Genomic DNA, 144,179 nt, shown 5'->3' with positions numbered 1-144,179 from the left:
AAAAGGGCTGTTTATGGACGACGTGATGCACCAATCACTCTGAGGGATGTATGCCGTATCGCCTTTAAGGAGTGGGACAATCTGGACTAACAGTGCCTTGATGAACTTGTGGATAGTATGCCACGACGACGTGCTACTGGGTATTAGAGGTACCGGTATGTACAGCAATCTGAACCACCACTTGTGAAGGTCTCGCTGTATGGTGGTACAACACGCAATGCGTGGTTTTCATGCGCAGTAAAAAGGACGGAAATGATGTTTATGTTGATATCTATTCCAATTTTCTGTACAGATTCCAGAACTCTCAGAACCGAGGTGATGCAAACCTTTTTTGATGTGTGTATATGATATGCATTTAAAAATAGGTAGTTTAAAGCATTCGCGTATTCGTGTGTAAAAATTTCAAGTCAGTGGACAGACTACTTTTCAAATTTTGCGAGCGCAAACATACGCACGCTGAATCTTTTACTCGATTAAAATATTGCTATTGATTTACTCTCGCCTCCTTTTTACGTCTGCTGCTTCTCGCTGGCTGTATAGGGGTTTTTATGCTGTGACGTTATTTGGCTGTTTCCGTTCTCAACTGCAATTTCGGAGTCTTCCGTAACTCCTATGGCTTTAAAAATGTCTGATTTGGACGTTGCGTTACTGTCAGCGCGCTCTTCTGTGCAGTTGTTTCGCTGTCTTTGTTGTCCTCATGGTCATCAGAGCGTTTGACAGAACTGCGGAGCGACGGAGTTCGGTCTTGGTTTTCTTGCGGTGTCTACCGTGCGTTGATCGGCTGCGATGGACACATTTCTGCGGCGGGTAGCACACATTCCACTGAACCACTGTCGCATATGTTGTCGCACTACTGCATGCCTTGTCGTAAGAAAGTTGTCCTGGCTTTCTTCTCCTGCAGTTTCGACGTATGTGGTCGAGTGAGCTGCACATCGCCTATGTCTATGGCTGTCTGTTGCATGAAGTGAAAGCCCGATGTCCAGCGATATCAACGAGGGGTATGTCTTTTTTTTTTCCAAATGTATACGAACAGCTCCTTCGTCATTGCCCTCTTTACACCTTCATGCATCACACCATTCTCCATTTCATCAGTTACTGGGACTTAATGTCTAAAGTGGGGCTGGAGGAAACTGAAACCATGAATCCTGCAGGGCTGTCCTCAAATCCGTAAGAGTACGAGAGGGCTGACATCTCTTCTGAAGAGCACGTTGCAACACACCCCAGATATGCTCAATAATGTTCATGTGTGGGGAGTCTGGTGGCCATCGTAAGTGTTTAATCTAAGAAGAGTGTTCCTGGAGCCACTCTGTAGCAATTCTGGACGTGTGGGGTGTCCTCCTTCATTTGCCCGAGTCTGTCGGAATGCAATGGATGCAGCGATCAGCAGGATGGTTACGTACACGTCACTAGTCAGAGTTGCACCTAGAAGTATCAGGGGTCCCATGTCACTCCAGCTGCACTCGCCCCACACCATTACAGAGCCTCCACCAGCTTGAACAGTCCTCTGCTGACAGGCAGGGCCCATGGATTCATGAGGCTGCCTCGATACCTGTACACGTCCATCCGCTTGATACAATGTGAAACCTTAGTTCTGTGCTTTTGTGACTGCTACGGTATACTAATTTTTGACATGAGTTTGTAAGTTCTATCATACATTTAATTCCTTTCCCTTACCCCTATCCAATAAACACCCCCAGAAACCCGCAATATTTTATATTTAATAGTTATATTACTTTCACAAATCGTTTAAGGTCAGGGTTAAAGCCCCCTCTTATGTTTCTCCCATTGCACCCCTGGTTTTGTCAATTTAAAAAAATTAAAAAAAAATGTCATATGACATGATTATTTCCGTGTATTTAGATTTTATTAATTTTTGACTGTATGCTAATTGGTCCTTTTTGTTTTGTCTTACAACAATGTAGTAATGTTGATGAAACATTTTAACCAGTGTGTTAAGTGAGGGTTCGTACAGTATCTCTTTATTAATTGTTATCTGTATGATAAATGAAATTTTAATTTCATTTTGAGATTGTGTAGACATTAAGACGACATATTTTTCTAACCAATGTGTAACAATTTTGATGTATTACAAGTCTCTTCATGAAAGAATTTTTGGATAGATTCTGGCATATGCATAAAATTTTAGATGTTTTGCATCTACATTTTCTACATTCCTTTTGTATTTTCCTCCACTCCTAAAAATTGTATTAATTTATTTTAATGTGTATTTTCATCAGATATGGCTTGACTGATTTTAATTTTATGGGTTGCTCTTTAGCTTGTATCTTGCATGTTTATATGTTTTGCTGGATTGTAAAATATTATATATTCTTACCTTCATCAGTCCTGTTTATCTGTTACTTTATATTTTATATCAATGGCGTTTTTATGTAATGTTAGTCAAGTACTGTTAATGTTTCAGTTTTGTAATCTGATTATCACAGAAGTATTTAGTGGCAACTTCTTTGGATTCGGTCAAGAGTGTCATCTTTGACTTTGATGTTCCTTGATTTGTGTTGCTGTACATCACATCTTGTCCTTGGGTCAATGTGGCATCATATTTTAATCTTATCACAATTTTAGATTTTTTTGGGGGGAATTATGGTTATCTGTGGTAACTTGTGTCAGAGCATGTGTGACAAGTGATACATCTGTGATAATTTTCGTAAGTGTTTCGATCGATTTAACGGTTTCTCCTGTTTTTTCTTACTTCGTTTGCCATTGTTACATTGTCCACTTTTGTATGTTGTTAAGCTGCCTTTGATGGTGGTTCAGAACCGAAACCACTAGCAAAATAAATAACATCATTACAGACTGCACAGTGTTATACATTTCTTAAAATTCTCAGTGGAGGCGGAAAGAGAGGAACAGCGAGTTGTTGTGCTGTTACAGACTGCGGAAGGAGTGTCAGCAAGTGAAATTTAAGCCGGAATGGCTGCTGTGTATGGGGAACACAGTACGTTACGGGTACATGTGTTTGCGTGGAATAAATGATGCATAGCGCGTCGGGTGTCATTGGAAGGCAGTGGTGAGCCAGAACAGGCTCACCGCGTCGTTAGCCACCCTGTCATTACTGCGGTCGCTGCTGACGTCGGAAATGACCGACGGTGGATGGTTGGAGACATCCAGCTGATGTTGGGCATCACTTGCGCTTAAGCTCACGTCGTCGTCGCACAGCCGATAAGATCCTTGGCTCGTTGCTGCATTTCGAATGTTAGAGTGGGTACATGATGTCCCGTGTCGGCCGGATCACTGGAGATTGCGCAGTGGAGAAGTTATTTCGGTGTGTTACTTGGGTACCCGCTTGTACTTGGATTTGTATTTTTCCAAAGACGCCTCTGTCCACTGTGGTTCGGGGCTAGTTTCCTTTCAACCAGCTGCAAAACATTAATCACGAGGGCACCTGGTGGATATGCTCAATCTACTGCAGCCCTTGACAGAGCTGTTGTTGACTCACACTCCTACACCCTGGAATTACAGTGAGCATTTAGTTACAATTCCAACCGTTATAGCTGATGTGTGGAAAGGCTGTTCTCTTACTTGGCACTCTGGCTATCCATCGTCGTCTGTAAACCACATTTTGAGAATTTCTTAAATGATCTAGTTAAAGTAATTTTACCGTTTATTTTTGTTTATTTTTAATTTTATTTTTTATCTATTTTCTTGCTGTTAAACTGGCGGTGTGGGAGCCACTTGCCTGGGTTTGGCCTCGCTAACTAGCGTTTTCTAAATTAAGTAGCATACGACGTGACTTCAGCGCATGACTCGCTATTTTCAAATTTTGTCCAGTGTCTCTTGGTATTACAATTTTTTTCCAAACACCTTAACTTGTAATTTATATGTTACAGGATAGCTTGAGTACACATGTAGCTTATACTGTGAGTTCCGCAGAAAGGGAATTGAGGAGAAAGAGTGGTTAATCCTGAAGAGGTTGCTCTCTATGTTAACTGAATTAAAGTGAGAGCCTAAATCTCAGCTGGCCAACCAGTTTAAGCGTTGTTTGGGCCCTACGTGGGCGCCTTGTCAGAATGACCAATTGATTGTATTTTTTCTTGGATTGCTTGTTTTTCCTAATTACATGCGATCTGTTTTAATTGCCTGTTAATCATTTCTGCAGCTTTCTTAACGTTAAATTTCGAATCTACGGTTAACGCCACACTGTTGGCCTCTTTAAACATCTGTGTCAAGGCTTGGATTTAATGTAAAGACTCTAGAAAATTCTATTTTATTGTCTCAAAATTTTTTCTTAAATTTTCTCTTAGAGCTTTTGTGAATTCTACCATCACTTGCCATGCTTGCAAAAGAAATTCTGCTTTTAGGTGCTGAGAATTTTTTGGGTATTTTTGATGTGGTGATAAGGTGGTTTATTTTTTATTACATCTGTTGATAAAATTATGTTCCAGTATGCTACCACTCAACAACAGCTCCTTACTGCACATCATTGGTAGCAGAGCTCGGTTATGATACATGGACCTCTGCGTTATGGGCCCATCACGATTCTACCCACCGCTGTCTAACATTCTACATGCTCGAATCCTGCCTCGGGCATGGATGTGTGTGATGTCCTTAGGTTAGTTAAGTTTAAGTAATTCTAAGTTCTAGGGGACTGATAACCTCAGACGTTAAGTCCCATAGTGCTCAGAGCCATTTGAACCATTTTGACAAAAAAATTTCCTTGTATCTTAGTCCTGCATCGGCGCAGGATCTGCGAGGTTGTTGACGGGTTAATTTGAGGGTGAGACAAGATGTCCTTCCTGCCCCATTACACCAGTCCTCCGCACCAGAAGGAATATGCGTACCCCACCTGTCTGCTTGCATTATTACTCATGTGGAAATGAGGCCAAGTCTTCAGAATGTTTGAGAATCGTGTAACTAAGGGGGATATTGGTTGCCAACCCGATATTCACGCAGTGGGACGAGGGAAACCGTCTAAAAACCACATCCAGGGCGACCGGCACACCACCTCTCGTCGTCAATCCACCGGGTAGATCGTGGCACTCTTGTTTCTTTTTTTTTTCCAAGAAACCTTACTGCCGCCTAAGAGAAGGGACTGAGACGAAGTGGGCAGAGGTCGCAACCCGAGATCAGGCCACAATGTGTCATTTCATTACACAGGAACCAACGAGAGTGTAGAGAAAGTGCAGTAGTGCCACATAGCACATCAGTGAGACAAGGTTTTTAAATTTTTTTTTTTATTTTTGTATTTATTTTTTGTGTTTTTTATATACATTGAAAGGTGGCTACAGTGAGTCACAGCGCCAGAGATTGCGCCAAAGAGTATTATTCAGCCGCCTCCACTGGCAGTGCTTGTTGAGAAGTGGTAGTGGAGAGTACTTGTCGAGAAGTCGTCGTGGAGAGTGCATATTGAGAAGTGGACAGTAGGAGTTCCGATGTAGCCGTGACTAGTTGTGAGCATGTTGTATGCAGTTGTTCTGATGGGCTAGACAGCCGATGCTGTTCGATTGCGGATGTTGTAATGATCAGAGTGTATGTTTCGTCAAAATATATGAAGGTAATAAATTTTTTTTATTTTTATTTCAAATGTCTTAAACAATAATGCCTCTTCGTCACAGGTTCAGTCAACAAAGCATCTGGCTTGTGTTCATATATTAGAGTGTAATTCTGGTTTCTATGTGCAAGTATAGTATTTCAGTTTTATTTAATTAATTCAGTGTAAATGGTATTTAAAATATCTTGTCTTTTTGAGGAAGAACCGTGCCAGATGTGTACGTTGAATCACACTTCCACACACAGAACAGCTACACTTGTGTCTTGTTGTTTCGTAGCTTTCATAGTTGCTGGGGACTTAGTTAATTAATTGTGTTAACGGAAATTTCCTTTCATTCTTTGTTGTTATTCTATGCAGTCAGATTGCGTACTAATACTGGTCAGGGCCAACCGGTTACGAGACTGCGTAACCGGACAGACAGTAAAATTATTTGCATAATGTATATTTAATTAAGCCCCCATGCACGTGGCGACCGCTGCTTCGGATCGTCCCTTGGAATTCTTCTGATAGTAAAAATAGCAGACAGTAGTATTGTTGAAGTAATTTGTAGTTTAGTAATTGTAGTCTATATTGCATGTGTAGACTTGGTAATTGAACATTTGTAGTTGTCTTATCATTCTTCTAATGGTATTTTTGCAGAATTTAATTTTTGATGTCTTGTATACACGTTTGACAATTTTGTGCAATTATGATTTCAATTGTTCGCTAATCGTGTTTGTGGGAAGCATTTCGTGTGAATGGTATTGTTGGTGATAAAGTGTCATATTGTGTGTAATTTTCGTATAGTGACGAGTTTTGTATGTTTTGTAAATGATTACGCGATCGATGAAAAAGGCAAAAATGATGGATAGTCAGAATGACGAAATTGTTAACATGGCGAACTCGCCAACACAGGAGAATAGTATGATCAATAATGAAGTAGAAAGCAATTTAGTGAGTCGGGAAAATAGTCCGGAACCAGTTCAAAATTTTTCACAATCAAAAAATTTTCAGAATTCGAGATTAACGGCAGAAGATTCTGGAATAGTATCGAACACAGATAGCTTTACGGTTATGTCGAAGGAAGTTACTTTTACGGGAAATGTTAGGGGGGAAAAGAATTTCGAACAAGTTAACATGGAGCAGATGATGAGTGCAATATTAAATTTGGGATTTCGGTTAGACTCACAAATAGGAACAATTAAAACAGATATGGGAACAATGGAAACACGGTTAGACTCACTGGGATCACAGATGGGAACTTTGGCAACACGGTTAGAAACTGATATGGGAACAATGGAAACACAGTTAGACTCACTGGGATCACAGTTAGGATCTGAATTAAAAACAGAGATGGGAACTTTGGCAACACGGTTAGAAACTGATATGGGAACAATGGAAACACGGTTAGACTCACGAATAGGGACATGTTTCAAAAACATGAAAGATGAATTAAAGAAAGAAATTAGAGAAGAAGTACAACCGATTTTGAATGCTCACAATAACAGATTAATTTTAATAGAAATCAGACAAAAGGAACAGGATAGAGAACAGGAAGAAAGAGATCGCGTGATAGTACAAAAATTTTCAGGGTTAAATTTACAACGTGCACACGATAAGGAAGAAATACTTGAAAGAATCGAGGAATCCGTACCAAATGACAGAATAAATAACCTAACACACCAGTATGAACAGTTAACTACTAAATGTGTCAATACTGAAACCCGAGTCGCGACACTTACGGAAGACGTAAATAAACAGAAAGAACAAATAGGTGACTTATCGGAAAGAGTTGAAGAGATTGCAGATAAATTGACAAGTCTTAGTTTAAATGGGGACAGAGACTCAGATGATACAGCTCCATTGCCATTTGCAGAAACCGAAGAGTACCAGAGCATAAATAAACATGTTGAAAATCAGGGAAAATTTAATGAACGTGTTAAAAGGGAATTTGAGGCATTACGAAAGCAAGTCAAACAAATTGAAGGCGAAATCGTAGGGAAAGACAGTAGAAGAAATTTAGAATCACAGATAGCAGAAGGGTTTGAAGAAAGTAATTTATTTCATTTACGAGAAGCAACAAGAGAGCGCCAGGCGCGCGAACTTGACAATAATCGACATTGGGACTGGGACAGACGCGGTAGGTCTTTGTCGCCACGAAGTGAAAACTTTGACTATAAACACTTCTTGACTGTTCAGAAATTTAAGATCTTTCGCAATTCTAAGAATGACATACATCCATGTTCATGGTTTGATCAATTTATGTACGCACTTCCACCAAATTGGCCACTAAGTCACAAACTGGAATTTATGTGTGGATATTTGGAAAACGAACCGGCGACGCGCATGCGCGCACATATTAGAGATTGAAATAATCTAAATGATTTTTATCATGCATTTCTATCGGCATATTGGTCCGAAAACACGCAAGACAGAGTCAAACATAGTCTTATTACGCAGCGTAATTTTAAACAGTCTGAATTCCGCACGCCAGCTGAATACTTTGAAGACATGATTCGAAAGAATCAATTCCTGTCTAACCCTTATAGCCCAACTGAATTAATTCGCATTTGTTTAATTAAGCTGCCACAATTGATAAGACACATTGCTTTAGCCGGAAGATGTAAAAGTCCTCAGGGGATTCGCTACACTAAGTGAATATGTGCCGTAGCGTGCACAGGGGCCCGAGCAGTAGTAGTGCTATTTCCATTTTAGTTTTCTGCACTGATGCCTACTCTTTTACTATTCTTTGAATCTATCAAAACTACTCTTCGACTATCAATCCATCTAGAGAGTCGGTAAAGAATAACCGGATATGACTATTTTACCCAAAAGTGATTTCGGAAATTACCATTTGGACTTACTGTATCTTCAGCAGCATTCATTCGTAGTTTAAACGAAATTTTACCTGTTTATCTTCGTCACAATATTACTTCATATGTTGACGATATTCTTATTGCTAAACGTTCTTGGAGTGAGCACAACAAAATTTTGGATTCATTATTATGTATTTTTGGAAGAGCTGGCATTACAGTGAATTTGGAAAAATCTGAATTTGGTCGTTCTCAGGTGAAATTTCTTGGTCATATTATTTCTACAGAAGGTATTCTCCCTGATCCATAGAAACTAGACGATATTAGTAATTATGCTGTTCCTACTACAAAACGTGATGTTTGTAGTTTCCTTGGTGTGTGTAATTTTCTTAGACGCTTCGTTAGATTGGACGATTTGGCCACACCTCGTTTATGTGAACTATCTGGAAGGAATTCTAATTGGTGTTGGGATGAGGAAGCTCAATCAGAATTTGAACAACTTCGTGATGCTTTAGTTGCTGCTCCACTTCTTTCACATCCGGATTTATCAAAAAGAGTTTTGTTTGGCGATGGACTCATCATACAAAGGCCTAGGTGCACATTTATTTCAAGAGAGAGAAGAAAACGGCGTTGTAGTACAGAAAACTATTGCATTTGGAAGTCGTGTTCTCTCTAAATCAGAAAAGAATTATTCGGTTACAGAACTTGAAGCTTTGGCTGTTGTATGGGCTTTCACAAAATTTCGCATATTTTTGTATGGCAGACATACTAAGGTTTACACCGATCATCGAGCTCTGGAATTTCTTATGTCAACAAAATTAACTCATGGAAGATTGTCACAATGGGCGCTGTATCTATAGGAATTTGATTTTAGTATTGTTTACATACAGGGTTCTTCAAATATTATTGCTGATGCTTTATCACATGCACCTATGGGTTTGAAACAAAGTGCTGAAGAGGACTGCAAAGAGAACAATTATTGTTTGATGTATATTCAAGGTGTTGCGTTTAAGAATTTTATTTCGTCTTCGCTCCAGGACATCGCTAAGGAGCAAAATAAGGATCCAATCTGGAAGGACATTAAGGAGAAGTGGAGGAGAAAGGAAAGCGTAGCGATTAGACAGTATTATTTACTTCGCAATGATATTCTTTTTAAACGAAGATCGGTCGACAACTCTGTTTGGTTAGTTTGCATTCCTGATGAGTGGGTTAATAAATTGATTTGGTATACACATTTCAGTTATGAACACTTTGGTCCCAGAAAATGCTTTCATAAATTACGAGAAAATTGCTACTTCAGTAATATGGAAAACCGTATTCGATCTCTTCTTGCCAAATGCAAATTATGTCAAAAGGCCAAGCCGCCAACTATTTCTCACAGAGCACCGTTGTTTCCTATCATTCCAGCGAAATTAAAGGATATGGCTGCAGTCGATTTGTTCGGTCCAGTGGTTCGTTCTGCTAATGGTTTTGCGTACATTTTGGTAGCAGTGGAATTGACATCAAAATATATGTGTTTTACACCTTTACGCAAAGCAACAGCTCGTTCAGTATCTAATGCCTTCATCAAACATTTTCTTAAAGAAGTGGGTCATGTTGATAAAGTTGTATCAGATAATGGATCACAGTTTCGCTCTAAAATTTGGCTTCGTACTCTACGGCGTCGTAAGATTAAACCAATTTTCATTTCCCTCTTTCACCCTCAATCTAACGCTTCGGAGAGATGGATGAAGGAAATCAATAAATTGTGTCGACTTTATTGTCATCAGAATCACAGAACGTGGGATCAGTATCTTCATATTTTTCGGAAACATTCTGAATGAACTCCCTAAAGATTCAACTTCTTTACCTCCTATATTGATATTAAAAAATAAAGCAACGACAAATCGCATTTCTGAAATCGTTCCTTTTCCGCCTACACGGAAACTGCGGCATTCTGAAGTTGTCAACCTGGCTCTACGAAATATTGCATCTGCGGCTGCTAGAAGAGAGAAATCAGCTAAACGTCCTGGTCGTTTAAAAATCTTGTCAGTTGGTCAAAAGGTGTTAATTAAGTCTCACCGTTTGTCTCACAAAGGAAAGGGGTTGTATCGCAAATTTTTTCTGCTTTATAACGGTCCATATAGGATTCGCAAAATTATTCATGATAACACTGTTGAAGTAGAAACTCTTAAATCTCGGCGCTCTAAGGGATTACATCATATATCGAACGTTAAAATTTTTGTGGAATGACATACTTTAGAGACACTAACAGTTATACGTAAACACACGGAGAGTACAAGGATACCGCGCCGTGTTCCGGCGGCGGCACATACTCAAAGCAACAGTCAAGTCTGCGCGGCGCACACAAGTCTGCGCGGCGCACAAGGCAGTCGTTGACCGCAAACAATTACTTCCTACGTCACGCGTACCTACAGCTGATCGAGCGCTCAGTGCGAATGCACTGACAGCCGTAAACAAATACACAGTGTAATTTCTCCGAATAAATTCAGTATAAAGCTATAGTGACTTGATAAATTATGTTATTAACGTTCAGTATTTTTCAGGATACAGTTGTATAAAATATTTAAGAACTTCAGGTAAATTCTGTGTGTGTCCGACGTTAAGAGGACTTGCTATCGAGAAATTTTCAGGAAGAATGTAATTTCGAAGAAGAAACTAATAAACTAAAAAGGTAACTATTAATTGAGTTTATTTTTCAGGTAACATATTTCCACTTAGGTACGTACTTTAGACGTAATTTGCTGCTCGCGATTACATGATTTATACTTTGTGTTATCTGATTTTGACAATGATTGATTTATGAACAGGGTTGTTAATTGTGTATATTATGCAACGCTTGGCTGCTATGCTTTTTCACTGGTGTCACTTTTTTTTTATTATGTGCCTGCTGTGCTTATTTATTTAAATTATAGTTGTCACCTGCTTAATTGTGCTGATGTGGTTAGGTATGTAAGTTATACTTTGTGATTTATCTGCTTGCGCCTTCATGTTTACTTATTAAGATTACATATGAACATTTATTTGCTTATGCTGATATGATGCTAATGACCTGTTTATTATGTAAGATATATATTCGCTGCTTTGCGTATGGATTGCATATTTATACATTTCTGTTTGTTGTCATAACTACTGTTTAATTTGCTATATAGAAATGCTGATATGTGGTGTACGAACATGGAGTTTAGGTCACACTATGGTATTAATTATAGATTGTTCGCTTGGCAGAGCCTCGTTGTAGGAATTGTGCTGCATCCACTTGTTGACATTCTGTTCTCCACTGGTATATTTACTCGCTATTGCATGTTTTGCTTACGCTCAGTGCTTTATATTTGAAGATAAGAAAATGAACTGCTATAATTCTACGAACGACATTGGTACAAGAAACTTCATTGAAGTTACATGAGCTAGAGGTTTTATGGAAGCTGTATAAATTTATGCTAATAGAAAAGAAGGTAACGACATGAAATACCAACACTAGGTTTAGACCATTGACAGTTATTACACTGCATTCTTCGTGAGCAATTGAATTAGTAAGTGACACTTGACACAAGAAATACTCCACATGTTTGCTTCTGTTTTGCCATGATTCTTAAAGTGGTCTACACACTGTGAATTATTACTATTATTAACACTCCGTACTCGTACTTACTTACTGAGAGTTATTCAAACTAAAGGCTGTTAGAGGTCATGTATGCATTTCTTTTATTTTATGATGGACAAGGTAACCAAAATGTATTTTATAATTCATAATGAGTAGAAGATTTGGCTCAGGTGGACTACACAGAGGTTGTGTGTGGACATTGTGTCTTCGGATTGCATGGGATGATAAATTGAAGTTTGCACTAGGATTTTATCTGTACTTGTTTGAGGAGACTGACTAGAGGAAAGAGTTGTTATGGAAGTGAAATGATATTGGCGATAAGGTTTATATGTGTCGACGTATTGAAGAGATATTATTGAGGTATTGAGATTGTGTGTAGTTGATGATTATTGGAGTTTTGGTGGACAAGAGGTAAGGTAAATGATATTGATGATAGGGTTTATATGTATCGACGTAAGAGGTATTATTGAAGTATTAAGATTATGTGATGCTGATGATTATTGGAGTTTTGGTGGATAAGAGGTAAAGTAAGTGAGGAGCAAATTTTTTTTTGTTGGTTTATATGAAACAAGGAGGATGAAGATGGCAGACTAGAACACTCAAGTGGAAAGAAGATTGTCTACACACACACTTTGTTAAATAAATAAGCAGTATATACTTTTTTTTTTGGAGAGAGGAAGTAATTGCATATCTTGGCATACTGACAGTTGTTCAGAAACTGTACATTTTGATTTGGCTTGGCAAACATTGGTCTTGACATGATGACTACGACGTTGTCTAACTATTATTGACTGTTATACACTGCTGCCACTACTACTTGATACACATGTCGAATATCAAATCTTTGACAGAATTGCGTTTACACAGTTAACACTATTCAATTACACAGTAGTACTTAATGTGGAAGAAAGATGAGTGAGTGTGTTTTCCCTTCCTAATCCCAAATAATTGGTACCGACCTATCTCCTAAGTATTATTTTACTTGTTTGTTGTGGCTTGCACTGACACCCATAAATATTACACGTTTACTGATATTTGTGTGTTTGTAATATTTAATATGACAATTATCTGATATCATTTGTGTGTTTATTATAATTTGTATGTTTAGTGTGAGATCATTGATAATAAGTTGGTAAAAGCAATTGTGTGTGCATTCAAACTGTTGTTCATACCTGCACTTGTTCAACATTGATGTGTGCCACTTAGAAATGTTTAATTTATGCTAATGAACTGTCTAATCAGTGATAGTGAATATTATGGACTGTTACCTGCACTTGCTCAACATAACTGGGTGCCACTGATGGACTATTTCTACTGACATAATGTCACTTGTTGGTGTCTGCACCTGTTCAACATTGCTAGGTGCCACTGATGGACTGCTTCTACTGAAATGATGTCACTTGTTGGTGTCTGCACCTGCTCAACATTACTGGGTGCCACTGATGGACTGCTTCTGCTGAAATGATGTTACTTGTTGGTGTCTGCACCTGTTCAACATTACTGGGTGCCACTGATGGTCTGCTTCTACTGAGATAATGTCACTTGTTGGTGTCTGCACCTGTTCAACAATGCTGGGGGCCACTGATGGACTGCTTCTACTGAAATGATGTCACTTGTTGGTGTCTGCACCTGCTCAATATTACTGGGTGCCACTGATGGACTGCTTCTACTGAAATAATGTCACTTGTTGGTGTCTGCACCTGCTCAACATTGCTGGGTGCCACTGGTGGAACTGCTTCTACTGAAATGATGTCACTTGTTGGTGTCTTCACCTGTTCAACATTACTGGGTGCCACTGATGGACTGCTTCTATTGAAATAATGTCACTTGTTGGTGTCTGCACCTGCTCAACATTGCTGGGTGCCACTGGTGGAACTGCTTCTACTGAAATGATGTCACTTGTTGGTGTCTGCACCTGTTCAACATTACTGGGTGCCACTGATAGACTGCTTCTACTGAAATGATGTCACTTGTTGGTGTCTGCACCTGTTCAACATTACTGGGTGCCACTGATGGACTGCTTTTACTGAAATGATGTCACTTGTTGGTGGCTGCACCTATTCAACATTGCTGGGTGCCACTGATGGAATTGCTTCTACTGAAATAATGTCACTTGTTGGTGTCTGCACCTGTTCAACATTGCTGGGTGCTACTGTTGGAACTGTCAACTACTCTGAGGAGTCTTATTTGTTTATTGAACTATTGAAAGGATTTTATGTGAATATTTGTATAAACTGATTTTTTGTGTGTTTACTGTTTATGAAATGTTATGAGACTCTTACTTGCACCTATTCATCATTGCAGACGCTATTGATTGAATTGCTTAACCACATGATACTTGTGTAAACTATTATGTAAAATCATATGTATGCAAGCATTTATATTCCTTACTGTATTTTATATATTAGGTTATTGAAGGGTCAGTGCAAAGCCAAAATTTATTTAATTATGTGATATTTACTTATTAATATTAATTTTTAATTTTTGTCTATATTTTTTGGACGAATTTGGTGGTATTTTCACCACCAATGCTGGCAAAAATACCATCAAATTCTAGCCCGTGGAGGAGGGGCATATGAAAGGTGGCTACACTGAGTCAAAGCGCCAGAGATTGCGTCAAAGAGTATTATTCAGCCGCCTCCACTGGCAATGTTTGTTGAGAAGTGGTAGTGGAGAGTTCTTGTCGAGAAGTCGTCGTGGAGAGTGCATATTGAGAAGTGGGCAGTAGGAGTTCCGATGTAGCCGTGACTAGTTGTGAGCATGTTGTATGCAGTTGTTCTGATGGGCTAGACAGCCGATGCTGTTCGATTGGGGATGTTGTAATGATCAGAATGTATGTTTCGTCAAAATATATGAAGGTAATAAATTTTTTTTTATTTTTATTTCAAATGTCTTAAACAATAATGCCTCTTGGTCACAGGTTCAGTCAACAAAGTATCTGGCTTGTGTTCATGTATTAGAGTGTAATTCTGATTTCTATGTGCAAGTATAGTGTTTCAGTTTTATTTAATTAATTCAGTGTAAATGGTGTTTAAAATATCTTGTCTTTTTGAGGAAGAACCGTGCCAGATGTGTACGTTGAATCACACTTCCACACACAGAACAGCTACTCTTGTGCCTTGTTGTTTCGTAGCTTTCATAGTTGCTGGGGACTAAGTTAATTAATTGTGTTAACGGAAATTTTCTTTCATTCTTTGTTGTTATTCTATGGAGTCAGATTGCGTACTAATACTGGTCAGGGCCAACCGGTTACGAGACTGCGTAACCAGACAGACAGCTACTAAAATTAAAATTATTTGCATAATATATATTTAATTAAGCCCCCATGCAACATATACCACCCAATGTAGAAAGATACCGACATCACGAGGAGGAGAGAGCGGCAATTCGTCACACTTGGTGGGACTGTGGACACATAGTTTTTCAGAGAAGAACATTCTGATGACTGGTTCTAAGAGTGGAAATAGCGTGGATCAACTCTTATTTGCAGTAATACCCCAACTCCGCGATAGGTTAAGAAAGACACTACATTGAACATTAAAGAAAAATTAGGACTGCGGAGAACTGCACAAAGTCGTTCATTAAGAAAGTGCCAAAAAATAAAGGACATTTTTCTCGCCATCAGCAAACAAGTAGTGAACTTCATGTCCACAAATCCACTTCATGGAACTCGTCTTCATTCGTGGGAAGTATCCCAAGTCCAGAAACAGGAACATGTAAGGCGGTATCCGATGATGAGTCGTATGAGCAATGAAGATCAGCGTCCGTCTTAGCAAGAATCAGACACCTATCGCTGATCTGTACACTAGGCGATGCTCATCTGAGTCCAGAACTTCACAGGCGACACACAAGAGGATGTAAAAAATGGAAATTTGTGGTAAAGTCTAATGGGACCAAACTGCTTAGGTCATCAGTCCCTAAGCTTACACACTACTTAATTTAACGTAAACTGACTTAACGCTAAGCACGACACACACACACACCCATGCCCGAGGGAGGACTCGAACCTCTGATTGAGGGAGCCACGTGGACATAAGGGGGTGTCTGCAAGGTAGACCCCGTGAAGGTGTGACCTGCATAGTTGTTTCCCATTCACTGTAAGATACAATGGAGACTGGAACATCTGTGACAAGATAAGGAGCGTCCGTCCATTGTCATGCGGCATGCCAATCGACATCAAGATGCTCTTCTCAACCACATTTGGAGCCTGTAGATCGAACTTGTGGACATCAAGTGCGTTGGAAATACCCCAGCACAGACCTACGTCATTTCGAGGAAAAAAATGGTGGAATTAAAAGAAGAGTGTCAGGAGGTCTAAATGCTTGGTAGGGGCTGAGAGAGAGAGCGTGGTGCAAGGGTCTCCAGCAACAGGCTGATAAGGCACGTGGAACAACGGTGCCACAACACCATTTGAGAGCTGACGAAAAGGACTCTTGCTCTATGAGGGACATGATACAAGCCTAAACCACCCCTGCACCGTGGTTGGCCTAGGGCCTCGTACCGTATCCTGAACAGCAAGCTGTGGCAAACTTATGAATCCAATGCCGCTAGCACGCGGCGAGCCATGGATGGCAGAATGGGTAGTGTCTGTGGCACTTTGGAGATAGCAGTAGGGGAAGCATGGGAGACATGGGAAGAAAAGCCACGGGGAGCTTAAACGGCTGCAACATGCACTCCTGGAGGAGGGCAGCTTCACCGTCCGCGGTATACAGAATATCATGGACTAATGCCATTTTATGGCACGTGCTGATGGTATTGACACTGACATGCGATATGCTTGAAAGGATGCCATCGCCGGCAGGGCGAGTGATGTAAACACGGAGGGAGCACAGGGAGCACCCAGTCAGGCCCCTGTAGAAGAGCACACCACTGTGATGGGGAGGGAGGTAACGCCACCAAGAGGCGTCCATCGCACTGTACAGCTCCAGAACGTCCATTCTACATCTTCATCTACATGTATACTCTGCAAATCACATGACATGGCAGAGGGTTCATCGAACCACCTTCACAATTCTCTATAATTCCTATCTCATATAGCGCGTGGAAAGAATGAACACCTATATCTTTCCGTACGAGCTCTGATTTCCCTTATTTTATCTTGGTGATCGTTCCTCCCTATGTACATCGGTGTCAACAAAATATTTTCGCATTCGGAGGAGAAAGCTGGTGATTGGAATTTCGTGAGAAGATTCCGTCACAACGAGAAAACGCCTTTCTTTTAATGATTTCCACCCCAAATCCTGTATCATTTATGTGACACTCTCTCGAATATTTCGTCATAAAACAAAACGTGCTGCCTTTCTGTGAACTTTTTCGATGTACTCCGTCAGTCCCATCTGGTAAGGATCCTACACGCGCAGCAGGATTCTAAAAGAGGACGGACAAACGCAGTGTAGGCAGTCTCTTTAGTAGGTCTGTAACATTTTCTAAGTGTCCTGCCAATAAAACGCAGTCTTTGGTTAGCCTTCCCCACAACATTTTCTATGCGTTACTTCCAATTTAAGTTGTTCGTAATTGTAATACCTAGGTATTTAGTTGAATTTACGGCTTTTAGATTACACTGAGTTATCACGTAACCGAAGTTTAACTAATGCCTTTTAGCACTCATTTGAATGACCACACACTTTTCATTACTTAGGGTCAACTGCCACTTTTCACACCATTCAGATATCTTTTCTAAATCGTTTTGCAGTTTGTTTTGAACTTTTTATGACTTTATTTGTCGATAAACGACAGCTTCATCTGGAAACAACCGAAGACGGCTGCTCGGATTGTCTCCCAAATCGTTTATATAGATGACGAACAGCAAAGGTCCTATAACACTACCTTGGGCAACACCAGAAATCACTTCTGCTTTACTCGATTACTTTCCGTCAATTACTTAGAATTGTGACCTCTCTGACAGGAAATCACAAATCCAGTCACATAACTGAGACGATATTCCATAAGCAAGCAATTTCACTACGAGCCGCTTGTGTGGTACAGTGTTCAAAGCCTTCGGGAAATCCAGAAATACGGATTCGACCTGAAATCCCTCGTCAATAGCACTCAACACTCACAATAGCATGTGAATAAAGAGCTAGTTGTGTTTCACAGGAACAATGTTTTCTAAACCATGTTGTCTTTGTGTCAATAGACCGTTTTCTTCGAGGTAATTCATGGTGTTCGAACACAATATATGTTCCACAATCCTACTGCATAGCGACGTTAACGATATGGGCCTGTAAGTTAGTGGATTATTCCTACTACCTTTCTTGAATATTGGTGTGACCTGTGCAGCTTTCCAGTCTTTGGGTACGGATCTTTCGTCGAGCAAACGGTTGTATATGATTGTTAAGTATGGAGCTAATGCATCAGCATAATCTGAAAGGAACCTAATTGGTATAAACTGTGGACCAGAAGACTTGCTTCACTACTCCGAGGATATTTACTTCTATGTTACTCACGTTGTCAGCTGTTCTCGATTCGAATTCTGAAATATTTACTTCGTCTTCTGTTGTGAAGACATTTCGGAAGGCTGTGTTTAGTAACTCTGCTTTCGCAGCACTGTCTTCGATAGTATCTCCATTGCTATCGCGCAGAGAAGGCATTGATTTCGAGACAAAGTTTCGTTGTGGAAACTGTTATAAGCATCTCGCATTGATGTCCGCGCTAAATTTCGAGCTTCTGTAAAAGATCGCCAATCTTGGGGATTTTGCGTCTGTTTAAATTTGGCATGTTTGTTTCATTGTTTCTGCAACAGTGTTCTAACCCGTTTTGTGTAGCAAGGAGGATCAGCTCCGTCGTTTATTAATTTATTTGGTATAAATCTCTCAATTGCTGCCGATACTATTTCTTTGAATCGAAGCCACACCTGGTCTACACTTATTTTATCAATTTGGAATGAGTGGAGATTGTCTCTCAGGACCACGTGAAGTGAATTTTTATCTGCTTTTTTGAATAGGCATATTTTTCGCTTATTTCTCGAGGATTTGGGGAGTTCAATATTCAATCTCGCTACGACAGCCCTGTGTTCACTAATCCCTGAATCGGTTTTGATGCTCGCTATTAATTCAGGATTATTTGTTGCTAAGAGGTCGAGTGTGTTTTCACAACCGTTTACTATACGCGTCCATTCTCAGCATTGACGTCGTGCCCCCAGGAGAAAGACGTGTCACCGGGCTGGTCCAGTGGAACACTATCAGAGGTGCACCTACAGGTAGCGTCAGTCGTAGAAAGAAAGGCAACAGCATCAGACGCAGGCGGGAGATGCTGGATGTCCGTATGCGGGTCCTGACCGACGGCAGTTAGGTGGAAAAACGTCGCGTCGTCTGGTGACGCGGCGTCAGAGGACAGCGCATCACCAGATGAAGGGTCGTCACCCTCTGCACACATCCCATGGAGGCCAGAAGGGGTACGACTCTGTCTCTTCCGTTCCCTCGGCGACCATTGTTTCCTAACGTATTGTTTTGTGTCGGATGGCGGACGACTGTCGTTCGATCTGCGGCCAGACGGCAGAAAAGCAGAGGTCGGTACAGCTCCATGGTGTCGGGACAGACGGCTTCCGTCTGGAGACCGCCAACGTCCGTTGGTACTGCCCTCTGCGGCAGTGTAGGAGAGACAGGAAAAATGTCCATTGCGTCGTCGAGAGGAATCGACCCCGGCGCCGACAGACTCAGAGTGGGCCAACACGCAGCCCCGAGCCTCGCCGCGGACGCGTAAGACAGGGGTAACACAGTGGGCTCCGCAGGGAGAGCGACGTCTGCCGTCGGCGTCTGAACCAGTCTACGTAGGAGACATTCTGAACGGACGTGGCCTTCCTGCCCACAGTCCGAACAAGTACTTGGCTGGCCGTCGTACATGACCATAGGCCTGCAGCTGGCAGTGACCAAGTATGAAGGCACATCAAATTTTATTTGACAGGCACCACTGAGGACACAGGAGATTTCGAACGTCATCCACTTTTCGACAATGTTACTGACGACGTTGCCACAACGTTCGTAAACCTAACTAACCTAAGGACATCACACACACCCATGCCCGAGGCAGGATTCGAAATTGCGAGCGTAGCTGTCGCGCGGTTCCGGACTGGAGCGCCTAGCCGGCCAGTGTGGCCGAGCAGTTCTAGGCGCTTCACTCTGGAACCGCCTAGAACCGCTCGGCCACACCGGCCGGCACATGCTGATACTAAGGATAGGTAAATGAATTCCGAGAACAGTTTGTGGAGGGAGACGCATTTCGTCCCGTGTAAATCGTTCTACTTCGCACGTTTCCGGTCGTTCATGATCCAAAGGAAATATTACTCCAATCGTCGCTCAGTGGCAGGCAAAACACCATAGTGGTCGATGAATTCGGACACGAATATAAGCTGCTACGCGCAAGCAAACAAACGTGCTCTCGCTCGCAAGCAGAACGGGCGAGACACAACCACCACTGTTGAAGACAGACTGCGCTTGCACGTACACGGCTACCCGGGTGGTGACCTTATTCATTTGTAATTCCCATACGGGGTGTTCGGAAATTCCCGTTACAAACTTCTAAGACCTGTAGAGGTGAATGAGTAAATAAAACCCATATCAAGAAACTTCATCCAACGACGCTACAGAGCGTCAAAATTATAGGCTCCGGCGCCTGTAAACGTCGAAAGTTACAAGTGGAAACCGTTCTGATACCTCTCACAGTGGAATAGCTCTACTGGTACTGTGGTTAATAAGATTTTACGGCAGGCAACTTGTAGGGGTGGTAGTACGCACCACAACAAGAAAAAATGTCCAGCAAACGTGGGCTCTAAAATGCATACCTTAATACCTATGAGCACTTGTTCAATAGAGATGTGTTTCGCAGTAGCGAAGATGAACAAGTGTTGATAGCTCTTAATACGCATTTTAGAGCCCATGTTCGCTTTATATATATATATATATATATATATATATATATATATATATATATATATATATATATAGGGTGAGTCACCTAACGTTACCGGTGGATATATTTCGTAAACCACATCAAATACTGACGAACCGATTCCACAGACCGAACATGAGGAGAGGGGCTAGTGTAATTGTTTAATACCACCCATACAAAAATGCACGGAAGTATGTTTTTTAACACAAACCTACGTTTTTTTAAATGGAACCACGTTAGTTTTGTTAGCACATCTGAACATATAAACAAATAAATAATCAGTGGCGTTTGTTGCATTGTAAAATGTTAATTACATCCGGAGATATTGTAACCTAAAGTTGAAGCTTGAAACATTGTCCTCACTTCATTGCAGAGGCCCAAACAGCTGAAACATACATCGCGTTTCTACAGAATGATCTGCCAACGTTGCTCGAAAATGTCCCACTGGAAACGCGTCGACGTATGTGGGATCAGCATGATGGTGCACCTGCACATTCCGCAATTAACACTAGGCTGACCCTTGACAGTATGTTCGATGGGCGTTTCATAGGACGTGGAGGACACATAAATTGGCCAGCCCGTTCTCCTGATCTTACACCTCTGGACTTCTTTCTGTGGGGTACGTTAAAGGAGAATGCGTACCGTGATGTGCCTACAACCCCAGAGGATATGAAACAACGTATTGTGGCAGCCTGCGGCGACATTACACCAGATGTACTGCGGCGTGTACGACATTCATTACGCCAGAGATTGCAATTGTGTGCAGCAAATGATGGCCACCACATTAAACATCTATTGGCCTGACATGTCGGGGCACACTCTATTCCACTCCGTAATTGAAAACGGAAACCACGTGTGTACGTGTACCTCACCCCTCATGGTAACGTACATGTGCGTCAGTGAAAAGGACCAATAAAAAGGTGTTAGCATGTGGACGTAATGTGCTGTTCCAGTCTCTTCTGTACCTAAGGACCATCACCGTTCCCTTTGGATCCCTACGTAATTCGGTGCTCTCCGATACACACGATCGAACAGCGGAGGAGTGGTACTCAAGCGTCAACTTTAGGTTACAATATCTCCGGATATAATTAACATTTTACAATGCAACAAACGGCACTGATTACGTATTTGTTTATATGTTCATATGTACTAACAAAACTAACGTTGTTCCATTTAAAAAAACGTAGGTTTGTGTTAAAAAACATACTTCCGTGCATTTTTGTATGGGTGGTATTAAACAATTACACTAGCCCCACTCCTCACGTTCGGTCTGTGGAATCGGTTCGTCAGTATTTGATGTGGTTTACGAAATATATCCAGCGGTAATGTTAGGTGACTCACCCTGTATATATATATATATATATATATATATATATATATATATATATATATCCGTACTACCACCCCCAGAAGTTGCCTACCTTGCAACATTAGCAACAACAGTACCAACACATGTCTTTCATCGTCAGAGGCATCAGAATGGTTTTCTCTTATAACTTTCGACTCGATCGTTCCTGGCACATGGATCCTGACAAGAAATTGATACATTTATCCCTCTCCATTACCCTAGAAAGTCTGTAAGATTCATTACGGAATCACCCTGTATATACATATATTTACAGGCATCGGCGCCTGTAACTGTAGCGTCGTTGGATGGCGTTTCTGCCGGCCGGGGTGGCCGAACGGTTCTAGACGCTACAGACTAGAACAGAGCGACCGCTACGATCGCAGGTTCGAATCCTGCCTAGGGCATGGATGTGTGCGATGTCTCTAGCTTAGTTAGGTTTAAGTAGTTCTAAGTTGTAGGGGACTAATGACCTCAGAAGTTAATTCCCATAGTCCTCAGAGCCATTTCAACCATGACGTTTCTGGACATGGGTTCCTACTCAAGATATTATGTACTCACTCCCCTCTACAAGTCCTAGAAATTTGTAACACGAACTTCCGAAGACCTGTAAAGTTGCAGCTATTTGCACGGCTGCAGAGTTTTGCAGTAAGTTTTATCCCTTTAGTTGAAGTTGTATTGGAGACTGGCAATGAAGCTTCCAGCCCCGGCCGTTGTATACTCGGCTGCTGGCGTCGTAGTGCCATCTGTCGTGGTGTGCGGACCGTGAGAACTGCGCTGTGTGGAGCGTACTAAGATCACTCACTCATCTCACCTAAGAAACTAAATAACTATGATAAATATGATCTGTTTGTTTTCAAATTTGGTGTAGGACCTTTTATAATTTAGAAGAACAGTGTGTAAAATGTTCATGCAGACAACTTTAATAGTTTTGCAAATATTAAAAAACCTATTAAAAAAGTACTTAAACCGACACTTAGTAAAGTAAATTCAGATAAGAATCATGACAGTTTACTTTTCTTTCTTATTTGAAAAAAATAACAGCACTGTCAGCGCGCACAAGTTATTTTTAAGGTATTTTGCTTCTAAACTTGTAATAATTCTGCTTTCGTTATGGAAATAATAGTTTAAAAAGCTGATATTTATATTTTGTGTTAGGGTTGGAGTACATGAGAGTGAATGCGAGTGTGTATGTGGGGACATACGTCAAATTTATAATGTATTACACCATCCGTAACTAGCAAGTGTTAAGTAACCAGGTTGTCCTGAAAAGGGTGAATCCTCCTAACTGGTGGATGACGTATGTCTAGGAGCGTCTGCTTTTGTAATAACACGGTCAGTAAGATAGTAAGAGGATACTTAGTTCTAAAGTATATTTCAAGCATAGTTTTATTTTGATTTTCGTTTGGTTTGGTTTTGTGGAACATTTTGTGAAATTTTGCAATATGAAATGACGTAGATGCATCTGGGAATGCTGATTGGAGTAAAGCGGTTTGCACGCGAAATTGATCATCAAAGATTAATTTGATTTGATGATCGTTTTGATCAACCAATGAGAGAAAAGTCTTTCCCACGTAACTGAATGAGTTATATGCCCTGTGATCGACGGCATTCTGTCAGTCGTGGACTAGCTGTCGGACGGGAATGTCATGTTATATGTGTCCGAAAAAATTGTCTGTATGACGAAGAAATGACAGTTAAATTATATTTTCGTGCTATCAGATGCAATTACGGACATTACGGTGAAGTTTTGAGAGGTTTTGGAATGTTGGTTGTAGAATAAACCGTGTGTGAAACTATCGACCTTTGTGAATATTCTGCCTGGCGTGTTCCGTATGCGTGTACAGAATTTTGTGGCGAGCATCTTCTTTTGAAGAATCCACTGAAAAGGACCGAATGTGAACTCGTTTTGTAACAGTGTGTCGTCTGTGTGAATCTCGTAGTATTTCGGGTTGGACTTGGCACATTTCTGGCTGTCTTACGTGTGATATAAGCTGCACAAACTAGTAGTAGATGTACTACCATCGTAAATTTGGGGTTGGTGACACAATAAACGAAAATGACTGAAATAAAACATCAGTATCTACAAACAAACATTGTAAATGAAGGGAGGAAGCACCCATTTTGACCGTTATTGATAGAGGTTTACGGGTTACTGGAGTTACGCGGACTTTGTAATCGTAAGTACGGACGGTGGTTTTCTTCAACGCTGCTTTTCTCTTCGTCTACATAGTACCTACGAATGCAGAGCAATGGGTGGTGAATGGACGCTATACTATGGTACATGGACATCAATAATTAAATCACAACGCAGCGCACCAACTCCGCCCTGCCGCAGACCCTGTATATTAGTGTGTTATGAGCCCCAAAGGACTAGCTATAGTAAGGTCCCAATAAATTGGTCGGCGGTCCTCAAGTACTGACCGTAAAAGAACTTCGTGTTGACTGTCGTCTGTTTTACACTACTGGCCATTAAAATTGCTACAACAATGAGAAATACAGATGATAAACGGGTATTCATTGGACAAATATATTATACTAGAACTGACATGTGATTACATTTACACGCAATTTGGGCGCATAGATCCTGAGAAATCAGTATGCAGAACAAGCACCTCTGGCCGTAATAACGGCCTTGATATGCCTGGGCATTGAGTCAAACAGAGCTTGGATGGCGTGTACAGGTACAGCTGCCCATGCAGCTTCAACACGATACCAAAGTTCATCAGGAGTAGTGACTGGAGTATTGTGACGAGCCAGTTGCTCGGCCACCATTGACCAGACGTTTTCAGTTGATGAGAGGTCTGGAGAATGTGCTGGCCAGGGCAGCAGTCGAACATTTTCAGTATCCAGAAAGGCCCGTACAGGACCTGCAACATGAGATCGTGCATTATCCTGCTGAAATGTAGGGTTTCGCAGGGATCGAATGTGGGGTAGAGCCACGGGTCGTAACACATCTGAAATGTAATGTCCACTGTACAAAGTGCCGTCAATGCGAACAAGAGGTGACCGAGACGTGTAACCAATGGCACCCCATACCATCGCGCCGGGTGATACGCCAGTATGGCGATGACGAATGCACGCTTCCAATGTGCGTTCACTGCGATGTCGCCAAACGCTGATGCGACGATCATGATGCTGTAAACAGAACCTGGATTCATCCGAAAAAATGACGTTTTGCCATTCGTGCACCCAGGTTCGTCGTTGAGTACACCATCGCAGGCGCTCCTGTCTGTGATGCAGCGTCAAGGGTAACCGCAGCCATGGTCTCCGAGCTGATAGTCCATGCTGCTGCAAACTTCGTCTAACTGTTAGTGCAGGTGGTTGTTGTCTTGCAAACGGCCCCATCTGTTGACTCAGGGATCGAGACGTGGCTGCACGACCTGTTACAGCCATGAGGATAAGATGCCTGTAATCTCGACTGCTAGTGATACGAGGCCGTTAGTATCCAGCACGGCGTTCCGTATTACCTTCCTGAACCCACCGATTCCATATTCTGCTAACAGTCATTGGATCTCGACCAACGCGAGCAGCAATGTCGCGATACGATAAACCGTAATCGCGATAGGCTACAATCCGACCTTTAGCCAAGTCGGAAACGTGATGGTACGCATTTCTCCTCCTAACACGAGGTATCACAACAACGTTTCACCAGGCAACGCGTCAACTGCTGTTTGTGTATGAGAAATCGGTTGGAAACTGTCCTCATGTCAGCACGTTGTAGGTGTCGCCAACCTTGTGTGAATGCTATGAAAAGCTAATCATTTGCATATCACAGCATCTTCTTCCTGTCGGTTAAATTTCGGGTCTGTAGCACGTCATCTTCGTGGTGTAGCAATTTTAATGGCCAGTAGTGTATTTTATTTCTGACAACTTCAGGGGTTTCGCAAAAGCCGTCAAGCGCTGACGCCACACTGCAACACATGGCCGTCGGGCTGGTAGCCAGCTCAGCCCCTGCGGCTACACGACGTCACGACTCCGTCATTTGCAGCATCACTTGACAGAGGTCCTTTGTCTATACCGGACCACAGAACAGGTGGCGTGTAAAGCAAGATGAGAGGTCGCGCATGCCACGAACCTTTTGCTGCATCCGCCAATGCCACGGGCAGCCAATTAGGAAGAAATGTACCTCCACCTTGCGGATATTTACGACCTCGTCCCCTACGATCTCGTCAATTTACACCCAGCCGGACAAGACAGCAAGTCTACTTTGGATCCAGCACCGGCGACCGCATGCCGGTGTCGCCGTTAGGGGACCTCGAAACCCACTCGCGGGCCTGCTGGTATTCTGTCAGACTCACTTGGCAAGACTGTAGAAACTATGAACTCGTGCAGACCGTAACTGAAGTGTTAATCTGTTCCAATGTGCCCCACTCAACGAGAGTGAGGACTATTTCAATGTCAAATAGTAGAGAATTCTGACTGCGAAAGCCTTCCTTTTGTTGTTCAAATACTTGCGTTTAGTTGCGAACTTATTTCCCTGTTAGGAAAGAGTCACAGCGTTGCTTACCTGTTTCTTTTGACGGCCATGTAAGACCATTTGTGTTGAATTCATTGTGTTCTCAAATGTAGAGGATGAACGACACGTTAGTGTGTTTCTTGTAGAAGTATTCAAAGTACAGGATACTTCTACTTCAGCGGTGTAACAGTTAAGTTACGTGGTGAACTCTTGTTGGTTTCACAATGTGTGTAAACGACTTTTATTAACACCGTCCCAAAACTTCCTGAAAGATTAAAACTGTGTGAAACTTCCTGGCAGATTAAAACTGTGTGCCCGACCGGACCGAGACCAATTCATTGGTTGAGCACTTGCCTGCGAAAGGCATAGATCCCGAGTTCGAATCTCGGTCCTGCACACAGTTTTAATCTGCCAGGAAGTTTCATATCAGCGCACACTCCGCCGCAGAGTGAAATCTCATACTGTCCCAAAAGTTTAAATGATAGTTTTCGTCTACTTACTGCGTTGTATGAAAACATCTTTGGTTCGTATATGTTGCTTGCTACAAAAAGTACGGCATTTGATGATGATGGCCTGTGTAATGCCCATTCACGACTCCATGTTACTTCCACTTCAAAATTTTTACCACAGCAGCTGATCGGTGCGAGTCACACACGCCTGTGAATTGACAGTAACGGAAGACAAACTATAAAACATTTAGTTAACCGTGGAGACTACAAAATCTTGAAGCAGATCGCAACAGATGGGCCGAAACGTTCATCATACAGCAGAAATATGACGCGGCATAACAATTCAGAAGATTTTACCATAAGTAAAACGTTGTCACTCTGACATACTCTAACACCACAGTGACGGAGCTAATCATCCCCCTCCCTCCGAGGGTGTGCAGCCAACTTTAGTTAGCTTGTGGCTGAATTCTCCAACATTAAGCACATAATAAGATATTACTGTCTCTGTAGGTATTTTTGTCTGTTACTGACCGGAATAGTTACACCCTTAAGAAGCTCTTAACGCCAGCTGACACTTTTGGGTTCGGCTGTTGGATGCTAGATGCATGTTGTTGTTGTGGTCTTCAGTCCTGAGACTGGTTTGATGCAGCTCTCCATGCTACTCTATCCTGTGCAAGCTTTTTCATCTCCCAGTACCTACTGCAACCTACATCCTTCTGAATCTGCTTAGTGTATTCATCTCTTGGTCTCCCTCTACGATTTTTACCCTCCACGCTGCCCTCCAATATTAAATTGGTGATCCCTTGATGCCTCAGAACATGTCCTACCAACCGATCCCTTCTTCTGGTCAAGTTGTGCCACAAACTTCTCTTCTCCCCAATCCTATTCAATACTTCCTCATTAGTTACGTGATCTACCCATCTAATCTTCAGCATTCTTCTGTAGCACCACATTTCGAAAGCTTCTATTCTCTTCTTGTCCAAACTATTTATCGTCCATGTTTCACTTCCATACATGGCTACACTCCATACGAATACTTTCAGAAATGACTTCCTGACACTTAAATCAATACTGGATGTTAACAAATTTCTCTTCTTCAGAAACGCTTTCCTTGCCATTGCCAACCTACATTTTATATCCTCTCTACTTCGACCATCATCAGTTATTTTGCTCCCCAAATAGCAAAACTCCTTTACTACTTTAAATGTCTCATTTCCTAATCTAATTCCCTCAGCATCACCCGACTTAATTAGACTACATTCCATTATCCTTGTTTAGCTTTTGTTGATGTTCATCTTATATCCTCCTTTCAAGACACTGTCCATTCCATTCAACTGCTCTTCCAAGTCCTTTGCTGTTTCTGAGAGAATTACAATGTCATCGGCGAACCTCAAAGTTTTTATTTCTTCTCCATGAATTTTAATACCTACTCCGAATTTTTCTTTTGTTTCCTTTACTGCTTGCTCAATATACAGATTGAACAACATCGGGGAGAGGCTACAACCCTGTCTTACTCCCTTCCCAACCACTGCTTCCCTTTCATGTCCCTCGACTCTTATAACTGCCATCTGGTTTCTGTACAAATTGTAAATAGCCTTTCGCTCCCTGTATTTTACCCCTGCCACCTGCCTCCAAACTGATCTTCCCCGAGGTTGGCTTCTACTAGTTTTTGCATTCGTCTGTAAAGAATTCGAGTTAGTATTTTGCAGCTGTGACTTATTAAGCTGATAGTTCGGTAATTTTCACATCTGTCAACACCTGCTTTCTTTGGGATTGGAATTATTATATTCTTCTTGAAGTCTGAGGGTATTTCGCCTGTTTCATACATCTTGCTCACCAGATGGTAGAGTTTTGTCAGGACTGGCTCTCCAAGGCCGTCAGTAGTTCCAATGGAATATTGTCTACTCCGGGGGCCTTGTTTCGACTCAGGTCTTTCAGTGCTCTGTCAAACTCTTCACGCAGTATCGTATCTCCCATTTCATCTTCATCTACATCCTCTTCCATTTCCATAATATTGTCCTCAAGTACATCGCCCTTGTATAGACCCTCTATATACTCCTTCCACCTTTCTGCTTTCCCTTCTTTGCTTAGAACTGGGTTTCCATCTGAGCTCTTGATATTCATACAAGTCGTTCTCTTATCTCCAAAGGTCTCTTTAATTTTCCTGTAGGCGGTATCTATCTTACCCCTAGTGAGATAGGCCTCTACATCCTTACATTTGTCCTCTAGCCATCCCTGCTTAGCCATTTTGCACGTCCTGTCAATCTCATTTTTGAGATGTTTGTATTCCTTTTTGCCTGTTTCACTTACTGCATTTTTATATTTTCTCCTTTCATCAATTAAATTCAATATTTCTTCTGTTACCCAAGGATTTCTACTAGCCCTTGTCTTTTTACCTGCTTGATCCTCTGCTGCCTTCACCACTTCATCCCTCAAAGCTACCCATTCTTCTTCTACTGTATTTCTTTCCCCCCTTCCTGTCAATTGCTCCCTTATGCTCTCCCTGAATCTCTGTACAACCTCTGGTTCTTTTAGTTTATCCAGGTCCCATCTCCTTAAATTCCCACCTTTTTGCAGTTTCTTCAGTTTTAATCTACTGGTCATAACCAATAGATTGTGGTCAGAGTCCACATCTGCCCCTGGAAATGTCCTACAATTTAAAACCTGGTTCCTAAATCTCTGTCTTACCATTATATAATCTATCTGATACCTTTTAGTATCTCCAGGGTTCTTCCATGTATACAACCTTCTTTCATGATTCTTAAACCAAGTGTTAGTTATGATTATGTTGTGCTCTGTGCAAAATTCTACCAGGCGGCTTCCTCTTTCATTTCTGTCCCCCAATCCATATTCAACTACTATGTTTCCTTCTCTCCCTATTGATGCTAGATGCATATTATCATAAAATGCGGCTGAGCACAGCGGGTCGCACGGATACGAGGGTGTAATGGTAAGTCCTTAGCTTTATAAAGGGTGGAAAAAAACTGTGTCACGAAATTTTAACCCTGGTTAGCTGATGCCAGTAGGAAGCAAAGTTACCAATGTTGTGTAAGTCGACAACGCACCATTTTTAAACTACAGAAACTTGGCGCCACGCGCTCCAATTGCCGTGGGATTGCCCTGTTGCCGCTCGTCGTTTGACGGGCAGCGCTATGGTTGTCGGTTCACACACACAAACGTCCCTCGCCTCGTCACTGCCCCAACGTGATACGGACACGTGTCGAATAGATCTTGCTGTTTGTCTCCACCTCACGTCAGTGGCACTCACGTGTAAGCTTCGCTTCGGAGCACACACACGTCACCTGCGATTTAGTCATAGAGTAATCATGGCGGCACAGAATTCGTTTGAAGAACAACGAGATATAGTTTTTGTTTATGGATTAGCCGACGGTAATTCACATGAAGCTTGACGGTTGTATGAGGAACGGTTCCCAGCAAGACGCCACCCACACCCAGAATTGTTTACAGCAATTCGCCGGTGATTTGGCGAAACAGGTTCGTTAGCGGTATATCATGGTGATAGTGGAAGACCCCGAACACGACGGGATGCTGCATATGAAGAGACTCTCATCGCGCGCTTCAAGGAAGCACTTACGACAAGTACTCAAGCGTTTGAACACGACATGGAGGTCACTCATCGGTTAGTCTGGGAGGTTTTGGGAGATGACGGCCAGCATCCATTTAGTTTCCACCCTGTTCAAGACCTAAATCCTGTGGCGGACTATCCCTAGGGTTTTGCCGGTGGCTTCTGCGACGTGTTGCACGGGATCCCGACTTCCCCGCCATTGTGTTGTTGACCAACGAGTGCACCTTCCATCAGGATGGTCTTTACAAAACTCGAAACGTCCGTTACTGGGCAAGGGGAAATCCTCACGTTACGTCCGTCCACAGACATCAGGAACGATTTTCGGTCAACATTTGGGCAGGTATTGTAGGTGACCATCTGATTGGACCGGTTCGTCTACCTCCTCCACTTACCGGGGCAAATTACCGTCAGTATTTGCAAGAAACTCTACCCGGGCTGCTGGGAGATGTTCCCCTGAACATACGGCTACGCATGTGGTTGCAACGTGATGGGGCGCCAGCACGTAACGGTCGTGCTGTGCACAGATACGTAAATGAACTCTTCTACGGACGGGTAATTGGCAGAGGTGCTCGTAGGACTTGGCACCTGCCATCACCAGACCTCACGCCACCGGACTTTTTCCTGGGGGGATTCTTCAAGGTTATAGTTCACCCACCCGGACGCGAACCACCTAGAAACGAAGAGGCATTAATGAATCGCATTCAACATGCCGCCAATCACATCAGGGCAATGCCAGGAATCTCTGAAAGAGTTCGGCAAAACACCGTTCCACGTTATCAAGCTTGTGTCGCGTGAGAGGGTAGCCAGCTGGAGCACGCGCTTTAAGTAAACAATGTCCTAGCTACAAAAAAGGCCGTTTTCAGGGCAAACACTGTTTGTAAAAGATTTTCTGTAAGCGAGCTAATAGGTGTTGACGGGTTTGTTCGCGGTACGTCTTATCATGAAACTATAACGGATGTGTCACAACCCCAGTGGATTCGCCCCCAGACCCCCAGGGTGGAAGGCTGGCTCGCTACCACCGAGCATGTGGGCCGTCTTGAATACATCCCGATCTCCGGCACGCCAAGTATTCGCGGCCATGCGTTGTCCAGGGAATCCGGCAACAGGGAAATCCCGCGGCCAATCGGAGCGCGTGGCACCAAGTTTCCGTAGTTTAAAAATTCTGCATTGTCGACTTACACAGCATTAGTAATTTTGGTTCCTACTGGCATCAGCTAGTCAGGGTTAAAATTCCGTGACACAATTTTTCTCCACCCTATATACACTCAACATGTTCCCTCTTGCGTTCAACATATTTGTAGCATCTTTGTTCCACGTTCTTTAATCCTTTTAAAACGAAAATACATCGATTGTGTTGCATACCACTCATCCACAGCCTTTCTCGCTTCCTCCGTGTTCAGAAATCGTTTTCCCTTGAGATATTTCTTGAGATTTGGGAACAGATAATACTCCGAGGCGCCCGAGAAATACAGTACACGCTGATGATGTGATGATTTTTGCTACATGATAGCCGTCTTGTGAGGAGTGGCATTCTCTGGCGGAAACGAGATTCCTTTTCTCACTTTTCGTCGGCGCTTGGAGACCAATAGTTGTTCAAGAAGAGTTCTACGTAGTACTTTACGAGATGGTTTTACCACGTCGTAAGGAGTCAATGAGAAGGTTTCCATCTTTATCCCAAAAGATAGTCGCGCACATCTTGTCTGATGATCTTCGTATTATGAACTTCTTTGGACATCGAGATCGACCACATTCTTTGGATTGTTCTTTAGTCTCTGGATCAAAAATGTGTACCCATGTTTCATCCATGGTAGCGAGACGATCCAAGAGTACCGACGAAATTGCACTAAAATGGACTGTGAAGCAACCCATTTAGATGAGAGCTTTCCCCTGTATAAAATCTCGTTTGTAATATGTTCCACAAGTTTTCGGGATATGCCCAAAGTCTCTACTACATTTTTGGCACTTATTTTCCGCTCATTAAGTACCATGGAATGAACGGTATCCATGGTTTCCGCAACTGTGACCTGGAGTTGACCTTTCAGTTTACTCTACACCTTCAGTGCTGAAATGCCCCATTTTAAATGTAGCAACTCGATTCTTGATTGTGGAGTATGAAGGGCGATTACCATCCAGTGTATCAGAAGTAACATCATAAATTTGTATGGCTGTGTTCCGTTTAGAAAGAAAGATACTTAATCATATCACAACTTACTGCCACTGGGAAATCTCTATTTTCTTACGCAGTATTCACTCCAGAATTGCACAGAAAAATAAAAACCAGTATCACTACTACGTAATTACTATTACATATAATGTGAAGAATAAGGCTTAATGCCAAAACACCAGAATTAATCTACTTCAGGTGGGAGCTTTTTATTTGTGTCGGCTCGATGGTGATGGTTGTCCCAGTCTGGTTGACATGGAACAGAGTCCGTCGATCCCGACGACTCCGATCTGTAATTGTTAAAAACTAACTCCTCGCTTGGTTGATTGGTTTCACACACTGTCTCCTTTAAACTGATATCAGCGTATCGATGGAGCATCACGCCGGAATGTGTAAGCAGCCCTTCTTTAAAATTGAATCACTGGTGTTCGAAGTCTGTCGGTCTTCTTTACTTCGAACTCACAGCGACTGCACCACTCGATACCGCAACAACTCCCTTGATCTGGAACAATTAACCAAATATGCTTCGCGTGTTCGCGACAGGCTGATAAGCTTACGCGAACTTGATAACTGTAATTCTTATGCCCGGTTTGCGAATGAGTGTTCAAACGCAGATAATAGGATATCTTGAGTTATAAAGTCCATCACTCAAGCCGATGCCACATCATAGTTTTGCGAGGATGTAGATTTATTAATCAATATGGCGTCGTCAAGGCGTCGCTACGGTGTTAAATCAACAACTAATACGACGTAATTCCAGAGATAAAATACTCTTCGGACAAGGTACGGAAAGCGCCGTATTTCGGTGTAAACTAGCTGTTAATAAAATCTCTAAATCTGGGTTCTTTCAAGAAATAGTTAATTTCACAATTACGCAGTAAATTTCCATTAAATGACGTAGCCGACACTAACCATTAAGGTTATATTGGAGTTTATTTAACTTCGTAATTATTTAAACATGCACTGAAGACACACCTATCTTTCAGGGACTTGAATCTATTTGCATCAGCGATTCTTACATTGACTATAGCTTACGACAAACGGCGTAAATGTAAGTTCTTCGCGATCGCGTGTAGTTGTTTCCTTCTCAAGGCTAATAATAGAGTTTATGTCGGCGGTTGGTATATTGCTGTGTCCTTTGATGTTCGTGACAATTACACAATCACAGATCACGAAGGCTAAGACCCAGCGTTAATCAAGTATCACATTATTTACTTTTCTTTCACATATAATAAATGCTCCGTTGTCTGGCTAAACCGTGAATGTTATTTTACTTCAGTTCGAAATTCTGAACAGCACGTCAAGTCGATACAGGAAAACTATTAAAACTTCAGATCAGTTTGAAACAATGTAGTAGCGTTCAACAGGTTTACTACTATTGCGACGTCTACAAGAGAGACTGAATTAATATCTCCATTGCAGTGTTATTGCATTGTAGTCGCAACGAACTTACAACTCGATGCGGCTACAACTCTCTTCTTGGATAAATGTTAGGGATTTTCTCTGCCTCGTGATGACTGGGTGTTGTGTGCTGTCCTTAGGTTAGTTAGGTTTAAGTAGTTCTAAGTTCTAGGGGACTGATGACCATAGATGTTAACTCCCATACTGCTCAGAGCCATTTGAACCATTTTTTTGGATAAATGTTATGTCTGATCTATTTATGGTCTGGGCTTTAACCTTCGTAAAGAATATATTTTGAATTATTTATTTAAAGTTTCGGGCTTCGTATCATCTGATAGTCTTTCATTTAGTCCTTTCTTTATAATTAACGTTATTAGTTACATAGTATTCCTGTAAGTCAAACCTGCAATAGTGCTAATTTTGTCGTCAGTAGCTCCCGTCAATGTCAGGATAAGTAATTTTGCTATTTCTTTTGCTACCAAAGGGCTTTCAATAGGGGTTCCACATTTCGGGTGTCACAAGGTTCATCTAGGAACGTATCAGTACCCGCTCGCGTTTGATTCGGGCTGCATGCAGCCCGATCGGTGATACTTTGACGACCATTGCCTCAGAAGCTTAAGCTATCTGTGGAACTGTAGTGGTTACAGGAACTACGAGGCTATTTGTGAGCGCCCGGGGGATGTGGCTTGTTAGCTGGAAAGCGTTGCTTTTGTTTTGCGATATTGGAAATTCAGATAGCGCAGCGCTGGCCCGTGGCAAGTGGCACGGAAACCCACTGACCAGTGGGAGCTCGCTTTTATTGGAATTTGGCGAGACAGACAGTCCAAAGAGTGAGAAAACAATAAATTTATCTGCGTACGCGAGCGTGTGGGCACTGCGTGTCGGCGTTAGTACGGCGTCGGCCGCCCGACGGTGGGTGACGAATGCGGGCTGTGGCGAGGTGCGATAGAGAATAAGTGGGTAACCAGCGTGATGGAGTTCTGCTTGGAGGCGCAGGTAGAGCAACTGAAAGGCGCATTATACCCAACGAAAGGTTTTTTTTGTGGTGGTCATTTTTGGCAAAAGCTGTATATAAAATAGTGCTACAGTTTACAAGACAAATTCGTTTCGCATCCTACACATTCAGTTTTCATCTTATTCACGCAGCCAGTCGCTTTTCATCTTTTTAACATGGAGTCTACAGTGTGTATCCTGGAGTATTAAATAGCTTTTTTCGTTGTCACATATCTATTAAAGATATAAAAACAGTTCATGGAAGATTTTATAAAAGTACTTGCAGCGAAGCATCTAATTCCTCCATATGTAAAAACAGTTGAAAGCTTCCACTTGTGCCCTGAAGTTTGTTTAGTGGTAAGCGAAAGAAATTCTCTTCAGCGGAAGACTCATAGTGTCGTATTACTCGCTTCCAGGAAAGACTCGGAGATTATGTTACAAAGTGTGTGACAGTATGGAGACGAAAATTACCGGAGATAAATAAAAAGTTTTCACTGTTAATTTATGCTGTCGTGTCACTCTTAATCATTAGTCTTTTCTCTTTAAGAGTTTTTCGCTAATTTATGTTATCGCTGTTTTTACGGGGTGCCGAAATCTTTGAGTGTGATAGTTATAGGGGATACACAAAAATAAGGAAACACTACAAACACAACACATTACCATGGCCAATATCGCGTAAAAAACACGTTGGCATTCAAAACAGCTTTCAATCGTCTCGGAATGGACAGACACATATCCTGTATGATTTTCAAGAGATCTTATACTATGAAACTTCCTAGCGGATTAAAATTGTGTGCCGGACCGAGACTCGGGGTGCGAGATCGTTGTCCCGAACTCGGGACCTTTGCCTTTCGCGGGCAAGTGCTCTACCGTCTGAGCTATCCAAGCACGACTCACGCCCTGTCTTCACAGCTTCAATTCTGCCAGTACCTCGTCTCCTACCTTTTAAACTTCACAGAAGCTCTTCTGCGAACCTTGCAGCACTAGCACTCCTGGGAGAAAGGATATTGCGGAGACATGGCTTAGCCACAGCCTGGGGGGTTTCCAGAATGAGAGCACTTGCCAACGAAAGGCAAAGGTCCCGAGTTCGCACCTCGGTCCGGCACACAGTTTTAATCCACCAGGAAGTTCTCATATCAGTGCACACTCCATTGCAGAGTGAAAATCTCATTCTGATCTTATACTATTCTTCCTGCAAAACTATGGCATGTTCAGGAAACGACTATGAAGGCTGACAACGATCTCGCACCCTTCTCTCCAAAGTAGACCAAAACTGCTCAAGAATATCGAGTTGCGTATCAAGTACTTTGTCAGTGGAGATGCGACGATTCATCCTCGTGCTCACAAAAGCGGTTTGACTATGTGAACAGGGATCCTTTCGTTTGTGAACACAGCATCACAGCTGTGGAACAAGCACTGCACCATCGCATGGGCCTTATCAGCCACAGTGGTTACGTAATACTTGGCAGTAATGCGACCTAGCACAGTAACCATGTACCCTATGGGACACTATGGTACGACTTTGCAAATCGTCACCGTACCCCGGCCATATTTAACTCTTGGGACGTAAATTCGTCAGGAAGTTGGAAACACTGTGCACCAAGACTAATCCGACCAAATGACATTCTAACATTGGTCCGATAACACATTGTTATGACCCATTGTCAAAGGTTTAAATGTACTGTTAAAAGTTCACATTTGATACATATTACTTTATCGATGGAATTTCGTTCCTCTATTACCTTAAAAAGTAAAAACGTTGCACAACTCATTCTTGATTTTCTCTTGTCTTGACACTGTCGTCGTCGAGCTTCCATATGAGAAGTCTCGAATGTTTTGTTAGCGTAATCTTCTATTGAAAAGACAACGAGATGGCTACTGAACGATGCACATGTTAAACGATACTCCACTGACTTAAACACTTCTATTATTATTCTGCCTGTTAAATTGGTTCGTAGTTGTCAATTTGGTTGACGCAACCATGGCAAGCCATTAGCACCCATCGTATCCAAGTTACGACATAAATCATTCGAGTCTGCAGTCTATACCTTTTTAACGAAGCACGATTTTCATTGCTATTTTAATGTAAAGCTGACTTTTGGCATTTACTTTGTAAGTAGGCTGTTTAGGTTATTATGTTCGTAACGTCACGTAGCGCTCTATAGGAAAATCACTGACTGTTCTGTGTGCAATCTGTGGCTTGTTGGCATTGTTGGAAGATTCGCTATTGTAGTGTTGGGCAGTTGGATGTGAACAGCGCGTAGTGTTGCGCAGTTGGAGGTGAGCTGCCAGCAGTGGTGGATGTAGGGAGAGAGGTAGCAGAATTTTGAGAGCGGACGATCTGGATGTGTGTCCATCAGAAAGAGTAAATGTGGGATACTGGATATCATGTTGTTGTTGTTGTGGTCTTCAGTCCTGAGACTGATTTGATGCAGCTCTCCATGATACTCTATCCTGTGCAAGCTTCTTCATCTCCCAGTACCTACTGCAGCCTACATTCTTCTGAATCTGCTTAGTGTATTGATCTCTTGGTCTCCCTTTACGATTTTTACCCTCCAGGCTGCCCTCCAATACTAAATTGGTGTTCCCTCGATGTCTCAGAACATGTCCTACCCACCGATCCCTTCTTCTAGTCAAATTGTGCCACAAGCTCCTCTTCTCCCCAATTCTGTTCAATACATCCTCTTTAGTTATGTGATCTACCCATCTAATCTTCAGCATTCTTCTGTAGCACCACATGTCGATAGCTTCTATTCTCTTCTTGTCTAAACTATTTTTCGTCCACGTTTCACTTCCATACATGGCTACACTCCATACAAATATATTCAGAAACGACTTCCTGACATTTAAATCTATACTCGATCTTAACAAACTTTTCTTTTTGAGAAACGCTTTCCTTGCCATTGCCAGTCTACATTTTATACGCTCTCTACTTCGACCATCATCAGTTATTTTGCTCCCCAAATAGCAAAACTCCTTTACTACCTTAAGTGTCTCATTTCCTAATCTAATTCCCTCAGCATTACCCAACTTAATTCGACTACATTCCATTATCCTCGTTTTGATTTTGTTGATGTTCATCTTATACCCTCCTTTCAAGACACTGTCCATTCCGTTCAACTGCTCTTCCAAGTCCCTTTCTGTCTCTGTCAGAATTGCAATGTCATCGTCGAACCTCAAAGTTTTTATTTCTTCTCCATGGATTTTAGTACCTACTCCAAACTTTTCTTTTGTTTCCTTTATTGCCTGCTCAAAATACAGATTGAATAACATCGGGGATAGGCTACAACCCTGTCTCACTCCCTTCCCAACCACTGCTTCCCTTTCATAGCCCTCGTCTCTTATAACTGCCATCTGCTTTCTGTACAAATTGTAAGTAGCCTTTCGCTCTGTATTTTACCCCTGCCACCTTCAGAATTTGAAAGAGAGTGTTCCAATCAACATTGTCAAAAGCTTTCTCTACGTCTACAAATGCTAGAAAGGTAGGTGTGCCTTTTCTTAATCTTTCTTCTAAGGTAAGTCGTAGGGTCAGTATTGCCTGACGTGTTCCAAAATTTCTACAGAATCCAAACTGATCTTCCCCGAGGTCGGTTTCTACCAGTTTTCCCCAGTGTCTGTAAAGTATTCGCGTTAGTATTTTGCAGCTGTGACTTATTAAACTGATAGTTCGGTAATTTTCACATCTGTCGACACATGCTTTCTTTGGGATTGGAATTATTATATTCTTTTTGAAGTCTGAGGGTATTTCGCCTGTCTCATACATCTTGCTCACCAGACGGTAGAGTTTTGTCAGGACTGGCTCTCCCAAGGCTGTCAGTAGTTCTAATGGAATGTTATCTACTCCGGGGGCCTTGTTTCGACTCAGTATCATCTTCACGCAGTATCATATCTACTGGATATCATTAACTGATATATATATATGATGACTTTTGAACATTATTAAGGTAAATACATTGTCTGTTCTCTATCAAAATCTTTCATTTGCTAACTACGCCTATCAGTAGTTAGTGCCTTCAGTAGTTAGAATCCTTTATTTATCTGGCAGTAGTGGCGCTCGCTGTATTGCAGTAGTTCCAGTAACGAAGATTTTTGTGAGGTAAGTGATTTATGAAAGGTATAGGTTATCGTTAGTCACGGCCATTCTTTTGTAGGGATTGTTGAATGTCAGATTGCGTAGCGCTAAAAATATTATGTGTCAGTTTAGTGTTGATCAGAATAAGTAAAGAGAGAAATGTCTGAGTACGTTCAGTTCTGCTCAGCTGTTTCAAAATCAGATAACGTAAGAGATTTATCAGCACAGTAATTCATTAATTTTTCTAAGGAGGTGTTTCAACTTCAACAACTACACGGTGAAGCATCACCAAGCTTACTACACTGAAGCGCTAAAGAAACTGGTACAGCCATGCGTATTCAAATACAGAGATATTTTAACAGGCAGAATACGGAACTGCAATCGGCTACTTCTATATAAGACAACAAGTGTCTGGTGCAGTTGTTAGATCGGTTACTGCTGCTGCAGAGGCAAGTTATCAAGATTGAAGTGACTCGTCGCATGAACGATGGGACGCAGTATCTCCGAGGTAGCGATGAAGTGGGGATTTTCCAGTACGACCATTTCACGAGTATATCGCGAATATCAGGAATCCGGTAAAACGTCAAATCTCCGACATCGCTGCGGCCGGAAAAAGATCCTGCAAGAACGGGGCCAACGATGATTGAAGAGAATCGTTCAACGCGACAGAAGTGCAACCCTTCCGCAAATTGCTGCAGATTTCAATGCTAGGCCGTCAACAAGTGTCTGCGTGCGAACCATTCAAGCAACATTATCGATATGGAGTTTCGGGGCCGAAGGCTACTCGTGTACCGTTGATGACTGCACGACGCAAAGATTTATGCCCCACCTCGGCCCGTCATCACTGACATTGGACTGTTGATGACTGGAAATATGTTGCCTGGTCGGACGAGTCTCGTTTCAAATTGTATCGAGGGGATGGGTGTGTACAGGTATGCAGACAACCTCATGTACCCACGGAACCTGCATGTGACTAGGGCACTGTTCAAGCTAGTGGAGGCTCTGTAATGGTGTGGGGCGTGTGCGCCTGGAGTGATATGGGACTACTGATATGCCTAGATACGACTATGACACGTGACACCCACGTAAGTATCCTGTCTGATCACCTGCATCCATTAAAATCCACTGTGCATTCCGACGGACGAGCAATTCCAGTAGGACAATGTGACATCCCACACGTCGAGAGTTACTACAGAGTGGCTCCAGGAACACTCTTCTGAGTTTAAACACATCCGTTAGTCACCAAACTCCCTAGACATGAACACTACCTAGCATATCTGGGATGCCTTGCAACGCACTGTTCAGAAGAGATCTCCACCCCCCGCGTACTCTCTCGGATTTTTGGACGTTCCTACAGGATTCATGGTGCAAATTCCCTCCAGTATCACTTCAGACATTAGTCCAGTCCATGCGAAGTCGTGCTGCGGCACTCCTGAGCGCTCGCGGGGGCAGATGGTATTAGGCAGATGTACCAGTTTCTTTGGCTCTTCAGTGTATTTTTCAACTGTGACCTTTGGCTATAAGAATCCCAACCTTCCGACGGTAAGAGGTCTGCTGGTACCACAGATAAACTTGCCCGATACTATTATAATTATTTTTCCTTTTTTGTTTGCTATGTAACGCTAGTCTGTTCTTCACGCACCTCTTCACCAAGTTTTTAGCATTACACTAATTAGTCCAAGTTTTATGGCTTGAACACCACGTTTTCCTGTTATGACGATTTGCATAACTGATGGCTGTTTTTGGAATTTCAGCTCGACATGCAATCCCGAGCTTTTGGAACTCATACTCGTTGTTTTGGTTCTGACAGGGTCCGCAAGTTCGACTTTCACTTCTGTAGTTACTTTCACAGAGGTGTCCGCTTATTTTTCGCCGATATCCTGTTCAATGACTGTTCGTCACGATCACTTAAAACATACTTCTGTCCGCGTTGTGACTCAGTGGATGATGTTTTCTTGCTTTCCCTGTGTGCAGCATATATTTGCAAAAAAATGGTTCAAATGGCTCTGAGCACTATGGGACTTTACTTCTGTGGTCTTCAGTCCCCTAGAACGTAGAACTACTTAAACCCAACTAACCTAAGGACATCACACACATCCATGCCCGAGGCAGGATTCTAACCTGCGACCGTAGCAGCAGCGCGGTTCCAGACTGAAGCGCCCAGACGGCACGGCCACACCGGCCGGCCATATATTTTCTATATTATGTCTGGAAACATCAAACATGTCGGCTACTTTGGATTTCGGAAGCATCCACCTTGCGGGTACCAACAGTCTACCCACGTTCGAATTCACTTAGCTTCAACATAATGCACTCACGAGTACGCGAATCACTGTTCTGACCACAACTGGCACTTGCACAAGTATTTGGGACACTCCGCAGGTATCGTTCGTGGTCAAATACAACAGTGCAAGCTGCAGACTTCACTGACATGAGCATATCCATGTATGAGTGAACGGATGAGCTGTGCCGGCCGTTGTGGCCGAGCGGTTCTAGGCGCTACAGTCTGGAACCGCGTGACCACTACGGTTGCAGGTTCGAATCCTGCCTTGGGCATGGATGTGTGTGATGTCCTTAGGTTAGTTGGGTTTAAGTAGTTCTACGTTCTAGGGGACTGATGACCTCAGATGTTAAGTCCCATAGTGCTCAGAGCCATTTGAACCATTTTTTGGATGAGCTGTTCGTCTAATTATATTTATTGTTGTCAGTCATCTGATGTGGCTATCCCTGCAGTTAGCCGATTCAGAGTACGGAAGGAAGGAAGCAAGGAAGATCATGGTTTCAACGTACCGTTAACGATGGCGTCATTACAGACGGAGGACGAGCTCGAATTGGGGAAGGGACCATATACTTTAACTGATTTAGGGAAATCACGGAAAATCTTAATCTGGATTGACGGACACGGTTTTGACCCTCGCTTGGTTCTGTGTACAGTGAACAGCGAAACAGTCATAGGGGCCTTATCATTGTCATTTAGAAAATGAACATTGTCTCACGCGATGAACCTCTTATGGAGAGGCTTTCGACCAAATTATTTTTAGTACAACTATAGATGGTGATGGCTGCAGCTAAACGTAAATATTTTTATTTAGGCGTCCAGGTAAAGAAGTGGTACGTCACACGCTGAGCCCTCTGCCTTCGCTATGCCACCTTACTGAACATCGATACCGAAATATGTGGAAGGTTTTGTAAAAGTCAAGGAACACTACAGCAACCACATTTCTGCTATCTGCAGCAACTAGGATTCCGTGAATCGACAGAATGACCACAGAACAGATGCCTGTCGACTGCAACGCAGGCACTTTTAATGGAGCGCCTTGCGTGAGAGTAAATTTGTCGGTGATTGTCAAAGTGTTGGTCGTACCGCGAGGCATAGTGCCATAGCTGTTACGTCATAAACGACAATGGACGTCACTTCTTGTCAGTGACTAGCATCAGGAAGATCGAAGACAATTGGACTTTGGAATAATAGTACACATGCGTCACTAATGACGCCACCTACGAATTCAGTAGTCTACGACAACAATTAAAGGCCGAGCACGACCCTGAAATTCAACATCCACAGCTGGGCAGACTACTTCACACTCTGACCATTCCGGCAATAACGCGTCGGTACGAAAGCGCCGGGCAATTAAGGCCTGTCCTGAATAGAAAAGGAAAATATGAGCTCACGAATGATTTATCATTTAATTTCAAGAATAAGTCAAGTTCATAAATGACCTGAACACACAAGAAGTCAAGCATCACATTATTGTGTTGAGAAGTGGGTTACACTTTGATTTCATTGTCTGAATTTTATTTTTCTCTCCAGTACTGACACCTGTTTTTTTTCTTTTCAGTCGGTTATTTTGAGATCTGTGGTTTTCTCCATTCCATACTGATTGTTTCATTCATAAGAGGTTTAGACAGTGCCCTACGTGGTGACCTTGAGTAAGCCCACATACGCAAACAATATACCCAGTTAGTGATAAAATAAAACATATTTATCAAACACTACATACAGAGAAAGGATTTACAAACAATGACGCCAAGTAATTAAATCTGATAACACACAAAATAATAAACTTAATGATTTGAATTACAGATAAAAATAATAGTCTTTCATGTGGTTAATTCATTGTCAAAGAGCCACAGCACTTGGAATCTCAAAAAAGTTCGGTTGGACATCTATCGCTACTAAGAATTAAATTATATCCAAGTCGACCGGCGTATACCAGTCCAGTAGCACCGAGTCCATGTGAGATCAGGGTCGAGGAAGCGATGGCTTCGGTTGCGATTGCTGGCTGTTCGTAGCTGCCTGCTGCGGCGATCACCTGTTGTTGCTGCTGCGATTAGAACTCCTGGTCTGTGTTGAGACAGCTGCCTATATACAGATTTGGGAGAATGGTATTTCCACAGTGTACTTGTCGGCAATGTGTTTCGCGGAAGCACGTAGTAATTTGCTTGTAGCAGCTCCAGTGCCGATACAAGCACCATCAGTAGCGAAGTGGGGGCCACTTATTTCCATGGGATCTGCTAGAACTCCGCTACAAAACAAACTAGTGTGCCGTAGTCCACCGTCAGAAACCTTGCCGAGGCCAGGACTTCGGCAATCCGCTGGTCATGCCTGTATTGCTGGTAGACAGAGTTGCCTAATATAGGCAACTGGCGATATTGAATTCCTCTCTCTCTCCCCTCCTCAGGACCGTAATCCAGTCAGGCTGGTGATGTCCGTTGGATGGGTGCGTCTATTATGACTGTATCTCTGTTCTGTTGTTGTTTGTACGTGGAAGTCCAACTGGCGAAGGTACTGACGCTGGATCAGCGCATTTGATAATTTGGGAACTGGATGCAACGTATCTGGAACACAAAAAATTGGAAGATTCTTTGAAGGAGACGCCAGAGCCTCTGCGGAAGTGAAATTAATTGATGTGTTTGGGGGTTCTAGATTTGTGGTGGACCAGAAATTAGAGTATGGAGTGGACCAGGAGGTGAACAATGCATGCCAAATCCCACCAATGCTTGACCCTTGTAAATACAGTCGCCCAAAGGCCATAGCGGAGCCTATAACGATGGGGATGAGCTGCAGGTTGCTCGTGTTCGTGTTTATAAGTGACTGGCTTCACTTACTTTGCTGTCTGTAACTGTACAATTTTTCCATTGGACTGGCTCTACCTTGAGTAGTGATCCAGTACGACATGAGAAACAGTTTTCGATCACGTGGGCTGTAGCTTTGCTGTTTGCTTTTTGAAAGGACGTACAAAGCCTTCATTCAAGCTGTTAGAAGGAGTATGAGAAGGAGCCATCCACCCATGTTGAATACTGTTGGTTTCAAGACACTGTTGGAAGCCCATAGAAGCAAGTTGAGGAACAGTGTCCATCATGACGATCATAGTTGGAAGACTCTCAGTGGAAAACCTTCGAGGTTGGACCTAGCTGTTGCCTGCATTCTAGGCACATAAGAAAACTTATCGTAGGAAGCCACAATAACGAGCCACTGTATCCACATGAATGCACTTGCAAAATCCAAGCCTATAATCCGATGCATCTGCCTCTACGATGAGCAATATCTGTGGACATAAACCATCAGAAATGTAGGTCGGAAGAGAGTCTCCTCATCCTGGAAGGCTTTTTGGCAACTGAATAACCAATAGAATCTGATATCTTAGTGCAGAAGGTGGTGCAATGGTTTCGAAAAGGTTTGGGATTTGAAATTAGCTGTCTCTAACACACGAAAATCTGTATACTAATTTTTCGATAGCACTGTTTAATATCGACTGATGACTATAAGCTGTTTGCCATTCCTGAGATCTCCTGGGTCTACTGTTCCATATAGCACTGGAATGTGGTGGGTGCAAATGAAAAACCCGAAATTGTAATCAAGTGTACTGGGATACTCCAAATGGTATGTTGATCACATGGATGCATCTGGGCTCTCTATCCAATGGTGACAGGAGGTTGGCCTCACAGAGGTCAATTATCGCAAAAAAAGGTTCTGCCCACTTGTTTGGACATGATGTCTTCCAGCTTCAGGACAGTGTATGTAAGCACAACTCCCTGTAATTCACAGTAGACTTGAAGTCACCACAAATCCATATGGACCTGTTCAGCTTTTCAAACAAAACAGTATGAGTGGTCCACAAACAGGTAACGGCGAGACGACGCTTTCCTCTTGGTAGCCGTTAGAGCTCTAACCATAACTTTCCCATTAAGGTGAATGGAACATTACACACTTTCCAAAACTGGTACACTGTAGGTAGGCGGAACATGATGTATTCCTAATAGTTCTAAATACAAGTCATCTGACAACTGAAAATGGAGGTGTATCTTGTAAGGCGGTCTTCGAGATGCGTGCTAGGGAAAGAGATCTTTACCTGATTGGTGAATTTTTATATCTCAAGCCCGCATGGCAAAAATGACTACACCTAAAATGTTGCCGGCCGAAGTGGCCGTGCGGTTAAAGGCGCTGCAGTCTGGAACCGCAAGACCGCTACGGTCGCAGGTTCGAATCCTGCCTCGGGCATGGATGTTTGTGATGTCCATAGGTTTGTTAGGTTTAACTAGTTCTAAGTTCTAGGGGACTAATGACCTCAGAAGTTGAGTCCCATAGTGCTCAGAGCCATTTGAACCTAAAATGTTGATTGCTCCTTTCGTCTGGATGACTAATAATTGGGCTGTTGGCCGGCCGCGGTGGTATCGCGGTTCTAAGCGCTCAGTCCGGAACCGCGCGACTGCTACGGTCGCAGGTTCGAATCCTGCCTCGGGCATGGACGTGTGTGATGTCCTTAGGTTAGTTAGGTTTAAGTAGTTCTAAGTTCTAGGGGACTGATGACCACTGATGTTAAGTCCCATAGTGCTCAGAGCCATTTGAACCATTTTTTTGGGCTGTTGTGGTTGACCTTTTACACTGGATGGCGGGACTAATTTGGTCCATCCCTACAGTGTCACTAATGGTGTAACTCTTCAGGTGATTCAGCTGAAGTCTTAGTGACCCAAACTGTCTGTATGTTGTGGTCGCAGGTTCGAATCCTGCCTCTGGCATGGACGTGTGTGATGTCCTTAGGTTAGTTGGGTTTACGTAGTTCTAGGGGACTGATGACCCCAGCAGTTAAGTCCCATAGTGCTCAGAGCCTTTTTCTTTGTCTGTATGTTGACACGTTTATAATCATTGCAGAGAAGCCCATATTTATCTGGAAATTGACTGGCGCATCATTTAATAACACGTCCAGATTCAACATATAACATATGGGTCAAAGGAGGTAATACTACCCGAGATTGGAGACCGTTTGGGCCTCTCCTGAAAAGTCGGTCTCACTCTCTGAGTTAGCGTCCCGAAGGTGCGTGCTGTCTGCATACATTTCATTAGTAGAGTTGCACACCTCAGCCTTGTGGCCTGAGTTTTGACGTAATGTGCACCTCCCATTCCAGAAACAACATTGCAGTCTTTGATAAGTGATGAAACCATTAGAGCATGAACTTCAGCTCCTGGAGGGTAGTTTGCCTTTTGCCTTCTGAGGCTGGCTGACTGATTCCCGAGGAACCATATCCACAGAACGACGTAAGCGAGAGTGGTTCCTGAGGGGCTGGGAAGAGGAGAGAACTTAAGACAGAGCGACTGACTATCTCATCGTTTGTCGAATGCTCGAGTAAGCGGGAGACATACAGTCAATGAGAAGTCGTTACGCTTCAGTAAGTCGATCCTAAGTCTTTCATCTGGTGATTGAGCAAGGATCACGTCACGCACCAAATAGTCTATTTATGAACGTTTACAATTGAAATTTACTCACTGGTACGTACAGTCTTTAGAAAGACCTTGTAACTTAGCTATACACTCGTGACAGCTTTGACCGTTTTTTCTGTGCCAAATGAAGATCTTAAGGTGAGTAGTGGTGATGCGGATCTGGTAGTCGAAACAGTTGGCCAACCTAATCTTAAGTTGCTCGTACGTCAAGCTGTGGGGTTCTACCACAGGGATAAATTGTTGAAGCAATCTGTAAACCTCAGAACACCAGTAAGCTAATAAGAAGGCTCGTTGCTGTGCATCACCTGTGATATCATGGACGACGAAGTGTTGCTCAAGACGACCTTCATACATTTACCAGTCACATTACGTGACCACATGTCAATAGTCTGAATATCCACCTTTTACAGCGCGGACCGCTTCGAGACGTGCAGGAAGAGAGTCACTGAGGTTCTGGATTGTGCCGACAGGAACGGGGAGACAAGCCGACTGCAGTGTCGTGGCCACCTGCCCCAGGTTTCTCGGCTGAGGATCCATTACACGAACAGCCCGATTGGGGTGGTCCCACAGATTCTTGATTGGGTTTAAACCCGGGGAGGTTTGTGACCAGGGAAGTACAGTAAATTCATCCAGGTGCTCTTCGAGTCACAGCGAGTTGTGTGACACGTTGCATAGTTACGCTGGCAAATGTCACCATGCCAGGGAAAAACACTATTTTAGGGGTGGACATAGTCCTCAAGGACAGATGATTACTAGTATTGATCCATTGTTCCTTTCAGAATGACGAGGTCAGCCACGGAAGGCCACGAAATCATTCCCAAAGCCGTAAAGCTCCCTCCTCTGGCCTGGACCCTTGGAATTGTCGGAGGATCTTTGTTTTCAGATGTTCCACGCTGTACAAGCCAACCGCCATTTGACTGATACAGCGTAAAACGTGATTCATCGGATGCGGCCAAATGTCGCCACTCAGTGGACGTCCAGATGCGATTTTGGCGTCCAAATTCCAGCCTTCGTCGCTGATGAACACCAGTCATACAGGGTACATGAACCTGATCTCTGCTGCAAAGGCTCATACGGCGCAACCTTCGCTGAACGGTCGCCTGCGGGAAACTGTTGGTAGCACCTTGGCTCATGTGGGCGCTCAATTGCTCATCAGTTGCACATGTAACCGCCTGTTCACATTTCCACAGCCGTCGTTCACCACTGCCATCTATGATTCATGATGCGCCACAGTTGCACCGGTTTCGGATAGCACCATTTTTCCATGCACAGTATACTTCAACCACGGTGGCACACGAACAGTTTACAGACTTGGTCGTTTGGGAAATGCTTCCATCCGAAAGCCATTGGTCATGCCCTTTTGGAAGTCAAATGAATCGCTCCGTTTCTGCATGACGACAACAACTGCACTTTTTTCCGTGTCCCCTGACTCGCCAATGCCACCGCCACTGCTGCCACCTGCCGTTTGCGAGTTGTTACTGTACGTTGACGTCGAACATGTCTGGTGGTCACATTAATGTGAATGGACCTTCTCATTAGCCTAAGGCTACAATTTCTTGTCAGATGCGGGGAATGGCGGCAGCACTGGCCACAAAACTTTGGCCATGGAGTCAGTCAATCAGAGACGAATGGACATTTTTGGTGTCTTGGTGATGCCGCCCATCTTTTTCGACAGTAACTCCTGTGCCTGCTGCATGTTTTGCAACAGCAAAAGAACATGGTTGGTCAGGGATGCATTGGATGCGGCCATACTGAAATTAGAGCGTGGTATTAGTAAAATTGGCAATGGACATTTGTCCTGATAAGCACCAACTACACTGGGAAAGTTCGTAATTTCACAGTTCTTAAAATCTCGTAGGAACTAAGTTGACCTTGAGAGCGTCCACACACAAAGAAGGTTCCCAGGTAGCGATAAAAAATAAAACACATGCCACCAGTTTGCACGGCATCTGCTGCAGTTCCACTCGAAAACAAGCAAATATGTTGTGGTTGGACACAATGTTTACGTGCACTCTTGTCAAGGCAGAGCCGCCGGCATCACTGGACCTTTGGCGCTCCAGTAGTCACGCCTATGTTGCTGGTAGACAGCAGTCTCACTGCCATGTTCCTCAAACCACTGTAGCACGATTCTGGCCATGTGTCGCGGAGAATTATCTTACTGGAGGATGTTATCACCATCAGAGAGGACTTATGCCCCTGAAGGGATGCAAGTGGTCCGCAATAATGTTACGTAATTCACTGCTGTCATGGTTTCTTCGAGTCTACCATAGGTCCCATGGAAGCCCAACTCAATGCACCCCACAGCAGGATTCTGCTCTCACCAGCCTGCACCTGTGGCACGGTATGCATTTCAAGCAGCTATTCGCCTGGATGATGGTGTATAAGGATCAACCATAGAGCTGGTGTAACAAGTAATGAGTTTCATTTGACAGGCGACACGCTTCTATTCATCCACGGTGAAAAGTCAGTGATGCTGTGTCCAATGCAATCATAACTGACAACGTCGATGGGTCAACACAGTAACAGACAGGGGGTCATATGATATGGAGAGCCATGTCCAACAATGGCCTTTGAACGGTGTGCTCTGAAATACTTGTGCCTGCACCAGGATTGTACTCTGCCGTCGGATCTGCCACAGATCGCTGCCTATGCTGTATTACACGGCGGGTGATCTTCCGATCTCTACTTTTTGGGTTGAGACGCTGTCGTCCAATACTATACGGCCTGCTCGTTATTTCACCATCCTTCAACCACTATTCTTAGGTGCTCATGACATACTACGTCAACGGACGACCAGCTTCGCTGTTTCACAGATTCTCGTTTCCAGCCGCAGCACCACAACAATGGGCCCTTCGTAAAAACCGCTTATATCAGTGAATTTACGCATTTTCGGCTCTTATCTTTGATGTAACGACTGGCCATTCATCTCTTTCCCGCTTACATTCTTTTCTTACTGCATCACGTGCCCACAACACCACCAGCAGGAATCCAGTATCACTGTGGGCAGTGGTCATAATGTTTTGGCTCATAAGTGTATTTCATCATGTAGTATGTTACAGCTTAGGAAATACCTTCATTCTTTATATTTTCTCTCTCTGATTTGAGCCGGCCGGTCGCAGGTTCGAATCCTACCTCGGGCGTGGATGTGTGTGATGTCCTTAGGTTAGTTAGGTTTAAGTAGTTCTAAGTTCTAGGGGACTGATGACCACAGCGGTTAAGTCCCATAGTGCTCAGAGCCATTTGAACCATTTTTTTTCTCTGATTTCAACTTATTAAATGTTACTGTAGTTCCATTTGATCTGTGTTCTCTAACTTATCTGTTCTTAAGATAAATTTTGCGTTTCATCTACTTCTCTGCATTCGTTGGTTTCTCTATGTTCTGACTGTAACTGCAAAGAACATTGTTATACGGGGCATTGAGAGAACGAGGGAATCATGTATATTTTTGGTCATTTTAGACTTACTCCAGTTTTAAGTATACTGTTTGTGAAGCTGCTCTCAGACTTTGAAAGATTCATGTCCAGTTATTTTAAAGAACTGCCCTGGGATTGGCAAAACTGTTGAGCATGGAGGTAAGCAGTATTTGTTCAGAGCATAATGACAACATGTTTTGTCGGTGTGTAAGCTCTAAATAAGGTGAGCTGCTAATTGGCAGCGATTCGTCTCAAGCTATGGAAGACAAGACGTCGGAATATCAGCTTTCTAACCCAGATAAGGTAATAATTACTTCGTAAATTGCTTAAGTGAGAATTAACTACAAAGGTAGTAGTCATACTGGGATATTGAGTTTAAATGCGTGACAACAACATATTATGTTACTTTCACAGTAAACTTTGTTACATTAGCACATTTTTCTTTTAATGCAGGAGAGCACAAAGCTGCTGAGAAAGGTGGTGGTTCGACGGCGACTGACAACGCCTGCAATCAAGATGGAGTAGAGAGCAGAGGAAAAAGACATTCTCGACATCCTGATAAGTGGAAGAGGTGTATTAGGTAACGGCAGTGGGCAGGAGGCAGGAGTATGCTACTAAGAATGACTCACGAGTTCCAGCTAAAGGCTTTCCTGCTAACGCCACCCACTGGAAGTTACAATGCCACAATCAACTTCTTTCTGGAAACTTAGTGATTACGGTCGGCAAAATGCGTACCTTCAGGGACTTGTTCACTCAGGTCCGAATAGCAGGCTTCAGTGAAGAGTTGGTTCCAGAAATCCTAAAGGCGTTAGCTTCAGATATTTCTTATGAATTGGATTGAGATCTGTATCTCTACCCATAATAAAATAATCTTATATTCAGATTCTTGCGCCGGACAAACCATGAACATTAAAATGTCATTGTTTCTCGTGAAATTGTGTCAAAATATGAGCTTGATCTTTCAGTCATAGATCACAAATTTTAGCTATCAGGATGTTCTTACTTACCTAATATAGTGATTTTGGTTTATTGGAGAAAGCAAGTAGGAATATTTCGCAGATTTGCGCATCAAATGACTGGATGAATATCGTTAGATAAACAAACAAAATGTCCCCCAGACTTGAGATCGCTGAAATGACATTCACAAAATTCTTATCCTGCAAAATGTTGAAGAATTCAGTGACGAACAGAAAAACTGGTGGTCACACCATCAACGAACTGGTTATGAGGTAGATACATAATGAAGCAGAATCTTCTTTTACTCTGATGTTCAACCAGACTCTGAGCACTGATGTGCAATTTGATGAAGGCCATACTGTTTTAATATTCAGATGGGCTACCTTTATAATAAAAATCGACCAGGAACAAAAGCGAAGAAAAAGGACACGGACGGCCCACCTATGCATCATCGTTTTTTCGAGAACCTAGCGTGTGACATTACCACAAGAGCTTCCTCAGCATTTCAAGAGCAAGTCAGACGAAAGGGAATACATTTGTCTTTGAATCTGAGTTGCATAATATCTTGTTTGGAAACATTTTGTTATAAGCAGACACAGGGGATAAAATTATAGTCACATATTCAAGAAATGTATTTTCTTTATTGTTTCCCTAGTAAAATCTAAATACTAGAATAAAGAGAAGATACAAGTACAATAAATTCAGTGTACAGAAGAATCAAATCCTAAATTTTACTTTACTATTCAAGACAGCAAGTAACGGTACTTAAATTTACCCTTCTTCAGTATGAAAATACATTATACCGAATATCTTCTATCATTCGAGAACTTTAAAGTGATGTAAACTTTTCCTGTAATTAGCTACTGAGCAAAATACTTGATTTTTCTGAAAACTTTCTTATGGTGATTTGATTCCCTAGTGCACTAACCGCCCCGTTGCACCTCTACGCTTTAGTTATTATGCTGCCTTACACTTTCCTTATTAACTTTTGAACATGTGACGTGAGCAGGACAGGAGGTAATATGAGTTGCGTTGCAGCTCCTAGGATATGCATGCGTTCTCATAGTTGCGCTTTACCTGTTTACGTTGTTTGTTTCAACTTATCCTAAGTAGCATTTCAGTTGGAAAACGTTCAAATCTGTTTGAATTCCTAAGGGACCAAACTGCTGAGATCATCGGTCCCTAGACTTACACACTACTTAAATTAACGTATGCTAAGAACAACACACACACCCATGCCCGATGGAGGACTCAAACCTCCGGCGCGAAGGGCCACGCAGTCTCTGACATGGTTCCTGTAACCGCGTGGCCACTCTGCATGGCTTTCAGTTGGAGACAGCTGCCGTGGCCACAGTGTGGTGTACACATCTTTATCGTAACAACATGTTCGTCGCTTGTTGCGTGGCTTTGGCGATGAGATAACAAGAGATGAGAATAACGATTGTAGCATTGCCATTTTGATTCTGTAGTAATGTTGTAAAATGCATCGAAAGCGTGTAAGTTTCCCATTCTTAACAAATGATTCCAGGACTAGCATTACATCGACACCCAGTTGCTATATGATTTTCTGCAGCTTACTGCATAGTGTCGATCAGGAAACTAAAGCGGCTAGCTATATCAGAGATAGACTTAGGTGACAGTGGGTTGAGAACGAAGTAAACTTCTCCTTGGACCTAAACAAAGTCTGTGCAATACAGGAAATGGCCCTTTACAGGGTGCAACAACACGTTTTACGAATCGTATGAGAGAATTCTCCAGCTCACTCAGCCACACATTGCGCTGTATGTCTCTGTGTACCTGGTTCTGTTTCTTTTGGCGACTGTATTTCCAGTTTTGTTAAGGTTTAGAGTTTACAAGGAGAGTGCAATGTATCTCTAGTTACGCATCAGGTGTTCACCCATCGTACCCCCCAATATATTGTCCACACATTTGGAGACTGTTGCTTTTAGGTACTCCCAGTGCAACGGCATGTTTACTAACAACTGGGCCGAAAAAAAAAAAAAAAAAAAAAGACTGGGAGCATGACATCCGTCCAAGTGTTGACTCATGGGGACGGCAGAGATAGTGCGCTATGTGATCTCTGTCGTTTCAGATAAATCAGAATTTACTGTGTCTTTGGAGGTTTCCGTATCCTAGAGGCTACTATGTTCCGTCGGTGCAGGTGTTCGATTTATCGACTGATATGAGGAAACCTGAGTCCTTCGATATGTACTCACTAACACAAGGAGAAGCCACACAAACAGGGTTTTGTTTGAAATCCCCTAACGACTATGATTTTACTAATGGGTAATAAACCCTAACCTACCCCACTCATTGGTAGAAGGCGAGAGTAAAAATACGGCACTATGACAGAAAATGGAAAATTGAGCAGAATCAAAGAGTAATCTCAGTGCCACCGAATAAGTAAGCTGTCATTCGCGTGAACTGTTCTCGGCTGATACCTAGTATGTTTATAATTAAGCCTGAGTTTGAGAGAGGACAAGTTACTCTCTCACCTATTTTTCGCATACGGAAAATTATTAAAGATTCCATTAAAACCTGACGCACCTTGAGCGAGACTCCAGAAAGCTAGCGGCCTGAGCAAACGTTGATGGGCGCTAAAAGTATGACGTATTTTTATGATTCTTAGCTCAGCTGGTTGGGAGTTGAAAACAGTTGGCGGAGAGCCCGTCCCTTAGTAAATCTTGTCAGACAGGTCCGCAGCTGTACAGGGCAGACAGGGCAGTCCCTGGTCGGGACAGGGCTCTAGCAAACAATGCCACGATACCTGCCGCAGTGCCAGCAGAAGCTTGGACAGGGGCGACGGGCTGAAGGAACGCGTCTACACAGTGGAGTCGTAAACCATGCTTTGTGTGCACAGCCACGCGCAATAATAGTTCACCTGTTTTCGTGTTCGCCGATATTGCAAGAACGCCAGTGAGCCACTTCCCTCGGCCACCGTTGTTGTATAAGAGAACTCCAGCATCTGAGAAACGTTTAGAGATGGAATCTTCATTACACCTCATAGCTAGGACCAAAAAGCTCCAAGGCACAGGCGATTTAGATGGAGATCTTTGAGATTGTATCTGTCCGCTTGTTGCTGACGGAAGAGACATGACTTCAGAGAATTTTTTTTATTAATTTTTTTATGTTTTATTTTTATTTTTTTGGAGACGCAGGTTTCTTAACTCTTTCCCTGGTTCGACATGAGTTTGTGCTGTCGTGTGGAAGGTGAGATTTAGCGCCTCTAGTGCCTTGTGATTGGCTCAAGACAGTGTGAAGGCAGTGCCGTATGTCAACTTTGCGGGAAAACGGATTTTTTTTTCTGGATTTGTAGGAAACACTCAGGTGCAGGACTTTGATGTGGTAAGCACTTCTGGTCAAAGCTCTTGCACATGTGGTTGGTACATGGGACCTTTCCTGGACTGACTTCACTTGTGGGTAGTTAGACTGGAGAGCCTGTGGTGAAGTTATTACTATAGCGGCAGTGTGACTTCAAACGTCTCGGACTGCTCGTTTGCCGAGGGCACACTTATTCGTTTTTGGATTACCAGTCTTGACATTGGCTATGCATGTGCGCTCTGTTGTATAAGTGAGCCAAATTGGTCCTTGGTGCAACCAGGAAACTGGCGTGTCACACACTGAAACCCACCGCGATTTCACCGCTCTGGTAGAGAGTAAATTACGATCCGTCTGCCTGATTGACAGACCGCCAGATTTTTGCATTTCTTTCGTGGCCGCAATCGATTCACAGGTGCCGCCTCCACGTCTCACCTTCGCCACCGCACACATCTCGCCAGCTGCAAGTCATGTCGCCACATGAAGCAAACAGCGTAACGTACTGCCACACGTCAGGGCGTACAGATCTCAATCGACACTTGCTCTCAGCTGCACCTTTGTAGAGAAACTTCAGTACATTTGATCAATCAAAGTCTGCTCAGCGTCAGATCAATTCAGCTTGCGCTATCTACACTCCTGGAAATGAAAAAAAGAACACATTGACACCGGTGTGTCAGACCCACCATACTTGCTCCGGACACTGCGAGAGGGCTGTACAAGCAATGATCACACGCACGGCACAGCGGACACACCAGGAACCGCGGTGTTGGCCGTCGAATGGCGCTAGCTGCGCAGCATTTGTGCACCGCCGCCGTCAGTGTCAGCCAGTTTGCCGTGGCATACGGAGCTCCATCGCAGTCTTTAACACTGGTAGCATGCCGCGACAGCGTGGACGTGAACCGTATGTGCAGTTGACGGACTTTGAGCGAGGGCGTATAGTGGGCATGCGGGAGGCCGGGTGGACGTACCGCCGAATTGCTCAACACGTGGGGCGTGAGGTCTCCACAGTACATCGATGTTGTCGCCAGTGGTCGGCGGAAGGTGCACGTGCCCGTCGACCTGGGGCCGGACCGCAGTGACGCACGGATGCACGCCAAGACCGTAGGATCCTACGCAGTGGCGTAGGGGACCGCACCGCCACTTCCCAGCAAATTAGGGACACTGTTGCTCCTGGGGTATCGGCGAGGACCATTCGCAACCGTCTCCATGAAGCTGGGCTACGGTCCCGCACACCGTTAGGCCGTCTTCCGCTCACGCCCCAACATCGTGCAGCCCGCCTCCAGTGGTGTCGCGACAGGCGTGAATGGAGGGACGAATGGAGACGTGTCGTCTTCAGAGATGAGAGTCGCTTCTGCCTTGGTGCCAATGATGGTCGTATGCGTGTTTGGCGCTGTGCAGGTGAGCGCCACAATCAGGACTGCATACGACCGAGGCACACAGGGCCAACACCCGGCATCATGGTGTGGGGAGCGATCTCCTACACTGGCCGTACACCACTGGTGATCGTCGAGGGGACACTGAATAGTGCACGGTACATCCAAACCGTCATCGAACCCATCGTTCTACCATTCCTAGACCAGCAAGGGAACTTGCTGTTCCAACAGGACAATGCACGTCCGCATGTATCCCGTGCCACCCAACGTGCTCTAGAAGGTGTAAGTCAACTACCCTGGCCAGCAAGATCTCCGGATCTGTCCCCCATTGAGCATGTTTGGGACTGGATGAAGCGTCGTCTCACGCGGTCTGCACGTCCAGCATGAACGCTGGTCCAACTGAGGCGCCAGGTGGAAATGGCATGGCAAGCCGTTCCACAGGACTACATCCAGCATCTCTACGATCGTCTCCATGGGAGAATAGCAGCCTGCATTGCTGCGAAAGGTGGATATACACTTTACTAGTGGTGACATTGTGCATGCTCTGTTGCCTGTGTCTATGTGCCTGTGGTTCTGTCAGTGTGATCATGTGATGTATCTGACCCCAGGAATGTGTCAATAAAGTTTCCCCTTCCTGGGACAATGAATTCACGGTGTTCTTATTTCAATTTCCAGGAGTGTACTTTTTTAGGGCCAGAGTACTTGACCCACTGCTCACCTAGTTAAACTGTCTTTGCCATTCAGACGCCACCCAGTCGACTGTTTAATCATCGGTTAGTTGTTTAGGGAATTCAATCTATAACTTGTTAAGTATAATTTCTGTTTTAGCCGGCCGCGGTGGCCGAGCGGTTCTAGACGCTTCAGTTCGGAACCGCGCGACTGCTACGGTCGCAGGGTCGAATCATGTCTTGGGCATGGATGTGTGTGTTGTCCTTAGGTTAGTTAGGTTTAAGTAGTTCTAAGTCCTAGCGGACTGATGACCTCAGATGTTAAGTCCCACAGTGTTTAGAGCCATTTCGACCATTTTTTTTATATCTGTCTTGTTTGTCAAAATAAATGTTGTTAGTAGACTAAATTTTTCCAACATTCTCAATCAATTAAATAGTCCAAAGAAGTTACCTTTCAAGTTCAAATCAAGGCAGTGTTCTTCATAACCATTCAACAGGGAAAGCAACTTCCTGGTCTAGACTACTAATCACATCGAGCAGAATTGACAGTCAATGTTACTTTATTTTCTGGTAATGAATGTGTCAATCTGCCAGTTTAAATCTGTAACTAGATCTCAATTCATTACAATAATCAAGAGAAAATTCTCAGTTCTAGTTTGACGCTGTGTGGATTAGTGTATTGCCAAATCCAGCATAGCATAGTTTTTTGTTTCATAATGTTCTATACAATTTCAGTATTCGGTAGTCGCACTTACGTGCCCTTTGATGTCTGCCACATTGTGGCGGTGGTTGAGGTTAGGTTTTACATAAAATTCGACAAAAGAGAAAATGATTTGCCCCAAAAAGGACTAAAATGCAATGTAAAAGCTAACGTCAACAACCATGCACTGAAACAGATTATAGCTGCAACTAAAAATGCAGCAGATGTTAAAATCCATAAATAATAAATTGAAACACAACCAATCCATAATTGTAAAGTCAGACAAAAGCAATACATTAATTGTGATAAAAGAAAAGGAATATATAGACAAAACACATGAATTTTTTGGTGCTAATAATATTCAGCACATTGGAAAAGATCCGTCCAAACAATATCAAAATAAAATTAAGGAACAACTCAAGAACACACATTTCCTACTGAAAGAAACTTACATGCATGAATCCAAAAGCACCACACCTAAGAGCACAGCCAAAAATACACAAGGATGGAAATACGATATGTCCCGTGGTCAACTCTATAAATAGTAGAGCATACAAACTATCACAAAAACAGAATGAGATACTAATGAAAAATTATACATATGAAGCAACATATTCCTTAAAAAACAACATGATACTAACTAAGAACCGGAAAGCTCCTCCAAGATGCTCAGTTTATATCACTTGACATCACCAACCTTTACTCTAACATACACACACAAGAAGCTGTACCAATAATACAATAGAACCTTATAAAACACAAGAAACTTTCATACACAGAAATTGTTGAATTTATGGAACTCGTTCAGCTACTTACAACTAGTAGTTACACCTACTTCACTTTTAATGGGAACATTTACAAACAAACACATGGCCCAGCAATGGGATCAACGCCAAGTACACAGAGCACATAAAAGCCTGAACACACAACAGACACACTACATCAGCCATAGCAAAACATATACATAATACGGCACACCCATTTGGAAAAATAGAGCAAAATGTCAAAGTACTACACTGACTAAATAAAGGACATAAAATGGATTTGCTAGAAGAACTCGAGATATATTCACATTGCAGAAAACATGAAGATAAAGTATTAAACGAAAAACTTGAAAGTGAATTAGTGAATTTCTTCAGATGGTTCGATAGTATACTTAAATAAAAATAGTAACACATAGAAATAAGCACAATTGTAAAATTGATATAAGTAAATTATGATGCAAAATTGTTAAGGTAAATAACCTCTGTACAAAAGCATATCATACTCGGTGGAGAACCTATAATGTCATCTCTGTTGACTATTTGTAGCAACATCTCTGTAACTTTGGTTTTATCCATACTGGATGAGAGGTCGTGGTTGTGAAAGTCAATGTTAAAAAATATATCGGCTCAACCACTTGTTTATAGTGTTTTACGCTATAGTGTTTTACACTATAAACAAGTGGTTGAGCCGAAATATTTTTTAACATGTCTGTAACTGTTTTATTTATGTAAAATGTTTTTGATGTTTCAAAGTGTGCAACAAGTTGTGTGTGATGTTTAGTGCGTGTGAGATTCTGCACAAATGGACCATAAGGAAACTGCAAGTACAAATTCTTCTAAATTTCGCCGCTTCACAAAAAGATCGACAACCAACTGAAAGTCGCATGTTTTCTTATATATTGCAGTAAAGTCAACGAAATGGAACAGACTCTCACACATCAACAACATCACATAGAAATGGCATAACAAACACAAAAGACGCATTTGAAAATGGGAATCATATCCCGAAACGCGTCGTGCGAAAAATAAAATAAAGAAAATCGTGACTGGTAGCAGATGAGTTATTTATAAACAAACCTATTATTTTCACAGTCGCAGGCTTTCAGAACCATTTATAATGGGTCAAATCAGAAAGAAATAGTGGGAAAAGCAAATGACACACTAAGACTTATTTTAAGTATCTTAAGCAAATGTAATTCATCGATAATATGAGATGCTTAGGAGATACTTATTTGATCGATTCTTGAGTATTTCTTATCTATTCGGGACCCTTACCAGGTTCGATTAATAGCAGAGGCGGACGACATCCAACGAAGAGCAGCGCATTTCGTCTCGGAATCCAGCGTTACGGAGATCCTCGACAAACTGCAGCGGCAGGTGCTACAAAAATAGACGTTGTGCATCACGAAGAAGTTACTACTGAAACTGTCAAAGAGTACGTGCTCGGTAGACTCGATTAAGATATTACCTCCTCCTACATATCTTGTGAAAGGACCGCAACAGGTATATCCGAGATACTAGAGACAATATGGAGATTTACCGATAATTCTTCTTTGTACGCGCCGTTCGCGGATGTGACGGGGGAGGGGATAAACGATGATGGTACGAGAAGTATACTCCACCACACACCGTAAAGTGGCTTGTGGAGTATTGTTGTACATGCAGACGTAGATATATATTATCCTATTGATTCTGCAACGCAAAATGAGGGATTTACATTTGTTCTGGTTTATGAAATAAAATGAAACGAACGTCGAGACACATTATCTTCTCTTCTATTAATCCTCTCGCTTCTGCAGCCTCCGCGCAACCCGGCATTGTACCGGAACACAATAGGCTCCTGAAGGGTGTCCAGGTCCACATTGAAATCTGTTAGGTTGTTTCATTAATAGGGATACAGAAATTCCTTGCGTTGGAACTAAACCATCTTTTGTGACAGCAGTCCATTCAATTTGCAGCTCCTTTCATCCTATTGTGTCTGGCTCTGTCGCAAACACTCGTCCGCTTGTTACTTATTCAGCACCCAGTCAGATCGGCTTTGCAGTCTTCGAATGACACGGCACCCCAAGACCGACAAATCTGCTCAGCACAGCTGACCGTGTCACCATCCAGTCAGGATCAGTACCTGTGTATTCAAAGATCAGAAATCAATGGTAGCAAATAACTTTTTATTCTGTTACTGACTTGAACGATTTCACAGTAAAAAAAAAAAAACAAAAAAAAAAAAAACAACTGAAGCTCGTGGCAACTGATGCTCATAATATATTACTTCATAGTTCACTGACAGTGCCAGATTTTATGCCGTTTGGTCTCATTTTTGTTGTTAGTGACACTGGTTTAACTGCTGCTACACTAGAATCCTCTAAACCATAATCTTCAAATTGCACTATCTACATGCCAGATGATGGTTTCTTATTTGTTTTACAAGTCTCTCACACACATCGTCCATTCGAAGCCTTCTATGCCTGAGGTATTTGTTTCCCACAGTTGACTTATTATATGAAAACTTTCAGATTAAGTTCTTATACCGTTTGTATAATTTTTACACTAAAGTTCTGAGTCACCGTGTCAAACAGCTGTACAGCGCGATGAACGGCATTAATATATACCACTGTAGGTCACTTACTACCTGCTGTACCCACCTCTGGAGTAACGACTAAATAATGGAACGGTTCTTGCCACATTTACGTCTTCAGGTGCACAGTACGATGGAAAACTCAGAATAAGTTTACGTTCCTTATAAACAAGTGATACTCTAGGGTTGCCATTGGCTTTTCATGTATAGGACTTCGTATTCTCTCAGTAATCCGATTTTACTCTTCAACAACACCTCCATACAATTCCCTGTTTAGTAAAAGTAGGTACATTGCACGAATATAAGAACAAATTTATGGTTTACAGTTAGATACTGTGAGAAACGTGTCTTTCATTGCCGTAATGCACATCTCTCAAGATCAATGTAAATCGGAAAAGTGTTAACACGAGTTACCATGAATATAACAGTTCATCTAAATTATCAAGGCACATTAACATTAAAAAATTAAAATGAAAGAAAAGTAAAAAAACAAAAATTAGAAAAAGCTTTAACTTTTCATAGCTGAAACAACAGACAGTGAAATAAAATTACACTTTCGAGCTACAAATACATAGTAAAATACGACTTCCTTCAAACCTGCAATGATATACGGTCTTTCTGATGTATTTTGAGTGGAAAATAACACTCACAGGCTTCCGTGCGTCATACTGAAAAAATAACTCAAGCCACTGTACCACGGTACGAAGTATCAGATTATAACACAGCTCACACTATGTTAACACGACAGAAATCAGTCTGGAGCTAGACGGAAAGGAGCATTTCGCTATGATGTTTCAGGCACCGCGAAAGTACATTCTGCAATTCCCCAAAATATGCTTACTTTCTTATGCTTTGCAGCTGATTTAGCACTTCCTTTTATTCTTCCACGGTGTAGCCTCTTGAGAATGCCCCTCAACCCTTATACAAGTACAGGTGTATATTTTATGGAGTTGAAACAAATGTGTTAGAGACAGTAAGATAGCCCAAAAATCTAACTAAGAAATGAAACAATTTCCATCTATTCCTAGATGGGTCACAATGTTACTTGAATTTTGTCGGCCTCCTTTACGATTCCTTGAAGATCCTTCTCACAATTATAGGCTCTGAGGTGAAGCCACTCGATGCGATATATCAAAATATATATTTCAATAATGTATTAGGCAATTTAAACTATCAGGAAGTGTTTAGAATACATTACACACTGATTTTAATAACAGCAATCAACTTCCTTAGGAATTTTTCATATGGTTTGATGTTTTTTAAGCAGATAATATATACTAGACGGAATACTGGCACCAGAGATGCAATAGGGCTCCTACGAATCTTGGGAGAAAGGGTTATTGAAGAAGGAAGAGACCTATATATGTGCCTCATCGATCTAGAAAAGGCATTTGATAATGTGGTTTGGGACAAGCTGGCGACTATAATGAGGGAAAAGAGAGTGGACTGGAAAACCAGAAGACTTGCAAACTCATTATATCTTAATCAAAAAGATTCAATTATAGTGAGAGGAGAAAGTACAAACTGGATCAGACTAGGAAAAGGAGTAAGACAGGGATGCTTTCTATCACCTACTTTTTTCAACCTCTACTAGGAAAACATGATTGACCAATGCTCATTAAATGACAAAGGCGTTGAAATTGGAGGAAGAAGAGTAGGGTGTTTGAGGTTTGCTGATGACATGGTCCCTCTAGCCACAGGGGAAAAAGAATTACAGGATTTGGTGGACACCATTGAAACTAACGGAAAAAATATGGAATGAAAATTAACACAAATAAAACAAAAGTATTGGCACTAGGAGGAAATAAAAATTATGCTGAATGGAGAAATACTAGAACAGGTGCAAAATTTTAAGTATCTTGGAAGCAGGATACACACCGACTGGAAGTGGACCACAGAAATTAAAACAAGGATAGCAACGGCAAAAGAGGCGTTTTATAAGAAAAGGAGAATTTTCTGCATCGGTCTGGACAGAGAATTCAGGAAGAGACTCATAAAATGTCTTGTATGGAGTGTTCTTCTGTATGGCGCTGAAACATGGACTATGAGGAAGAAAGACAGAGAAAGGCTGGAGGCTTTTGAGACCTGGACATGGCGGAGGATGGAAAGAATAAGTTGGATGGACAGAGTAAAAAATGATGAGGTATTGAGAAGAGTGGGAGAGAAAAGACAGTTACTAGATGTAATAAAGAGAAGAAAAATAAATTGGATTGGGCATATATTAAGAAAGAATGACGGACTGATCAAAACAGTTTTAGAAGGTTATGTAGAAGGGAAAAGGAAGCGAGGAAGGAAGAGATTCCAGATACTGGATGACATGATGGACGGTACAACATACAGCAGCCTTAAGAAGGAAGCAATGGATCGCAGAAAATGGAGAGGCAAAGGACCTGCTAATATAGCAGATAACTGATGATGATGATTATATACTATTAAGGCTGCAAACTAAAATCCCAATTAGACTCATGTAACAGAGGTTTGGGGCTGTAAATTGAACTAAATATTTAGGGATTACAATCACAAATAACCTAAAGTGGAACGATTACATCGATAATATTGTGGGTAGAGCAAACCAAAGACTACGATTCATTGGCAGAACACTTAGAAGGTGCAACAGGTCTACCCAAGAGATTGCTTACACTACGGTTGTACGCCCTATTCTGGAGTACTGCTGTGCGGTGTGGGATCCACATCAGGTGGGACTGACGGATGACATCGAAAGAGTACAAAGAAGGGCAGCTCGTTTTGCATTATTGCGAAATAGGGCAGATAGTGTCACAGACATGATACGTGAATTGGAGTGGCAATCATTAAAACAAAGGTGTTTTTCGTTGCGACGGGATCTTCTCATAAAATTTAAATCACCGGTTTTCTCCTTCTATTGCGAAAATATTCTATGGGCACCCACCTACATAAGGAGAAATGATCATCACGATAAAATAAGAGAAATCAGGGCTCGCACGGAAAAATTTAAGTGCTCGTTTTTCCCACGTGCCATTTGAGAGTGGAACAGTAGAGAGACAGCACGAAGGTGGTTCTTTGAACCCTCTGCCAGGCACTTTATTGTGAATAGCAGAGTAATCAAAAAGATGTAGCTGTAGATATGCCTTCCATGGTATACAGCGCCTATAGGCTTCTAGAAGGCTGTAAGAGATAAGAAAGTCGTACCAAGACACACATGATTTTCGTACTCCACTTCTTATAATGACAACGAAGGTGAATCTGTAGAATGGCTTAACATTAGCCTTCGAAACGCTGTCTCTGTACCCTTTTATTCTGCCTCTTAAACATTAACTTTTTGACTGTGTTACGTCTCTTGTTTTTGGCATTGGAAATTCTGTTCACTACAGCAGCGCTATGGTGAGTTTGTAAATGTCTGGCTAGAATGTGCAGTAACATGCTAATATAAATGTTGCCACCCAGCGAGAGGCCCCACTGTTGGCAGAGGCAGAGGGGTGTCGAAGGGGATGCCTGCCATCAGGCAGTAGAGCAGCTGCGAGTCACCACACAGTCTGTGACAGGTATATTTTTGACGTGCTAAAGAAAGCTCCATGGGTGGCACCAAGGGTGTTAACGAACTCAAAGGTGTTAGAGGGACTCTTTGCCATTTTGTTCATGCATATGTAAATGTTGCAAACTCCTGTTACCGTGCCACAGGAAGGAGCGAAGCAGGAGGGATGACAAAGCGTAAACGCCGTTTGCTGCTTCAGATCATGTTTAAATTGCGTGAAATGGTTTCTAACGGTCCCTAGAGGATCCAACCTTTATACACTCCATAGGATACAGTCACGTTCATTAGGGTCAAAGCCCCACTATGTCTTTGGATAGGGTTGAATCGTCTGGAACGGGGGGAGTGCCAGCACTGTCGAACGTTGTCAAGGAGGTCGTCATGTTGCCCACTGTAATGCGAACTGCCGGTTTTGACCGCGAAATTTCTGCGATTCAAAGCTCTAAGGGAAGGTATGGTTTCATAGGCGCTCTTTATGCAAGGTACTAAGGGCTTCTTCTATCGTTCTTACCGGCAGTGTATCTGAAATATTTTCCTCGGCCACCCATCAGTAAACCGCGTGATTTCAACTACTCGTGCCGCGGTTTTGACCCCAGTCGAAGAGGCGCTGAAAGAAGGGGTGAAATGTGAGTTGGAGAGCGTGTGACGACCTTCCCATCGTGTGATATGGTGTTGGGCAGAATTGTGAAATTTGATGCCAACCTTTCATTAATAACCACCTTTTGCCTCACATGAACATCTGCGCAGCATTCTTTTTCTGCGGGTGTCGACGCGATGCTGTTTGAAGTCTCGTCGAGCATGAGGGTGATTTCGCATGGCGCCACGCTTTTATACCAATACCTAGGAAACTTACAAGCACCTTTGAGCCACATTTTAAACCCATGCCTCGCAAGAGGGGACATTTACAGGGTTTCGAAAAAGTGATAGTTTTTTTTGTGCAGTGTGTTAACAATAGTGGGAACCGATGTGAGTAATAGACGATGGTTCGTTTCTTATAGAGGATGTGGTAACTATGTGTGTAACGGAAAATGGTGTGTATGTATACAGGGTGGTCCATTGATAGTTACCGGGCCAAATATCTCACCAAATAAGCGTCAAACGTAAAAACTACAAAGGACGGAACTTGTCTAGCTTGAAGGGGGAAAAGAGATGGCACTATGGTTGGCCCGCTAGATGCTGCTGCCATGGGTCAAACGGATATCAACTGCGTTTTTTAAAATAGGAACCCCCATTTTTAATTACATATTCGTGTAGTACGTAAAGAAATATGAATGTTTTAGTTGGACCACTTTTTTCGCTTTGTGATAGATGGCGCTGTAATAGTCACAAACGTGTAAGTACGTGGTATCACGTAACATGAAATTACTATGAAATTACAACCCTTAGCTACTTACAGGCGTTGACATACGTCAACGGGGACAGATGAAAATGTGTGCCCTGACCGGAACTCGAACCCGGGATCGCCTGCTTACATGGCACACCCCCTATCCATCTGAGCCACCAAGGACACAGAGGATAGCGCGACTTGTAACGCCGGAAATGCATATCCTCCTATTTCCATCTACTGTACTATAATTTTTTTTCCTTGTTTTGTTACCTCAAGATATGACATTTCTGTGTGTTTATATATTGTAATTGTTTTACTATTTGTATATATATATATGCATTTATGTCGATGTATAATTGGTTGTTTTGTGAATATTATTTGTATTTATACGCTGGGTCTGGCCAAGGGAAAACTATGCTATCGAACGAATCCTTCGATAGGTCGTGTGGAGAACCAAAGTGTTTAGGATCTTTGGTAGTGTTAACTCTGCCGCGCGGAGCGCGGGCAGAGCAGAGGGAGTCTGGCTGGGGTAGTGCAGTGGAGCAGGTGTGTTGTGTGACGCTCCTGCGAGTTGCCGCGCTTTCGGGGTTGGCAGCATGTAATTGCGCTCGTCTTGCTATGATAGTTTCGGACATGGTGTCGCGGATGGGAAGCGTTGGCTGGCACACATCAAGAGCCCGTTTCGGCTGGAGACCGTGTCGAGAAGAAGGCGCGCCAACATCCAGCTTCTGCAACAGCGACGGCCGACAATAAGTGACTGTCGCCACCTCCTTGATCGACAGCTTCAAACCTTCAATCAGCCAGCAAGGAAGACTGGAAGCACGTAAAGTTTTGGAACTGTATGGCAGACCTCAGCTTTTAAAATTGTTGCATCACAAAATTACAGCAACTTAGCATGAACCTTTGTTGCTCATTGTCCCAATTGCATTACCAAGCAGGGCCCCTTCCTTTTCCGGAATGAACCCGAGTGTCGTTGAAATTCAAACGCCAGCATTAAAGTAATATCATTCCATTTCACTGTGTTAATTTCAAAGTTCAGTTAAAGTATTCATAGCTGACTACAATATTTATATTACACAAGCACAAATTAAGAGTGCGAGTTTTGTTACCGTATTTTAGCTTACCTGTGACTGCGGCTCAGCTTGGTACGAACTAAATTTTACTATTGTTACTTGTTCAGAATCATTTAATTCAAGTTCAAAGTTAAATCTCTTATTTCTAAAGTGCGTAGATTCAAGTAGCTTTTGAAATGATTGTTGAGGTAGGCCAAGACTAACATTATTTTACTGAATTTCGTAGTGCTTCAGGTACAAAGCTCACTGTTAATTTCAGTCACTAAATTAACTTTCAGTTTTCCAGTTTTATTAATTCTTTTGCTAAATTAAGTGAGAGTGTAGCGAAATTGATTACTTCTGACAAACTTTCAGCTTTCACACTACACGTATCAACCTTCAGTTGCCACGCTTCTAGTGCTAATTATATGTGCAATAACCTTTCTTTTTCAATTACTATAGTAATTGTCCATAGGACTGGCGACCGTAATTTCCCCCAAATCTCAAATATCTAATTACCGCTAGTTAATTGTTAACGTAATGGCCGCACATTTACTTTCTTTGTTAACTTTACCCCTTTTCAAAATTAATTTCCACCAGTTTCATTTGCATTTTTCCTTTCATTTAGATGTAACCCTTTCCTCCCTCATTACCGACAGATTAACGTCGGTAACGATTGCTTTTCCCAAATTTCCATTAGGTATACGTTTAATTTTTCACTGTCATTTAGGTCGATAAGTGAGGGGGACGTTACAGACTGCAGGGACTTATCTCTGGCACGCCTCCCGCGACACCCACATTCTCAACGTATTGTCCCGCACTACATTCGTAGTGTCCCCGCCCACTATACTCATTACTCGCGGCGCGTTGCCGATTCCCGTAAGAGTTCGGGCACTGTTTGTGGGTTCGCACAGAAGAAGAAGATGGTCAAGTGGCCGGTGAGCCTTAACTATATATATACTAAGATGGTATCTGTTCTTTCAGGCATGTCCGAAAGAACAGATACCATCTTAGTACATATGTCACGTAACATTCCGCCAGTGCGGACGGTATTTGCTTCGTGATACATTACCCATGTTAAACTGGACCGTTTACCAATTGCGGAAAAGGTCGATATCATGTTGATGTATGGCTATTGTGATCAAAATACCCAACGGGCGTGTGCTATGTATGCTGCTCGGTATCCTGGACGACATCATCCAAGAGTCCGGACTGTTACGTTATTTATGGAAACAGGAAGTGTTCAGCCACATTTGAAACGTCAACCACGACTTGCAACAAATGATGATGCCCAAGTAGGTGTTTCAGCTCCTGTCGCGGGCCGGCCGGGATGGCCGTGCGGTTCTAGGCGCTACAGTTTGGAACCGAGCGACCGCTACGGTCGCAGGTTCGAATCCTGCCTCGGGCATGGATGTGTGTGATGTCCTTAGCTTAGTTAGCTTTAATTAGTTCTAAGTTCTAGGCGACTGATGACATCAGAAGTTAAGTCGCATAGTGTTCAAAGCCATTTTTTGCTCGCGGCTAATCCGCACATCAGTAGCAGACAAATTGCGGGAAAAACGGTAATCTCAAAAACGTCGGTGTTGAGAATGCTACATCAACATCGATTGCACCCGTACCATATTTCTATGCACCAGGAATTGCATGGCGACCACTCTGATCGTCGCGTGTATTTCTGCCACTGGGCACAAGAGAAATTACGGGACGATGACAGATTCTTTGCACGCGTTCTGTTTAGCGACGAAGCGTCATTCACCAACAGCAGTAACGTAACCCCACATAATATACACTTTTGGGCAAAGGAAAATCCACGATGGCTGCAACAAGTGAAACTTCAGCGACCTTGGCGGTTTAATGTGTGGTGCGGCATTACGGAAGGGAGGATAATTAGCCCCCATTTTATCAATGACAATTTAAATGGTGCAATGTATGCTGATTTCCTACGTAATTTTCTACCGATGTTACTACAAGATGTTTCATTGCATGGCAGAATGGCTATATACTTCCAACATGATGGATGTCCGGCATATAGCTCGCGTGGGGTTGAAGCGGTATTGAATAGCATATTTCATGACAGGTGGATTGGTCGTCGAAGCACCATAGCATGGCCCGCACGTTCACCGGATCTGACGTCCCCGGATCTCTTTCTGTGGGGAAAGTTGAAGGATATTTGCTATCATGATGCACCGACAACGCCTGACAACCAGCGTCAGCGCATTAATCAATGCATGTGCGAACATTACGGAAGGCGAACTACTCGCTGTTGAGAGGAATGTCGTTACACGTATTGCCAGATGCATTGAGGCTGTCGGACATCATTTTTAGCATTTATTGCATTAATGTGGCATTTACAGGTAATCACGCCGTAATAGCATGCGATCTCAGAAATGATAAGTTCACAAAGGTATATGTATCACATTGGAACAACCGAAATAAAATGTTGAAACGTGCCGGCGGGAGGGGCCGAGCGGTTCTAGGTGCTACGGTCTGGAACCGCCCGACCACTACGGTCGCAGGTTCGAATTCTGCCTCGGGCATGGATGTGTGTGATGTCGTTAGGTTAGTTAGGTTTAAGTAGTTCCAAGTTCTAGGGCACTGATGACTAGAGCAGTTAAGTCCCATAGTGCTCAGAGCCATTTGAACCATTTGTTCAAACGTACCTACGCTCTGTATTTTAATTTAAAAAACCTACCTGTTACCAACTATTCGCCTAAAATTGTGCGCCATATTTTTGTGACTATTACAGCGCCATCTATCACAAAGCGAAAGAAGTGGTCCAACTAAAACATTGATATTTCTTTACGTACTACAAGAATATGTAATAAAAAATGGGGGTTCCTATTTTAAAAAAAACGCAGTTGATATCCGTTTGACCTCTGGAAGCGCCATCTGGCGGGCCAACCATGGCTCCGCCTGGTTTCGCCCTTGAAGCTAAACAAGTTTCGTTCGTTGTAGGTTTTTCGTTTGACGCTGACTTCGTGAGATATGTGGCCCGGTCACGACCAATGCACCACCCTGTAAAATGGTTCATTTTTGCCTTGAAGACAGTGATGAAACTTGAATGTTACTTGACTATTCAATTTTCTCCTTTTTTCTTGTTTTCTTCTTCTTTTTCTCTTCAAAAAACCTCTTCATTCTTTGACTCTTTTTGTGATTCCTCTGTTCTGCCCACATTTTGCCTGGTCTCTTCCTTCCTTTAACTTCAAATTTTCTCCTAGTCTGACCCCTGTATGTCTCAAATGGCTCTGAGATTTCTCCCATAAATTTTATTTTGGATGTGATGCCCGTGAGCGCCTGTTCTATCAGTGCCCTAGTTTTTCTATTCCATATCCTTGTAGTGTGTCAGAGAGAGTCTGTCTGTCAATGGACACACAGGCCTTCTTGAAGTCCACAAATGTAGCCGCACTGTCGTTCACCTCTCTGACCGTCAAGAGTGTTCGCAGTTCCCAAATTTGTTCAATACCGATCTTCCCTTCCTGAGCCCTGTCTGGTATTCAAATGTCTTTACATCCACTTGTGGTTCCAATCTGTTCAGTAACACCTTGGACAGAATCTTGTAAGTGAGCAGTAATCATGAGATCCCCCTGTATTTATTAGGGTCTGTCCAATACGTATATAGGTATGCTTTACATTGCTGACGAGTTAAAGTTTGTCCCAACTGTGCAGCGATTAATTTATGGAATACGTATTATGCGAAAATTTAAAAGGATAGCTCCTGGTATATGGAATGTCACGCTTAAATGGCAGCTTTAAACTGTTGTAAAACTTCAAAACAAAACTGATATTCAATTAAATATCTCTGCTGTGTTTGGGGCCAAATGAAACCGATCATTATAATATTTCTATTTATATACAAAATTTCATACATTCTTTCAGAATTAACTGAATGGTGAACAGTCAATATGACTCGGCAGTGACAAGTGAAAAAGAAATGGAGGAAAAAAAAAGAGAAATTCCGGAAAACATAACTGTTTTGTGTATAATTAAATTTATAGGCAGTGACTGTACAGTAAAATTAAACTGAATTAAACTGCGCTCTTCCAATGAGGGCCATCTCTTTTATAAACCTGTGATTGGTAGCAAAATGAAGGATGCAGTGAAAATCCCTGAAGCTTTGTGCGGAAGTGTTGTGCAGTGCCTCTAGTGTGGCCATCGATCAGATCACTCTGCTCACTTATCTCTTGTGAGTGCGCAGTGAGTACTCAAAGATGCTTCAAACAGTAGGGTCTCCCTCCAACTACGAAGGGTGTGCTGAGGAGTTTCGCCTGATTTCACGCGGCCCACATAACGTAACTGTCATACGTTTTCTTCTTCATGACAGTTCTTTGCTGTGCCCTGCTGGTGCAACAACGACGCTCCTACAGTGTTTTCGATGAGAAGCATATCGTCACTGATCATACTGCCTGGACTTGAGTCCCTCCCTTCGCTCACATGAACCAGAGGTTCTGAAGACCAAATTTTTGCATGGACAGCGAGCTGCTGACCAACGTGGGAAGTCGGTACCATGTTACGACGAATGTCTAAGTCGGAGTGTCGACTATGCAGAGAAGTAACTGGAAGGTGTAGCTAAAAGTTGTTTTTGATTTTTAGTGTGGTTTCCATTTCACGACCGATAGGAGGTTGAAGAAGAAGTAATCCTCGTGTTTCGTTAGTAACCGACCTATGGCATGGTAGACTGCAAACTGTCGGGAAGCTGAAAGTAGGTGCACTCCTTGTGGCAACCTGGGCTATGTAGATGACCCGGAAGACTGCCATATATCGTATTCCTGAAAGTGGTGACAAACTGACCACTCTTTAAATAAAATAAAAATGGCACTGTCGGTGGATAAGTGTCTCAGATTTCTGCACTCACTGAATACTGCATTTGGCTGTGTTAAGTGGCTTACATCTGTATGGCAGGATGAATATGCTACTCTAATGTGTTGTAACTTATCAGCCACACGGTACGTTGCAAAGATTCTAGACAGTACTTAGCGCCAGCAGATATGTAAAAACGCACAAGTGGCTTTGGAAGTGGATGTCGTTGCGATCAGGACTGTCAACTGCCTACAAATAAACATTTTATCCATAATTTCCGAACACCAATATCAGTGTTAGAAGGCTGATGCACGATGGGAGTGGAAGAACGCTGAAAGTCGCTCATATAAAGTAATCTGCGGTCTCAATCAACTTTACACTACAATTGCGTTCGTATACAGAGACAAAAAAATCAGATTACTTCTCACAAAAAGAGCAGAATACATCGCGTGCAGGTCAATTTCCAATATTAAACGTAAAAAGTTTGTACAAGCCACGTTGCTAATATCAAAAATGCTGGAATAAAGCGAGACTATTTGAGGCTACGTTGTGAAATTTGATTCTACGTTTTTTTTTTTTCACAAGGCTTTCTTCTGTACGAATGTTAATAAAAACTTGAGGTTGAATTTCAGCTTACTTTGAAAAACGGACACCACATTGAACTAGACATCAATCACTAAATAGACAAATGGATACTGCGACAGTGTCATAAGAGAAGCAATCGAGATAAAAATTTGTGCAGTTCCAACATCACGTTGGCATAGAGGACCCACAACTCAATTTATTTGTTACTTAGTTAGTTTTCAGTCACAGTTGCACATAAACTTTGATGGCGACTAGGTTAGAAAGCTTATGTTGATTTTGAAATCATTATCCACTCTAAAACCTAACTTTAAAATAATTCCAACGGAACATTTGAAAGATTTGTTCATACACGCGTTAGCAAAGCAAAAATGTTATATTGAAATGGTATATAAGCAAGTCTTTCGAATTTTCAGTAGAATTATGTTACAGTGAAATGTTAAAGTTGCAGACCAATTGGTCGAAATTAAACGCAAGCGTTTGAAACGAGTCATCATTAAAGGTTGTACGGAACCGTGACGGGAAACTAAATAGATAAAAAAATTAGTGACAGCAAGTTCATTTATTTGTAGGGAAGCGCAGCTTGGGACCGTGTTATTGTAAGGCTGCATCGGGCGCGGTGGATGCTCAACGAAAACATTACCACATATGGTGCTGGAGTGAGCATCAGTGACGTCACAGAAGAAGACGAGGCTATACAGGGTGATTCGAAAGTAACTGTACAGACTTCGTGGGTGTAATGTACGAATCAAAATAAGAGTAAAATGTTAAAATTCTTTATTTTCGACTTATGGTGCATTATGTCAATTATGGTAGGCGTTAGATAATGGGCCAGTACAGACTTCCGGCGTGTCATCTTCGCCTGCATATCGATTGATGTTTCTTTGTACTTCACTATATACTGCTCGGCTGATTCTACCACGAAATTCGTTTGTTTACTTGACTTCGGTGGTGCTGTGTAGCGACACCAGACGTGCCACGTGCTGTCATTCTGTATTTCATAGACTGTAGTCGTTGTGTACGGTACTATGGCATAGTCATACGGTGAATACGTGGATGTGCGCCGCCTTTATATGGCAAGATTTCCACAGCTGTGGACAGGCGTTTGAGGGAATGTAGCATTGTGGTGGTGCGCCATTGTCTGGTCGTCCTCAACTGGTGGAGTGGATATTAAGAACATTCCGGAAATGGTAGACGAGGCCGACCATTAGTACCAGGGTATGAATGCTACTGTAGGGATTCCTCTATCAACTGTATGACACCTGTCTCGGAGACACCAATCCCATGCACTTCATCGGCAGAAGGTACAGGAAATGACACCTGTAGACTACCCTAGACGCCAGAATTTCTATCAGTGGTTACTCGAGCGCCATGCTGCTGATCCGCTGTTCGGTCGTGGGATACTGTTTGCAAAAGAGAGCCTCTTTACCTGTGTCGGTGTCTTTAACGCTCCAAGCATGCACGTGTGGGCGTATAACTATCTTCGTGTGACGTCAGTATGAGGGTGACAACATTGTTTTGCAAGGAACGTTTGGTGTGTTATAGTAGACAGTGTTATTCCACAACACATGAGAGGTAGGGGGCATAGTTGGTTTTTGGATCATGAATTGCCACCAGCTGCACGAACCAACTTATGGTTTATGAACGAGGGTGGCCTTGCACATTTCAGTCAGGAGCAAAGAGGGTATCTCAGTGTGGCTTATCACGATAAGTGGGTAGGTCTGGGCGCACCAGTTGCCTGGCCCACCAGATCTCCAGATCTTTACCCCTGGACTTCTATCTTTAGGATTACGTCAAGCAGCTCGCGTATGGCGTTCCAAATTACAGTACCGCACAACTGCAGAAGCGAACAGGAAATATCTGAGCAACTGTGCAGAATGAGATGATGGGACCCTGCAATTTTCGAGAGCGGTAAGACGTTGGGCATGTCACTGTGTTCCTCTACAAGGTCATCATTTTGAACGTATTCTGAGATACACTTTCAGTACGTCGGTGTGTTGAATTTTGAGTCCCTTTCTGTTACTGCTTTTGGAGAAAAAATTAATTTTGCGTTGTTCGTGTTGCAGTTGTGATCCCTACTCATATGCATACCTCGGGAATAAAGCAATTTCAAAAAATGGCTCTGAGCACTATGGGACTCAACATCTGAGGTCATAAGTCCCCTAGAACTTAGAACTACTCAAACCTAACTGACCTAAGGACATCACACACATTTTGAACGTATTCTGAGACCGTAGCGGTCGCGCGGTACCAGACTGAAGCGCCTAGAACCGCTCGGCCACACCGGCCGGCAAAGCAATTTCAGACAAAACTTTATTAACATTTTACTCTTATTTTGATGCATATATTACACCCATGAGGTATGCACAGTTACTTTTGAATCACCTTGTGCAAGGACGGCAGCAGACATCGCATTGATAGTTACCACCTGACAGTGACCGAGGAGTATTTGGCAGAAAACTCGTGGATTTCAAGTCACTTGGTGCGGCTGGAAACATGAGAGACTTTTACTAACGAAAAGATTTTATTTTCAAAAGAATCATCCGATTTAATAAGAGCATGTTTTTTTCTTTTTTTGTATGCACATACAACCTTGGTGTAGTTATTATAGCCGGTCGTGGTGGCCAAGCGGTTCTAGACGCTACAGTCTAAGTTCTAGGGGACTGATGACCTCAGAAGTTAAGTCCCATAGTGCTCAGCGGCATTTGAACCATTTTTCGTATTTATTATAATCACATTTAAGATCAAAGCTTCCAATTTATCTTTCAAAACTCATCAAATGTGCATTCAACCGGACGCACGATAAACATTCAGACGGTAGTCAAAGTTATTCCATAGTTTTCTGGTACTGCATTCACTGCTGCTGCCATGCACCGGGGCAGCTTACACACATCTGTAAACAGTTCACTGCGAGGTCTTTACGACGTTGACGACCGAACCATCGTAGAGGAAGCTCATTAAGAAATGCTGTCACATACATGTGCCAGTCCGGTATGCCTGTAGTAAAATGAAATTTTCCGCATGTTCTCACATTTGTGGAAAAAGCTAGATCCCCAGCGTATCCAGGTAACGATTTCAGTAACCATAGAGAGCGCAGAAAAGAACGAGATGTTAACCTTTTCTTGGGAAACGGCGCCCAACACATGAAACTTCTGATACTATCATTCGTGCTCGACTATGACAGGTAATTGCTGCGTTACCTATATATTTACGTTGTGGCGGTTCATTTTTACCCTTAATTGAGACGTAGCCTTATTGCTGAACATTAAACATCAAATGATATTCCTGTCTCCACACGCAGAACGAATTCATGAAACTCGACACCTGGTTGTTGATTACTTTCATGAACAGCTTGTAGATACCGGCGCACAGGTAGACGCCGTGTTCTTCGACTTCCGTAAGGCATTCGATACATTTCCGTACTGCCACCTACTGAGAAAATTTCGAGCGAGAAACCAGACAAACCGTGTGACTGGATTGAACATTTCCTAGTAAAAGGACACAGAATGTCATTCTCCATGAAGCGATGTCTTCAGACGTAGAAGTAACTTCGGGCGTACCACAAAGGAGTCTTTTACGAGGGCGTGATGAAAAGTAACGCTTCTTATGTGAAAACTATTAAAGCTTTTTAAATAAAAAAAATGTTATTAACATTCTACATCATTATTCTTCATGTCTACATATTTATTACTCAACATAGTCATCCTGGAGACGAATACATTTCTGCCAACTAGAGATTAGTTTATTGATGCCCGTCACTGTAGGATCGTTGATATTGTTGAAGGAGGCACACAAGCTCACCTGTGCTTGCATTTCTTCATGACTATCAAAGTGAAGTCCTCGAAGGTGTTCTTTAAGTTTTGGAAACAGATGAAAATCGGATGGGTCCAAGTCGGGACTGTATGGAGGACGATCGATCACAGTGAACCCAAGGCGCCGGATTGTTCGAGATGTTGCAGCTTTCGTGTGTGTTTGGCACTGCCATACTGAAGAAGCGGGTGCTACACGCGTGACAGAAATCTTCGAATACGAAACTTGATTGTACCACACTGTCTCTCACGCACCAACTTAGTTACATTACACACTGTAATGTCTCTTGCAGCGGTCTCTCAGCTATATTTTCAGAAATTTTATAATTTATATAACTCAGTACATATCTCGAAATATCTCTTCTTATCTTACCGATTCCTAAACTTTAATATACGATGATTATCAATGCAAAGTAGTTTCAAGCCCTATCATTCCTTGGAGCGTCCATTTACTCCATGGAGTAGCTTCTCTGCAATCTGTTTTCTCTTATGATAAGAATGAGGAATTCTTGCCGATTAGCCGTGAAAGAAAGAGATGTATATGTATGTATTGTTGAGCTAGTCGCCATCTTCATGAGATTCTGCATGAGAAGGAATTTAATACGTGAACTAAACCAAAGTAAGTGTGTTCGCGTATTAGTTAACTGATTATTATTGACAGCGTCTGCTTACTACGCTGTGTTGCACGGGATCAGTGGGGAACGTCTGATTTACACTGGACGAACCTGCCGTTTTGTATGCTCAAGATATCCAGTTTATTATTTTAAAAAAAATAGGGTAACACGGTCTTACCAGCAGATCTCCGGTCTTCCCCACGTGATCAACGAAAGTTAATTATTACAAATGTTTTCAGGAGATCGACTGACAATTTTCATCGCACCGAGGCTTCGAAATTGCTTCACTGCCTTATGGAATTTAAGTTAAGCTCAATTTAATCAGTATAAAACAGTATTGAACTGTGTGACTGCGATAAGCCTGCTTTGTGAATGAAAGTTCCCTTAATATACGCATGTTTTTGCTATCCTTATCAGCGAAGCTAAATCAGGCCGGTGTGAGAGAGGTTTTTTTCTTTTTTTTAATTTTAGATCCCACACAAAAAAAATATTAAAACACCACCATGTTACAAGCTATGGTTATCACCCCCCTGGGGGCAGAAGGTTTCAAATATGTAGACATGAAGAATAAAGACGTAGAATAACATTATTTTTTTTCAAAAGCGTCAATACTTCTCACATAAAAAAATTCAGAGACATTACTTTTCAGCACGAAATCGTTGGTCCATTACTTTTCTCAAGATATGTAAGTGACACCGGAAGAAGTTCGATGAGGCTTTCCGCTGCTCATGTTGTTTTATACAGAGACCTCGCAACACTAGAAAATTGTAGCCAAAAGCAGGAAAACATGCAGAGAATCGACGCTTGGTGCAGGGAACAACAATTGACATATAACATAAACTAATCTGCTGTGTGATTGCACGACTGCAGAACACCCACTGCAAACAGTTACTTCCATAAAATGTCTAGGAATATGCGCGCGGAGCGATTTAAAATGGAACGACCATATAAAGCTAATCACAGAAAATGCAAGTTCAAAAATGGTTCAAATGGCTCTGAGCACTATTGGACTTAACATCTGAGGATATCAGTCCCATAGTTCTTAGAACTACTTAAACCTAACTAACCTAAAGACATCACACACATCCATACCCGAGGCGGGATTCGAACCTGCGAGCGTAACGGTCGCGCGGTTCCAGACTGAAGCGGCTAGAACCGTTCGGCCAAACAGGCCGGCAAAAAGCAAGTGACAGGCTGAGATTTATTGGAAGAACCTCAGGAAGTATAGTCCATCAACAAAGGAGGTACCTTACAAAAACATTAGTTCGGCAATTGCTTGAATACTGCTCGTCAACTTCGGGTAAGTACCAGAAAGGATTTATAGAGGAATTAGAGAAGATACAAAGAATAGCAGCGCATTTCGTTACAGGCTCACTTAGTAAGCACTAAAGTGTCACGGAGATGATCAATCAACTCCAGTGACAGCCCCTGCAAGAGAGACAAACTGCATCACGATGTGGTTTACGTTCAAAGTTCCGAGAGCGCTCGCTCCCAGAAAAGTCAACAAAAATACTGCTTCCTGCTAGGTATGCCTCGCGAAAAGACCACGAAGATGAAGTTAGAGAGATCTGAACACACACGGTGGCGTACCGGCAATCTTTCTTCCCGCGATCCTTTCGCGACTGAAACCGGAGATAGGAGAAGTGATAGTGGTGCAGGAAGTAGCCTCCGCCACAAAACGCTACGTGGTTTGCGGATTACAGACGTAGATGAAGCAACTGACTCCTATATGGTTTGAAACACAGCCCGTCGGTGTAAAGCACGCCAGACAGATACATGAGGACATCTCTTGACTCACACTATACAGGGTGGTCCATTGATAGTAAGCCGGCCGGAGTGGCTGAGTGGTTAAAAGCGCTACAGTCTGGAACCGCACGACCGCTACGGTCGCAGGTTCGAATCCTGCCTCGGGCATGGATGTGTGTGATGTCCTTAGGTTAGTTAGGTTTAAGTAGTTCTAAGTTCTAGGGGACTTATGACCACAGCAGTTGAGTCCCATAGTGCTCAGAGCCATTGATAGTGAACGGGCCAAATATCTCACGAAATAAGCATCAAACTAAAAAACTACAAATAACGAAACTTGTCTAGCTTGAAGGGGGAAACCAGATGGCGCTATGGTTGCCCCTCTAGATGGCGCTGCCATAGGTCAAATGGATATCAACTGCGTTTTTTTTTTTAGATAGGAACCCCCACGTTATATTACATATTCGTGTAGTACATTAAGAAATATGAATGTCTTAGTTGGACCACATTTTTCGCTTTGTGCTAGATTGCGCTGTAATAATCACAAACATATGGCTCAAAATTTTAGACGAACAGTTGGCAACAGGTAGGTTTTTTACATTAAAATACAGAACGTAGGTACGCCTGAACATTTTATTTCGGTTGTTCCAATGTGATACATGTACCTTTAAAACTTATCATTCCTGAGAACGCATGCAGTTACAGCGTGATTACCTGTAAATACCACATTAATGCAATAAATGCTCAAAATGATGTCCGTAAACTTCAATGAATTTGGCGATACATGTAACAACATGCCTCTCAACAGCGAGTAGTTCGCCTTCCGTAATGATCGCACATGCATTGGCAATGCGCTGACGCATGTTGTCAGGCGTTGTCGGCGGATGACTGAAGCAAATATTCTCCAACTTTCCCCACAGAAAGAAATCCGGGCCCGTCAGACCCGGTGAACGTGCGGGCCGTGGTATGGTGCTTCGACGACCAATCCACCTGTCATGAAATATGCTATTCAATACCGCTTCAACCGCATGAGAGCTATGTGCCGGACATGCATCATGTTGGAAGTACATCGCCATTCTGTCATGCAGTGAAACATCTTGTACTAACATCGGTAGAACATTACGTAGGAAATCAGCATACATTGCACCATTTAAATTGCCATCGATAAAATGGGGGGCCAATTATCCTTCGTCGCACAATGCCGCACCATACATTAAACCGCCAAGGTCGCTGATGTTCCACTTGTCGCAGCCATCGTGGATTTTCCGTTGCCTAATAGTGCATATTACGCCGGTTTACGTTACCGATGTTGGTGAATGACGCTTCGTCGCTAAATAGCACGCGTGCAAAAAATCTGTCATCGTCCCGTAATTTCTCTTGTGCCCAGTGGCAGAACTGTACACGACGTTCAAAGTTGTCGCCATGCAATTCCTGGTGCATAGAAATGTGGTACGGGTGCTATCGATGTTCATGTAGCATTCTCAACACCGACGTTTCTGAGATTCCCGTTCTCGCGCAATTTGTCTGCTACTGATGTGCGGATTAGCCGCGACAGCAGCTAAAACACCTACTTGGGCATCATCATTTTTTGCAGGTCGTGGTTGACGTTTCACACGTGGCTGAACACTTCCTGTGTCCTTAAAAAACGTAACTAGCCGGAGAACGGTCAAGACACTTGGATGATGTTGTCCAGGATACCGAGCAGCATACATAGCACACGCCCGTTGCGCATTTTGATCACAATAGCCATACATCAACACGATATCGGCCTTTTCCGCAATTGGGAAACGGTCCATTTTAGCACGGGTAACGTATCACGAAGCAAATACTGTCAGCACTGGCGGAATGTTACGTGATACCACGTACTTATACGTCTGTGACTATTAGAGCGCCATGTATCACAATCGAAAAAAGTGCTCCAACTAAAACATTCATATTTGTTTTCGTACTACACGAATATGTAGTAAAAATGGGGGTTCCCGTTTAATAAAACGCAGTTGATATCCGTTTGACCTATAGCCCCGCCATCTAGCGGGCCAACCATAGCGCCATCTGGTTTCCCCCTTCAAGGTAGACGAGTTTCGTTCTTTGTAGTTTTTTCGTTTGATGCTTATTTCGTGAGATATTTGGCCCGGTCACTATCAATGGACCACCCTGTATGTAGGTTTCTGTAGACTCTGCTGTAAGGGCTCTTTGTCTTGAAAGTGTATATGAGGACGATCTGAGGATTTCCCATTACATAAACAGCCAGTACCAGAAACTGTTAAGCCACTACCTCTAGGAGCGGTAGAGCTTTACCCTCGAAGAAAATCAAGCCACCCCTGTTGAAACAGAGAACTCAAAATGCCTTTGCTTGTTATGATATACGCTTCTCGCAGCGACGCACATTGGATAAAGTGCCAACGAACGAGCGAACTGGCTGATTGCACTAGCTACGCTACAAACGACTGCAACAAGTACATGAACCGTCAACTTAAATTTGTGCCAAGGTGAGCGCTTAGCTTCAGCGAGTGAGTTACAATTTACTCAAAATTTCTGTCTTCGAACATGCAGAGCATACAGTCTTTTGAAAGTGGATGAAGTTTTGTGCATTTCCCTACAGTCAGAAATCGGTTGAATTTCAAATTGGTGGAAAACTGAGCCTCTTGTTTTAAATGTTCGGAACTCTAATAGTGTTCACAAAAGAAGTAAAGTGGTGTCCCGTGACAACAATATCGACGAGTCACAGATCAATGAATTCACGCAAGTATCTGCCTGTAACTATTTGTAAGACTATGAAATAGAACGATAACGTACGTCCAGCCGTAGGTGAAGCAGATCTCAACTTTGGTTCCTTGGTTGGATAATATTGAGAAAACGCAAGCAGTCTCGGAAGGAGAATGCTAACAGAACGCTCATGCGACCCAAACTACATTACTGCTGAATTGTATGGACCCATACTAAATACTACTGTTGGGAGATATTGTACGTGTACCCGGGACAACACGTTCGAACACGAACTTCTTTTGATTCAATAAGACAGAGTCTCTGTATGTCCATCTTTTCAGAGATGGTTGCAGGACTCGGCTGTTGCTACAGGATGTCAAGTCAAACACCTTTCAGCCGTCTAACTTCCAAACTGTTCTGAACAGGCAGCAGACGATGGTTGAAGTGATCGCTGTAGCCAGCAGAAAGCTACAGATACCAGATTTGAATGCTGGCACCAATTTGGTCGGAACCAAGGTTGCAATCTTCCTACATGTCGGTTACGGGCCTGAAGATGGCGCAGTAAATCGCCGAAACTGGTAGCCAAATAAAATAAGATTTTCAAAATCAGATGGCTGAAAGGTGTTTGATTTGACATCTAACACGACAGAGAATCACCGGCATCTTGAGCTATCCTGAGCGAACAGACACATGAAGATACTCACCAGCAATCACGCGAAAGCGTGCTTACCGTGTTCCAAGAACCAGCGTTGAGTGATGATTCGAGGAATGTGCTGAAAGCCCTATGAGTTGATCCCATATGGCAACAATGACAAGAGCAAACTAATTAGGGAAGAGAGTGGCAGAATGGACTGCCGGGGTAGGACGCTGTCTCTGGTCTAATTTCATGTAGGGGCGCTAGAGTGTGCTCAGGTTGACGAATGCCAGTGTCTTTATGGTCTTTATGGTTTAGTAATGTTGACACTGTTTTCTCACCCCAGTCGCGTAGTCTGCCTATAAAACTGACCGGATTCGCTGTTCTGTTGTAACTTACAGGACCATTTCCAACTACGGTAAGTCTGTCATAATTTTTGCTTCAGAAACAACGTTTACTAAACATAAATCAGCATGCTCCTAGCTATCTTTGAGCACAATGCAATTGGGAAAAAATTGTTTACGTTGGTTACTGAATATTTCCTCAATAGATATGTATTTGGGGCAGAATTGCCTGTTGGTATTGTCCGTTCCGACCCATCTGAGCTGGAACTTATACTTCAGTGTTCTTTGATGACTGATACTCCAAATGATTCCATCAGTAACTTCACTGGGTCAGTCTCCCCTAGTTTAAGTCCAGAAAATGGTACACCAGAACCCAGAGTTACACGAGGGCAGAAGAGAGTGACAAGAAATATAGAACGGCTATTCTCACGTCATGTCCCTACAAGAATCGGCTACAAGCAGCCGTCAAAAAAATCTCTGGAAGCTAAATAATACAAAGAGACTAGAGCGAAGACCAGGCTGCTAGTTCGGGAAGAGAAGAAAGAAGTGAAAGGAAAAGGAAATGATCTTCAATCATAGAAGAGGAGGACAGAAAAAAACTGATTCTATAAAAAAGGAAACATGCAAGGACAATGAAGAAGTGGCATGCATATATTGCAAGGAATTATACCGCTCTTCAAGTGAGGGTTGGACTGCTTGTCAGAGAGGCAAGCATTCGGCTCGTAACTCTTGTGCTGGCATAGACAGTGAGGATGATGAAGCCCAGCTTATTCATTTCAGCATCATCGAAGAAAATAAAAAAAAAGGAACAAGAGAACTGACTTGCAGATTCCATCTTAGTTTGAACAACTGCGACATAGTCAAGTATGCAAACAGTGATCCAATACTGTCAAATGTTTTTTATTCCAGTCTTTGATCATAATATCAATTTTTTTAGACAATGACCGGTTTGAGTCCGTCATTACCATCCTCAGATCTTTTTTACACCGTGTCCTAAAGTGATAAGGCCATAGTGGCATCGTCAAAACATATAAATATAATCAGCACAGCATCGTCACATAGATCTAAGATAAGGTGTAGAATAGGCCACATCGTCCACACAGTCATTATTGCAACTGGCCTATTCTATGGTCATTACTGACTGAAACCATTCATCGTCTAAAGAATTGATATTGTGATCAAAGAGTGGAATAAAAAACATCTGTCTTAGTTTGTTGATGTTGTTGTTGTTGTGGTCTTCAGACCTGAGACTGGTTTGATGCAGCTCTCCATGCTACTCTATCCTGTGCAAGCTTTTTCATCTCCCAGTACCTACTGCAACCTACATCCTTCTGAATCTGCTTAGTGTATTCATCTCTTGGTCTCCCTCTACGATTTTTACCCTCCACGCTGCCCTCCAATGCTAAATTTGTGATCCCTTGATGCCTCAGAACATGTACTACCTACCGGTCCCTTCTTTTCGTCAAGTTGTGCCACAAACTCCTATTCTCCCCAATTCTATTCAATACCTCCTCATTAGTTATGTGATCTACTCATCTAATCTTCAGCATTCTTGTGTAGCACCACATTTAGAAAGCTTCTATTCTCTTCTTGTCCAAACTATTTATCGTCCATGTTTCACTTCCATACATGGCTACAACGAAACATATTATATTATGTTATCTGAATGTACGAATTGTATGGCTCAAATGGCTCTGAGCACTATGGGGCTTAACTTCTGAGGTCATCAGTCCGCTAGAACTTACAACTACTTCAACCTAACTAACCTAAGGACATCAGACACATCCATGCCCGAGGCAGGATTCGAACCTGCGACCGTAGCGGTCGCGCGGTTCCAGGCTGTAGCGCCTCGAACCGCTCGGCCACTCCGGCAGGCTACGAATTGTATTACAAAAATGTTTGAATAAATGGTTCCTAATTTTTCTAACAATATTTTTCGTCACTGAGATCACAAAATTTGCTCCAAAGTTTAGGCGGGCAGTTCCGCCCTAGTGTACCCTGCGGCCTGCACAGAGGAGTTTAAGCGTTAATTCATGCCGCACTCCATACGTGAATGGAATGGGAAGAATGCCTAATAACCAATAAAGTGGGAAGCACCCTCTGCCAAGCACTTTATTCCTGTCTGCTTTTCAAATCGACTCCTCTCATGGATGCACTAAAATGACACTATGCTGTATCTACAGAGGTATGGACACGGACTGGCTGGTACTGATGGTGTCGCATACAGTGCATGCAGAATACCATGGCTGGTAGGTGAGCAGACAGCAGGGCATGCGTGGGGAGACCGGTTGTGGCGGTGGCTGCGGGCAGGGCTGAAGGGGAAACTGTGTTCAGGAGGGGAAGTGCTATTCTAAACTGAAGCCTGCACTCACATTTTTGTAAGTACAAAGCAGGGCCCCTTCACGTCCGCACCTCTGTCGTGACCCTTCAAAAAGGTCTCTCATCTCTTCCTCGGTTAGTATCTAAAAAAATTCCACAGAAAATCCAGCGATTTATTTTCTCCTGATTTTTTAACCATTTGTAACTTTCAGAGAACTGTCTCGAGTGGGAAATTTTGAGTAAAACCTACACATTTATCTTGCTGCCATGTTAAAAATTGCTTCTTTTGCCAAAACTCAGGGGAGTTTACACAGTCACATCTCACTAACTTGTGCAGAAGTAATTCTGAGAGAATTCTGAAACAGTGCTTTATTAAGTTTAATAAGTGAGTAACTGAGGAAAAGTAAGGTCAGCATCTTATGAAAAAGCACATCTTTCGTACAAGACAAACGTATAATGTCTTCACTTATGTTGTTGCAAAACCCATAGCATTTCTACTTTCACCAGATATTGATGGCCTTTAAAAATTACTTTCTTTCATCGGAAAAGCCTGTAGTTAGTGGAACAACACTGTAGATAATCAAGTTTTGCATAATAGCCATATGAAAGAATACTCCCCTCTTTGCGTGCTATCATTTGCCAAAATCTCATTTCGATATCCCAACCGTCTGTGAATCATGAAGGATGTTTTGGATAATTCGCTCTGTCGAGGTGCAATCGCTCATGAGTGCGCCACGTCAGATCAGTTTTCTCGAGATTGGTGACAGATAGATATTTTCACTGAAGTACAAAGAAAAATTCAACATGTTAGCTAAATTTCATATGCAGCAACATCTTACTTAATATACACCAAATGTAAAGTGATAGAGACCTCTGTTTTTCGTGGCAAACTTTTTCGCATTTCGCGCAGTGTCATATTACCACGTAAATATCACAATAACTATGAGCATTAACGAAATGATGGGCATGCCATCATGAATCTGACGTATACAAGGAAAGTAAAAATGATTTTTTTTTTACCGACTAGCTTCTGTAAAATCGTTTGAGAAAGTTTGCAGAGCGTGCACGTAAATTTTGTCATCGCCGATCGGCCGAAAGGTGGCAAACGCATATCGACCTCCGTTCTGAACAAATGAATGAACACGGCCAGCGTTTAGGACGAAAACTGGCCGCTGCCCATCGGTCGCTACATCCTGCTTGACTTATTGCTCTTTGGCCGAGCTGGGGGCTCTTTGGTTTGCAGCGGTCAATCAGATCCTTGCCGTCAGAATTTTGGTCTGAACTTCGCGTGGTAGTGTCGCTCCCTTACCTCTGCTTCTTGTCTCGTTTCTGCTTGGGCACTTTGTTGCAATACGTTGTTTCACACCCCGTTGGTGCAAATCTTTTGGTGACATCGCTATGTGTCATGGGGTTAAGCAACACACTGAAAATGTAATCGTGTGCGTTCATATATGGCTTACTAATTTTTCCGAAGTCACCATTAGGCAAAGTAAACGTCCTACTCCGACTGGAAAAGTAATTTTTATTGACTCGTACGTCAACGTGATCCGGTAAATCTGTGGGCTCAATTGCCATCCATGATGATGCTAAAACTAAAAATCCCTTCTCATTCAATAACAAGTCAGTTCGATTCCTTGATATCATTACTTGATGCATAGTGTAAGGTGATTCGTATCTTTTGCGCTCAATTTGAATTTCAGTGATTGTCCTACATCTACATCTACATTTATACTCCGCAAGCCACCCAACGGTGTGTGGCGGAGGGCACTTCACGTGCCACTGTCATTACCTCCCTTTCCTGTTCCAGTTGCGTATGGTTCGCGGGAAGAACGACTGCCTGAAAGCCTCCGTGCGCGCTCGAATCTATCTAATTTTACATTCGTTATCTCCTCGGGAAGTTTAAGTAGGGGGAAGCAATATATTCGATACCTCATCCAGAAACGCACCCTCTCGAAAACTGGACAGCAAGCTACACCGCGATGCAGAGCGCCTCACCTGCAGAGTCTGCCACTTGAGTTTGTTAAACATCTCCGTAACGCTATCACGCTTACCAAATAACCCTGCGACGAAACGCGCCTCTCTTCTTAGGATCTTCTCTCTGTCAACCCGATCTGGTACGGATCCCACACTGATGAGCAGTACTCAAGTATAGGTTGAACGAGAGTTTTTTAAGCCACCTCCTTTGTTGATGGACTACATTTTCTAAGGACTCTCCCAATGAATCTCAACCTGGCACCCGCCTTACCAACAACTAATTTTATATGATCATTCCACTTCAAATCGTTCCGTACGCATGCTCCCAGATATTTTACAGAAGTAACTGCTACCAGGGTTTGTTCTGCTATCATATAATCATACAATAATAGGTCCTTCTTTCTACGTGTTCGCAATACATTACATTTGTCTATGTTAAGTGTCAATTACCACTCCTTGCACCAAGTGCCTATCCGCCGCAGGTCTTCCTGTATTTCGCTGCAATTTTCTAATGCTGCAACTTCTCTGTATACTACAGCATCATCCGCGAAAAGCCGCATGGAAGTTCCGACACTATGTACTAGGTCATTTATAAATATTGTGAAAAGCAATGGTCCCATAACACTCCCCTGTGGCACGCCAGAGGTTACTTAACGTCTGTAGACGTCTCTCCATTGATAACAACATGCTATGTTCTGTTTGCTAAAAACTCTTCAATCCAGCCACACAGCTGGTCTGATATTCCTAGGCTCTTACTTTGTTTATCAGGCGACAGTGCGGAACTGTATTGAACGTCTTCCGTAAGTCAAGGAAAATGGAATCTACCTGGGAGCCTGTATCTAATATTTTCTGGGTCTCATGAACAAATAAAGCGAGTTGTGTCTCACAGGATCGCTGTTTCCGGAATCCGTGTTGATTCCTACAGAGCAGATTATGGGTTTCCAGAAATGATATGATACGCGAGAGTTAATGAGGTGCAGTGTATGCCTAGTTAATCCGTAAAAGGAGCGGTTTTCTGATGGAGTAAATTATTGCCAAATTTGCTGTCTACTTGGCTGTTTTTTCGAGTCTCCCCTTACTTGTCTGCCTCAACCACGTACTTATGTAAGCTCACTATCTGCAACAGGCCACATCATGGTTCCATGTCCTGCGGCAGGCTGACGGTAGATACACCATCACAGTTAGCAGCTATTCATTCCAGCCCTCACCAAAACACTCCGATAAAAGCTCGTTTTGTGTTCAGAGATTAGAATTTGTATTTAACTAAGATTTAAACAAAATACCTGAACATGTGCATTGTTTGGACGATCCTCTTCAAGACGATCTCCATTACGCTAAGAGTTCATCGTCCTTGCGCTCCCAACTTCTCATTTCGGAACGAGTGCATTAAACGCGTTAGAGAATTGTATCACGCTCGACTAAGTCATATGTTGATTACGGATAAAACAGTCGCGAGATTCGTCTCAGCGCGAGAGGAAGTCACCTTTGCGAGAAGCAAGAAAATTCTAGTGTATCTTACGGCAAGGTCAAAAGCATTGACGATAGTCGACATATAGGAACGCTAGGCGGCAGAATTCGGTTATGCTCCGGCATGCTTTGAAGTCGAGTGTACTCTCGTCCGGTACCTCGCCAGAGACAGCACGCTGTAGCAGGCGGTTTTTTTTTTTAAATTTGCAGACATAGTTTCTTGTCTTGACGTGGATGCTGTCAGCCAGTAAACTTTGGTGTTGCGGCGAGAGCGCAGAAAGCCATAGGCAGTGAATTTACTTTCGTATGATAGGGATCTATGATAATATTCAAGATAGACAAAAACTGTGTTCTCTTTCACACTGTAGTGTAAAAAAAAATGGCTCTGAGCACTATGCGACTTAACTTCTGAGGTCATCAGTCGCCTAACTAACCTAAGGACATCACACACATCCATGCCCGAGGCACGAGTCGAACCTGCGACCGTAGCGGTCGCTCGGCTCCAGACTGTAGCGCCTAGAACCGCACGGCCACTCTGGTCGGCCACTGTTGTGTAATCATAATATATATATTCATTTCCATATAGCACTGAAGCGCCAAAGCAACACGTATAGGCATGTGTATTCAAATAGAGAGATATGTAAAGAGGTAGAATACGGCGCTGCGGTCGGCACCGCCTATATAAAACAACAAGTGTCTGGCGCAGTTGTTAGATCGGTTACTGCTGCTACAATGGCACGTTATCAAGGTTTAAGTGAGCTTGGACGTGGTGTTATATTCAGCGCACGGCAGATGGGACACAGTATCTCCGAGGCAGCGATGAAGTGGGGATTTCCACGTACGACCATTACACGAGTCTACCGAGAATATCAGGAATCCGGCAAAGCATCAAATCTTCGACATCGCTGCAGCCGGAATAAGATCCTGCAAGTACGAGACCAACGACGACTGAAGAGAATCGTTCAGCGTGACAGAAGTGCCACCCTCGCGCAAATTGGTGCGGATTTCAATGCTGGGCAATCAAAAAGTGTCAGTGTGCGAACCATTCAAAGAACTTCATCAATAAGGGCTTTCGGAGCCAAAGGGCCACTTGTGCACCTTTGATGACTGCATGACACAAAGCTTTACACCTCGCCTGGGCCTGTTAACACAGACATTGGGCTGTTGATGACTGGAAATATGTTGCCTGGTCGGACGAGTCTCGTTTCAAATTGTATCGAGTGGATGGACGTGTACGGGTATGGAGATAACCTCATGCATCTGTAGACCCTGCATATCAACATGGGACTGTTCAAGCTGGTAGAGGCTCTGTCATGGTGTGGGGTGTGTGCAGTTGGAGTATTATGTGATGCCTGATACGTCTAGATAGGACTCTGACAGGTGACACGCACGGAAGCATCCTATCTGGTCACCTGCTTCCATTCACATCCATTGTGCATTCCGTCGGACTTGGAATTGCTCCAGTACGACAATGTGACACCCCACACGTCCAGAGCCGCTACAGAATGGCTCCAGGAACAACTCTTTTGAGTTGAAACACTTCCGCTGCCCACCGAACTCTCCTGACATGAACATTATTGAGCAATGTGAGTTGCCTTGCCATGTGCTGTTCAGAAGAGATGTCGAAACCCTTCCCCCTCTCCCCCCCCCCCCCCCCGGTATTGTTAAGGATTTACGGACAGCCCTGCAGGATTCATGGTGTCATTTTCCTACAGCACTACATCAGACAATAGTCGAGTCCATGCCACGTCGTGTTGCTGCTCGCGGGGGCCGTACAAGATATTAGGCATGTGTAACAGATTCTTTTAGACAGTAAAAATGTTGGCACAGATTTATTACACCCAACACTTCGGTGTGCTAAATAATTGAGTACAATAATTTCCTTTATTGTAGTTACGTTATCGTGCAGATACGTTATTGCACACCAAAGCAAAAACAGCATCGAACATGATCTCTTTTGGTCTCAGGGGTTCATCCTTTAGGGTTGGTATGTATGTGTATTCCTTAATAGCACACTGGTTTGTTAATTTTAATTACGTGAAGCATATTTAATTATGGCTTTCTCTGTAATGGCGGCTACGTGGAAAATAACGAACTCGACATTTGTAGCGCAGCACGGCAAAATTTACATCACAAAATGAAAATAATAACTGAGATACTTTAATACTTTAATCAGTGCTTAAACTGATTGAGTTATCTTAATAATATCTGTGCTAGAAGTGACGTAATTACCAAAAATATTCCCAGCGATTGTAATGGCGGAAAACAATAGGGTAAGATCGTAACTAATAAAACTCTTAATAACTATAGGAAAGAAATTTTTTTTTAATAATTAAAAGATGGTTTCTATGGTAAGAAATAACATTTTCATTCTGAAAACTATAGGTAAATTAAAAAGTATTACACGTATTACAGACCTCTTAATATGGAACTTAGGGAGAGTGCGTGTTGCTAGATCAGCGGTACTAATCGAAAAGGTACAATGTCTTCTCTTTTATCAGACAAATGAAAATTAACAGAATATATATTGTCTTCTTCAATCATTGTCTATACAGATAGCAGATCGTGCTGATTGCCTTTGTCCTTGCGACGGGGCGGTAAATAAAGTGCGCTTGAAGCTTTCTCACGAATGTGCATATACAAATGTTAGTTAAAAAATGTTAGTCTAAATTTTTTTGCTCTCACGTAAGTCTCAGGGGATGATTTCCACACTTAGTGCATTAGTACACTGTTCCACATCCCCGTATTAGTTATAGCTATTGAATTAATTATTCACTCAGTCATGAGTACAGTTTATGCTAGGGAACAAAAATTAGGCGATTATTATAGCAAGATCATTTTTCACGACACAGTTCAATCACTATTTATTGGCGTCGTCATTTTACTACATACAGTGAAATTACCACTGGTGAGACGGTTTACAGTTTTACTTCAATGATATACCCGTGGTCTAGGGGTAGCGTCTTTGATTCCAAATCAAAACGTCTTCGGTCCCGGGTACGATCACCGCCACTTCCTAAATTTTGATGAATAATCAGCATTGGCGGCCGAAGACTTCCGGCATAAGAAGTCAGCCTCATTCTGCCAACGGTCTTGTCAGAGAGGGCGGAGGAGCGGATAGAGGTTCAGGGCACTCTCTTGTCCTAGGGGTGGGAAATTACCCCTAAAGGCGAAAGAATCAGCAATGATCAACGACATGAGAATGCAAAAGGCAATGGAAACCACTGCATTAAAGACACGTAACGTGTATCCACACGACATGTGGCCTGTAATTGAAGAAGTGTCATGATGATCTCTCCATTGGCAAAAGATTCCGGAATAGTCCCCCATTCGGATCTCCGGGAGAGGACTGCCAAGAGGGAGGTTACCATGAGAAAAAGATTGAATAATCAACGAAAGGATAACGTTCTACGAGTCGGGGTGTGGAATGTCAGAAGCTTGAACGTGGTAGGGAAACTAGAAAATCTGAAAAGGGAAATGCAAAGGCTCAACCTAGATATAGTAGGGGTCAGTGAAGTGGAAGGAAGACAAGGATTTCTGGTCAGATCAGTATCGGGTAATATCAACAGCACCAGAAAATGGTATAACAGGTGTAGGATTCGTTATGAATAGGAAGGTAGGGCAGAGGGTGTGTTACTGTGAACAGTTCAGTGGCCGGTTTGTTCTAATCAGAATCGACAGCAGACCAACACCGACAACGATAGTTCAAGTATACGTGCCGACGTCGCAAGCTGAAGATGAACAGATAGAGAAAGTGTATGAGGATATTGAAAGGGTAATGCAGTACGTAAAGGGGGACGAAAATCTAATAGTCATGGGCGACTGGAATGCAGTTGTAGGGGAAGGAGTAGAAGAAAAGGTTACAGGAGAATATAGGCTTGGGACGAGGAATTAAAGAGGAGAAAGACTAATTGAGTTCTGTAACAAGTTTCAGGTAGTAATAGCGAATACCCTGTTCAAGAATCACAAGAGGAGGAGGTATACTTGCAAAAGGCCGGTAGATACGGGAAGATTTCAATTAGATTACATCATGGTCAGACAGAGATTCCGAAATTAGATACTGGATTGTAAGGCGTACCCAGGAGCAGATACAGACTCAGATCACAATATAGTAGTGATGAATAGTAGGCTGAAGTTCGAGACATTAGTCAGGAAGAATCAATACGCAAAGAAGTGGGATACGGAAGTACTAAGGAATGACGAGATACGTTTGAAGTTCTCTAACGCTATAGATACAGCAATAAGGAATAGCGCAGTAGGCAGTACAGTTGCAGAGGAATGGACATCTCTAAAAAGGGCCATCACAGAAGTTGGGAAGGAAAACATAGGTACAAAGAAGGTAGCTGCGAAGAAACCATGGGTAACAGAAGAAATACTTCAGTTGATTGATGAAAGGAGGAAGTACAAACATGTTCCGGGAAAATCAGGAATACAGAAATACAAGTCACTGAGAAATGAAATAAATAGGAAGTGCAGGTAAGCTAAGACGAAATGGCTGCAGGAAAAATGTGAAAACATCGAAAAGATATGATTGTCGGAAGGACAGACTCAGCATACAGGAAAGTCAAAACAACCTTTGGTGACATTAAAAGCAACGGTGGTAACGTTAAGAGTGCAACGGGAATTCCACTGTTAAATGCAGAGGAGAGAGCAGATAGGTGGAAAGAATACATTGAAAGCCTCTATGAGGGTGAAGATTTGTCTGATGTGATAGAAGAAGAAACAGGATTCGATTTAGAAGAAATAGGGGATCCAGTATTAGAATCGGAATTTAAAAGAGTTTTTGAGGACTTACGGTCAAATAAGGAAGAAGGGATAGATAACATTCCATCAGAATTTCTAAAATCATTGGAGGAAGTGGCAACAAAACGACTATTCACGTTGGTGTGTAGAATATGAGTCTGGCGATATACCATCTGACTTTCGGAAAAGCATCATCCACACAATTCCGAAGACGGCAAGAGCTGACAAGTGCGAGAATTATCGCACAATCAGCTTAACAGCTCCTGCATCGAAGCTGCTTACAAGAATAAGATACAGAAGAATGGAAAAGAAAATTGAGAATGCGCTAGGTGACGATCAGTTTGGCTTTAGGAAAAGTAAAGGGACGAGAGAGGCAATTCTGACGTTACGGCTAATAATGGGAGCAAGGCTAAAGAAAAATCAAGACACTTTCATAGGATTTGTCGACCTGGAAAAAGCGTTCGACAATATAAAATGGTGCAAGCTGTTCGAGATTCTGAAAAAAGTAGGGGTAAGCTATAGGGAGAGACGGGTCATATACAATATGTACAACAACCAAGGGGGAATAATAAGACTGGACGATCAAGAACGAAGTGCTCGTATCAAGAAGGGTGTAAGACAAGGCTGTAGCCTTTCGCCCCTACTCTTCGATCTGTACATCGAGGAAGCAATGATGGAAATAAAAGAAAGATTCAGGAGTGGAATTAAAATACAAGGTGAAAGGATATCAATGATACGATTCGCTGATGACATTGCTATCCTAAGTGAAAGTGAAGAAGAATTAAATGATCTACTGAACGGATTGAACAGTCTAATGAGTACACAGTATGGTTGGAGAGTAAATCGGAGAAAGACGAAGGTAGTGAGAAGTAGTAGAAATGAGAACAGCGAGAAACTTAACATCAGGATTGATGGTCACGAAGTCAATGAAGTTAAGGAATTCTGCTACCTAGGCAGTAAAATAACCAATGACGGACGGAGCAAAGAGGACATCAAAAGCAGACTCGCTATGGCAAAAAAGGCATTTCTGGCCAAGAGAAGTCTACTAATATCAAATACCGGCCTTAATTTGAGGAAGAAATTTCTGTGGATGTGCGTCTGGAGTACAGCATTGTATGGTAGTGAAACATGGACTGTGGGAAAACCGGAACAGAAGAGAATCGAAGCATTTGAGATGTGGTGCTATAGCCGAATGTTGAAAATTAAGTGGAGTGATAAGGTAAGGAATGAGGAGGTTCTACGCAGAATCGGAGAGGAAAGGAATATGTGGAAAACACTGATAAGGAGAAGGGATAGGATGATAGGACATCTGATAAGACATGAGGGAATGACTTCCATGGTACTAGAGGGAGCTGTAGAGGGCAAAAACTGCAGAGGAAGACAGAGATTGGAATATGTCAAGCAAATAATTGAGGACGTAGGTTGCAAGTGCTACTCTGAGATGAAGAGGTTAGCACAGGAAAGGAATTCGTGGCGGGCCGCATCAAACCACTCGGTAGACTGATGAAATAATAATAATAATAATAATAATAATAATAATAATATGAATCCGAGCCCCCGATAGCAGTAATGTAGGCTGCTATACTCGAAAGTTATTCAATCAGTTCGAACAGAACCACAAGTCCCACTGTCCTCTTTGTTATAACAGTTATGGTGCGAAATCACAGTTCGCCACATGTTCACTTACGACGATGTATACCTCATAAGTCGTACTCACACAAATAATCGTACAGTTCAGTTCTCCAAATATATGCTTGCACACTTGCACTGTCAAACAATACTCTTTGTCGACGTAAATCGGCGCGAAAAATTCTTACTCAAACAACCACACGGGCCACCCATAAGTGAGACTCGCTCGCCACCCACCCGCCAAACGACTGACCCACGACTGACGAACGACTGCCCCTTTGGTTATGCAAGTACCAGTTAAGGTTACAAATTTTGATACATACATCCCTCGACAGAAATAAGTACACCATCGGAACCGTGCTAAGAATTACATCTTATTTACTATTCTACATTAATTTCTAGGATTATTCTATCGCCCATAAATCAAGTTTTAGTTTTTGCAAAGTTTCGCCACTTAGCGCAAATTTGTTTGTTTGCATCTGAGCTGCAAAGTTTAACATAGAACTGCATATATCACCGCTTTTAGACGTAATCTACAGCGATCTACACATTGCGCTGCTCAAAATGTTCATATCTATAATAATTAATTAATTATGGGCGATAAACGTTAATAATAATTTGCAAACAATGAACACTATTGCAAGCTAAGTGTATAGTATAACTTAACTAGTCTAAAATACTTGTGATGTGACCCAAAATATTATATATTATATATTTTCTACTGAATTTTATAAACAATTTTCCGTCAAACTTTGTTTATTGCTCTTTACGGGATTAATTATTTATGAATCTTAACATATGACTACAGAACTCGATCCGCTATGACAAAACGTTTGTACTAAGTGCTCGCTCATCGATGTAAGTTGTTATTCACATTTTTATTAATCTTTCATTATTCATGATATTAACCGATTCTGAGGGTACTATAACTTTTGCGTCTCGTGACTTGAAATAATGATCGATATTTCAGAAAGTGCATATTGCTGACCACAATCCACTGCCGAATCGCCCTTCACCGTAAGTTACATAGTTTTCGCGTAACGCGCGAAACACCAAACAATGCCCCAAGCTACGGGCCACATGGCCGCCCGGCGGTGGAGACCATCCCACCGACCGTTGCAAATCTCGCTTCCGCGAATCGCGCACCATGTAGCTCGCTCGCTCTCCACAAAACAATCCTTGCATACTAGACCTATTCATCTAGTAACGGGGGTTTGTACCGTCACATCCTTTTCAGTCGATGCACTTCACATGAAAAAATGTCAATATTTGTCACACATTACAGAAAAATATTAAGTCATTTTTTTAAGTGTATTCACCGGGAAAAACAGGCCATGAGACGCCAAATCAAGTGAAGCATGCGTGTAAAATACTTGCCCTTTGTTCGCATTTTCAGTTGCTTCAGAACACGTGGTGATCTGAATCAATCACTGTGCTAACCATCTTTAACTTCAAGTGACTTATACGCGATTTTTTTCACTAATGATGATATTTTCAAGTGACCCATAATGTTACTTCTTTTGTGATTCTGAAATATTGTTGGAAGGTACATTAATACTCCGACATAATGTTTACACACACCGTCACCAAGCTGAAACTGTATGCATAATGTACTCTTACGTTATACCGAACTTCTGGTTGCATTTCGACTCGAAAATTCTTTAATTAACATCTTTTCCTAGAATTAAAAATTTCCACCTCCGTATTGGAATTATCAGGTATTTTCATGGGCTGGCATGTTAGTCTCACTTATATCCCATTTAATCAAGGATTACATTGCAAACGCGTGTCCTATTAGAATTCGTTGTTTTGTGAAAGATGCAAAGCAAATAAACTGGCGCTGATCCAGTTTCACCGAGATTTCCTGAGACTGACACTAGGTAATTGCAGATCATTGCATTCACACAGATGTTAAATGATCACAGTTTACTACGTAACATAGGTAACAGACGACAAAAACGTCTGTCCTTGCACAAATCTAGCTTACAAGGTGCGACTGAATGTACCTCCAGGCTGTGTAGTGTGTGGATAGCAGTTTTTCCCCTTCTTGTTGAGCTTCGCATCAGCTTGCCATCTCATAAATTATGAGTCAAGAAGCCAGATCGCGTTATCAATAGGTCACATTCGTTGTCTGAAGGTAGATTTCAGTTCGTAATTTGTGTTGATCACTTTGCAGGAACACTTGTGTGTAGAATTAATTAAAACAAACGCAGATTTAGCCGTTTTCCACACGCACACTGGTATTACTGTACGACCTAGGTTTCGAGCTCCAAGCCCATTTTTAGTACACAACGTATCCCAGATGTGGCATCAAGGAAAGCTAAATATATCAACTTCTTAATCTCTCGATTCTAGATTTGCACTGTAAAGATTATCTTCGGTTGCCGAGCAGTCTGCCGAGCGGTCTGAGGCTCTACAGTTATGGACTGTGCGGCTGGTCCCGGCGGAGGTTCGAGTCCTCCTTCGGGCATGGGTGTGTGTGTTTGTCCTTAGGATAATTTAGGTTAAGTAGTGTGTAAGCTTAGGGACTGATGATCTTAGCAGTTAAGTCCTATAACATTTCACACACATTTGAACATTTTTATCTTCGGTTGGTTGGTTTGTTGACTTGGGCGGGAGTCATCGGCCCAGTCGGATTAGGGAAGGATGTGAAGGATGTGGAAGTAAGTCGGCCGTGCCCTACCAAAGGAACCGTCGCGGCATTTGCCTGAAGCGATTTAGGGAAATCACGGAAAACCTAAATGAACATGGCAGGACGCGGTTTTGAACCGTCGTCCTCCCGAATGCGTGTGCATTGTGCTAACCACTGCGCCCCCTAGATCGGTAGGTTACCTTTGTTGACAATTTGTATTCTACAGTATCCATTGGGACAACATTTACGAAAATTACGAATAACATACACTGGAGTAGAGCTATGTGCACAGGAATTGGTGTCGGTATATATTTAAGAATGGAGTTGCACCGGAAATTTGAAATTTGTGGTAAGGTCTTATGGGACCAAGCTGCTGAGGTCGTCGGTACCTAAGCTTACACACTACTTTAACTTAAAATAACTTTCGCTAAGGACAATATACACACCCACGCCCGAGGGACGACTCGTACCTCCGACGGGGGAATCCGCGCGGACCGTGACAAGGTGCCTGAGACCGCTCGGTTACCCCGCATGGCGAGGCGCCCCGGTTTTTCGCCTATGTAGAGGTTGTAACGTTGTCTACAAGGGGTGAATGATTGCATTGAGTCTGCTCATTCAATAGCAAATGTCGGGATACACATGCCTCTTCTTTAATTTCTGATATTTCTGAGTGAGGTTTGCACACTTTCCCTCTCTGTGTAGTATTTCTACAGCCATTAGGTATATGTGGCTTTGGTTTAAGCAATTTTCGGCCAAGGGTGAATGTGGCTTCTTTAATTTCCAGCTTCGTTCGCAGTTCGTGGTCTAGTGGCTAGCGTGGCTGCCTCTGGATCACGGGTTCCCAGGTTCGATTCCTGGCTGGGTTGGGGATTTTCTCTGCCCCGGGACTGAGTGTTTCTGTTGTCCACCTCTTTTCGTCATCATTCGTGAACGTGGCGACATTGGACTGTGTAAAAGACTGGGGCTTTGTTCGGACGCTGATAACCACGTGGTTGAGCGCCCCACAAACCAAACATTATCATCTATCTCCAGCTTCTGTGGTGTTCTCTCAGCCTAGAAGTTATTCACCTTCCAGTTAGTCCAATATGAGACGACAGGCACTCTTTGCAGATGATCTTATAAATCCCGTTGTTCATGATGGCCGGTTGTTTACCTTTTGAACTGAAGAAATATCTACCTGATGTGTCTGGAACATAGAGAAACACAGAGGCCTTTAACACTCGTGCGTGTCTGTGAAAGGAGTGGGAGCTTATACTACCAGATGTGCTTCCCCTTGGGATTTGAACAGAAAATGCTGTATCATAGTAGTTGAAATGTTTAGCCGGCCGGTGTGGCTTAGCGGTTCTAGGCGCTTCAGTCTGAAGCCGCGTGACCGCTACGGTCGCAGTTTCAAATCCTGCCTGGGGCATAGATGTGTGTGATGTCCTTAGGTTAGTTAGGTTTAAGTAGTTCTAGGGGACTGATGACCTCAGATGTTAAGTCCCATAGTGCTCACAGCCATTTGAACTATTTTTTAGTTGAAATGTTTGCTCTGAGTGCTTAAAATAAATGAAGGCAATAGCTAGCTTTTCACCTAACACGGTTTGCAAAGCGTACATTTTAGGTACACTACGCAAAACAATTACAAGATAACTTTTTAGAATCCAAATAACTGTCTCCCACTGCGACGCACAAGTTTGAAATTTGGCTCAAAGGTGCTTACAACCTTGTTCTGTAATGATGCAAAAGTGTGGCGTTCGGCAACGCTTCAGACAGGAAGATCTGTTTGTATGCGAAAAAGAGACCAGAGCGTCAGAAGCTCATGTGACTTGTAAGGTGGGTTAATGTTGTGACGCTGGTTTTATCACAATTCTGCCCAGCGCTACCAGGTGGACGTGTCATATGATGGGAAGTTCGGGTCTGCGATGGAGGCAGAACCGCGACGCCCAGCGTTAAAACCAACTGTTTCTTTTATGGGTGGCTGAGGAAAACGATGCACACACATCGCCGCTCACAACTGACACGAAGAGGTCTCGGGAGGTTGCGTAAATGCTGTCAATGAAACCACCCGTTTCTTTGGGGCGTTGGCTCCTAAACATTTCTCATCGAAAACGACAGTTCGCTGTTCGATGATCAACCTGTTTGCTTTCTTGATAACCTCTGACATTGCTGGAATCCCCAGACATTTCAACCCTTCTCTTAGGCCACTGTGGGACAGTATCCGCACTGAACATGACTGAACCCCTTTCCAATGCAGCGGGACCGCAATTGTTGCTCTCGTGTACAGACTGAAGGAACTAAGTTCCGTTGAAAAATATTTGACAAAATTTGAATGTGATCCGAAGCAGCAGAGGGTGCTTATACACTATCAGCCTGTAACACTATTAGCCAATCAGTCATCTAATTTGTGAAAAAAGTTTTACCTTTAAATTTTGTCATAGTATAACTGTGGTATGGAAAGACTATATGGAAACTCTGATATATATGTGAAGTTAGAGTGCTTTCCTAATGTATGTTTGTAACTTACGTAAAGAAATAAGTGAAATGTATAACTTACTAAATGATATTTTGTCATAGATTAATGAAACGAAAACGTTCGTGTATGTAATTTCATATATTTGTGCATGTTGTCATTTGTATAAAATAGAAAACACTTAGGGACCATGTGTAGGATGTGTGTTATGTAAAAGATGGTACTGTATGGAAGTTTGTGTGAGAAGCGTAAAAAAAAGGTGGCACGGGTTTTTTGGAGCACCACCTGTAGACCAGGGGGCGGGGGGGGGGGGGGGGGGGGGGGGAGGGTGGGAGAAGAGACAGCCTGTAGGCAGCAGTGAAAGAGGCAACACTCGGACTTAGCAGGCGATGCCTTGCATGGAAACTGCTGCACAGTGACTTCGGATTGCGACTGCTGAATTGTTAAGGCTTTGGTACAAGTTGTTGGGCCCTCTTACGGACGTTAAAACGACGTCAAGAAGAATTAATTAGCCCATACTACAAGAAACTTACACACCGTACCATGGGTGGTGTAGACCGCATTACTACCCTACACACACAACGACTACAGCCCTGAGGTTACGAACTGTATAATTACAACTGTAGAAGCATGAACCATTAATTAAAAATCAACTTTTTTGAATAATTATTGTGCTGACATAAAATTTGGTTCACCTTATTATTTATTCCTAATCATTCACCTATATAGGATCCTTTTCTAGCATTTGATTGTTCCGAGTAAACCTGTTATAAAGGTATTTGAGGTGCTTTATTCGGTATCTACAAGCACTAATTTTCGTCTTTGAGTAAATGTCTGAAAATAATTGCTGTGGACTAACTCTTAAAGTTCAAGTATTTTTTTAGCGCAACGCAAACTGACTTTCAATAATCCCTACAAAAGAATGGCCCTGACTAACAATAACCTATACCTTACGTGACTCACTTACCTCATAAAAATCTTTGTTACTCAAACTATCGCAATACAGCGAACGCCAATACTGCCAGCTAAATAAAAGATTCAAACTACTGAAGGCACTAACTACTGATAGGCATAGTTAGCAAATGAAAGATTTTGATAGAGAACAAACAATGTATTTACCTTAATAGTGTTCGAAAGTCATAATGTATATATCAGTTCATGACATCCAGTCTTACAAATTTCCTTTTTCTGACGGACACGCGTCCAGATCGTCCGTTCTCAAAACTCTGCAATCTCTCTCTCCACATCCACCACTGCTGGCGGCTCACCTCCAACTGCACAACGTTACACGCTGTTCACATCCAACTGCCCAACACTACAATAGCGAATATTCCAACAATGCCAGCCAGCCACAGACTGCACGCGGCACTGCCAGTGATTTTCATACAGAGCGCTGTGTGGCGTTACCAGCATAAGAACCTAAACAGCATACTTATAAAATGAAAGTAAATTCGCCAAATTAGAACAGTTCTCATTTTAGAACCACTGTCCTCCACTTAATAGCTCACATAAGCCAACAGATAACAATTTTGAAACCATTCCTTATATTTGTTATTCTTCTTCAACTTAAAATGTTCTTCTGCAAAATAAAACATGTACTCTTCTAAATTCGAAGTTTTGTTTGTTAACACGTAAAACACAAGCTGTCCCAGAAGCCATGATATCTGTTATTCTGTGCTGACGGATAACATTTCCAGTCGGGTTGCAAAGCTTCAGTTATCGGCGTATGACTTTCTATGGTTCGGTTGGTAAGTGATAATTTCTTCCTGGTGCAGTCCCAAATTCTGATTTTATTTCCACATAAGGACATGTGCGCTACAGTTTCTACAAGCTGACATTTGTCTCAGTATGGAGATGGTTTCAGTTTGATTTTCCATGTTCGTTCCATTGTGGGTATCGTTTCGTTTACGACGTCATACGATACGGCACAAACTCTGCTTGGTAGAATTTTACTGTTGATATTTTTCCAAATGTTCATTCAGTTTTCAGCAGGATGTTTTACCTGAATTGGGTTGTGGTTCAAATGGTTCAAATGGCTCTGAGCACTATGGGACTTGACATCTGAGGTCATCAGTCCCCTAGAACTTAGAACTCCTTAAATCTAACTAACCTAAGTACATCACACACATCCATGCCCTAAGCAGGATTCGAACCTGCGACCGTAGCGGTCGCGTGGTTCCAGACTGATGCGCCTAGAACCGCTCGGCCACACCGGCCGGCGAAATTGGGTGGTGAAGATGATTTCTGGTAATACAGTCATAGACGGTTCTAGTGTTGGTTTGTGGTGGTGGAAGTCTTATATAGCTCCAATCGACATAGTACTTTGGGACGTAATCTAAGCTGGCATCTATATGTGCTACATTTACAGGAGCGTTCTTGTCCCCAGCATCTAACGAGAGGAATAGGAGTTTCGTAATGCCTGTCTTAGTGGCATGTATTAACTTAAAAACACGAGTTAGAAGCAGTGCGTCACAGCTAGATTTAACGTCTTTAATTACAAGTCCCCAGTTGTGTCTCTGCAAAGTCACCGTGTGGAAGGATACCTTGAAGATATTTTGTTTCCACACATAGCATCACGTTGCAGCTAGTATTTTTCATGCGGTGATGTGCGTTATCGGTAAGACTGCTGCGACATGATATACTTTGCTACGTATGTATGTATTTATATACTGAACTTTCTGCAATCGGTCTAACCATCGCATGTTATGGCCCTTCAGCAAAGCTCTGATGACATTAAGTTTCCGCTCCGAGTTATTCATAGCGATGAGCATGGGATTCGCCCTTAACCACAATCCGAGTTGGAGTCTCTCTTCAGTTACCTCCAAACAGCGCACTCCTATTGCACTACCGGAAGAACCGAGATGCACTATTTTGGATTTTTGAAGTTTTGCGCCAGAGGATCGTGAGTACTGGTGTACCAAACGTCGCACTTTATCAACCTCAAGGTTCGAATTTACAATAACGCTTATGTCGTCAGCATAACCGTGACAAACTGTCTTAATATTGAATACCTGTAGTTCACTCAATTTTTGGTGCGTTGTCGAAAGCAAAGGTTCCACCGCGAACGCATATAGTGTCATGGTGGAAATCCTTGACTTATTGATTGGTGAACTGGAAATGTTTGAGTCAGTGGTCCATTGATTTTAACCCTTGAAAAAGCACCATTGATACATTTACGTATGGCAGTCATGAAGTGGTCGTCGAAGCCCATTTTCTGCATAGTGCTGAATAAGAAGCCATGATTGATCCTATCAGAGGCTTTATCAAAATCTAAAAACAGTAAGGAAAGACTAAGGTCACTTAACCAATTAAGGTTTATGACATCCCTACAATCACAAAAGGTGTCTACCCTTTCCTGCATTCGTTTGGTGAGGACCTATGACTTTTTCAGGCTTCATCCTTCTATTCAGGATTCGAGTGAGAATCTTAAAGTCAGCGTTGACTAATGTGAGTGGTCTTAAATTGCGAATCCCCTTGCTGCTTGGTGTTTTTGCAATGAGTACAAATGTTTTCTCCGTAAATAGAGGAGGGAACGCCCGGTTAGTTAACAACACATTGTACACATCTGTGAGCTCATTCCCTATTACATCGCACATAAGTACACAAAATTCGACCGGACCCCATCGGGACTAGCTGACTCGTTCCTCGGAGCGTCGTTAATTATGGTTTTTATTTCGTCCTGAGTTATATGTCCGAGTAGACTGGCATTATCCTCCTCGCGTATTCCTATATTTCTAAAAGTTCTTCTCCGTCCAGTCTATCTATCTTCGGTCCAGCGTAGAGATTCCTATAGTACTTCGCCACACACTGGTTTACGGCGGCCTGAGCAGTGTACTCTCCTCCGTCATCGTCCGTCAGCGCTGTTATTATTTTCTGTTTTCCTCAACGTGTCTCCCTTATTACGTGGTATAACGACGTATGTTCCAGCATAAGGTCGTCCTTGTCGTACGCATCCTGTCCAGACGCAGCCGGGGTAGGGCGGTTATTTTCGACTTAAAGCGTTTCAGTTTGAGTACGTTAGCTGAAAGGCCATATGCCATATGGCTGTTGATAATGGTCTCGCTTCGGCCTTTGCGTACTGTATAATGCATGTACAAGTACAGGTTTGGCATATTCGATCCACCAAATGATCCGCTACCTATACCTCGTTCGGGAGCGTAAGCATTTGTGCTAAGTCTGTCTAATATGTTGCTTAAGTTCAACATCCTGCAGCAGTGAGACGTTGAGTTGCCATACCCCACGTCCACGAAAGGTTTTTTTCGGATATACCTGAATGAAATATGGTATGCACAATGGTTGTAGAAGTTTATAGGCTATATCACACAATCATCAATATTGCGCATGAATTCTTTGTTAACACAAATTCTACCTAACCTGCTAGCTGACGTGCTACTGACGTAAGTATATCCTGTATGGTGGGTATTCAAGTACATCCAGGTGTCCTGCGGTTCTAACTCAGTCACCGATGTTTGTGGCTCTTGACAAGTGTTAAACCTGGGGATCTGGTCTTAACGGCGCAACACACAGTTAAAATCTCCGGCAAACATGGCAGCGGCTCCAACGTTCTTTAACAGTTCAACTATTCCATTCCGATAACAGTTACTTGTTTGACGTCTTTCATTAGTCCGAGATGGCGGATATACGTCAATTGAAATGAGGTCATGAAGTTGGACAGTTATACTCCGACCAGTCTCTAAAACAGCTTGAGCTCTACACGCGATGTCCCCTTTGAATAAAACAGTTGTTCCTCCTTCATTTCCGATGTTGATGATGGCTTCATAACCTGTTATGTCCGCTACTTTTGTTGTGACAACGTCTTGCAACATGGCAACATCTATGTCAGCGGCATAAAGACAATCTTTCAAACATTGTAACTTTACCGCCGAACTTATCCGAAAGACGTTAACTGTAGCCAGCTTGTAAGTCGGCATATAACTGTTTACTACTGCTCATTACCTTCCGCCCAAAGCGTGCTCGGAAGATGCTAACACTGTATAAAACTAAAATGGAGTGAAGAATAGTTACTGTGAAGGAATGCTGAGACAGAAGAAATTAATATACACTCCTGGAAATGGAAAAAAGAACACATTGACACCGGTGTGTCAGACCCACCATACTTGCTCCGGACACTGCGAGAGGGCTGTACAAGCAATGATCACACGCACGGCACAGCGGACACACCAGGAACCGCGGTGTTGGCCGTCGAATGGCGCTAGCTGCGCAGCATTTGTGCACCGCCGCCGTCAGTGTCAGCCAGTTTGCCGTGGCATACGGAGCTCCATCGCAGTCTTTAACACTGGTAGCATGCCGCGACAGCGTGGACGTGAACCGTATGTCCAGTTGACGGACTTTGAGCGAGGGCGTATAGTGGGCATGCGGGAGGCCGGGTGGACGTACCGCCGAATTGCTCAGCACGTGGGGCGTGAGGTCTCCACAGTACATCGATGTTGTCGTCAGTGGTCGGCGGAAGGTGCACGTGCCCGTCGACCTGGGACCGGACCGCAGCGACGCACGGATGCACGCCAAGACCGTAGGATCCTACGCAGTGCCGTAGGGGACCGCACCGCCACTTCCCAGCAAATTAGGGACACTGTTGCTCCTGGGGTATCGGCGAGGACCATTCGCAACCGTCTCCATGAAGCTGGGCTACGGTCCCGCACACCGTTAGGCCGTCTTCCGCTCACGCCCCAACATCGTGCAGCCCGCCTCCAGTGGTGTCGCGACAGGCGTGAATGGAGGGACGAATGGAGACGTGTCGTCTTCAGCGATGAGAGTCGCTTCTGCCTTGGTGCCAATGATGGTCGTATGCGTGTTTGGCGCCGTGCAGGTGAGCGCCACAATCAGGACTGCATACGACCGAGGCACACAGGGCCAACACCCGGCATCATGGTGTGGGGAGCGATCTCCTACACTGGCCGTACACCACTGGTGATCGTCGAGGGGACACTGAATAGTGCACGGTACATCCAAACCGTCATCGAACCCATCGTTCTACCACTCCTAGACCGGCAAGGGAACTTGCTGTTCCAACAGGACAATGCACGTCCGCATGTATCCCGTGCCACCCAACGTGCTCTAGAAGGTGTAAGTCAACTACCCTGGCCAGCAAGATCTCCGGATCTGTCCCCCATTGAGCATGTTTGGGACTGGATGAAGTGTCGTCTCACGCGGTCTGCACGTCCAGCACGAACGCTGGTCCAACTGAGGCGCCAGGTGGAAATGGCATGGCAAGCCGTTCCACAGGACTACATCCAGCATCTCTACGATCGTCTCCATGGGAGAATAGCAGCCTGCATTGCTGCGAAAGGTGGATATACACTGTACTAGTGCCGACATTGTGCATGCTCTGTTGCCTGTGTCTATGTGCCTGTGGTTCTATCAGTGTGATCATGTGATGTATCTGACCCCAGGAATGTGTCAATAAAGTTTCCCCTTCCTGGGACAATGAATTCACGGTGTTCTTATTTCAATTTCCAGGAGTGTAACTGTTTACTACTGCTCATTATCTTCCGCCCAAAGTGTGCTCGGAAGATGCTAACACTGTCGTATTCACGAGATTGTCTAATTCCATCTGAATGCCCTCATTCCGAATGGGAGCCATTACCCTAAATGCATCAGGCAACGCCGTTTCCCCTGTCTGAGATTTCTTAAGGATATCTCTTGTGCCCCCCCCCCCCCCCTCACCCCATGAACCATGGACCTTGCCGTTGGTGGGGAGGCTTGCGTGCCTCAGCGATACAGATAGCCGTACCGTAGGTGCAACCACAACGGAGGGGTATCTGTTGAGAGGCCAGACAAACGTGTGGATCCTGAAGAGGGGCAGCGCTCTTTTCAGTAGTTGCAGGGGCAACAGTCTGGATGACTGACTGATCTGGCCTTGTAACCCTAACCAAAGCGGCCTTGCTGTGCTGGTACTGCGAACGGCTGAAAGCAAGGGGAAACTACGGCCGTAATTTTTCTCGAGGACATACAGCTTTACTGTATGATTAAATGATGATGGCGTCCTCTTGGGTAAAATATTCCGTAGGTAAAATAGTCCCCCATTCGGATCTCTGGGCGGGGACTACTCTAGAGGACGTCGTTATCAGGAGAAAGAAAACTGGCGCTCTACGGATCTGAGCGTGGAATGTCAGATCTCTTAATCGGGCAGGTAGGTTAGAAAATTTAAAAAGGGAAATGGATAGGTTAAAGTTAGATATAGTGGGAATTAGTGAAGTTCGGTGGCAGGAGGAACAAGACTTCTGGTCAGGTGACTACAGGGTTATAAACACAAAATCAAATAGGGGTAATGCAGGAGTAGGTTTAATAATGAATAGGAAAATAGGAATGCGGGTAAGCTACTACAAACAGCATAGTGAACGCATTATTGTGGCCAAGATAGATACGAAGCCCATGCCTACTACAGTAGTACAAGTTTATATGCCAACTAGCTCTGCAGATGACGAAGAAATTGAAGAAATGTATGATGAAATAAAAGAAATTATTCAGATAGTGAAGGGTGACGAAAATTTAATAGTCATGGGTGACTGGAATTCGGTAGTAGGAAAACGGAGAGAAGGAAACGTAGTAGGTGAATATGGATTGGGGCTAAGAAATGAAAGAGGAAGCCGCCTGGTAGAATTTTCACAGAGCACAACTTAATCATAGCTAACACTAGGTTCAAGAATCATAAAAGAAGGTTGTATACATGGAAGAAGCCTGGAGATACTGACAGGTTTCAGATAGATTATATAATGATAAGACAGAGATTTAGGAACCAGGTTTTAAATTGTAAGACATTTCCAGGGGCAGAAGTGGACTCTGACCACAATCTATTGGTTATGACCTGTAGATTAAAACTGAAGAAACTGCAAAAAGGTGGGAATTTAAGGAGATGGGACCTGGATAAACTGACTAAACCAGAGGTTGTACAGACTTTCAGGGAGAGCATAAGGGAACAATTGACAGGAATGGGGGAAAGAAATACAGTAGAAGACGAATGGGTAGCTTTGAGGGATGAAATAGTGAAGGCAGCAGAGGATCAAATAGGTAAAAAGAAGAGGGATAGTAGAAACCCTTGGGTAACAGAAGAAATACTGAATTTAATTGATGAAAGCAGAAAATATAAAAATGCAGTAAATGAAGCAGACAAAAAGGAATACAAACGTCTCAAAAATAAGATCGACAGGAAGTGCAAAATGGCTAAGCAGGGATGGCTAGAGGACAAATGTAAGGATGCAGAGGCTTGTCTCACTAGGGGTAAGATAGATACTGCCTACAGGAAAATTAAAGAGACCTTTGGAGATAAGAGAACCACTTGCATGAACATCAAGAGCTCAGATGGAAACCCAGTTCTAAGCAAAGAAGGGAAAGCAGAAAAGTGGAAGGAGTATATAGAGGGTCTATACAAGGGCGATGTACTTGAGGACAATATTATGGAAATGGAAGAGGATGTAGATGAAGATGAAATGGGAGATATGATACTGCGTGAAGAGTTTGACAGAGCACTGAAAGACCGGAGTCGAAACAAGGCCTCCGGAGTAGACAACATTCCATTGGAACTACTAACGGCCATGGGAGAGCCAGTCCTGACAAAACTCTACCATCTGGTGAGCAAGATGTATGAAACAGGCGAAATACCCTCAGACTTCAAGAAGAATATAATAATTCCAATTCCAAAGAAAGGAGGTGTTGACAGATGTGAAAATTACCGAAGTATCAGTTTAATAAGTCACAGTTGCAAAATACTAACGCGAATTCTTTACAGGCGAATGGAAAAACTGGTAGAAGCCGACCGCGGGGAAGATCAGTTTGGATTCCGTAGAAATGTTGGAACACGTGAGGCAATACTGACCCTACAACTCATCTTAGAAGCTAAATTAAGGAAGGGCAAACCTACTTTTCTAGCATTTGTAGACTTAGAGAAAGCTTTTGACAATGTTGACTGCAATACTCTCTTTCAAATTATGAAGGCGGCAGGGGTAAAATACAGGGAGCGAAAGGCCATTTACAATTTGTACAGAAACCAGATGGCAGTTGTACGAGTCGAGGGGCATGAAAGGGAGGCAGTGGTTGGGAAGGGAGTGAGACAGGGTTGTAGTCTCTCCCCGATGTTGTTCAATCTGTATATTGAGCAAGCAGTGAAGGAAACAAAAGAAAAATTCGGAGTAGGTATTAAAATCCATGGGGAAGAAATAAAAACTTTGAGGTTCGCCGATGACAATGTAATTCTGTCAGAGACAGCAAAGGACTTGGAAGAGCAGTTGAACGGAATGGATAGTGTCTTGAAAGTAGGATATATGATGAACATCAACAAAAGCAAAACGAGAATAATGGAATGTAGTCGAATTAAGTCGGGTGAAGCTGAGGGAATTATATTACGAAATGAGACACGTAATGTAGTAAAGGAGTTTTTGTATTTGGGGAGCAAAATAACTGATGATGGTCGAAGTAGAGAGGATATAAAATGTAGACTGGCAATGGCAAGGAAAGCGTTTCAGAAGAAGAGAAATTTGTTAACATCGAGTATAGATTTAAGTGTCAGGAAGTCATTTGTGAAAATATTTGTATGGAGTGTAGCCATGTATGGAAGTGAAACATGGACGATAAATAGTTTAGACAAGAAGAGAATAGAAGCTTTTGAAATGTAGTGCTACAGAAGAATGCTGAAGATTAGATGGGTAGATCACATAACTAATGAGGAAGTATTGAATAGGATTGGGGAGAAGAGAAGTCTGTGGCACAACTTGACTAGAAGAAGGGATCGGTTTGTAGGACATGTTCTGAGGCATCAAGGGATCACCAATTTAGCATTCGAGGGCAGCGTGGAGGGTAAAAATCGTAGAGGGAGACCAAGAGATGAATACACTAAGCAGATTCAGAAGGATGTAGGTTGCAGTAAGTACTGGGAGATGAAAAAGCTTTCACAGGATAGAGTAGCATGGAGAGCTGCATCAAACCAGTCTCAGGACTGAAGACCAGAACAACAACATATCTTGTGCGTGTTCTTTTCCTTTCTAGTTTTGGAAGTTTGTGGTAAGGTCTTATGGGACGAAACTGCTGAGGTCGTCGGTCTCTAAGCTTAAGCACTACTTAAACTAAATTACGCCGAAGACAACACACACACACCGATGCCCGAGGCAGGAGTCGAACCTCCGACGGGGGCAGCCGAGCGGACCGTGACAAGGCGCCATTACACCGCGCGGCTACCGCGCGGGGCCTTTCTAATCCCTATATCTCTTGCTGACTTTGTATTCTAGGGGTCCGTTTCGTTTGTTTAGACAACTTTTTTGCCTTGTCCTTACTTGACACTGGGTGATCAGATGGGCCGCTGAATGGTGGGTTGGGTTTGTGTCGTCGTCTACTAGCATGTCACTACCTACTGATGACACTGGAACATCATCGGCATCGGAACCTAGTAGTAGTAGTAGTAGAGGGGTTTTGTGGGCGCACGACAACAAGGTCTTCAGCGCCCGTTCAGTATCATAGTGAGACGGGTGTCAAGAAAAAAAAAAAAAAAAAGCTCAGAATATTTACATAAAACGGAACATAAAACACGGGAAACAATCATCGGAAAAGATGTGCTCACCCACACCGAAGCGTGGGATGAAGCAGGGCGTCAGCAGTAAAACATGGACAACACAGGAAGAAAACGAGAGAGGGGGCTAAAACAGTGTAGCAGATGGAAGTGGTCGGCTGACCGCAAGGAAAAAAAGGGAGGTGTCAGCCACTCTGCAATACACTAAAACCTCCAGCCTAAAAGTTTAGGCCAGAGTCCAGACACATCACAAAACTTAAAAACCCCAGACACACACGTCTCATCATTAGCTAAAACACAGGGCAGATCCCCAACAACTTGTGCTTCTGCCCGTGCATCACGGTATAAAATGCAGTCTGTTAAAATGTGCCGGACAGAGATGTGCACACCACAAGCATCACAAAACGGAGGATCCTCCCGCCGTAATAAATAGCTATGCGTCAGAGGACAGTGCCCGATCCGAAGACGTGTGTGGGCCACCTCTTCCCGCCTGAGCAACCGACAGGAGGAACGCCACGGCCGAGTGGTTGACTTTATCCGACCGCAGTTTATTGGCCGTCACCGCCAGCCATTCGTCCTCCCGCAACTCCATGCACTTCTTGTGGAGTGCAGCGATGACTGACTGCAAGGGGATAGGACACTGGACCACATCATGCTCTCTGCAGGCCTCCTTGGCAGCCCGGTCAGCCTGTTCATTGCCCCATATGCCGACATGACCAGCCACCCAGCAGAAGGATACCTCTTGACCCCGCTGTTGGAGCAAGTACAGTTGGCTATGTATCAGCTGGACCATCTCTTCAGTCGGGTATAGGTTCTGCAGCGATTGTAAGGCACTAAGAGAATCGGAGCAGAGAAGAAAGCGATCGCCCCGAACTCGATGCATCTGCTCCAGTGCCGTCAGGATCGCGTGGAGCTCCGCTGCGAAAACGGTATATTCAGCAGGGAGGCGAATCCGGGTAACATGGTCAGGGAACACCACAGAACAGCCAAGGAAATTCTCCTGTTTGGAGCCATCAGTGTAAACGACAGTGAAACCGGGATGCACATCTAAAATGTTAAAAAAAAGTGACTGGAATGTAAAATCTGGCGTGCCGTCCTTCTTAAAACGAGTCAAATCTAAAATAAGTTTGGGTCTCCGGAGGAGCCAAGGTGGAGATCTGCTCCAACCGCGACGTAAAACACGAAGACCAGCCATAGACATTACAGCGAGGCAATCCTGTGCGCGAATCCCATAGGGCTGCGTCGCACGTTGCCGGTTATGAAATAACCGTGCCAGAGGAGGCTGAGCAACGGTATGGTATGCAGGTGTGTACGGTGTGGACAAAGTTTTATACGCCTGGCGTACCGTAAGTAGCATATGAAGTGGCGGTTCACCAGCCTCTGCACAGAGGCTTGGTATGGGGCTAGTTCGGCCGCTCGAGATGTATAACAGGCATAGTAATTTCTCTTCCAGGTGTAATGCTACCGTCTAAAGTCTGGGTATTAGTCTATCCTAGAGAGGCCTGATTCGATCATCTGGGGAGGGTAAACGCTAAACTCTGTACATTTGTCAATACGCTACGTGCAGTTGAACCCCGATTTTCTCCCTGGTGTGATACGCAAGAGCCCTGCCCATTCCCAGTTTCCTGTGATGAGGCTGACAAGGTCTCCGCATACGGCAATTTTTTGTTGTTGTCGCACTTCGCCCGCGGAAATAATTGCCTGGTTTTCCCTCCGTAAAGATTTGACACGTGGACAGGTTGCCTTAAGATGATCCATGGATCCACGTACGACGCAGGTCCTTGGTTGGCCATCATAAACAACTAAGACGCTGAAGCCTTGAGCCATTGTACAGTGTGGCCCATTGGTCGTCACCGGGCCAAATATCTCACGAAATAAGCGTCAAACGAAAAAACTACAAAGAACGAGACTTATCTAACTTGAAGAGGGAAACCAGATGGCGCTATCGTTGGCCCGCTAGATGGCGCTGCCATAGGGCAAACGGATATCAACTGCGCTTTTTTAAAATAGGAAGCCTCAATTTTTATTACATATTCGTGTAGTACGTAAAGAAATATGAATGTTTTAGTTGGAACACTTTTTTCGCTTTGTGATAGATAGCGCTGTAATAGTCACAAACATATCGCTCACAATTTTAGACGAACAGTTGGTAACAGGTAGGTTTGTTAAATTAAAATACCTAACTTAGGTACGTAGGTTTATATTGGTTGTTCCAATGTGAACTTATCATTTCTGAGAACGCATGCTGTTATAGCGTGATTACCTGTAAATACCACATTAATGCAATAAATGCTCAAAATGATGTCCGCCAACTCCAATGCATTTGGCGATAGGTGTAACGACATTCCTCTCAACAGCGAGTAGTTCATGTTCGCACATGAATTGACAATGCGTTGACGCATGTTGCCAGGCGTTGTCGGTGGATCACGACAGCAAATATCCTTCAACTTTCCCCACAGAAAGAAATGCGGGGACGTCAGATCCGGTGAACGTGTGCTTCGGCGACCAATCCACCTGTTACGAAATATGCTATTCAATATCGCTTCAACTGCTCGCGAGCTATGTGCCGGACATCCATCATGTTGGAAGTACATCGCCATTCTGTTATGCGGTGAAACATCTTGAACTAATATCGGTAGAACATTTCATAGGAAATCAGCATACATTGCACCAATTAGATTGCCATCGATAATATGGGGGCCAATTATCCTTCCTCCCATAATGCCGCACAATACATTAACCCGCCAAGGTCGCTGATGTTCCACTTGTCGCAGCCAAGGCGGATTTTTCGCTGCCAAATAGTGCATATTATGCCGGTTTACGTTACCGCTGTTGGTGAATGACGCTTCGTCGCTAAATAGAACGTGTGCAAAAAAGTCTGTCATCGTCCCGTAATTTCTCTTGTGCCCAGTGGCAGAACTGTACACGACGTTCGAAGTCGTCGCCATGCAATTCCTAGTGCATAGAAATATGGTACGGGTGCAATAGATGTTGATGTAGCATCCTCAACACCGACGTTTTTGAGATTCCCGATTCTCGTGTAATTTGTCTGCTACTGATGTGCGGATTAGCCGCGACAGCAGCTAAAACACCTACTTGGGCATCATCATTTGTTGCAGGTCGTGGTTGACGTTTCACATGTGGTTGAAAAATTCCTGTTTCCTTAAATAACGTAACTACCGACGAACGGTCCGGACACTTGGATGATGTCGTCCAGGATACCGAGCAACATACATAGCACACGCCCGTTGGGCATTTTTATCACAATAGCTATACATCAACACAATATCGACCTTTTCCGCAATTCATAAACGGTCCACTTTAACACGGGTAATGTATCACGATGCAAATACCGTCCGCACTGGCGGAATGTTACGTGATACCACGTACTTATACGTCTGTGACTATTAGAGCGCCATGTATCACAAAGCGAAGAAAGTGGTCCAATTAAAACATTCATATTTCTTTACGTACTACAGGAATATGTAATAAAAATGGGGGTTCCTATTTAAAAAACGCAGTTGATATCTGTTTGACCTATGTCAGCGGCATCCAGCGGGCCAACCATAGCGCCATCTGGTTTCCCCCTTCAAGCTAGACGAGTTTCGTTCTTTGTAGTATTTTCGTTTGATGCTTATTTCGTGAGATATTTGGCCCGGTCACTATCAATGGACCACCCTGTATACGACGGGATATGCTTATGAAGATAAATTCGAACGTTTCACATGCCGTTGTTAATAATGAAATGTTTGTTGCCCGTCCATTTCTCACCAGTAACCTGAATATCTTTCCATAAGGCGTTAAAGCTTGTTTAATCAGATTGAACTTCCGTCTAAATGGAAGGTTGAATATTCGCACAGGTCGCAGCCCTAAACTAGCTCAACTGATTGCAACTGAACTAGATCCACCATTGGAATGAAGAAAGTTCGCCACACCGCCTGTTTTTGTTATTATCCGGGTTTCAACGTCTTGCACTTTAATATACACTGCATTACCAAGGAAATCATATACCAAAAAGTGAACATCATCGTTTTGTAAACCCTACTTTTCGAACAACCAATCGTCGATTTCAAACGGGAACTAAAATTTGAACGTAGACTCCGAATCTGAGCTTCCACAACAGGGAGGCTGTGTTGTACTCGAAGCGGACGTAAATTTTGCATTACGTTACACTGAGGTTACTGAAAGTCATTTTTTACGTAACTAAATTTTAAGTTAAGCTAATCACTTATTAAACCAGTAACTCCATTTAACTTTACTTTGAAAATTCAATGTTTCAAAACAAATAATTGCAAACTGGTACTTTCTGATTCATTTATTTCATCGTGAACTGTTGTGATGTGGAAGATTGTGACAACCTTCTGTTGCTACGCCAGTTATTACTTACTTGCATTTCTTTGCCAATACCTATCTTAAGATTCTGAAAATTCATTGCCCTAGCGGGGTGGCGACCGTTTAATTATCTCTCTTTTTAGATAATCAGTATTTTCTTTGTGTTATCAGTAATTTTTGTAGTAAGTATTACGTGGTACCTTTAACCATCATTTGTGGTTCGTGAGCGATTGCACAGAATTCCACCCATTTTTGGGTTTAGGTTTGGTGTAGATTATTCCTTCAGAAGGGCCTGTTGTACACTTTCCTCCAACTAACCTGTGTTATTTTCCTTCAGTAATTTCATAGACGTATGCGACCACAGTTAGTTATACCGCAATCCAGTAGGCCGATTAAGAAGAGGGAGGTTACAAGGTTTTGCAGTTCTAAGTTTTGAGTAAAGTAAGGATAAAATTCTTTAAAAAGGAAATTGCTTTTGTGGCTTTGTAGCACTGAAGTGGGGTTGCAAAAACACTGAATGACAATTCAGAGTGACCTTACCCTATCTTTGGCTTTTGACAGATCATTTGTTAAGACAAAGGATTAAACGATGTTTCTCAATAAATTTAGATGTGTGTATTATGCTGTTAGAATATTTAAGTATTTAATTTGTTGGTTATACGAAATGCAAACAAAGAAATAGCCCCTGGCCAAATTTTTTTAGCACGTAGTAATGATTAAAATTTCGTGGCGTTTCTAGATCAAATCTATAAATGTATGTGGTTGTAACGAAAATATCTTTCTCAGAACCATGTCCTGAAAAGTTATATTTACTTGTGAAGCTATGTTAGGAAACAGAAGGAAAGTACGCGAAATTTACTTATTCTGCTTTTCTGAAAGGTAACCACTTCTTTGTCTATATATGCTGGCGACCGTAAATCCGTTAGACAAACCACTTAATGAGCCTCGTACAGAAATGTCCAGGATTCAGTATTATGCTTTGTTTCTTTCTAACAGCAAGAAAACTCTTAGAAAAAAGAAGTAATAGTCTGATTTCCGTATCCATTAGTCATACATCACTGTCAAATCCTGTAAAAGGGTTAACATTGTACGACAGTTGTGAAAAGTACCCACGTCTATGGCGAGTGCACTACGTGCACAATTCACATTATAACAGTGTTATTCGTGGCTTTTCCCGTGACAGGACTATGTGTTCTGCTGGGGTGTAGCGTTACAAGCCCGCTAACCAGGAAACAAGGTGTAGATTCCACGTGTTTATAACTGAAACCGTTCAGTCATGGGTGAGCCCTCGGCTACGAGTCTAGTTTGAACCATGCTGCCAAACCGTATTTAGTGCGAAACGAACAGAAAGCCCGTAATCATGATCTGCCCCCGACAACCCATGCTGCAAGCCACTCTCATCAGAATCCACCTCAAGGAGACAAGACCTGCATCTGCTGCGGCTACCGGGTGGCAGGAATTGGTCAGTGATGGCTCAGGTCCTACGCAACGGGACAACAACAACGCTTCCAGAATGAGATATTCACTCTGCAGCTGAGTGTGCGCTGATATGAAACTTCCTGGCAGATGAAAACTGTGTGCCGGACCGAGAGTCGAACTCGGGACCTTTCCCTTTCGCGGGCAAGTTCTCTACCAACTGAGCTACCCAAGCACGACTCACGCCCCGTCCTCACAGCTTTACTTCTGCCAGTATCTCGTCTCCTGCCTACCAAACTGTACAGAAGCTCTCCTGCGAACCCTACAGAACTAGCACTCCTGAAAGAAAGGATATTGCGGAGACATGGCTTAGCCACAGCCTGGGATACGGCACACAGTTTTAATCTGCCAGGAAGTTTCGTATCAGCGCACACTCCGCTGCAGAGTGAAAATCTGTCTGACCCATGTCTGTGTTACTAAAAAAATCGCAATGTAGTTTCAGTTTAAAGCAACATTTTAATTCATTTGCTCCTCACATTTTGAGTGAAAATCTTAACGTAACTGTGCTGACATACCTTGCACTGTTGTGTAGTCAGGAGGCAGCATTTAGAACGAGGAATTCTGAAAAAAGAGACTGAATTTATTTTAAGAATACAGGTGTTGTGTACATAGTTCCGCGTAGTCAGCGTGTACACAACTTTCCCACTAGAGCGCGCCCCGCTAAGCACAACAGCGCAGGCGCAGCGCTCGTCCGTCTCTGCACTACGAGATGGCGCTGCCATAAAGACGGACCAAATTCTGCTCCCGCCGATCCGCGTATTAATATGTAACGCAGCCAATGAGATTGCTGCTAACGTAGAACCTTTTCTCCTCGCGGATCACACTCGCGCAGTGATACCTGAACGCGTGAGGTATTATAACGAGTGTACAGACCTCCGATTAGTCAGTCTGCACCAGTCTATAGTCAAGTTTCAGTCTGCGCCTAATAAGATTATCATATTCCTGTACATAGCCATGAAGATAAATGTATAGACACTTTGTCAAGTATCGGAGATATGTGAGAATAAGATTAACGTACCAAGACCAAAGGAACTTCAGATTGTCAATTGTAAACAGCATCCAGAATCCAGTTACGTAATGTCTATGCTTTTTATTATTTTAATAAATGTGTGTGGAAATTAATCAAGTTCTGTTTAAAGTTGGTCACCTTCAATCTGCTACTCTAAGCGTGCAAGTGGCATATCTATCGTCTGACCTAACGGCGGAAGATAAACACGCCACGATAAGACCACGAGACATATTGCTGACACTCGCCTACTTCGTTCGAGCGACAAGTCAAATAATCTGATGGTGTGTGTGTACCGAAGGTCTTACAGTACGCACACCACAACAGGGAAACTCAGTCCTTTCAAAATTTTTAGAATAATGGAGCAGAACTGAGTCCAACGTGCAGGTAGGAAGAGCTGTAGAGTTAAAACGAACTTTTTGGGATGGAGTTAGGAAATTTTATTCATTTGTCAATTTTTCGTGTAATTGAGAAGTGGCATTTTTTTTAACGCGGCGTAGATTCTGTATGCGACAGTTAGCCATTGGGTTGAGGTTGTTTGAGGAGCAATCCATGCTGTTATTATTTACAATCATTCCTTCTATTCAGTTTCATTTATAGATTGTCATGTTCGGTTTGGAGTAATTTGAGTCTCACATATTAAATCCATTTACAGAATAAATGCTCTTATTTGAGATTAGTGCAGCTATGGCTATTATAGATCACAACTCTGTAATTAGAATTAAAAGTACTTGCTTTCGAATTGCTAATACTACTACTGTCGTTTAACTAGAGCCTCCCGTCGGGTAGACCGTTCGCCGGCTGCCAGTCTTTCGATTTGACGCCACTTCGGCGACTTGCACGGCGATGGGGATGAAATGATGATGATTAGGATAACACAACACCCAGTCCCTGAGCGAAGAAAATCTCCAACCCAACCGGGAATCGAACCCGGGCCCTTAGGATTTTGTAGTACTGACCACTGAGCTATCGGGAGTGGACGAATTGTTAATAATACATTGGAAATCTGCATTCTTGTATCATGAAACAGCACAGTTTATTTTATGAAACGACAGTTCAGAAGTGACGTTTAAATTGCAGCTGGAACATCTTAACTTATATTTTTGGTATTACTACGAAATTAGCGAAGCACACCAAACATTGTACAGAGAGAGACGTAAAATAAAAATTCATACTTCTGCTAAAGTTCAAGGTACGCAGTATTGGCGATAAGGAACATTCTTAAGGAAGAGGTATTGTCACATTTGGTTTGTAGCTGTAAGCTTTAGCATTTCACGCGTTTTTCGATTACAAGTACAATTGTCCATGCTTTACAAATGTCACACTTAAACACCTGTAAAGATGCGCTAAAAATTCTTACACCACAGTAGCCTAAGACAAACAAAGCGACGCACCATGAAGGAATTATGCAAATGAGAGCTGAAATCGGTAGATGTGATGTAGATGTTCAAACAAACAAATAAGGGCAATTTCAGAAAAATTGGATGATTTGTTAAAGAGAAAGAGCTTCAAAAATTGAGCAAGACAATAACGCGTAGCTCCACCTCTGATGCTTTTGCAAGCAGTTATTCGGCTTATCATTGAGTGACAGAGAGGGTTGTTGTGTGTCCTGCTGGGTGATATCGTGCCAAATTCTGTCCAACTGGCGCGTTAGATCGTCGAAATCCAGAGATGGTTGGACGGCCCCGCCCATAATGCTCCAAACGTTGTCAGTTGGGGAGAGATACGTTGACTTTGCTGGCCGAGGTAGGGTTTGACACCCGCAAAGGCAAGCAGTAGAAACACTCGCAGCGTGCGAACGGTCGTTATCTTGCTGAAATGTAACTCAAGGACGGCTTGCCACAATGGGCAATAAAACGGGGTGCAGAATGTCTTCGGCGCACGTGTGTACTGTAACGGTGCCACGGATGACAACCAAAGGAGTCCTGCTATGAAAACAAACGGCACCCCAGACCACCAATCCTCGCTGTCGTGTCATATGGCGGGCTGCAATCAGGTTGGTATTCCAGCACTCCCCGGGGCGTCACCAAACGCGTCATCGGATCCGAATTCGAAGCGGGACTCATCAGTGAAGACATTCTGCTCCAGTCAATGACACTCCAGCCAGAAGACGTGTCTGGAGGCGCCCTGGACAGCGGTGGGATGCCAACCTGACTGTCACTCGCCATACTGCAGCCAGAAGTGATGGTCTGAATCCTATTTTGGTACCCATTAAAGTGCTTTTCGAAAATCATTAAATGTTGAAATGTATCCCCCAATTGCCTGGCTGTCTCATTTCATTTTGTACCGATATCCGTCACACTGAAGGAGAGAATGAATATGGAATTCAAAAATAACGTATGTGATTGCCGGAGGGTAGTACGTAACCCCTTTGAGATGCCAATTGTAATCTGGACGCACTTTCTTGTACTGGAAATGGCTGATCAATTTTAATCGTTAATGAAGTAAGTGAGATGTTGTTGTTGTTATGGTCTTCAGTCCTGAGACTGGTTTGATGCAGCTCTCCATGCTACTCTATCCTGTGCAAGCTTCTTCATCTCCCAGTACCTACTGCAGCCTACATCCTTCTGAATCTGCTTAGTGTATTCATCTCTTGGTCTCCCTCTACGATTTCTGCCCTGCACGCTGCCCTCTAATACTAATTTGGTGATCCCTCGATGTCTCAGAACATATCCTTTCTTCTAGTCAAGTTGTGCCACAAACTCCTCTTTTCCCCAATTCTATTCAATACCTCCTCATTAGTTATGTGATCTACCCATCTAATCTTCAGCATTCTTCTGTAGCACCACATTTAAGCTTCTATTCTCTTCTTGTATAAACTATTTATCGTCCACGTTTCACTTCCATATATGGCTACACTCCATACAAATACTTTCAGAAACGACTTCCTGACATTTAAATCTATACGTTAACAAATTTCTTCACAAACGCTTTCCTTACCATTGCCAGTCTACATTTTATATCCTCTCTACTTCGACCATCATAAGTTATTTTGCTCCCCAAATAGCAAAACCCCTTTACTGCTTTAAGTGTCTCATTTCCTAATCTAATTCCCTCAGCATCACCCGACTTCATTCGACTACATTCCATTTTCCTCGTTTTGCTTTTGTTGATGTTCATCTTATATCCTCCTTTCAAGAAACTGTCCATTCCGTTCAACTGCTCTTCCAAGTCCTTTGCTGTCTCTGACAGAATTACAATGTCATCGGCGCACCTCTAAGTTTTTATTTCTTCTCCATGAATTCTAATACCTACTTCGAACTTTTCTTTTGCTTCCTTTACTGCTTGCTCAACATACAGATTGAATAACATAAGGGGTAGGCTACGCCCTGTCTCGCTCCATTCCCAACCACTGCTCCCCTTTCATGTAGGGTGTGGTTAAATTTCTTTAGTGGCCAGCGCGCCTCAGAGGCGAGGGCTCCCACGCAGCGTGTGGACTCAGCTGTTGTGCGTATAGGAATCGCTAACAGGCCGGTGTCCCTTTGTGTCTGCGGATAAAGGGCGCCTGTTTACGCTTTAAAATGGTATGTAAGCGGGGAGCTTCAGATAATAAGCACCTTTCACTTCGTGTGTGGTGAGGCTGGCACCATAACGTTGCGAAGCACTTCCAAGGCCCGCTATTCCTATTGTGTACGGGGGAAGTTGTTGCTTACAAATAACGGGAGTGATCACTTATTGGCAAGTTTCTTCTTCTCCTTGAAAAGTCTTGCCTGGTTGCGGTCTGAATAGACGGGGTGCCAAGGGGGAGGCATACCGGCGGGTGCCGCAAAGTCAGCTGCCACGTCCAGGGACGAACTTCTCTACTTTTGCGAACACAAGAGGAAGATGGAATATCAAAGCCTTCTGCCTGCTGGAAAGCCGCGAAAAACTGGCGCCGTGGCTGTCATTAAAACAGCTCTCTCTCTCACTCTCTCTCTCCCCCACTCGCTCGCTCTCGTTGCTTAAACTTCCACCTACTTTGCTAAGGGGTTCCGTTGTCTCGATCCCCGGGCGTCATTGGCTAACCATAAATTAGCAGTTTTCGTTTGGTAATAATGTTTGGGTCGGGCTGCTTTTGTCTCGGAATCTTCAGGACACTAGAGAATCAAATTTTTCGGTCACACAGATTTTTGTTTAAGACAAGAACAACTCCGACACGAGTGTTGAAACTACATTCATGCTCATAAATTAAGGATAATGCTGATACATGGTGAAACAACACTCTGGTTGGCGGTTTGTGGGTTTAAATGACCTCGGGGTATGACCATGTGGTGCATTTGACCTGCGGTCGTCGCACGGTGGCGCTGGCAGCAGTCAACATATGCAGAGTTGTGTTGGTGCATGTCAGAGTACGGTGCAGCGAGTAAGTGTGCAGACTTTTTCAGATGTGTGTTGAAAATGGCTCAAAGAACACATATCGATGACATTATGAGGGGTAGAATACTTGGGCGACTGGTGGCTGGTCAAACACAGCAGGTCGTAGCACGGGCCCTCCGTGTGCCACAAAGTGTGATCTCAAGATTGTGCCAACGACTCCAGCAGACAGGAAACGTGTCCAGGCGCTACAGTACGGGACGTCCATAGTGTACAACACCACAAGAAGACCGATATTTCACCATCAGTGCCCGCAGACGGCCACATAGTACTGCAGGTAGCCTTACTTGGGATCTTACCGCAGCCACTGGAAGAGTTGTCACCAGACACACAGTCTACAGACGACTGAACAGACATGATTTATTCGCCCGGAAATGTGAAAGGTGCATTCCACTGACCCCTGGTCGCAGGAGAGCCCGTAAAGCCTCGTGTCAAGAACACAGTAGATGGTCATTTGAACAGTGGTCCCAGGTTATGTTCACGGACGAGGCCAGGTATAGTCTGAACAGTGATTCCCGCCGGGTTTCATCTGACATGAACCAGGAACCAGATACCAACACCTTAATGTCCTTGAAAGCGACCTGTATGGAGGTCGTGGCTTGATGGTGTGGGGTGGGATTATGATTGGTGCACGTACACCCCCGCATGTCTTTGACAGATGACCTGTAACAGGTCAGGTGTATCGGGACGTCATTTTGCAGCAGTATGTCCGCCTTTTCAGGGGTGCAGTGGGTCCCGCCTTCCTCCTCGTGGATGATAACGCACATTCCCACCGAGCTGCCATCGTGGAGGAGTACCCTGAAACAGAAGATATCAGCGAATGGAGTGGTCTGCCTGTTCTCCAGACCTAAACCCCATCGAGCACGTCTGGGATGCTCTCGGTCGATGTATCGCCGCACGTCTTCAAACCCCTAGGACACTTCAGGAGCTCCGACAGGTATTGGTGCAAGAATGGGAGGCTATACCAAAGCAGCTGCTCGACCACCTGATCCAGAGTATGCCAACACGTTGTGCGGCCTGTGTACGTGTGCACGTGATCATATCCCATACTGATGTCGGGGTACATGCGCAGGAAACAGTGGCGTTTCGTAGCGCATGTGTTTCAGGACGATTTTCTCAACTTATCACCAATACCATGGACTTACAGATCTGTGTCGTGTGTGTTTCCTATGTGCCTATGCTATTAGCGCCAGTTTTGTGTAGTGCCACGTAGTGTGGCACCACATTCTGCAATTATCCTTAATTTATGAGCATGAATGTAGATAGACGCAGATGGTCTGACTCTGGTGGTACACTTCGATCGGGACAGGCCATGCATACTGCTTCGTGTCTTGCGAGAAATGTCGACGGACGAAGATTTGGCCTTCAGACCCTGAAGACATCACTGTGTTCGTAAGTGCTGCTTTGCCACATGGTCGATATGCATTCGGAAAAAGGGGCTACGATGTGAATCCGAATCCGTGTTATTGATTCCATAACGTATTTTACACGGCCTCATGATTGTTTTAGTACCACGTTAATATCTTTCATTCAGCTCTTTTCTCTGACTCTTGAGTAGATTTATCCTAGTGGATCGTTGTTCACAAACATCTTTTGTAAAATTCCTCATATTGTCCCCTGTAGCTAGTATTAACTCTTTGCATTATTGATTAATACTCCCGTATAACAAGATCAGTATAATTTTTCGTGTTACCACGGCGAAGGAAATTTGGGAGCGGTCTTTGGAGACTAAGATTTTTTTTCCTTTTTTCCAAGTCCCCTTAATGATTTTTCATGGTTATTTCTCTGAATATTTCTCGGATATTCAGCCGGGTGGCGTCCTACGCACGCGATATTTCGGCTAGCTGTCTTCTTGCCATCTTCAGGCGTTCCTAGAGTCTGATTGATCGGACGATGCTACCCGGCTAACACCCGAGAAATAATCAACAATTTCTGTACGCCGAGGAAACCTAGAATGACGAATGGTTTTTCTGTCTTTCTCCGTATGTAATAGTCTTCTATATTTCCTTATCACTTGTCTGCTCATGGGACCAAATAAAGTTGTACCTCTTCGTAGCTTAGGCAATTCCTGTCACTTCTATTTTTAATTAGCGTGCAAGACCACCAGCCGTGAGTCAGTCTAGAAGGCCCTTCTGCGTTATTCATTGCGAACCATTTTTACGGTACGCATCTGCAGACATTGGGAGTGTACTATTTTCCAGAAAGTCCTAACGGTGTCACGCACTAAACTGACTGGTTAAGTCAAGACTCACGATTCATCTTTTGCAATAGTACATCCAGCTGATTTCCCTGATTCACGGAATTCAGTTTAATTCAGTTTTATTATTGATATGTACTTCATCATGACATTTATTTGTGTGGAACGTAAGGTCACGCTTTGTATGATGTTACTGTGATTTTGATTTTTCATTGTACAGCTTTGTAAGTACTGTAGGTGATTCATACATACAATATGTATATTTTTGTTAGACTGCTTGTACTAAATATATTTTTCTTATTGTTTTACTTCTACTCCTCCTGTGATGATGCTTGTAATAAGTGAAACGTGGTTGAGAATTAATGTTGCACATGTACAGCTGAAGACTCTAGATGCTTTATCTAAAAGCAGCAAGCATTTACCTTAACAAAGTTCTTAATTCTACAAAGTTGGCAGTGACCTGCAATTTGAAATGAAAGTCAAATATAAGATGGAGGGAAATATTGGTCCCACGCCAGCAGATGACACTGCTGACAAAGAACACTTGTTCATCAGAACTCGCTGCTGGTGGCCGCAGCATAGGTTTGCCTCTTATAGTCCACGACATTCAGTTTACTTTGCTTCTGTTGCATTGATCTTCTCAGCAAGTAAACAATTTGCGAGCTAGCCATTCTAGTGTATAGCGGGTGTATAGAAAAGTGTCAGAAATTCTATGAATTTATTCTTGACCAACACATGTTATAAAAAGTTCACATGAACGTGGGTCTTGAAATCGTTCATGAGAGAGGCATGACAGGAATTTCCTGTAGTGGGGCCTTGAACCATTTCCACGTTTGCTAAAAATGGATTCTTGATTGGTCTTGACATGTAACACTTTGTTAACCACTAGTGCAGGAACTGCTTAAAACCTTAAATTAACTTGACTTTGCCGTTGAAGACACTTATCATTAGGACTTAAGTTGCCGCAGAATTTTTTTTTTTTGGTTGGGCTCGACCTGTAACCCTTTGTCAACCACTTGGACTGCTGTTACATTAAACTTTGAATTACTTCGGCTTTGTCGTGCAAGACTTTACTGAGCCACAAGTTGTTTGTACGTTTGTTAAATTTAGTGTGTTGATTTTTATGAATTACCCATTCTACATCTACATCTACGTGGTTACTCTGCAATTCACATTTAAGTGCCTGGCAGAGGGTCCCTGGAACCATTTTCATACTACTTCTCTACCATTCCACTCTCGAAGGGCGCGTGGGAAAAACTAACACCCAAATCTTTCGAAAATGGCTCTGAGCACTATGAGACTTAACATCTGAGGTAGTCTTTCCCCTAGAACATAGGACTACTTGAACCTAACTAACCGAAGGACATCACACACATCCACCCCCGAGGCAGGATTTGGACCTGTGACCGTAGCGGTCGAGCGGTTCCAGACTGAAGCGCCTAGAACCTCTCGGCCACACCGGCCGTCCTAATTCTTTCCGTTCGAGCTCTGATTTCTTTTATTTTATTATGATAATCAATTCTCCCTACGTAGGTGGGTGTCAACAAAATATTTACAGATTCGGAAGAGAAAGTTGGTGATTGAAATTTCGTAAAAAGATTTCGCCGCATAGAAAACCGCCTCTGTTTCAGTGACTGTCACCCAAACTCGCGTATCATATCAGTGACACTCTCACCCCTATTGCGCGATAACACGAAACGGGCTGCCCGTCTTTGCACTTTTTCGATGTCCTCCGTCAGTCCCTACCTGGTAAGGCTCCCATACCGTGCAGCAGTGAGAAACACCCTAGGGTGATTGACAGTTTGGTGGAACTGATTAGTCTTGAATTATTTGATTTCATTTTGGCTCATCAGCATGGGCAACCTCTTGTTGCCTTGTTTGGTCATTACTCTTACTCTGTTGCATTTCGTGGATTGTATTTAACTGTGTACTTTTTCATGTAAAAGCTATAATTTTTTTCTACAAATTTCTGTTCTAGCATGTTTCATTTTGTAGTCCCAGTAGCTTTCCACTCTCCAACCTACACCTAGCCACTTCGGTGGTAGCAGAGTGTGATTATGCTTGAGTGACATTGTTCTACATCTACACACATACATACTGCACAAGCCACCATATGGTGCATGGCGGAGTGTACTCTGAACCACGACTAATCATTCCCTTTCCTGTTCCGCTCACAGATAGAGTGAGGGAGAAACGTCTGCCTATGTGCCTCCGTATGTGCCCTAATTTCACGTATCTTATCTTTGTGTCCCTTACACGAAATGTGTGTTAGTGGCAGCACGACCATTTTACAGTCAGCTTCAAATGCCAGTGGTCTTAATTTTCTCAATAGTGTTTCTCGAAACAAACGTCTCCTTCCCTCCTGAAATTCCCATTCGAGTGGCCAAAATATCACTGTAGCACTTGTGTGTTGTTTGAAACTACTGATAACAATTCTAGCAGACCACCTGTGAGTCTTCTTCCTTTATTGCAAACTGGTGCGGATCCCAAACAGCCGAGCGGTACTCAAATACAGGTTGCACTAGCGTCCTATATGAAGCCTCCTTTGAGGATGAACATACTATCCTAAAATATTCCCAATAAACTGAGGTCGACCATTTGCCTTCCCTGCCACAATCCTCACATGCACGTTGCATTTCGTATAGCTTTGCAACGTCACGCCCAGAAATTTAAACGATGTGACTGTGCCAATCAGGACACCGCTGAACCCTGTGTACTGCTGTGGCAGAATCATTTTGCTGTGTAACGTGTATTTTGATTTCGTTGTTCTAGGATACGATCAAGAGGTGATGGGGCGTGGATCATAGAGGGATCATTGGCATTTCCGATTTCCCTAAGGCACAACTACAGTATGAATAGGATATCCGGAGTGAGAAACCAAAGGGCGGCATTAAAGAGGTGGGGCAATGCCTGCAGGGCGCAATGACCTGCAGTATTATCATTACACCTGTAATAGTGGAGGGGGCAGGCGATGCCTGTTCATTCTGTGACAGCCTCGTTGCTGAACTGCAAGCCAACAACGAGCTATTGCAGGGACTGTTCTCATCTGTGCTGAGGTGTTCAGAATCCAGGTCAACTCATAATCTAGCCGAACTTCCGTAACATTTCGTATTAATTAATACTGGCCCTATGCAGAAAGCTACTGTCGACGAACTGCATGGTAAGGTTATCCGTTAGGAACTTGAGAATAGCTTGTTTAATCATCTGGAGAACATGGATTGGGACGAAGACCCTGTTCTCGGGCATGTTGATCAGTAGCTAGTGTCAGCGTCAGCTGGATGGTCCCAAGTAAAAGGGCGGAAATTATTTAACAAGTTACTCAACCCCCACTGTTCAGTGGTGAAGGGGATCGCCAGCTTACCCTTTGATACTAATGAACAAATGGCAGACATATTATGGTTAACTATGGGCTTGCAAGACCAAGCTGCTTGTCGTGTGAATTACCTATTCAGTAACTTTTTAGGTTACCTACATCCTTATGGAAAGCTAAGTTGAACTGTTTCAGAAGCCCTTAGTGTGGGAGGAGCATTGAGTGCATTTTGAGGGATGTTATTAGAGGAAAAATTGTCTAGCCGATATCACAATTTACCTCAGATATGCAGTTTTACGCACTTTCTTGCCGCGATGGGTAGCTGCGCGGTCTCAGGCGTTTCGTCACGGTCTGCGTGGCTTCCCCCGAGGGCGGTTCGAGTTCTCTTCCTCTGGCATGGGTGTGAATGTTGTTCTTAGCGTAAGTTAGTTTAAGTTAGATCAAGTAGCGTGAAAGCCTATGGACCCCCCCCCCCCCCCCTATGAACCACGGACTTGAACGGAGGGGTATCTGTTGAGAGGCCAAACAAACGTGTGGTTCCTGAAGAGGGGCAGCAGCCTTTTCAGTAGTTGCAGGGGAACAGTCTGGATGATTGACTGATCTGGCCTTGTAACACTAACCAAAACGGCCTTGCTGTGCTGGTACTGTGAACGGCTGAAAGCAAGGGGAAGCTTCGGCCGTAATTTTTCCCGAGGGCATGCAGCTTTACTGTATGGATAAATGATGATGGCGTCCTCTTGGGTAAAATATTCCGGAGGTAAAATAGTCCCCCATTCGGATCTCTGGGCGGGGACTACTCAGGAGGACGTTGTTATCAGGAGAAAGAAAACTGGCGTTCTACGGATCGGAGCTTGGAATGTCTGATCCCTTAATCGAGCAGGTAGGTTAGAAAATTTAAAAAGGGTAATGGATAGGTGGGAATTACTGAAGTTCGGTGGCAGGAGGAACAAGACTTTTGGTCAGGTGAATACAGGGTTATAAATAGAAAATCAAATAGGGGTAATGCAGGAGTAGGTTTAATAATGAATAGGAAAATAGGAATGCGGGTAAGCTACTACAAACAAAATAGTGAACGCATTATTGTGGTCAAGATAGACACGAAGCCCACGATTACCACAGTAGTACAAGTTTATATGCCAACTAGCTCCACAGATGACGAAGAGATTGATGAAATGTATGATGAGATAAAATAAATTATTCAGATAGTGAAGGGAGACGAAAATTTAATAGTCATGGGTGACTGGAACTCGGTAGTAGGAAAAGGAATAGAAGGAAACGTAGTAGGAGAATATGGAATGCGAGTAAGGAATGAAAGAGGAAGCCACCTGGTAGAATTTTGCGCAGAGAATAACTTAATCATAGCTAATACTTGTTTCAAGAATCATAAAAGAAGATTGTATACATGGGAGAAGCCTGGAGATACTGGAAGGTATCAGATAGATTAGGAACCAGGTTTTAAATTGTAAGACATTTCCAGGGGCAGATGTGAACTCTGACCACAATCTACTGGTTATCAACTGCAGATTAAAACTGAAGAAACTGCAAACAGGTGGGAATTTGAGAAGATGGGACCTAGATAAATTGACAGAACCAGAGGTTGTAGGGAGCTTCAGGGAGAGCATTAGGGAACGACTGACAAGAATGGGGGAAAGAAATACAGTAGAAGAAGAATGGGTAGCTTTGAGAGACGAAATAGTGAAGGTGGCAGAGATCAAGTAGGTAAAAGATGAGGGCTAGTAGAAATCCTTGGGTAACAGAAGAGATATTGAATTTAATTGATGAAAGAAGAAAATATAAAATTGCAGTAAATGAAGCAGGCAAAAAGGAATACAAACATCTCAAAAATGAGATCGACAGGAAGTGCAAAATGGCTAAGCAGGGGTGGCTAGAGGGCAAATGTAAGGATGTAGAGGCGCATATCACTAGGGGTAAGATAGATGCTGCCTACAGGAAAATTAAAGAGACCTTTGGAGGATAGAGAACCACTTGCATGAATATGAAGAGCTCAGATGGAAACCCAGATCTAAGCAAAGAAGGGAAAGGAGAAAGGTGGAAAGAGTATATAGAGGGTATATGCAAGGGCGATGTTCTTGAGGACAATATTATAGAAATAGAAGGTAATGTAGATGAAGATGAAATAGGAGATATGATACTGCGTGAAGAGTTTGACAGAGCACTGAAAGACTTCAGTCCGGGAGTAGATAACATTCCATTAGAACTACTGACAGCCTTGGGAGAGCCAGGCCTAACAAAACTCTACCATCTAGTGAGCAAGACGTATGAGACTGGCGAAATACCCTCAGACTTTAAGACGAATATAATAATTCCAATCCCAAAGAAAGAAGGTGTTGACAGATGTGAAAATTACCGAACTATCAGTTTAATAAGCCACTGCTGCAAAATACTAACACGAATTCTTTACAGACGAATGGAAAAACTGGTAAAAGCCTACCTCAGGGAAGATCAGTTTGGATTCCATAGAAATGTAGGAACACTTGAGGCAATACTGGCCCTACGACTTATCTTAGAAAATAGATTAAGGAAAGGCAAACCTACTTTTCTAGCATTTGTAGACTTAGAGAAAGCTTTTGACAATGTTGACTGGAATGATCTCTCTCTAATTCTGAAGGTGACAGGGGTAAAACGCAGGGAGCGAAAGGCGATTCACAATTTGTACAGAAAGTAGATGGCAGCTATAAGAGTCGAGGGGCACGAAAGGGAAGCAGTGGTTGGGAAGGGAGTGAGACAGGGTTCCAGCCTATCCCCGATGTTATTCAATCTGTATATTGAGCAAGCAGTAAAGGAAATAAAAGAAAAATTCGGAGTAGGAATTAAAATCCATGGAGAAGAAATAAGAACTTTGAGGTTCGCCGATGACATTGTGATTCTGTGAGAGACAGCAAAGGATCTAGAAGAGCAGCTGAACGGAATGGACATTGCCTCGAAAGGAGGATATGAGATGAACATCAACAAAAGCAAAACGAGGATAATGGAATGTAATCGAATTAGATTGGAAAATGAGACGCTTGATGTAGTAAATGAGTTTTGCTATCTGGGGAGCAAGCTAACTGACGATGGTCGAAGTAGAGAGGATATAAAATGTAGATTGGCAATGACGAGGAAAGCGTTCCTGAAGAAGAGAAATTTGTTAACATCGAGTATAGGTTTGAGTGTCAGGAAGTCGTTTCTGAATGTATTTGTATGGAGTGTAATCATGTATGGAAGTGAAACGTGGACGATAAATAGTTTAGACAAGAAGAGAATAGAAGCTTTCGAAATGTGATGCTACAGAAGAATGCTGAAAATTAGATCCGTAGATCGCATGACTAATGAGGAGGTACTGAGTAGAACTTGAGAGAAGAGAAATTTGTGGCAGATCTTGATTAGAAGAAGGGATCGGTTGGTAGGGCATATTCTGAGGCATCAAGGGATCACCAATTTAGCATTGGAGGGCGGCGTGGAGGGTAAAAATCGTAGAGGGGGACCAAGAGATGAATGCACTAAGCAGATTCAGAAAGATGTCGGTTGCAGTCGGTACTGGGAGATGAAGAAGCTTGCACAGGATAGAGTAGCATGGAGAGCTGCATCAAACCAGTCTCTGGACTGAAGATCACAACAACAACAATAACAACAACAACAACAAGCTTAGGGACCGATGACTTCAGCAGTTTGGCCCCATGAGACCTTACCACAGATTTTCAATTTTCACTTTCTTGTTTACAGCTGGTCATGTCAGTTGGTTCTGGCTTTGCCTGATTGTCGGTCGTTGTGTTTCAGAGTAATTTCTATAACAACACGTCACATCAGTGAAATAAGTGTACGGAATGTTGGATTTACATAACTTGTATGGCCTATCAGATGGGAACGCAGACACGGAACGTCGACTTTAAGTCAAACGTTACCATGGGAAGCAGTTACATTGTAGAAGAACGTTTGTTTGACTCTAACAGCGCTTTAGAGAGACAGGAGGATTTGAGAAGAGAGTTTCAGGTGACTGGAGGTCACACAATGTACGAACGCCTGAGCTCGAAGAACGTTTTCTTCGTACTGTGAATGAAACTCCATCAACTAGTACAAGGGGAACGGAAAGAAAGTAAGGCGTTAATTACATTACAACCTGGAACATATTGCACGAAAATGTTCTGTACGTGTACAACCTTCACCGGTTGCAAGGATTAAATGAGTCTTAGGACAGTGTGCTATGTTTCTGCAGTTCTTGGCATGTACTTTATTTATTGGTTAGGCTGGCGTTTCACATGATTGGCTCTTCGTTTCATAAGAATCATGAGTGGGATTGTAAGGACCCTCATAAGAGCGAAGAGACAGGCATCAAAGTAGGTTCAGCCTCAGCATGTGGGGTAGAAACATTCATGACCATCTCATTGGCCCTTACTTCTTTCTGGAAAGGTTTACTGGAGAAACACATCTGCAGTTTCTCAGACATGAGTTACTTCATTTACTTGATGATGTGCCTCTAGTCGTGGTTTATGCACTATCGTGTTCCACCTCAATGTACAAGGATATTTTGACAACAAGTTTCCAAAAAGGTGGTCTGCTCCAGGGGGGAGGGGGTCCACTACATGACCTGCCCAATCACCAGATTTGAGTTCAGTGCATTTTCTGTACATTGTACCCCTTAAAATCCTCAGTGAATTCAGCCCAGTGTCGATGATCTGAGGGATCTTATACAAACTCGATTGGAAAAAAACCAGAACACACCAGGAGTTTCCCACAACGTATGGCAGAGCATGGAATTCAGGGTGAGGGGATACATGCAAGCAGGTTGTGGTCAATTCGAGCAGTTTCTATAAACGTAAATGTGTTTATTAAATATATCAATTTTGCACCATGAACAATAAATCCTACCATACATGTAAATGAGTGTTTTGTAAATGTATCGTTTTTGTGCTAGGAATAATAAATTCTTTCATTCCTCCCTAACAAAGGATTTTAAAACCCATGCTCATGCTCACGTCAAAAATAGTAGTAGGGTAAGGGCAGCACAACCCCACTCTGCATTGTTGCCAAATTTATTTAAGGTGGAATGGGGCACCACTGCACTTCCCAACAATGCACAGTGGGATGGTGCCCCCATTCAATCTTGAATAAATTTTGCAACACTGCTGAGTGGGGTAGTGCCGCCATTACCCTGCTATTCAGAATAAGTCCCTAAACTTTCTGATTAATGTTTTTGTCCAGCTACATTAATGAGCGACCTATCAAAAGCCTGAATAACCACCTCTTGCTGCCCATATCGCTGCGAGATATGTACGAAGAGTGTCAGTGAGGTTGTGGAAGGTACCAGCAGGGATATGTAGCCATGCTCATGCTGCACTAGGTTTCTCAGTTGGGGATCTATGGTGCGAACCACACAATCGGGCTTGTCAAACAGATTCTAGATAGGCTTTAAATCCTGGGAGTCTGCTGCCCAGGGGAGTATGGTAAACACATCCTGTAGTTTTTCAAACCATGCGCATGCACTGCATACTGTGTGAAACGTTCCATTGTAATGATGGTAGACGCCATCGTTCCAAGGAAAAACAAACTGCATCCGGACAAACGGGATACAGTCCCCAAGGATAGATGCATACTTGTCTTCATCCACTGTGCCTTCCAGAATGAAGAGATCATCCAGAGAACAACTCAAAAACATTCGCCTGACCATAACGTATGCAGGTTGTTTGATTTCAGATATTTCTTGCTGTACAGCGAACGACCGTCATACGATGAACCATAATAAGTGATTCATCTGAGAAGGCTATCTGTTGCCGCTCGGTGGACGTCCAGTCTCGGTATTGGCGTCCAAATTCCAGCCACCATCATCAATGGACAGCTGTCGGCATGGGTGCATGAAACAAACGCCTACTGCAGAAGCCCATACACAACGACGTTCAGTGAACGGTCATTGAAGAGGTACTGTTGGTTGCCTCTTGGTTCATTTGTGCAGTAACTTTCTGAAAAGTTGCACGACTGTTCGCCCATACACATCCCCACAACCGTCGTTGACAACAATCATGTGTCGCCCATGGATTACCACAGTTCCTTCAGCGCCGGTTTCGGATAGCCCCATTTTGTCATGCACAGTATTCTTTTACTACCGTGGCGGGTTGATAGTTTACAATCTTAATCTCCATTTCGGAGATGCTTCCGCCCTTGACCTGAAAGACAATGATCATACCCTTTCGGACGTCTGATAAATCACTTTGTTTCTGGATTACGACAATGACTGCAGAGTTGACAGCATCACAGAGACGCTCTTTATATAATCTCCACTGCTAGTGCTGCCACTAGCCGCCTGTGAGTGGCTATTGCACGTTGACGTCAAATATAGGCGGAGGTCACATTACTGTGACTGAACCGTGTGTGTCCCATACACTAGTGAGGCAGGAGTAGTGCTTGAGTGATGTTGGTTGTGTCGTTGACTGAAGCAGATGTTGATTAATATGGATGTAATCAAAAAGAAAGTGTTCAATTCTACATCTACATCTACATTTATACTCCGCAAGCCACCCAATGGTGTGTGGCGGAGGGCACTTTACGTGCCACTGTCATTACCTCCCTTTCCTGTTCCAGTCGCGTATGGTTCGCGGGAAGAACGACTGTCTGAAAGCCTCCGTGCGTGCCCTAATCTCTCTAATTTTACATTCGTGATCTCCTCGGGAGGTATAAGCAGCGGGAAGCAATATATTCGATACCTCATCCAGAAACGCACCCTCTCGAAACCTGGCGAGCAAGCTACACCGCGATGCAGAGCGCCTCTCTTGCAGAGTCTGCCACTTGAGTTTCTTAAACATCTCCGTAACGCTATCACGGTTACCAAATAACCCTGTGACGAAACGCGCCGCTCTTCTTTGGATCTTCTCTATCTCCTCCGTCAGACCGATCTGGTACGGATCCCACACTGATCAGCAATACTCAAGTATAGGTCGAACGAGTGTTTTGTAAGCCACCTCCTTTGTTGATGGACTACATTTTCTAAGCACTCTCCCAATGAATATCAACCTGGTACCCGCCTTACCAACAAATAATTTTATATGATCATTCCACTTCAAATCGTTCCGCACGCATACTCCCAGATATTTTACAGAAGTAACTGCTACCAGTGTTTGTTCCGCTATCATATAATCATACAATAAAGGATCCTTCTTTCTATGTATTCGCAATACATTACATTTGTCTATGTTAAGGGTCAGTTGCCACTCCCTGCACCAAGTGCCTATCCGCTGCAGATCTTCGTGCATTTCGCTACAATTTTCTAATGCTGCAACTTCTCTGTATACTACAGCATCATCCGCGAAAAGCCGCATGGAACTTCCGACACTATCTACTAGGTCATTTATATATATTGTGAAAAGCAATGGTCCCATAACACTCCCCTGTGGCACGCCGGAGGTTACTCAGCGTTCTTTATTATGGGTTGGGAGCCTGATGGAGACCTTTGGCGTTTTTTCTATTTGCTACTGATATTGTTTTCCATTCCGTATATGATGTGTTGGGAGCGTCCGTTGCGTGAAAGGGCACAGATATTATGGAGTAGGCTTGTGCAGAATCATAGAGACGGACATCGCCATTCAGCGAGGACGGCTCTTGGTACTTTCTGTGCTGCTGCATCTTAATTTCTGAAGCCTTGTAGGATTTAGCCCAACGCTTCAAGCAGTGGGGACAATGGATAGGGGCGGTACCTGTGCAAATCAGGTTAAGAATTTGGGTCGGATGAGAAATGTGCCCAGATGGCCGAGGACGTTGAGGCAACGATTGTAATGCAGTGGAGCGTCTGGTTTGGAGTCCCGGTCCATCATTGATTTATTTCAGCGCTTGTCGGTGATTGATGGTCCTGATTTATATAAATCCGGCCGAGGTTCCATCGCGTGGTGTCTGTTTTGTTGGACACGTCTGACAGGCCAGACATCACAGTGCTATACTCACAGAAGTTCTCCTGCGTGACTTGCCGGGCTATTACTCCTCGAGGAAAGAATGTTGCGGAGATATGGCTTAGCCACGGCGTGGGGGATGTTTCCACAATGTACTTTTCACTCTGCAGTGGAGTGCGCTATCCCTGCAAGTTTCACAGGAGAACTTCTCTGGAGTTTGTACTAAAAATGAAGAAATTCCTCCAACTGTATATAAGGTCTCGATTTTATTTTGGCAACTAGTCTCAACGTTGTAACAACGTCATCTTCAGGCCGATACACTTGTTGACGTCAACTGTGTGCAGCTGATACTAGAAGTCAGTGGTGAGATATGGACGTGCACGATAGATTGTGGTTGGAGTCCACATCTGCCCCTGGAAATGTCTTGCAATTTAAACCTGGTTCCTAAATCTCTGTTTTACCATTATATAATCTACCTGAAATCATCCAGTGTCTCCAGGCCTCTTTCACGTATACAACCTTCTTTCATTATTTTTAAACCAAGTGTTAGCTATGATTAAGTTATGCTCTGCGGAAAATTCTTCCTGGCGGCTTTCTCTTTCATTCCTTGCCCCCCAGTCCATATTCACCTACTACTTTTCCTTCTCTTCCTTTCCATACTATCGAATTCCAGTACTCCATGACTATTAAATTTTCGTCTCCCTTAACTATCTAGATAATATCTTTTATCGTATCATACCTTTCTTCAATCTCTTCACCTTCTGCGGAGCTAGCTGGCAGAGAGTAAAGAAAATTGACAATACTTAACTTTGCCTGTTTACAAAGAGCTGTCCCAAGCAATTGGCGACATGCAAATAATCAGTGTCCTTCTAAATAAACAATTTTCCATGGAAGCAATTAATGTGAATCACAAGCCACAGCTAAATTGTTTGGATCACATGTCATCTTCTAGTGCATCTTCTAGTGCGGCTGAGGCTAACTAGAGTGGCGCTAATATTCTCTTCGTATAGATGCCGCTCCTGTTGTGGTGTCATCCGATTCACCGTTCTGTTGGCTGACGTCATATGACAGCCTTCTCGTCTGTGACGTTCCAGGACGACGTGACGGCACTTAACGTTACGCAATCTGAAAGTTAGTATACTGCTTTGAAGCAAATGTTGAGGCACTCATTTACTGGCATGATAATATTAAGAAAATGTAATGACATGTGATATATATTTGAGTCTCTGGACTGTATTGCTTAATCATATTACCATATATATGTTCGGGATGAATTTGAGAAACTGTCAAAATGTATTATTGGAAAATAGAATCTAGCAGAAATAAATATTTATTGAAAGTAAGTCAGACTGTGATATTATTGTCACAGGGTAGATTTATAGTCACCATTGGAATTTTTATAGAAGAATAGAAATAAATTTGAAAGAAAAAAATTATTGTGAGTAAAAGCTTTTAAGATGAAAGTTCATGAATGTTAACACATTTAAATAATTGTACCAACTGTATTATGTAATGAACAACATTTAAAAGAGAAAAATAGTTTTCAAACACACAGATTAGGCAAGCTTTGAAAATTGTAATAACTGAGAGTCAAAATTAGTGTTGTGAGTAAAATCTATTAATGAAGATAAAATTTTGTAAAACTTTTGACATGTACTGCAGTTGATTATGAACTGAATGGGGATATGCTATGGTCAAGATTTTTTTATAATAGTAGGCTGTTAGCTAGAGAACTAGGTTATGATGTGATGTTGAAGTAGGATCTCTGTGACATTTCGAGCAAATGGTGATAGGGGAGGTGATATGTTAATTATCAAGCTTTTGATAGTAGTTGCTGCTGATTTGAATGACTTTGTTGATGATAATGATGCAGAAGATGAAGGTAACCAATGTTAGGGAGTTGTGTCCTGTTTACTTATGTCAGTAAGTATATGTATTTTTATGTAAGTATGTTGAGAGTCTCATTATATGGTTATTGTGGTTCTGACAGTATAGATAATTGTAAATTGACAAGATATGAGGAATTTTGTGGTAAAAGATATCTTGGGTTAATAGCAACATTAAAAACAGAAAAATTATTTGTGGAAAATATTTGTAAAGTTCAGATTTTACTGACTTGATTTTTGTCACCAGTATGTTTAAAAAGTGTCTGACTATTTACAAAGAAAGTAAGGTGTGATTAAAATTGGTGAAACTATTTTTGTATACTTTACAAAAAGAAAGAAAATTCTGTGAAACTAGTTTTCTCTTATAAAAAGAATTTGTAGTTAGAGACATGCCTAAAAATCTTATGTTCAAATGGAAATGGAAAATACGATACATTGTACGTTATTTAACTTTTGCTTTTGCATTTACCTCTAATGAGTTTTGCTGCTTTGGCATTTTTCCACTATGAAATGTTGTATGATTATAGTGAGTTAATTTTCATGTACTTTCCTGAGAGTGTAAATGCACAACAAATGATTTAAATTATTTTGAACTGTAATTCATTTTCCAAGCAATGTAGGCATTATGATCTTGTTACGCAGAAATTTGTCAGCTATGCTATTTGATGCTATTGTGTGAACGATATTCTACTACTTTTGATGGTGCAGGAAAACTGTAGTACTCATTTGAATTTCGTTAAGTATAATTACTGCATGTATTAATGGAAATGCTTGTGTTTGTACTTCAATTAATTCAGATTCTTTCTCATTCTCTGAAGATATTATCTTCCACTTAATTTGTAATTCAAATTTCGTTTTCCTGGTAATCACTTTGCCATTAAATTTGAAAATTTGTCAACATGAAAATAGGAGATAGTTCTGTAGTGACCCTATGAAATGCACATTTTATTCATTATACCAATTCATATTTAAGTTGGTTGTGTTAGATATGTATCATTGCAGGTACAATACTTGCACACATTATATATATTTTATTTTTATAAAATTTTTTATTCACACACTTCGAAATTTGAGCTTTGTACCATTCCATTATTTTCGTATCAGACTTTTCCTTGTACATTCATGCTTACAAAATCATTGTAGGGCTATTGTCCTGTAACTGGTCAGTGTTCCTTTTTTTCATAAGGTATTGTAGAACATAGTACTCACATTACATAGTGAAAAAAGAGGAACAATGACCAGTAGAACATAGTGGGAAATAGTACTCACATTCGAAATGTGGCGCTACAGAAGAACGCTGAAGATTAGATAGATAGATCACATAACTAATGAGGAGGTACTGAATAAAATTGGGGAGAAGAGAAATTTGTGGCACAACTTGACTAGAATAAGGGATTGGTTGGTAGGACATGTTCTGAGGCATCAAGGGATCACCAATTTAGTATTGGAGGGCAGTGTGGAGGGTAAAAATCGTAGAGGGAGAGCAAGAGATGAATACACTAAACAGATTCAGAAGGATACGGGTTGCAGTAGGTACTGGGAGATGAAGAAGCTTGCGCAGGATAGAGTAGCATGGATAGCTGCATCAAACCAGTCTCTGGCCTGAAGACCACAACAACAACAACAACAACAACAGTGCTCACATTAAGTTGACATGGTCCAACTGAATCAAAATAGTAGCTTCGTATTTATTGTAATTCTGCATAAAAGAGCTCAGTCTTATATTTTCATGAATGGAAATAACACATAAAATTGATGTAAGTTTCGTTTTCAGAAAACGCAATTGTTTTTATAATTTAATTCAGAATTATAGTGATACATTCTAAGACAAAAAAAAAAAAAAAAAAAAAAATAACGTATGGTCCGTTATGGAATTATCCGAAAGGGACGGAAATCGGCAGATGTGATGTTCATGTACGGAAAAACGAGTGATTACGATTTGAGAAAAAGTGGATAATTTATTGAATAGAAAGAACTTCAGAATCTGAGCCCTTATGCAAACAGATATTCGGCTTGGCATTGACTGACAATTGTTGGATGCATTAAATCGTCAAAGAACCTCGAGCTGATTGGCGAGCTCTGTCCATAATGCTCCAAACATTCTGAACGATCTGGTAAGCATGCTGGCCAAGGTAGGGCTTGCCAATCACTACGCCAGGCAGTAGAAACTGTTGCCATATGCGGGCGGCCATTACCTTGCTGAAGGCTAGCTCGGAAGTCGCTGTCGGCCGACGCTGTGAATACAGTTAGCTGAGTGCTGAGTCGCAAGCTTCGCTGAGACTGAACCGTATGTCTCTGGTGAGCAGCCCGTCGGCCTCTCGTATATCAACAGCCACCTTCAGATCACAATCCCAATACGATTTCTGTCTTAGCACTTTCGTTTCTTCATACTTCATGGTGTTCTCTGTAGCCATGCAGTGTTCTGCAACCACGGAGTTTGTTGGTACCTGTGTATTTTCTGAATTCCTTGCATTTTTCTACGATTGTCCGTTGGTTTTCTTCACATACGCCTTACCGCATGTACATAGAATACGGTAAATACACGTTGTACGGAGCCCCAAATCATTTTTCTCTGTACCTAATAGAGCATGGATTTTCGGGGCTGGACGGAATACGCATTTAATGTTACGTCGAGCCAGGAGTCTACCGATTTGGCTCTTCACTTTGCCAGCGTACAGCAAATACGCCACAGTCTTTCGTTCTTCGTCGTTTCCCTCTATTGCGCCTGTACTTTCTGCCTGAGAGGACGTTTAAATTGTCTCTCGTCTTACCATTTATTCTTGAAAAAACGTGGTTAATGTGGTTATGCTATCCTTGGTAGGCTTTCTTCGTCCGGTACTGGACGGGCCCTGTGCACTAGTGTACGTAGCACAACCTCACACTGAGAAGGATGATGGCAAACATCAGCGTGGAGATGTAAATCATTGTGGGTGGCTTCCCTATACACACTGTGTTCTATAGTTCCGTTCGCTCTGCTATTGACTAAGACGTCCAAAGAGGGGGGAGCTCGCCATTCTGTTCCACCTAAACGGTGAAGAAAGCCTGAGGGGTCACATCACCCATCGCTGTGTGCGGCCAGCAGTGGAGGAAGGGGTGAAGAGCGATAAGAGTATAAAGTAGGTGGGATGCAGCAAAGGCACCCATTCTACAGGTGTTACCTGAAGATGACAACAGATACGCTGTAGAAATATCGTGTTACGAAAACGACTACACCCAAACGGGCACCCAACAACAGTACGAACTTTTATAATGATTTTGGTAGACTGCTGCTACCGTCATACATCCAGAGCATTACGTAGGCCAGTATGCTCGGTCTTGGTGCAATCATAGTTGCCGTACGTTAGTTTCGTTTTACGGAATTGCGGTTACCGCTACTTCACCAATACAACGACAAGGTTCTTATACGATCTTTGATATCTTCATGTTTTTTCTCCTTCTTGTTACGATTTTACAATTCTGTCACCGAAATGTCAATCTCACAGTACTCCCCTCCTCATGTCCAACTTTAGTTGTAGCCTGCCTTTCTTTAATTTTTAGGAATGTTATAATTTCTCCAATATCGAACGATGATGCTAAAGTAAAATGATTTAGCGAAAGTCGTGGACTACGGGCATTTATTTCAGACTCATTTTACAGTGAATCGTCGGGTCCTGAATAGTTATTCACATTTTTCTTCAAAAACATGTCTGATTTGGTGCGTACCGAAAAGGACTGATGATACGTTATTTAAGAATAGATTAGTATGGTAACTAGTGATGAAGAGAGGAGTAATGTGATATTGCCATTTCGGCGGGAGTGTTAAAATTAATTTGGATGGATCCATTGCTAGCTGTCTACTAATACGATGAATAACATTTCAGTCACTCTCAGTTTTTGCAGCTTACGATGACTGGCAACTGGTGTGGGTTGTAAATGCCTTAGCCGTCTTCTTCCAAGTAAAATTAGATGCAAGCGAAGACCGGGTGATTTCAGATCGACAGGAATTGCATCCAGTCTTTCTTTTATCTACGTAATAGGTCTCAATTGCTTTTCTTTATTCATATAAAAGGGGGGGGGAGATGTGGTTAATCGAACATGGACAGCAAATTCCTGAGAGATCTAAACGACTTTTATTGCTCGTTAATAATGCCGTAAAGAACTCAAAAATTAGTTCAGTTTGCAGAAAGAAAAATTTTTGATCATTTGCCCCACGGAATAAACTATCTTACAGGTAGCAATGCAAGGTTTAAATCTAACCTAAAATCGTTTCTCCCTTCATTTAAACGACGGGGTTTGTTTCAAAACTTGTAGCCAGCAAAAAATAAGTAAGGATCTGGTTTGTAAGCGTAATAGAAATATTAGGACTGAAAAGTAATATGGTCATCAGTGTTAATAACAGTCACATGTACATATCCTGCGAACTTATCTATTCCGCACCATCTGTCATATCGATAAAAGAATCGTTCAGCTTACCTATGGAACGTATAACTAACTGACATGAGTCTCTTGCCTCTGGTAGACGGCTGGGGCGTTTTCTGCCTGATCCTCGTCGCAGTACCTAACTGGCAACTCTCTCTGCACTGTAATTCCTCTAATTAAATCGCGTAATTAGCGTTCGCGCTCACAAGCGAAAATCACGCCACTACTTGTCGGCTGTGGTCGGTTTCAAGAGGGTCAACGTCCGCTGCTCTCGCAGGTCCTTGTTTCTGTGAACTAAATGGTGCGTAAACCATCACGTGACTGACTTCACGAGGGTAACAATCTGCTTCCCAGGCAGTAGCCTGTTGCGTTTCACGTTTGATGTATTGTTGTGTGGAGTGTTCATTAAAGTAATTTTGAGGAAGTAATTGCCCGACATTATGTTTCTCTAGCAAACGGACGCCGACCCTGACAAGCATGTAAGAATGGCTATGGCTCAGGACTGACACGGCCTTGTTTGCGTCGGTCTTTTGGCAAGAGTGGTAGAAAGTCTCGATCGCCAAAATGAACTTATTTGTCATCTCATGACGCGTTCTGGTAGAACCCCATCGTCAGATGTGTGGCAAGAAACATACGATATAAGACAAGGTACTAAGAGGAATACATTGTAGCAACGCAGTAAAGCTGAGGACATACCTATTAGATGAAAATACAATTAAATCAGTACCATTAGCTGTTGACAGGCGGTGATATACACCGACGGGGACAGTTGAAAACGTGTCAGACGCTCCATCCATCTGAGCCACCGAGGACACAGAGGATAGTGTGACTGCAGGGATTTATCCCTGGCACGCTCCCCGTCAGACCAGCATTCTCAACTTATAGTCCACTCAGTGACTCAGATGGATAGAACGTCTGCCATGTAAGCAGAAGATCCCGGGTGCGAGTCCCGGTCGGGGCACATGTTTTCAACTGTCCTCGTTGGTGTATATCAACGCCTGTCAGCAGGCAACATGTTTTCGGTCATCAACAGTCCGATGTCTGTCTTGACAGGCCCAGGCGAGGCGTAAAGCTTTGTGTCGTGCAGTCATCAATGGTACACGAGTCTTCTTCGGCTCCGGGAGCCCATATCGATGATGTTTCGTTGAATGGTTCACACGCTGATACTTGTTGATGTCCCAGCATTGAAATCTGCAGCAATTTGCGGAAGGGTTGCACTTTTCATGTTCAAGGATTCTCTTCAGTCATTGTCGTTCCCGTTCTTGCAGGACCTTTTCCCGGCCGCAGCGATGTCGGAGATTTGATGTTTTACCGGATTCCTGATGTTCACGGTACACTCATGAAATGGTCGTTCGGGAAAATCCCCACTTCATCGCTACCTCGGGGATGCTGTGTCACCACGTTGAAACACATTTAAATCTTGATAACCTGTCATTTTAGCAGCAGTAACCGATCTAACAACTGCGCCAGACACTTGTCTTACGTAGGCGATGCCGACCGCAGCGCCGTATTCTGCCCAATTACCTGTCTCTGAATATGCATGCCTATACTAGTTTCTTTGGCGCTTCGGTGTATTACAGAGCCAACAAGAATTTTGTGCTCAGTAGTTCGAGTAATTATTGATCAAATTTAAATATTTAGAACGCTGTTAGAATCTACTCATTAAGAGGTAAAATCGAACACTAAACGTTTGAAACAGTAAGTTTTAAAGTTAGAAATTGTTCATATATCTTGAGGTAACGTAACCTAAGATGCGAAAATTACCAGTGCTGTATTCATGCAATATTTGAGAGTGAGAGAACTTATCGTCTTCCAAAAAACTTTGAAAGCAATTTAAAACCTCTCCGAAATTTTTTCTCACTCTCCCCCACATGGTAGTGAAAGGGCAAAGTTTATTGCTGCTCATTCAGCGAAAGTTCAGCGTCAGGCATGAAGTTTAAATTTATTACGTCACTTTTTTGCTTCTTTCTCTGTTCGCAATACATTTTGAATATGGTGTATACCTGTAATACTATACTCGAATTCTTTTACCTTGGCGGCTCGCGCATGCCCGCCTAGACGCAGGAGATTGCTGCGTTGCCGGTTGCACACGACGCACGTGCCAAGAGAAGCAGCGCCATAGTACAGCATAGTTCGCAAGCTTACGTTTAGGGGGGAGCGCGCAGTACACGAGGTAAAGCCACCACGGCCGCATTAACCCTTTCGCTGCTACAAAGACGTGCTCCCCGCATTCCGCGCTGTGCGCGATTTTGTCACTGCACTGCTCGCCTGTGCAGACACATGGTGTTCCGACTGCTTTGACACACTTATTCGATTCCACAAAAACTATTTGGCCCAAAAATTAGATTTTTACACAGTCTTGACTGACACCTTGCCCCCCATAAATGACTTAATTTTGTTTCGATGTTCAACTCAGTTATTATGCAGAATTAAATGTAGTTAACCATTGCACGAAATTTTGAAGAGTTTGTAGAGGTAAAAGTTCATGGGGTATACTTTCCGTATGGTCGATTTTAGTTAACACAATGTTGAGAATGAAATGTGGACAAGATACGGAAATTTCATATAAAATTTACTGTATAACAATATCTCATTTAATTCAAGTACCACATAGGTGTCGTATGTAATATTGAGAAATATTCCGTCTTTCGCGACTGTAACAAAAGTTTTAAGTACACCGGGCACGTTTGGCTTTATTTTAAAGCACTTCAATCAATCAAAAGGCAGTACACAAAATACATTAAACAAAACTGTGGACTTACAGAAACATTAGGACTTGAATATGCCGTCTATCAGTGAAGTCCTCTGAGCTATGTCAAATATAATTTTTGTGTGCCGCACGCACAAACAACATTTATTTGCTAAAACACTGATCAGCCAACACAAACGTTGGATATTGTGTTACCGCAGCACAAAACTACGAAAGGTGACTTGGCAATGGAGGAGACAAAATACTGTCCACTGAAGATGCTTCAAAAGAGAGATACGCGTCTGGTCTAAATGAGTCGCTTATTACAGTTGAAGAGGAATATATTTCAATACCATTGGTAAAAGTGCGACTGTGGAACAAAAACAAGAAAGAGAACATGAGTACCATTGTGTACGTGCCATACCTTTCATTGATTGAAGTGCTTTAAAATAAAGCCAAACGCGCCCAGTGTAAATAAAACTTATTACAGTCGCGAAAGACGGAATATTTCTCAAGATTACGTACGACACCTATGTGGTACTTAAATTAAATGAGATGTTGTTATACAGTAAATTTTTATGAAATTTAGATATCTTGTCCACATTTCATTCTCAACACTGTGGCAACTAAAATCGACCATACGGAAAGTATACGCTATAGACTTACCTCTGCAAACTCTTCAAAATTTCGTGCAATGGTTTACTACATTTAATGCTGCATAATAACTGCGTTGAACATCGAAACAAAATTAAGTCATTTATGGGGAAAAGGTATCAGTCAAGAAGACGTGTAAAAATCAAATTTTTGGGCCAAATAGTTTGTGAAATTCGAATGATAAGTGTGTCAAAGCAGTGGGAACACCATGTGTCTGCACATGCGAGCAGTGCAGCGATGATAAAATCGCGCACAGCGCGGAATGCGGGGAGCATGTGTCTGCAGCAGCGAAAGAGTTAATGAAGAGACAAAGCACTAGAAATTTCGAAAAATTGCATTCAAACTAATAAAATTCGTTAAGTATGACACTTCAATATTATTTTTAAATAAGGAAAATATATGCAACTCAAG

The sequence above is a fragment of the Schistocerca serialis genome, chromosome 7 (genome assembly GCF_023864345.2).
Source record: "Schistocerca serialis cubense isolate TAMUIC-IGC-003099 chromosome 7, iqSchSeri2.2, whole genome shotgun sequence".
In the NCBI taxonomy this organism is placed as follows: Eukaryota; Metazoa; Arthropoda; class Insecta; order Orthoptera; family Acrididae; genus Schistocerca; species Schistocerca serialis.
This window is presented reverse-complemented; position numbering follows the sequence as displayed.